We start from the raw sequence: 144,179 nt of genomic DNA, 5'->3' as shown, positions 1-144,179 counted from the left end.
CTCTCGTCTGTCCTTCCTCCACTCCTCCGTCAATCTCATGTGTCAGTCTGGCTTCATGTCCTGTTTTATTGTGAAGGTCTTGTGTTCCATGTTCAGTGTGTTTAATTTTGCTTCCCTGGTCTTGTCCTGTCTAATTTCTCTCAGCTGTGTTCCCTGTGTGTTTCCTGTTCCCTCATCGTTGTGCCTTTATTCCCTCTTCTGTCCAGCAGCCTCGTCTCGCTCATTCCTAGCTGTGAGTTTCTGTGTGTTGGTTTATGTTTCGAGACTCACAGTTTAGGTTGCTTTTGCATTTCTCTGACAGTCTGAATTTTTGCGTTAAATCCTGCGAGGCGAGTCTGTCTTTGGTTCCAATCCTGGCTGCTCCAGTCAAACGCATCAGCTCTCTGCAGAAAGGTGCTTGGCTGAATGTAATAACAAATCCAGGATGCATCCTCCTGCTGTGTGTTTGGTAACGTTCTATTGCGTTGGATCAAAAACACTGAGATCTGTGGGGCTCGGCTCTGAGGTTTTGGGTGAAGACTCAGTGAAGAGCCAGACTGAGCCAGAGTTTTGTCACTGCGCTTACAGCTTTCACCCATCCAGCCACAGCAAGAGATGAGGTGTGCCAGTCAGGTAGCCAGGAGACAAGGAAGCAGAGAAGGAAACACACGGAGAGCTGCAGGAGGCAAGAAGGAACCTAACAGAGATGTGCCACGTTTGTGTCTCTGCAGTCCTTAAGTGACACCTTTTTGGTTGTTTTGGAGCTGATTTGCATCACGTTGTATTTCCAACTCTTCCAAGTGTGTGTGTGTGTGCGCGTGTGCGTGTGCGTGTGGGTGTGTGTGTGTGTGTGTGTGTGTGTGTGTGTGTGTGTGTGTGTGTGTGTGTGTGTGTGTGCTCTGAGCACCAAGTCACATGTGAAGCATTTTAACTGTGATGAAGGGAACGCTTTGTGCACTCCAAGCACAGCAGAAAGTAAATCGAAATTTAAGAGCATTTTAAAATCTGGTCATATAAAGCACCACAGAGGCAACTGTTGCTGTGATTTGGTGCTGTGTAAATGAAATTGAATGAATAAAATATAAGTATTTATAAATGATTTATCAGGGATGCTAAGGATATAAATGACAACTTGAGGCGTGACTAATACCGTAATGATCCTTAACTGTGTACACAAACTTTTAAACTACATAAAGTAATACTTATGTCATCTAAAATTGCATTATGTTCATTTTTCATGTTTCTTTTCTTTTTGTTGGAGGGAAGATTAAACTGCTTTTCATGGATGAACCAAAATCCTGTAAGAAGCCCATTTGAGAAGCGCTGCAGTGGCCAATCAAAGACCTGATATTTTTGACTTGGCTGAATGTTTTCGTTGAGGTTTTTCAGTTCAAACACCACATCATATTTTTTACAGTGTATGTAAACCAGCAGCAAATGGAGCCTGAAGCATAAAAACTGACTCAGCTGGCTGCAGATCTGCTCGTGGGGAAGACAAAAAGGAGTCAGCAGCGCTAACTTCTCCCTCCGCACGCCTCAGATGTAGCATATGGTCCCCTCTGCTGGGCTTCCAGCGATCATTAACCAAAGACCTGAGAGGGCAACGAACAGAGCTGGCACCACCTCCCAACAGCTGTAGCAACCTCCACCTTAACATCTCTGTTTTTAACACCAGACCCAAAGCAGCGCATCAGCTTCCTGCGTACATCCAATAACACAAGTCTGCAGAGGCTTCTGCATACAAAAGCAAACAGCTCCCCTGAGGGATATTGCTCCTCAGCTCCATTCAATGGATGCTTGTTTAGCATCGTGTAAATACGGGTTCCCTCCTCACCTCGGGGATTATTCTCGTTTACTTCAGTCTGCTGTATTTCCCCTTAATGTGTCTGCTGCGCATCTGGGCCAGGCTAGCTCTACACAGAGGAAAGGGATTGTGGGAAATGAGGAGTCACACAAAACATTAAGTTAATTATGAAAGCCAAGTAAAGTAGCCTGTTTGCACAACATAAATAATGATCAATATATCAGTTGGTGAAATGGAAAGTATTCCCTGATGTAGGAATGTGAAGAAAATGTCTTTTCCAAGCTGCTGGGTCATTCAGCAAAGAGTCAGCTGTACACATGCAGGAGGAATCACAGCTACAAGATGGTCCTGTCACGGCCCAGGTCTCTGACCCCGGGTTTATGGTTTGGACTGTTTGAACCTGGTCTAAGTCGGGTTAGGTTCTGAGTGGGTTAGGTTTTCTTGGTCTAATGAGTTCTTCTCAGATTGTTTAGTTTGTGTTTAGTTTCTAGCTCTTCTTGGTTATTCTTTCGTCATGTTCCAGGGTAGAAGTAGAAGTTTTACTTAATATCATATAACTTCTTTGGCCTGGGAGTACATCAGAGAGTACATGAGTTGATGGATGGATGCTCTATGCTGAATTCAGGCACGTCACAAAATAATTAAGGCCATCTATTTAAATAAAGTATAAATCCAATAAAATTTGGATGTTGATCAAACTACCACAAAATTGCCAGAATTCTCAACTGAGTTTGGCACATGTCAGTCAGGGGTGTCCAACTCCAGGCCTCGAGGGCCGGTGTCCTGCAGCTTTTAGATCTCACCCTGGGTCAGCACACCTGAATCACATGATTAGTTCATTCCCAGGCCTGTGGAGAACTTCGAAACATGTTGAGGAGGTCATTTAGCCGTTTAAATCAGCTGTGTTGGTTTAAGGAGACATATAACCCTGCAGGACACCGGCCCTCGAGTTGCCCATCCCTGAACTACATTATGGAGGGTGTGTTACTGCCCGAGCTTATCTTGTGTGCATCCTGCTCTGATAATGGCAGTTAATGACCAGAGAGGAGCCGTAAGGAGTTTTGATCAGTTGTGTCCAGTTGTATTTTAGTGTAAATTTAACCCAATTTCTCGCATAAAGTGACCAGTAATGTGAAACCATCCCATAAAACAAAACTGTGGAGTAATTGAGTAAAGGAGCCAATGAAAGCCAGCGACCCGGGCTCCACGAGGTCAGCTCTCCTGGGACCGCAGATCAATACTAAACGGCGTTCCTCTGCACGTTCCTTTATCATTCGCTGTCCTCGGAGGGAAGTGCTCCTCTGCAGTGTGGTGTTAGCTTAAGTGTAATAGTGCTGCTGATGAAGCGCGCTCTCAGTGTACGTTACACCAAAACACAATCACAGTGCACATCTCATGGCGATAACAGCAGATTGAAATTGACTTCTCATCCATTGTAATCTATTTTTCTTTGTGCGCACAGTGGTGAGATATTAGAATGTGACCATGCGTGTGTGTGTGTGTGTGTCCTTTGCTTGGTGTGTGTACTTGTCTGACAGGCTGCTGCTGCCTGCATCCCCTCCACCCTCCTGCAATTTACCTGAACCAAATCAGACATCAGGTAGCGGCATTGTACTGAGACACACGTGTAATTGTCTTGCTTAATGAGCCCTGGCACTTCGGCTGTCTGTGTTCAAAGCAAAGCCCTAAAAATTAGCTCTCCATTTAGCAAACTCCAACAGGAAATAGGCGACCTGCTGGGGCCGCTGAAGCAAAGAGGTTGTAGCACACGCCGTATCACAACACACCGTTATTGAACTCTCTCCTGTCTTATTGTGCTTTACTCTTTTTGTTTTATCCAGACAACATGATAAAAAGCTGTGCAGCAACAAAATAAATAATTAGGATACATGTTTATCCAAACGTTACCCTGAGGGTGGGTGATGCTAAATAGCCCGCTAGCACACAGACTCGTTCAAGTCAAAGCCTGAACCTGGTCAAACCTAAACGCTCAGAAAGCTTAAAGCCAATGAGAACACTCCACGTCCACTGCTGCTGTCGCCTTACGCCTCATATCGTCACTCAGTGTGATTTATGTTGTTTCCACTGTTCCCACTCTGTAGCTCAGTCCGCTCTCAGCTTCTGTTATTATTCCTGACAGTTTTCCTTCTTCCTGTTTTGTGTGTTCCTGATCCTGGTTCTGTTGGAGCTTTCTTCCTGTGAAAAAAGGAGTTCTTCTCCCCACAGTCACCACCTTCCCACTCACAGGGGGTCGTCTGCTTGTTGGAGTTTGGTCTCTAAAATTGTAACATCTTCACCTTACAGATACTCTCCAGCTTCCTTTTGTCGTATCATCTCCTACCTGTTGTTTGTCCAGACTTCCAGCACTGCCTTCTGTTTTCCCCACTGAAAACACAGATCTTTATTATCACTGTTACACTGTAAAACCTAATAAGTTCACAGAACTCAAAAATTGTTGTGTAACAGATTACACAACAATTTTTTAGTGATGTTTTTAAAAGTTTTAAGTTTAACTAAAATAAAAATTATAGTTGCAGTTGCCTTAAATTACCTCAATGTTAACTCATAAATGTTGATATTCCTCAACTTATAATTAGGGAGTAATAAACTCAAAATGTTCAATATTTTTCAACTTAATTAAGGTGGGAAATACACTCAAAATATTTTACATATCGCAACTAATACGATGTGGGACCTCAAACTTCTTCATATTTTCTAACTTATAATATGGGAAATAACACTTAAAATCCTCAATATTTTTAAAATACTGTGGGAAATACACTTACAAATAATTCTAAACTGTTTGCCCAGTAAATGAGAGGCAAATGGTAAAAAATGGTTAAAAAAATGGTATATATAAAAGAAAACAAAAAAAGAAAAACCTTCAATACTTAGCTTAACGAGTTGTCTATTCCAAGTGATTCACTTGAACAAATTCTTCTGCATCAGTAAGCGACCTAACAGTGGTTTGTTGTATTCAAGGCACATCACAACCTTCTGGATACATGTGAATGTAAGCTCAAGTTTCTTTGGGTATTGTAGGTCTAGTACATAGATGTATCCAAAGAGCAGGAGAAATGACTCAGCCAGATTTGTGGGACCATTCACAAGTATTTCATCCTCAACGACAATGCAGATGCTTTCGGGACTGAAGAGGGCCGAATCAGTAGTGTCATCCGTGACAACTGTCAGCAGAGCCACAGGAGTGTCAGTGAGGTCTGGACCATCTGCTGACTGCAAAACACAAATAATACAAGAATGAGTTCAGCCCCACAAGGACACAAATCATGCTATTGATTAGAGGTTTGAATCTTCATAAGTCGTTTCATAAGTTTCTTTTAGGATTATAATGTCAACGATATAATTTGATATGGCGATACATCATGATGCATTACAATAATCTTAATTTGGGTTTGGTTTCAAAACATATGTTTAAATAAATTGAAGTTTTACTTGTTGGTTCACCATCTATCTTAACCAAATCCCACAGCTTTTCCATTAACGTTGAAAATTCTCCCACCCTTCCCTCCCCTCAGGTTAAGAGTTTGGGTGTCATACTTGATAATACTCTTTCATTCCAGTCTCACATTAATTACATAACCCGGTCTGCTTACTTCCATTTACGTAATATTCACCGACGCCGTCCCTTCCTTACTCCCCATGCTGCTGCCATCCTTGTCCATAGTCTTATTACATCCCGTATTGATTACTGTAATTCCCTCCTATTTGGTCTCCCTAAAAGGTTCCTTCATAAACTCCAACTTCTTCAAAATTCTGCAGCTCGGGTCATAACTTGCACTCCGTTAAGTGCTCATATTACCCCAGTTCTTCAGCAGCTTCACTGGTTGCCCATAGAAGCCAGGATAAATTTTAAAATCTTACTTCTTGCATACAAGTGTATCCATAAATCTGCTCCTTCATATTTGTGTGACCTGCTCCATATCACCACTGTTTCCCGCCCTCTCAGATCATCATCTGCTATTCATCTTACTGTTCCGTCCTCACACCTTATCACTATGGGGAGCAGAGCTTTCAGTCGCTCTGCTCCTCGGCTCTGGAACTCTCTTCCTCCTGCACTAAGAAATATTGACTCCCTCTCCGTATTTAAGACACAGCTCAAAACACATCTGTTTAAACTGGCTTATTCGCTTTAATGCTGATTTTATCTGTTGTCACGCTCTGTTTTGTAATTTTAACTTATTTTATGTATTTTATGACTACTGTTCCTTTTATTAATTGTGTTTTTTGTAAGGTGACCTTGGGTTTCTGAAAGAAACATTTCAAATAAAATGTATTATTATTAAGTGTGCCTATGCGAAGGCACACTTATTACTATTGCTCGGATTTATTATTATTATTATTATTATTATTCTTTTTCCGCCTGAAATTTTGGACCTTAACTCGCCCCACAGTTTTGAGACAAGGTTCACATATGATATATCATTGTGTGCGGCTGGAGCTGGAATGAGTTGCTATGACTTTTGGTGTTTATTACTTCTATAGTTTTTTAAATATGAATATTTTAATGCAAGTTTTTTCCCATTGAAATGAATGGAGAACAAGAAAACTTCATTTGTGGTGTGCTGGCTCACTCTAGTGGTATGTCGGGAGTAATGCGAGGCGGCCGCTGTGTCCCTGTGGACGCTTTTATTTTGTATAACTACCGGAAGTAGTTCCTGTGTACTGACGCTAGCTGGGTAGCTAGCGCCGCGTCGCTTAAAAAGCAGCCGGGCTTGTCTTAAACTTAAGAGGCTGACACTCGCTAAACCACCCGATCGCTCGCCAAGCGACTGTTTCACACTGGACTTATTTTTTGTTTATATGGGCCGATGATGCTGGTCATGAGGAAAAACTGAGTTGTTTGGTGGTGGCTAACGCGGAGCTAGCTAGCCACCGGTATGTCTCTCTTTCCCCTCATATGTGGGGAAAGAAACATGTGAGGCGGCCGCCGATCGACCGGTTTTCAGGTGAGAATGTAGGTGTGTAAACGTCAAATATCTGCTCGTTTTGTCAAAACATCCCATATTAGCAACAGATTTCTCACGATGTTGCTGCTAGCCGGCTAGCTAGTTTGGCCGGCCGGCTAGCCGGCTAGCTAGCGCCGCTTCGCTCAAAAGCACCCAGGCTTGGCTTTCAGTGAGGCGTCTCTAACTCCTTTCACCCCCGATCGCTCCGCAAACAGTCTTTGTCTTAGCTGGACTTATTTTTCGTTTATATGGGCCGATGATGCTGGTCGATGTGGAAAAAATAACTGAGTTGTTCATATACCGGTGGCTAGCTAGCTCCGCGTTAGCCACCGGTATATGTCTCTTCCCCTCGTATGCGGGGAAAGAAACACCGATCGACCGATGGTGGCTAACGCGGAGCTCAATCGTGGATAAGGGAAACCCAATGCAGGAGAAGCAGGCGGCTGGTGAACTGAATTTCAGGTAAGACGTTATTAACTGCACTCTATTTGGGTCAGATATAAACCGAGTTTAGGTGTAGTTTATTTTCGTTGTGCTGACAGTTACAATAACTGTACTGCGTGCTAGCTAGCACGACGGAGTTTCTATACAGCTGTGCGCGCTAAGTTACTGATTTTGAACTTTATGACAGCCTCCCCTATTTTCAGGCGAGAATGTAGGGGTGTAAACTTCAAATATCTGCTCGTTTTATCAAGAAGTCCCATATTTTATCAAGAAGTCCCATATCTCTCACGATGTTACTGCTAGCGCCGCATGGCAGCTAGCTGGCTAGGGCGGCTTGGCTGACACCTAGGCCGGGCTGACTGATACCCAGGCCGGCTCACGCTCTCGTTTCACCGCCGCATGGCGGCTAGCTGGCTAGCGCGGCTTGGCTGCCACCCAGGTCGGGCTGGCTGCCACCCAGGCTGGGCTGGCTGACACCCAGGCCCGCTCACGCTGTCGTGTCACCCCTAGTCTTTCGTGATGACTCTTGGTTGGCTGCTGGACTTATTTTTCATTTATATGGGCTGGTGATTCAGTATGAGTGTCCGGTGAACTGAATATCAGGTAAGACGTTATGTATATGTAAGGTAGTGACTGGAATAAGTCACAAGGTGTCGCTGTTGAGCTGCATATATGTTGTAAATTTTAGCAATTTTGACCATTTGTCCTCTGCAGGACACCGTAGTTCAGATTTCTCGTTCGCGTGGGCGCCATCTTGGTTCAGTGTTTACTGTGATGTGCAAAGGTAAGCACTGTCAGTGGCGAACTGCATTGGTTTTGTTTAAAAATAAGTGTTCCACTGTGTAAAATAGCGGTTTGTCATTTAAGCCGAGCAAATATTTTGTTTATTGAGAGGTTCATGTATTGTCTGATGAGAGTATGAGACAAAGATATACTTTTCTTTCTTACTCTCATATAAAATATTTAGCTTTTATTAAATAGTTATCTGAATCTTACAACCAAAGTTTGTATAATAATACACAAGATTGGCTGTAGACCATTGTTAATCATTCAGAACACTGTGTAAAAATAACAAAAAACAAAAAGTGAATGAAAAGTGCATAAATATTTATTTTACGTGTTTGATGTGTGTGGCAGGGCGTGGTCTGCAGTGCCGCTGCAGGGGAGGTGGACCCACCTCAGCGGCATCTGCAATCACGCCTCTCAGGTGTAAAGTCTGTGCTCTCTCTGCTTTTGTTTTTTTTTTTTTTTTTGTTTTGTTTTTTTTTTTGTGTATGTGTCGGGCTATGAGATGAAAAGCTACAGCCGGCTGTGTGGGTACAGCAACTATGTGTGAAAAGTGGTCCATAACGTAATGCTTCAAAGTGTGTTCATGCAAACATTGTCGGGTCTGCTTATGAACCTCTGCGCACAGCGTCTACAAATTGGGGCTGTACGAAGTCACCTCATCTTTACACAAAACTGTAAGCTGTCATCTGTGAGGCGCGAGCGGTGTTTGGTTTTACCATAGTTCATGGTGGAGAATGGCTGCTCCGGTGAGTTTTGCTCTCTGTAGCCGTTTGAATGGCAAACTATACTGATTAGCGGCGGCATAGGCACACTTAAAATTTCTTCAGAAATTTTCGCTTTCTAGTTATTCTTATTCTTATTATTATTATTATTATTATTATTATTATTATTATAATAAATGTTTTCAATAATAAATATATGCCAAAATATTTGTTTTTGTTATTTACCAAACATTTCTCTGACCACAACATGGCACCTCCAAAAAACTAGAACACTTGAATTTTAAATGGGAGTTTTTATCTGTGGATTTGTTTTTGTTTAATAATCTTTCAACTATTTTCATGTTTTCTGGTTTATGCGTAACAATCTTCTTGCAATCTTATTCAACAATAGTTGATATATGGGAGAAAACAAGTCAGATGACTGTGTTGAACCTCCTTCCTGATATACACCCTGGTTCTCCTTGAGTTCTGAGTGATGTTTTGCAACATGTGTTTTAGCAAGGAAAAATGTGTTTAGATTTATGAGTACAGAGGGTTGTGTTTTGTGAATTGTGTCTTCATGTGACGTGTTTATGGCACTGGAATATGGTGGCTACATTTAGTAAATGTGTTTAGACTACTGGTCATTTGGGTTACAGGATTGGCTTTTGTGTTTTAACATTTGAGAAAACTGTAATGTTCAAAAACATTTTTTGCACAGCTCACGCACACGTAGTCAGCTGATCTCATCTGATGCAGATCTGCTCCTTGATCAAGAAACATTTGTCCGGATTTTTGGCACGAGTGGCGTCGAATCAGCACCGCAGCTGGATGGCCCGATTTACATACCCAGCGCAGCTGATACTCACAATAATTTACTAAGATTATATGCACTCCTGTTATTAAGTCCAGTTCAGTCTGTTAATGTTAACCGTTTCAAACTAATGTTGATAGGTGTGTTGCTAAGCTTAATAACTTAAATAACAAACTTGAAATTTACCCGTCCTATTTTCCCCTTTATTGTTTTTTCTCTGTGCTGTAAATCTTCTGTCTAAGAAGAAATCTGAGGCTGCTGTTCTGAAAATAAGCTACCAAAGCTTTTTCTGAATGAATCAATAAAGATCCATTTATGGAAAGCTGTGATGAAAGCAGTTTTGTCTTTAATTATATTCAACAATATAACATATTCGACCACTTTTAAGTGATTTTGTGATCTTTAATACACTTTAATACACTAAAGGTAAGGTTATTTCCCTAATTTCTAGTAAGTGGCCCCACCCCTCCTATATTTTTATGTATGCGGCCCTCAGTGAAAAAAGTTTGGACACCCCTGCCTTACAGGTTAGGGAGTATTTGTGATCCGCGCAGTCTGCATCAATGATTCTTTCTTAGCCTGGGAGCAGAACGCGGCTCTTTATTTTCATTTCATTTCAATTTATCTAGCAAAGATCGATAGGGTCTGGCTTAAATGTGTCAAGGAGGCGCCTCAGTCTGGCTGGTTGAGCCTTGTTGAATTAGCGCGAACAATTTAGCTGAACTTCGTTCGTAGCACTGAGTTCGACCAGTGTGTAATGTTAGGCTGAATCAGGCGATGCATTTTTCCGCAAGCCTTGACTTGTAGAGCTCGCTTAGTGGAATACCCCTCTAAACTGTTAAAAGGATTTCGAGATTATCTCACAACCACACATTTGAGACTACGAAAAAATACAAACATGTGTCTAATTACCATCATGATAACACACTCATGTTGTTTATTATTGTTCGCTTCATGCTAGCACACACACACAGCTCAACAGCGTAAACTACTGACTGTGTAACACGGACACTTATTGAAATAAGTATACTCACAATACGCACGTACATTACCGGCGAATACGACAACCGGTAGAAACGGACAGTAGAAAGTTTTAGTAGAAAGTTCAAACTCATGGAGCTAGAACTGCCACCGTCAACTTCCCGGGCAAGAATGCAATGCATTATGGGAAATGTTGTCCCCCCACGGAAAACTGCCAAAACGTTACACCATTCTAATATGAAATAACATTACGTATTTGTCACATTCGAAAACTTCTAAAATTACAATTACTTGGATTCGAATTCATATATAACAAACATTCACTGTGCACAAAGTACGAATATATTTCCAGTAAAAAATAAAAAAGAATGTTTATCGAAATTAAATTTAAACAAAACAAAAACACGTTAGACTTACCAAATGTAGGGCAGTTGATGAAAAAAAATAAGGTGGTGGTCGTGGTGGGTTGAAGTTGGGGACTCTTAATCCACACGGGCTGGCCAAATCTTCCCCGCATCAAGGTAAATTCAAGATGGCTGACTCAGCTTTCCTGAGGGAGCGACAAGACTCCACCCACCAGAACGTCACTAATATATGCTTCTTAAACTTTTTGAGCGTTCCAAACAAATTAGCTAAAAAATATTGAGCCCTATTCAATTAAAGCTGCATAAAAGCCAACAGAGCTCAATACTTTATAGTTTGCTCAACTACAAAACGACATTTGAGTGTTATGAGCTTATTAGTTATGAGCTAGAACAACTGTTAGGGATTACAGTGTACTAGAACAATGAAACACAGTTTGGCATCTCTCCATTTGCAGCTGTAGGCTTTTACATTCAACATTCAGAGAATGACATAAATAAAGATAAACGTTTCAGAGGTAATGCACATATTATATACAGCAACAAAATATATAAATATATCTACAGCTACAGCGTAAGGAGTAGGATCAGTGCAGTACAAGGTGTGATGTGATTGGTGGTATTTCACATTGAGTAAGGGGTAGGAATGCTGGTTGCTACTGAACAGTTATATAAATACAGGTAGTTGGTTGTATTATACTTTAATGAGTACTGTTTAAAGATAAGTACACTGCAAGTGTCTATGAATGTTAACAGCTCAGTATTTATCTAATTATAATTATGTCGTAATTTTGGACTCAATATGTACAATATTTTTACCTTTATTTGATAAAACTGTGAAAATTTGTCAGACAGGCAAGTTAAAGAGCCGAGGTTCAGAATCAAATGCTGCATCGAGCCTTGTGGCAAACAGTCGCCTGCTCAACCAGAGAGCAAAACTGGTGCCTGATGTTCAGTTTTCGCTTTCATTTTCAGACTTTGTGTTTGGACCTTCAGCTAAAATAAAGTGTGGATGTTGAGATTTTCCATTGGTATCTTCCATTTGGGTTTTTTAGGAGCTGGTACTTTATCTAAATGTTTGTTGTTGTTTATCTGAAACATCCTGATGCCAAATCACGACTGTGGAAGGAGCTCAGAAGTCTTCACCTCAGTGAGAAAAGCCCCGTTCTCTGCTGTAATCTCAGTCATTATAGGGAAATTTTAAAATTAAGACAGAAAATAATGGTAAAAAGAAAAAAGCGATGAGTAAATTGAAACAATAACGAGACTGTAAAGAAGACGATGAGAAGCGTGTGTTTGTGAGTGCGTGGAGGGAGGGTGTGTGCAGACTTGGCGTGCAATTAATACCAATATCCCTGCTTCCGTTAGACCGTTAAGCGGATCAACCCACACAATTTAGCATCGAGATGAGGCGAGGAGCGTTCATTTGTGTGAAATAAACGACCTGGCTGTGTGACCACAGCTGCCACGTTACTCATGTGCACCACCGAAGAAGAGAAGATTTCCTCTTTGAGCCCGGCCTGGAGAAATAGTAATGAGCCTCTCCTTCCTGGATAGCGTTTCTTATTATCGCTGAGATGCAGGGTGTAACGCGACTGTTGGTCAGCGCTCTCGTTTTTGTTTATGATGCTGTTTCCTGGACTGGAGGGCCAACGTGGTTTGAACAGAACGCTGAAAAAAAGGCTAAAATGTTCCCGATAAGCGCAGATCCGATTCATCCGTTTGAATGCAAAGCTGTGCCTCGAAGCGGCAATGTCATCAGGAAGTAAATGCAAATGAAAGCAATCAAAAGCTTATAAGCTTATATAAGGTTAGCCTGGAATGGGCAGACACTAAGTGTGTAATTCTCTGCTGCTGATGGGAAATGGTTTGTCAGATGTACTCCTTTCATCATTTTAATTTTACATTTGCCGTATTTTAAAGCTCCGCTGGGGAAACTGTGTCCGCTGCCTTGTCAGCATAAATCACAAAGTAGAAATAAAAATGCTTCCATTTTTATTTAATTAGAGAGTGCGTCTTAGATAAATACTGCTGATGGATGTTCGGGAAATTTCACGGCAAATTTTAAAAGGGCAGTTTTTTGGTAGCATGGATGCTGAAAAAAAGATTTCCTCTGGGTCTAAAAGAAAATCAGGCAACGCTGGAGTGCCTGAAACCTTCCTAAAGGAACCAAAGGGAATGTATAATGTAAAGAGTAGTGGTCCTAGCACAGAACCCTGTGGAACTCCATAATTAACCTCAGTGTCCTGACTTTGTCCTCTCAAAAGCTTAAAGCTTGAATGAATCACTTCCAACTGCCCCTGATGGCCAGATGACCCCTCCCTGATCCTGGCTCTACAGGAGGCTCCTTCCTGCTGAATGGGAGTTTTTCCTTGCCACTGTCGCCAAGTGCTTGCTCATAGAGGGTTGTCTGATTGTCAAAGTCTTCTCTGTATTATTGTTGGGTATTACAATATAAAGCACCAACTGTTGTTGTGATTTAGCACTGTATAAATACACTGAACTGAATGGAAGAGGACTCTCCATTTACATACACAAACTGGAGTGTATTAGATAGATATGATACAAACCACTGCAGTGCAGTACCTGTAATACCTACAGCATGTTCTAATCGCTCTAATAGGATATTATGGTCGACAGTATCGAACGCTGCACTGAGGTCTAGCAGGACAAGCACAGAGATGAGTCCACTGTCAGAGGCCATAAGAAGATCATTTGTAACCTTCACTAAAGCTGTTTCTGTGCTGTGATGAGCTCTGAAACCTGACTGAAACTCTTCAAATAAACCTCTGCAGATGATCTGTTAGCTGTTTGACAACTACTCTTTCAAGGATTTTTGATATGAAAGGAAGGTTGGAGATTGGCCTATAATTAGCTAAGACTGCTGGGTCTAGAGATGCTTTTTGAGTAAAGGTTTAACTACAGCCAGCTTGAAGGCCTGTGGTACACAGGAACAGGAAACAGGAGATAATTTAAGGTGGGAGTACCTATGATTGGCAAGTCTCTAACAAATGAGCATTCTCTGTCAGATCCGGTTTTTGCTTGTCACTTATTTGTTTTCTTGAGGTTATGTTTAATAAGGTCGCTATGGTAGCTGGCGAGGATATCCAGACATGCTTTATTGTAGCAATGAGATTTCGTTCCCGCTGGGTATCCCGAAGCACTCCCAGGTCAGGTGAAGGAGGCTTGTACCTCTCCAGCTTGCTTGGGAAACCCTCAAAGAGAGGCACCCCGGGAGGTAGCCCGATCAGCAGTCTGAACCACCTCAGCTGGTCCTTTTGGATATGAAGGAGTTTACTGTGAGCTTCTCACCATGTCTCAGAGGGTGAGCCCAGTGACACTATGGAGCAAGTTCATATCAGCCACTTGTATCCTCAATCCTATTAATACTGCATATTAATCATTAGTCATTATTAACCTCTGTCTCTCTTCCACAGCATGTCTTTATCCTGTCTTCCTTCTCTCACCCCAACCAATCACAGCAGATGGCCCCGCCCCTCCCTGAGCCTGGTTCTGCCGGCGGTTTCTTCCGGTTCAAAGGGAGTTTTTCCTTCCCACTGTCGCCAAAGTGCTTGCTCATAGGGGGTCATATGATTGTTGGGTTTTCTCTGTATTGTTTGTTGTCTCTAAGCTGAAAGCTTTACCTGCTTTAGCGTCCACCACTCTGCCCCTCAAACTCATGCTCTGCTTATGCTCATGCTCCACAGCATGAACAACATGAACATGATACCAAGAAGTTTTAATTCCCTTGCTTAAGAAAGCAACTCTTAAGAGTGAGGCCTTCAGTGTCATCACCTTTGAGTCAGAATCATCTCTAATTTGAACCACTGGTGGGGGATGAAACCACTGGACATGAGGTGTGGACCACCAAGGGAAAAATATGGAGTGAAGGTGAGTTAGCTTAACGCTGAATGTCCTACACTGCTGATTATCATTACTGCTAATAAATAGCACAAACAGTGGTGTAATGTGCACGTGACTGTCAGCTAGGCAGATTTTAAGGTCAATAAATACTAATACAAAGGTTCCTATGCACACGATTCTGCACATTTAGGCTTCTTGGATGTAGAGGAGAGTAAGAACGACTCTCAGGGGAACTCCATGTTATTCTACTCAGATCACTATTAGCTTATCATGTATTTGCATGCCAGGGTTTATGATGCTGACTTTATGGAGTGATGTGACGCTTGTGATCACATAAACACACTGACCGTGCACCCTCAGATAAAACTCCATTAACAGTAACTCTGTGACAGTTAAACCCTGCAAACATTCACACGTCCAGCGTTAAAAGGAAATAATAAATAACTGGAATAAATATTCTGTGTTGGACTGCAGCAGGAAGCCTGAGTTCCTGTCCGCTACAGTGACGATGCAGCTTCCAGCCTCGAGCAGTGGAGCTGCTGTGGTGTCCTTGACTGCTGCCCAGAGAGGATAAGTGAGCCTGTTTTTTTTATTGACTTTGTTTTCTCTTCTAAGTTTCAGATTTCCCACGAGACAGTACACACACACACATACACACATACACACACATATATATATATATATATATATATATATATATATATATATATATATATATATATATATATATATATATATATATATACTGTACACATGCCTTCATTATGTTTTAGAGGTAACGCTTGATCACATTATGTTATCTGGTAAATGCCACGATAGTTTCAATGAACTGCACTAATTAGGGCCTCACAGTCACATCCTGGCAGTTGCATGCAAAGAGCCGTACAGGAGGAAGAAGACTAACAAACCAGAAACATGTGATGTTCACTGAGTTTCAAGAATCAGTTTCACTCTGTTGGTGACCCTTTAGGCCTCCATCTCACTCCAAGCCTGCATCCTCTCTGTCACACCAACCCTCTGCATGTTCTCCTTCACTACATCCATGACTCTCACCCTCTCCTCTTTACACAGTGTCTGCCAGCACAGAGTCAGTGGTTGTTAACCCTGGCCCTTGACTGATCTGGCATGTTAATCTCATCTTTAAGTCTGCTTTGGTAAAGATTTGCCAGACACCCTTCCTGACCTCGCAGTCCCCATTTATCTGGGATTAGGTGTGCACTGGCTCGTGGCCCGCCCAGTGGCTGGTTTCTGAAAATATTCATTTTATCAAGGTAAAATTTTCATTGCTTCATTTAATGCACAAAAGTTATCATAGAAAAACAAATCAGTTGACTCTGTGGGGGGGTCAGGTGGGAACGTCTCTCAGAGTGGATGTGGAATGATCCAACAGTCTGTCCTGCTCAGTGGAAGATGTTTAGAAGCACAGAGGCTTCACATGATTACACACACACACACACACACACACACACACACACACACACACACACACACACACACACACACACACACACACACACACACGTCCAGCAGCATCAGACCTTCACAAACTGACTTTTTGTATGTTCGCTTGTGTTCGTTGAGGTCTTTTCTCCCAGCCACCTGGTTTCAGGTGTGTCATCATTCATCATATGGAGAAGCTCGGCGGCGGGACGCTGTAGTCTGGGAGGATCTATCAGGGATGCATCTAAAATCCTTTACCTCTTTATTTCCTTTCTGTTCTTTTCCTCTCTTGCTTCAAAATCTCACCTTTCTCATTTCCTCCTCCTCCTCCTCTCTTTTTCGTCTTCCTCTTTTATTTCTCTTGATTCTGTTTGAGTCCAGCAATATTTAATCTTTTCTCTATTCTCTCCTGCTGTTATCATCTTTGTCCCCCCTCATCCTTCCTTTTCTCCCACCATCTGTTCTTTACTCTCTATCATCCCTTTGGCTCCTCTTCTCCTCTCAGTCCTCACCTCCTCTGCTCCTCCACCCCCCTCCTGCTTTCGTTTTACCGTCACGCTCCTCTTCCCTTTCATTCCCGGCCTTCTCCTCCCACCCATCTGTCTCCTTTCTCTCTCCGTGTCTCTTCTCCTTCACCACTTCTTTTCTATCGTACACTTCAAATCACCCTTCTTCCTTTCATCTCCTCCTCTTCATCAGTGAACAGCTCGTTTTCCTCCTCCTCCTTTCCACACACACTTTTATTTTCTTTTACTTCCAGCTGAAATGTGTCTGTGATGTTCAGACATGTCTGTTTGTTTGGCATTCCAGCAGGATTCACATACCGACGGTTTTGGAAGTTGGGCCGCAGATTAGAGGAACAAGCTGTTGCAAAAACATCCAGGAGATGCTTCCTGTGTGTGTGTGTGTGTGTGTGTGTGTGTGTGTGTGTGTGTGTGTGTGTGTGTGTGTGTGTGTGTGTGTGTTTAATGTGGCTGTGCACAAAGAGAGGAAGACAAAGACGTATGGGTCACAAAGTGACTCATCTCTGGCCCCTCACTTTACCTTCCTGCATCCTTTTGTGAGCTTTAGGTAATCAGCCAATGACTAATCTATCGTGTGTGTGTGTGTGTGTGTGTTAGGATTACAGGCTCTGTGCATAAAGCTAAAGGAAAAAGCAAGTTGTCAATAGAAGTTCTATTCAAGGACACAAGACAAAAGTCTCAAAAAACTCACACACACGCCTCCTCAAATGGCTTCAGTGAGTAAAAACTGAAGGTGTAAAATCACGTCTCACAGGTCGCTATCAGGTCTGAGTGACTCTAAACTGAGACAGCGTTCTTCAGCCTGCACTTATTTAACACTTCCTGCTGTTACAGGAAGAGGGCACAATACTTTTCCATGGAGATTGTATGAAGGTACTGTTGTAGAGGAATCAAAGAGTTTTGTTACAATATTTTTCTTCTTTTATCATGTAAATCAGCGGTCTCCATCTCCCGAGCCACAGACCGGTGCCAGTCCATGAGTCGTTTGGCAACGGGCCGCAAGAGTTGAAGCTCGGGTGTGAAATCGTTGGTTTTCTGGGTTTTTATCGGTTTTTATCGTTAACTCAGTTTCCCTGGGTCTTTTCCCTGGGTGTTATGACTACATTTTCTTCTTTTCTTTTTTTGGTCCTGGTCTTATTTTGTTGTATTTATCCGCAACACCTTAAAAGCTGGTCTGTCGGACATAAACCGGTTCGTGGTGCAAAAAAGGTACAAGGGAACAAATAAAAGTCACATTTCCTTACAGCCCTCGTCCATGATGAAGCTGCAGCAGTGCACGCACACGCAACACATGAGCATGAATTTCTATTCTACTTTTTTCTATTTTTTTTCTGTACATCGCCTCTTAATAACCAGTGAAAAACCAGTGCTACTTTCATTTTTCACAGTCTGTGTTCTTCACTGATCACGTATCAGTTTGTCCTGTTACTCAGTCACACAAATCTTAACTAAGGAAATTCTCATTCATCCTCAGATTATATTTAGATTTCAGTCACATTTGTTCTGTTAGATGTCAACATTGACTCATAATCATTTTATTAATAAATTCAAATTCTAAGTTTTTTCACGTCTTTCTTCAGTATGATTATTAAAAACTATTGGAACAAGCTTTATGAGTTGCAGGCAGGGCAAGGTTGACCAAAAATATCCCACACATGCAGAAAAAAGAAGTTCAAAGATTTGTGACTGATTTTTTCCTTAAATATTAAGAAACCAAAAAAGAGCAACGAACAGAAATCAACAAAATTCCTCTGAAATGTTCCCCTGGAATGAAAAACTCCCTCGCTTAATTTCAGAGCTAATAACTTTCTATTGAAGTGTATGTCAAATATTAAAATGAAGTGAGTGAGATGTAAACAAATGTGCTTCATCGTTCCTGAAGGTTTGCTCGGAGGCCAGGCCGACTGCTTTAATAAAGCATCGACTCTGGAATATTCTTCCTGTGACTCCATTAGAAACAGTAGCTTCCACTAATGATCACCAGCAGCAAAGCAAATCCTCATAATTAGGAACTCTGTTGATGTGCTGTTTCCTGTTTGTTTGGTTAGTCCCCGGGGTTCGCCGGCTTCCTGTTTGTTGTAGCGCTCGGTTTGCAAGCCGGTGGATGAGGTGAAGGAGAGCAGGGCACAGCCGGAGGAGCGGGAGAAAATGTGGACATGATGTTTAATTAGTTTTACATGCGAGCATGTGAATGTGCTCTTCCTGCGTCACACAAAGATCACATTCACTCGTGATCCTGTTTCCTGTTTCCGATCCTGACTCATCTGTGCCGTGTGGTTCCCTCTGACTGAGAGTCTTAGTAATTAGAGAAGTCACCTGTGCAGGTATAAAAGACATCCATGCACTCTGATAAGTGGAACTATCCTGACAGCAGCTGTGTGTCACATGTTCTAACTATTAAAGGTGACTCGGGAGCTGTTCTTGCACTAAACTCATTTTTCATCCTGCCTGTTTGGTTATTTCTGCACTGTTTTTTAGACATTGTACACATGTTGTGTGGATGATATCACATTGTTTCCATGAGTGTTTGCTGTTTAAACGTTGTGTAAATGCTGCTGTCTGATTTGTTGGCACCTGAACCACGAATGAACAGGCTGCTGCTGGAGAGCATCCACTGATCTCCCTGAAACACAATCAGGATCCCTTTAACTTCTGTTTTTTTTCTCTTTTTTCTTTCTGATTTATTTTTTTCTGAAGTAACTGGAATAATTCCTTCCTCCAAACCATCAATGTGTCATTCCTACATAAATATGATCAACCTATCTACTCATCACTGATTGAAGAAAATAAGAACAACCCCAGGTTTCTCTTCAGCTCTGTAGCCAGGCTGACAAACAGTCAGAGCTCTTTTGAGCCAACAATCCCTTTAACGTTAACCAGTAATGACTTCATGAACTTCTTCACAAATAAAATTTTTATCATTAGAGAAAAAATTACCAATAATCATCCCACAGATGTAATATTATCTACAGCTACTCTTAGTACCATTGATGTTAAGTTAGACTCTTTTTCTCCAATTGATCTTTCTGAGTTAACTTCAATAATTACTTCCTCCAAACCATCAACGTGTCTTTTAGACCCCATTCCTACAAAACTGCTCAAAGAAGTCCTGCCATTAATTAATTCTTCGATCTTAAATATGATCAACCTATATCTAATAATCGGCTATGTACCACAGGCCTTCAAGCTAGCTGTAGTTAAACCTTTACTCAAAAAGCCATCTCTAGACCCAGCAGTCTTAGCTAATTATAGGCCAATCTCCAACCTTCCTTTCATATCAAAAATCCTTGAAAGAGTAGTTGTCAAACAGCTAACAGATCATCTGCAGAGGTTTATTTGAAGAGTTTCAGTCAGGTTTCAGAGCTCATCACAGCACAGAAACAGCTTTAGTGAAGGTTACAAATGATCTTCTTATGGCCTCTGACAGTGGACTCATCTCTGTGCTTGTCCTGCTAGACCTCAGTGCAGCGTTCGATACTGTCGACCATAATATCCTATTAGAGCGATTAGAACATGCTGTAGGTCATAGGTGTCAAACTCTGGCCTGCGGGCCAATCTTGGCAGCCTAATTACATTTGGTCCGCAAAGCCATACCAAAAATACTATCAGAGCTGGCCTACTGGTATTATACAGCTAATATATGTATTGTTTAGTATTAAGCTTTGCTTGTTCCATATTCAGTTTTTCAGCAAAACGTGTTTGAGTCCATAAGAAAATATTCATTCTTATATCTGGAGGAATAAATATATTTCAATAAATATTAACGTTAGCCCGCGACTTTGTTCTAGTTTTGAATTTTGGCCCACTGTGTATTTGAGTTTGACACCCCTGCTGTAGGTATTACAGGTACTGTGCTGCAGTGGTTTGTATCATATCTATCTAATAGACTCCAGTTTGTGCATGTAAATGGAGAGTCCTCTTCACACACTGAGGTTAATTATGGAGTTCCACAGGGTTCAGTGCTAGGACCAATTCTGTTTACATTATACATGCTTCCCTTAGGCAGCATCATTAGAAGACATAGCATACATTTACACTGCTATGCCGATGACACCCAGCTCTATCTGTCCATGAAGCCAGATAACACACACCAATGAGTTAAACTGCATGTCTTCGTACAGTGGGAGGAAGCTGGATTAGTTTTTAGTGAGGCTGTAACACAATTAATGAGAGATTTTAAATAGCTGGTCTTCATTGTGTTGGCACCTGGCAGTGAAAGAATAATACCCTTATACTTAGTTACAACCCTTTAATGAAACCTATCCCCCTGCTGTGTAATTCAACACTGTAAATTTAATGTTATTAGGAAAAGGTCAGACAAAAAAGGATTCTGACTGAACTCGAATTCAGTCATTTTCCATTACAATCGAGGACCACCTGGGGTTGCTATAACAACTGCAGGTTATAGCAGGGGCGCTCAAACTTTTGGGCGTGAGGGACCCCTTACAGGGGGTAACATTTTTCCATGGACCCCCTTATAATCCTCATGCTGATAATATTTTTTTAAAACTGCCTTGTGTACTCCCAGATACTGTAGGAAATATTTATTATTTATTAATATTTAAATTGATTCCTGATACATTTTAACTCACAGCATTTGTGTTTTGCGAATAAAAAATCTGAAAGCTTCCAAAACAGTGAAAAGACTGGCACAATTCCAGTGAACCCACTTTGTTTGAATAGCAGTTTAAATACTATTTTATTGGTGCAATTTCTATACAATAAACACATTGTCTTTATTCAAACTATTGGCAGAAAACTGAGCAAATAGCAATTTAGCCTTATTATAAACATTTGCTTTGGGCTTTATTACACACAGTCAATCCAGTCATCACCAAGAGTAACAACGCCCTGTATCAGCAAGAAGGATCAGCCTGTCTCTCCTAACACAGCTTCTCTGTTCTTGGAGAGATGATGACAAACAGACTCTGAGATCATCTTCCACTTATAAAGGTTCATTTCAACAGTCAGAGTTGAAATGATGATTGACAGAGGTAAGTGGTAGGAAAGGGGAGCAATATTTGCATAGCCTCAGCAGCTAGTTTGGGACACTCGTGTGAGCGTTTGCATGAATCTGCCCTTCAAGGTTCTATCACAGGATCATTCTAAGAGCCGTTCTTCGGCCCTTCCTGTTGGGCAGCGTTCTGTTGCAGCTCTTGCAGATCACATCAGAGAAGCATCAGCTGAAGTGCTCACACAGAAGTGCTCACACAAATGGATCTCACCCGTTCGCTCTGTGCAGTGTTGCCAACTCCTAGTAAGGAAAATCGCTAAAAGTTGCTAAATAACGTCATTGCCTAATTTGTATAATTGGTCATGCTTATGTAATTATAACCTATGTTGTAGGAGAGATAAATAACCTCATGGAAGTGAGTAAAAAACATCCTACATGCATTTAGAATATATTTAGAACTACAAATTACATTCTTTTAGCAATTACTGGTTTTTAATGTTACAATTCCAACCCCGCTCCTTTATCTGGTCTTGGTGCCAGCAAAAGTGTCCCGAAATAGGCACTCTGGTGGAGTTTGTGTGTTTAAGTAGTTTTAAACCTTGTGATGCACAAAAAGTAAGAGTAAAAGAAGAACTGACTGTGTTACAGTCAGGGCGGGATCAGCGGCTTCGTTCATGCGCGATTCATTTGCAGTTTGGACGCATCTCCTGCTCTGACAGAAGCTGGGGGCGACTGCTGGATGAGGATGACTCGCCCTCTGTGAGCGCTTTGGCACGGGCGCGGTGCCCACGGCAGCACCTGCTGCTTTTTGAGACCAAGTGCGATATATGTTTTCACATCAAAAAGTAGTCATAAGTCTTCCCAATAACACCAGCATGAGTCCCCAGATTTGAAGTGGCTAAGGGGGTCTGAAAACTCGCTAAATATAGCGACTATGTCACTAAGTTGGCAACACTTACTCTGTGTGAGAATTCCACATGCAAGCCACTCCAAACTGACCACATCCAGGTTTAAGTTTTCATGGTTCGGGAAGTCTTAGCACAAAGAGACTAAAGTCACAAGTTTATTCACAAGAATTTACCAAGCTGGATTTACACTGACGTATCAAACTTTATAGTCCAGTGACGAGGGGCTCAGAGCCATTTTTTTGCAAAAAAACAATGAAAGTTGCTTGAAGAACAAATGCTTCTTGACACATTTGTTTTTCAAGCAACTTTTTAAAGTTTTGCTGGGTTTTTTTTACTGGTTTTTACTGTTTCTTCTACTAGTGCTTTATTTTTTATTTTTTTTGCCTGTCCCATTTGGTTCTTTATCCGTCAGAATTGTTGTCTGAAGACCAACAAGGAGACCCAATGGATTTACTTTGCCAAATGGATCATCACAGCCTCGCCGTATTGGTCCATTTGATCGACCTTTGTTTTTATTGTTTATTATATTTTATTTTCAGATGTTACAGACGGGACAAACATGAGTGAGAGATAGGAAAGGGAGAGAGAAAGAGGAAGGAAAAGAAAAACAGAAGGGGAGAGGGACAGTGAGAAAGGGGGGGAGAAAAAAAATCTCCTGGATCACCTGTTGAGAGAAGAAGAATAGAAAACAAGCAAAATAAAAAACCAAAGCAACATACTAAACACAACACCATCACATTAATCTAGCTAAGTGTAAACAGCAGTAAATACTAAATATTGAATGTTGTTGTGCAGCACGCAGGACAGACAGCGCACAATGTGCTTTGAAGTAGCAGCCAAGAAATGTGTAATTTAAGTCTACGAGCAGTGAACACCCGTGTGCACACCTGTGTGGATCAGCGCGCTTGTATTCAAATGGTTTCCACATGTAACGGTCTGCAAGAGGATGTAGAGAGCCATAGCCCCGTCCCCTAGGGCATGAAGCAGGCATGGAGGAGATCCAGGCCCCAGACATCCAGAGGCCCCAGAGCACGAGAGCCCAAAGAGGACCACCGGAGGGGCATCCGTGCCACCCTCATGGGAAGGGCTGAGGATCCCCAGACGAGGCGTCACCCAGTAGCCACCGAGCAGAAGCTAGAGGGGGCTGCACTGGTGTGCCCGCTGGCTCTGCCGGCAGCCAGCTGTGAACCGAGGCGCAGGCCCAGAGGCCGGAGGCCCGAGGGCCCCCCGCACCCCGGAGGAGGCCTGACCGAGCAACAGGCGCCAGGCCCCGCCAGGTAGCCACCGGGAGTGAGCTGGTATGGTACATACCTGAGTAAAAATGTATTCTTCAACTTCCCCCATATGTGACAGATGTAAAATATCAGAGAGCACAACGCTTTCTGGCATTGCCCCTCATTGACCAACTTCTGGTCCAAAATATTTGATTGGTACTCTAAAGCTTATGGGATCTCCATTTCACCCAATCCAGAAATTGCAGTTTTTGGCTGCGTACGTTCCAGAACTATCCCTGCAACTGTGCAGGTGCCAATTGATCTCAGAATGATGATCCTAAAGGAAGTCCACTGTTCCTCCCTCCTTCAGTGTCTGGCTCAATGACATGTCATCAGTCACTCAAATGGAAAAAGTTCAATACCTACAAACATCTGCAGCAAATGTTGTCTCAAAGTCCTGGACTCCATTTTTTAATTACCTCGAGAAAGCTCACATTATATGAACACGTACCACGGCACTGCAATTTCTGTTTATTACGTATTCATGACATTTAATTCATTATGGATTCTGGTAGTTTCTAATTTTAATTTTTTTGGGGGTTTTTGTCTTTCTCTATTGATTATTATTATTATTATTGTGCCATTTCTTATCCTATTATCTCAGCACTTGAGCTGTATTTGTTTGTTGTTTCTATGCTGGAAAAATTTAAATAATATATTGAAAAAAAATGCAGAGTGACGACTGAAATGCCAAGCCTGCAGGTGAGTGAAAGGTGTGCAAATATCCAAAACTCTTCTGTTTCTTTAAAATAATCTAGAAAGAGACTCAGCTTTGTCTGACAGTCACTATAATTCTGTTGATTTATGGAAACTTCAGGAACAACAAGTGAAGACACAGGGAATCTTGGCTGGTCCAAAACGCTGCAGGACGGTTGCTAACTGGCACACGCAAGCGAGAACCAATATGTCCCATACTGGCATCCTTACAATGGCTGCCAGTTAGTTTTCAAATTAATTTTAAGATTTTATTATTTGTTTTTAAGGCGTTGCATGGGTTAGCACCCTCATACCTCATTCATATTCTCCTCCTCCTGCAAGATCCCTGAGGTCTGTGGATCAGAGGTCCAGATTAAAGAGGAGATCAGGCCTTTGCTGTGACTGCTCCTTCACATCAGGACCCCCCCAACATTGGACACTTTCAAAACCCGTTTGAAAACCCATTTTTATTCCTTGGCTTTTAAATCAGAATGAGTTTCTACTACTTTTATTTATCTTATTTCTTATGATTCTTATCATGTCTCCCTATGTTATAATTTCTTTTAATTATCTTAAACATACAACACCTTGGTCAACAGTTGTTGTTTGAAATGTGCTATATACGTAGCGACTTACAGACAGGCTAACCTGCGCTTGACTAAAATAAGACAGTTGATGCTTTCTTCAGATGCACAGGCAGACTTTAGAAACGTGCCACATCCTGCAGAGCCGATAAAAATGTGAGGCATTTTATCAGTATGATGATATGGGACAGGAGGAGAGGGGATAAAAAGAGTATTGGTTTTCCAATTCCAATACTCCAATATATAAAAATACTCAATTGTAGGTATATAGGTGTATATATAGTCTATACAGATATATATGTCATCTACAAAATCCACAAAATTTTCAAACAGCAGCTCGAATGTTTTGACAGTGGATGTGTTGCTAATAGATGAATTAGCATGAAAACGAACTGAGTGGAGTGAAGATCTGTGTAGAAACAGGAAATGCAATCAGATGCACTCACCAGTGGTGCTGAGAGAAACCTGATGGACTCTGGAGAATCTTCTCTTCCACTCTAATGGGACTGAACTGCAGCTCTGCTGCTGCTATCTAACACTTTTTTACTTTTACTTTTGGATGTGATGTTGAATTTCATGTCTTTCAGCTGTTACTCCTCCTCTACCTGCATCTGTGTTCATACACGCAACAAAAATATAAACGCAACACCTTTGTTTTTGCTCCCATTCCCCATGGGATGGACGTAGAGACCTAAAATTCATTTCAGATACACAATATAACCATCCCTCCCAAACAGTGGTCACAAATCAGTCCAAATGTGTGGTAGTGGGCACATCTGCTATATTGAGATAATCCATCCCACCTCACAGGTGTGCCACATCAGGATGCTGATCTGACATCATGAGTAGTGCACAGGTGTACCTCAGACTGCCCACAACATAAGGCTCAGGCTGACATATTGTTTAAAGTGACTCAGAGTGCAGAAAGTTCAATCCAAACACGCTTACAGACACAAATAACAGTAGATGCATTCTAGGTCAGAGGTAAGAGATACATTTTGCTTGTAACTGCATTTGTTCCTGCACAGCAACAGTTGGTAAAGGATGTGCTAAAGACAAGCATGAAGAGAACAAATCAACAGGAATCATCGGGAGGGTAAGACGGTTGAAACAGCCATGTACGGCAAAATGTTGCTGATAAGGGAAACTTGTCTAACTGTCACTGTAACTGATGCATGTTATGTTATCTGCTGACGCAAGAAGGGGCGGAGCCCCGACATACCAAACCAATTTGAGCTGTGTTTTCTAGCAGAGATCTTTCCTGATGATGCCACATGTCCCCACGCGTGTGTTCAATAAAATCGTTGTTTTGACTAAACTCATCTGGACCATCGTTTGTTTGTTCTCGACCTCAAAATAAAAGAATGGGGACAAGTGACAAAGCAGAAACTGGAGATTACAGGTGGAAAGTCATCTAAATAGCTAACTGTATTATTCATATTTTAAGTGTAGCTTCATATTTGACAGTACAGATGATGTTGTTGCAGATTACAATAGTCCAGCAATAATAACCCAGCTGCAGCGCCGTACAGCTTGCCTGTCCTGTGCTACATGAGCAGTCTTCATCTTTGTGTGGCATGTACCTTGCGTGTGAGGCACTTGTAGAGAGGCAATAACTCACATTTGATCTTATTTGATTCTCCGTGTTGAAATGGGAAGCGTGCTGTTTAGCATGTGTGTGTGTGTCTCCTCATGCAAATAAAACACCTGCACAGAGAATATAAAATCAGAGGTAAACAGAGTTTGAGTCTCATCTGTGCAGCGTCCTCCAGAATCACACCTCATTATGTACAAACTGCTTCCCCATAGTCCCAATTTGAAAGCATCAAAAACACATCAGTAACGTGCTGCTGAGTCCCTTTGTTCATTTCTTACTTTCTTTCTCTGGGTGTGTTCTCGCCTCTCTGCCTCTCTGCTGTTTGAAGTCTACCTGTGGTGGATTCCCAGCAGGGTTGGTCAGGTCTTTATGAATCATTAGTGCTGCATTGGGGTTGTTTCTTACGCTGCCTGCACCACACCCACGTACTCCCCACACACACACAAACACACTCTTTTCTGTGGCCAATCACAGACTCGGGTTACTTTGAACAATTTCAACTTCAGCTGCATATTAATGAAGCTCTGATGTTTCAACATGAAAACCCAAATCCTGTAAAGCACCAGTGGAAACTGCGCTGTACAGAACAACAGCCTCTGACCTTTCACACGTCATTTATTATAAGCTGCTCCGGTTTAAGTGCAGCAAAACAACTCACAGCTGAAGCCTAAAATACGTGACAAACCCCCGTCACATTAAAGCTGTGAAGACTATCCTCTGTTTCTTGCCATCTCCTCCCACCACTCCTCCTCTCTCCAAACCCAGATGTCGCTTTAGGTGAGGAGGAATACTTGTGAGGCTGTTCTGCAGGTTCACAGCGGATGTCCACCCACTGCAAATGGAGCATAGAAAATATGTAACAGCTGGATGAGGAGATTCATAGCTCCCCGAAGACATAAACGAGCTTTCAAACATTCATCTTATGTGTGTGTTTATCCCTCTGCCTGTCTGCACGCCTCTCACACTGTGTCCCTCCATAATTATCTGTCTGTCTTCTTGACTTTACTGCCTCTTTGCAGTTTCCCCCCCTCTCATGCGGCACATCTCTGGCCTTAGCACGTAAACGCCGACTGTTATTCAGCTGTGCTGAATTTCGTCTGTGCATGCTCAGCACGCCAGAGAAAATCCGACGTCCCGATAGGTTAGATCTTGCGGTAATCTTCGTCGCACAAATTAACCTGAGCTCACCCACATGGAGATCCTAACTGACATTACAGTCACAGGCTTGAGTCAATGTGGAATTAAAGCAAAGCACGATGTCAGGTCCCTGCACAGTGTGTACGATGCTATGGATGTATAAACGTGTGCAAAACTCAGTGACTCCATGCTGCAGCGCTGTGAGGCTCTGAGGCTGTACTGGGGTTACCAGAGTATTTTTATCCCCTCTCCTCCTGTCCCATATCATCATACTGATAAAATGCCTCACATTTTTATCGGCTCTGCAGGATGTAGCACGTTTCTAAAGTCTGGCTGTGCATCTGAAGAAAGCATCAACTGTCTTATTTTAGTCAAGCGCAGGTTAGCCTGTCTGTAAATCACAAGATCTCCCAGATCTCTGCAAATATGATGGAAAATGAAGCAGCAGCTTACACTGAGAAAGAGTTTTTGTCTTTTTTATAGTTATTTTCCAGCTTTGCATTGGGGGAGTATGGTATGATATGACATGTGTCATTAAAACTCTCTAAATTAAATTTCTCATCTCAATTCACTAATTGGATGTCTTTATCTCTCTGATAGGTCAATGTGTGTCAAAATAAAGAATTGTCTGGATTATTTGGATGTTATGTTCAAGTTCTTTAGGGTAGCTGAGTTAATTTGTTTATTAGGTTCCCTTTGTGTTTTCTACCCCTGTATTTAAGTTTCCTTCTCCCTTTATGTGTTTCATGCTGCGCGTCGTATGTTGTCAAGTTTATATTTTCATGTCTGCGTCTCTTGTTTCCTGTTTTATTTTGAAGGTCTGTGTCCTATGTCACTGTGTAGTCAGCTTTGCTTCCTTTGTCTCGTTATGTCAGACTAGTGTCAGCTGTTTCCCCATGTGTTTCCACTTCCCCTAATGGTAAATGGTCTGTATTTGTATAGCGCTTTACTTGGTCCTAAGGACCCCAAAGCGCGTTACACTATACGCAATCATCCACCCTTCGGTGATGGCAGCTACATTGCGGCACATCTCTGGCCTTAGCACGTAAACGCCGACTGTTATTCAGCTGTGCAAATTAACTTAGCTACCCTAAAGAACTTGAACATAACATCCAAACAGCCACAGCCACCCTGGGGCGCACTGACAGAGGCGAGGCTGCCGGACACTGGCGCCACCGGGCCCTCTGACCACCACCAGTAGGCAACGGGTGAAGTGTCTCGCCCAAGGACACAACGACCGAGACTGTCGGAGCCGGGGCTCGAACCGGCAACCTTCCGATTACAAGGCGAACTCTCAACTCTTGAGCCACGATCGCCCCTAATCGCCCTTCTGTGTATTTAGTCTGTGTGCTTCTGTTCATTCTTTGTCAGGTCGTCTGTTGTTCACGTCACGTTTCCAAGTTACATGTCTCGTTTTTTCTTGTTGTTTGTTTAGTTCACCTAGTTTAGGTTAATATTAGTTGTACTTCAGTTTGCCTTGCCCTTATTTGTACCTTTTTTTTTTTACCAGCCTCATTAAACGGCTCACTTTTTGTTAATTCAAGTGTTTCCACGTCCAATTCTGTCTGCATTTTGGGTCCTCTACGTCACTCCGTGCAGTCTGCCTCCACCAGACTGTGACAGAGAGAAGGAAGACAGGATAAAGACATGCTGTGGAAGAGAGACAGAGATTAATAACAGATATGATTCAGTGCAGAGAGGTCTATTAACACATGGTGAGTGAAGAAGAAACACCCAGTGCATCATGGGAATCCCCCGGCAGCCTACGTCTATTGCAGCATAACTAAGGGAGGATTCAGGGTCACCTGGTCCAGCCCTAACTATATGCTTTAGCAAAAAGGAAAGTTTGAAGCCTAATCTTGAAAGTAGAGATAGTGTCTGTCTCCTGAATCCAAACTGGAAGCTGGTTCCACAGAAGAGGGGCCTGAAAACTGAAGGCTCTGCCTCCCATTCTACTTTTAAATACTCTAGGAACAACAAGTAGGCCTGCAGAGCGAGAGCCAAGTGCTCTTTGTTCCTGGGTAAATCGGTATGCCTGAGATTAAAGTTATAGTTTTCACACAGCTGAATAAACTTCCGTGTGTGACTTCCTGTCATTGTCATCACCTGTTTGCTGTCTCTTTTTCCCCAATGATCTCTGTTTTCCCCTCTGTCAAGTTCCCGTGATCTCCTGGCTTCTTGTTTACTTCCTGTTTCTGTTTTGTTTTCTGTGTGTGGAGCTCAAATCACCAGCATGACTTTAAAGAAGCAAGATGGTGAGTTTTTTTCATGTGTGACGTATGAGATATTAAAGTGCAACTAGATCAACAAAAAGATTTGACTATCCAAAGCAAACAGAGAAGCTGTGAAAGAACCCATGAAGGTGACTCGAAGAAGTCTAAAAGCAGCACTCAGACCATCGTTTTGATGGTAACACCAGAAAACAAACAAATCTCTGAAGGAGTCAAATCATCAGACTAGCTCAGTGTCACCACTCTGTTTTACACTGTTAGAAACTGGATGATTTAGTTTGTCTTGTAAAGAAACCATTGTCCAAAAAGTGTGCAGTTGCAAGCGTGTTTGTGCTTGGAAATCACTAAACTAAGCCATCCATCAAAGTTTAATTTTCGTGCCCATGTCTGCCTGTCGTCTCCAAGAACAAAATCAAGTGCAAAGCACCGAGCGTTGCTGACATCCTGTGTGACGGCCTCTGTTTTTTAAACCAGTGCATCCTTATAACAGCGAGAGACTCGGAGGCCTGCAGAAAACACAAAGATGAGTTTAAAAGACCAGAACGCACTACTGTGGTGGGAAAAGCTCGTTTTCAATGTGACGTGAAAGCACAGAGAGCCTGTAATGAGTCACTCAGATTGAAAAGTCTGTTTTTTTCTGTTGATGACTTTACTTTTTATGTGAGTTTAAAGGTCCGGTTTCAAATTACTGAGACGCTCACAGCATCTTCAAAACAAATCCCAACGCTGATAAAACGGCCCAAAGAAAATAAAACTCCAGATTTTCTCATAAAAGCGTTTTGTAAGAGTTTAAGGATCCGTGACTGCAAACACTGTCGGTTATCCTCTGCAACACAAACTACAGGCTCCAAAAACCCCCAACAACACAACAACACAACAACTAGCAGTGACCTGTAATCAGTCTTTTTGTTATTCAAACAAAAACACCGGGTGAGGTTTGGGAAAGGACCATGGTTTGGACAACCTGAGCGCGCCAGAAAACTGATAATAGTGGTTAATTTTAACGACCGTGTTGACCAGCGCACCACTCGTCATCCTACGAAGAAACGGCTTTAATCTTTGGCCGTCACCACGACGATAAAGGAGGTGAAGAAAGGGGCTGTTGCCACCATGTAATCTGAAGCTACTGCACACAACCACCGCATCATGCAAAGACGAGGAGGGATGGTAGTGATGGGACATGTTTAAGCACAACAGGAATTAGTCTGGTTCACTGAATCAGTCAGTGATGTTTGGGGAAGTTGGCAGTTCAGGTCCCATCGAGGACCTTTATGGTACAAACCTTTGACAAGTGGTTTATGAATACACGCACATTACCAACATTACCAACTCCGGAAGACGATCAAAGCAGCCAAACGTGAGTACAGGGACAGGGTGGAGCAACAGTTTGACAACCCTCGGAGTATGTGGCAGGGACTAAACACGATCACAGACTTTAGAGGGAAAACCAGCACACCGCAGACCACGGCCTCTCTGTGTGAGGATCTAAACGTATTCTACGCTAGATTCGACACGGCGAACACCATGAGACCGGACAGTGTGCGCACCGCGGATGACGTCAGTGCGCACACTGTGTCTGAGGAGGATGTGCGGAAGTGCTTCAGGAAGGTGAACGCGCGCAAAGCTACTGGTCCGGACGGGATTCCCAGCCGCGTCCTCAAGTCATGCGCGGCTCAGCTGGCTGGAGTGTTCACGCACATCTTCAACCTTTCCCTCTCTCTGTCTGTAGTCCCAGCCTGCTTCAAAATGGCCACCATCGTCCCTGTACCCAAATCCTCCACCATCTCCTCATTGAACGACTGGCGACCTGTAGCCCTGACCCCCATCGTAAGCAAATGCTTCGAGAAGCTGGTCAGGGACTTCATCTGCTCTGCACTACCCGACTCACTGGACCCTCTACAGTTCGCATACCGCCACAACAGGTCCACTGATGATGCCATAGCCCTGACACTACACACTGCCCTGTCACACCTGGAGAAGAGAGACACGTATGTGAGAATGCTGTTTGTAGATTACAGCTCAGCATTCAATACCATCGTTCCCTCGAAGCTGGACAGGAAACTGCAGGATCTAGGACTGAGCAGCTCCCTCTGCAGCTGGATCCTTAGCTTCCTGTCTGACAGACGCCAAGTGGTCAGACTGGGCAGCATCACCTCATCCCCCATCACACTGAACACTGGTGCTCCACAGGGGTGTGTACTGAGCCCTCTCCTGTACTCACTCTACACCTACGACTGCACAGCCACTAACAACTCCAACATCATTGTGAAGTTTGCGGACGACACTACAGTGGTGGGTCTTATCACCAACGGTGATGAGACGGCTTACAGGGAGGAGGTCAGCGCCCTGACCCACTGGTGTCAAGACAACCATCTCACCCTCAACGTCGCAAAGACAAAGGAGTTGATAGTGGACTTCCGGAGGTGCAGAGAAGTACACACCCCCATCACCATCAACGGCGCTGCTGTGGAGAGAGTGAGCAGCTTCCGGTTCCTTGGCGTACATCTGGCTGAGGATCTTACGTGGTCAGTACACACAAACAAAACAGTGAAGAAGGCGCAGCAGCGCCTCTTCTTTCTCAGGAGACTGAAAAGATTCGGCATGAGCCCCCGCATCCTCAGGACCTTCTATCACTGTGCCATTGAGAGCATCCTCACTGGATGCATCACCACCTGGTATGGCAACAGCACCGCCTACAACTGCAAAGCTCTCCAGCGAGTAGTGCGGTGCTCTGAACGGATAATTGGAGGTGAGCTTCCCTCCCTCCAAGACATCTACAGGAAGCGGTGCCTGAGGAAAGCGGGGAGGATCATCAAGGACTCCAGTCACCCCAGCCATAAACTGTTCAGACTGCTTCCATCAGGAAGGAGGTTCTGCAGCATCCGGTCCCGAACCAGCAGACTGAGAGACAGCTTCTTCCACCAGGCCATCAGACTGCTGAACACGTCATAGACACCTCAGCTTCACTACTGGAACTTCAACATTATGCACTCCATACTGTACAGTAACGCCACTGTTTTGCACATATTCAACTCTGTATATTTTATTATTATTATTATTATTATTTTTTTTTTACTATTTACTATTTAATTTGTAAAAATGTGTATACACACACACACACACACACACACACACACACACACACACACACACACACACACACACACACACACACACACACACACGTAGGAAAATATTTAGTATACACATCCAGAAATGCATACACTATTATATATTGTACATATATTTATTAGTTTCAGGTTGGACATTCTTGTATTTTGCTCGTTTGTGTTGTTGTGTTTGCACATCTCTGTTGCTTGTGGGGCTCGCACACAAGAATTTCACTCGCATGTGCTGTGCCAGTGTGCCTGCACATGTGATGTGACAATAAAAGTGATTTGATTTGATTTGATTTGAATAACATGCCGAGTGAGTTTGGCTTTCATCAAATCGTATTTCTTTCTTTTTATTGCCATGAAAGGGACCTTAACCTTTACTTTCTACAACAGTTAGAGCGCCGTTCTGTGATTGAGCTGCTTTGTGTCCACCTCACATGTAAAGAAAATGATTGCTGAGCAAGTCTGGAATGAAATTAAGACTTTGAGTTAAACATTTTCATTTCGCTGTAAGATTGATTGAATTTAGTGTGAGTGAGCTTGACAGCACTATTGAACAACAGGGAGCAAACAAAGGGAGTCGAGGGGAGAAATTCTTTCATTCTTAATGTGAAATAAATAACTGTCAATCGCTCTGTACACTGTCCCATTAAAGAAAAACCATTCAAACATCAGAGTCACACAACAGTAAATACAAAGGCTCCACTGTTGTGCTGCTAATCTCTCACAGGGGTAATTCGCCAAGTCAGTCTTTGAGGTTCTTCAAAGTGAAGGAAACCCCGAGACTCGGCATAAAAATACTCTTTGAATTATTGGAACAGTTTGGACGACTGGATGCTCTCAAGAAAATTAAAGTCTGGATTTGTTACCATCACAAAAATGAAGGTACCTACAATATAACGATATATATCGGATAAAGATATAAAAACGTCTATCGTTTCATTTTACGCTGTGGTTTGTTTCGTGGTGTCACAATATAAACTGTTCACGGCAATATTTTTTCGTTTTGATGGTCGCTGTAGAATTCCTTAAAGTTCTCTCTTTCGCTTATTTAAAATAACCACACTACACTTCAACTGACACTCGACTGCAGCTACACGACGCCCAGCTGAAAACACTTCACGCAATTCGAGCTGCTGAGATTCACAGAATTTACAGAAAATGTCAAATGTTTGTGATTTATATCGCTGTCGGGGCGATAAATGTTTTATATCAGGATATGAGATTTTGGTCATTTGGGCAGCTGGAAGAACGATGAACTGGTTTCTGAACACAACCGGTTCTAGAAAAAAACCTTTTATTGAACTAAAATACAGAATGAATAGAAACATATGGGAGACTTCCCTATTAGTGAATTAGCTTTAAAACAGAACGATTTACGACCATCAAGCGATGACGCAAGAACAAGCACTTTCATATTCTATACATTTATTTCAAAGTGCTGAAACCTGCAAAGAAACATATAAAAAGACCATTGTCCTCTGATGTATAAGCACAGCCTTTCACGCTTCAAATCTCGAGCCGTTTGATGTCCCTGACACATTGAAGTACATAACCAACCAAAGCCGAACACTCGTCATGGCCAATTCTCACTGCCTCCTTCCCTGATGGTTAAAAGCACCGCACAGCGAGAGCAACACAAAGGCAGAGAGACATACAATAATCCGGTTTGAACCCATATGCGCTCGAAACACAGCAATCAACAGCTGAATATAGAGAGACATAAAGAGTGAAATATGACGGGACAGCTTTGAGCTGCCAGCAGCAGAGAGACAGACGGTTGCACGCTGGGGACAGGGAGAGTTCCTCGCCGCGTGATGGAGTGAGGCCAAAAAGGCGGCACTGAAAGGTTCGAGGTTATTATATGTAAGGTCTGCCCCCGCGGAGAGGAAAAAATGCTCTGAACATCCATCTTACACAGTGCCGCCTGCATGGGGAGAACACGCACACACAAACATGCAAACACAGGATGCACACACAAACCAGAAATAGACCTCAGCTCTTGCGCTGGGGAGGGGGGGAGATATTAAAACTGGCGTGTCCCTGCAGACTGGATGGAGAGATGGAGCTCCTTAAAGTCTCTCATCCGAAGCTGTACATTAAACCGCAGTCTGGAACCTATATTACAAGATGGCGGTGCGCATGGGTGCAGCGGCTCTTAGCTCTCCAGTTTGGTGCTCGTTTTTACTTTTAATGTGGATATTTTTGAATGTTTGCAACGCCGCCATCTCTTACAGTCGCCAGAACCTAATTGACCTAGGTTTTAAATATAGTTTGTCTGTTTCTGGCGACTATCAGCGAACACACAACATCCTGGTGGAGATAGCGAGACCGCCAGGGTCACCGTGGATGGTCTGCCCGCCCAGCAAGCGTAGAAGGCGACGGAGGGAAAGAAAGCAGAAGAGGGGATGCCGGTCGGGCTCAGACGCAAACATCCACACCGGCCAGCACTTCCGAGCCTTTTCCTATCGAACGCCAGATCCATCACCCACAAACTTGACGAATTGGAGCTACAGATAGCCAACACAAGCTTTGCACGTAACTGCAGCATTATTCTTATTACGGAGACGTGGCTTCACCCGCTGATTCCCGACGCTGCAGTCGAGTTAGCAGGCCGCACGCTACACCGGCATGACAGAAACAGCAACTCAGGTAAAAGCAGAGGAGGGGGGCTATGTGTTTACGTGCATAACGAGTGGTGTTGTAACAGCAGGATCATTCACACACACTGTTCTCCTGATTTGGAGGTTCTGGCAGTCTCGTGCAGACCTTTTTACATCCCGAGGGAGTTTACAGTAGTTATTGTGATAGCTGTTTATATACCGCCGGATGCTAACGTTAGCACGGCTCTCAGCCTCTTGCTCAACACCATAAACAAACAACAGCTTGCCCACCCCGATGGGGTTTTTATTGTCACCGGCGACTTTAACAAAGCGTGCCTAAAGACTGTGGTTCCTAAATTTGTCCAGTTCGTGGACTTTGCTACGAGAGGAGAACACACTTTGGACCATGTCTATTCAAACATCAGGCATGCTTTCAGAGCGACACCCCTCCCCCACCTGGCTGGATCTGACCACCTCTGCATGTCCCTCACCCCCACCTACACCCCCCTGCTGAGAAAAACAAAGCCCCAGACAAAGACAATAAAAACCTGGCCTGAAGGAGCCCTTTCTCAACTGCAGGACTGCTTCTCAACAACTGTATGGGATTTATTCTCCAGCCACAACCTCCAGGAGTACACGGACACTGTACTCTCGTACATCAGGAACTGTGTTGACAATGTCACCGTCAACAAAAGGGTCAGGGTGTTTCCAAATCAAAAACCCTGGATGAATAGCGAAGTGCAATCCCTCCTAAAAAGCCGCAACACTGCCTTCAAGTCAGGGGACAGGGCTGCGTATAGGGCGGCCAGGGCAGACCTGAGTAGAGGCATCAGGAAAGCTAAGGCTGCCTATAGGAGGAGGATTGAAGATCACTTTGCTGACAACGACCCCAGAAAAATGTGGCAGGGGATCAATCACATTACCAACTACAGAAGCAATAACCAGGCAACATCTAGGACTGATGCCTCGCTGGCTGAGGATCTAAACCGTTTCTTCGCCCGCTTTGAGACGACCAAGCCCTCAGCTGCCACACCACTTCCACCCGCCCCCAGCACTGGCACACTAACACTCAGGGAGCACCAAGTGAGATGTGTTCTAAGGTCAGTGAATCCCAGGAAGGCGGCAGGTCCTGATGGAATACATGGAAAGGTTCTCAGAGCATGTGCTGACGAACTGACCGGAGTCTTCACTAAAATCTTCAACCTTTCCTTGTCATCAAACACCGTCCCGCCCTGCCTCAAAACCTCCACCATCATCCCCATCGCCAAGAAGACAGCTGTGGCCAGCCCAAATGACTACAGGCCTGTTGCACTTACGCCTGTAGTGATGAAGTGCTTTGAGAGACTGGTCTGTCAGCACATCAGGGCCGGTCTGCCTCCCACTCTGGACCCCCACCAATTTGCCTACAGGACAAATCGTTCCACCGAGGACGCTATCACCATAGCGCTCCACACTGCGCTGAGTCACCTGGAGCACCGAGGAAGCTATGTGAGAATGCTCTTTCTGGACTTCAGCTCAGCATTCAATCATATCATCCCGGAGATCCTGGTCCAGAAACTGTCTCACCTGGGACTCTCCACCCCCATCTGCCTCTGGATCAAGGACTTCCTGACAAATAGACCACAGTCTGTCAGACTCGGCCCCCACCAGTCCAGCACCATCACACTCAGCACCGGGTCTCCACAAGGATGTGTTTTGAGTCCCCTCCTGTTTACGCTCTACACATCCGACTGCTCCCCTACCCATCTCTCAAACACCATCATAAAGTTCGCGGATGACACCACAGTGGTTGGACTCATCTCAAGGGGGGATGAGTCGGACTACAGAGATGAGGTCAACAGACTGACTGAGTGGTGTTCAGTTAACAACCTCCAACTGAACACCACGAAAACTAAAGAACTTATCTTGGACTTCAGGAAGGGCAGAGCAGACCCGGCCCCACTTTACATTCACGGGAGCTGTGTGGAGAGGGTACGCTCCATGAGGTTTCTGGGCGTGCAGATATCTGATGACCTCTCCTGGACTGCAAATACTACAGCGGTGGTTAAAAAGGCCCAGCAGCGTCTCCACTTTCTGAGAGTGCTCAGGAGGAACAACCTGGAGGAGAGGCTGCTGGTGACATTTTACAGAGCCACCATAGAGAGCATCCTAACGTACGGCATAACAACATGGTATGCAGGGTGCTCAGCTGCAGACAGGAAAGTACTGCAGAGGGTCATCAACACAGCCCAGAAGATCACTGGCTGCTCTCTGCCCAGCCTGGAGGTCACTGCAAACTCTCGGTACCTCAGCAGAGCTGGCAATATCATCAAGGACCACTCTCACCCCAGCAACCAACTGTTTGAACTATTACCGTCAGGCCGACGGTACAGGTCACATAAAACCAGGACAAACAGATTCAGGGATAGCTTCTTTCCCAGAGCTATCACCGTAGTAAATAAGCACAAAAACAATTGAACCTATTCCATACCGTCACTGTCATTATATTATGCTGCTATTCATACTGTCATCATATTAATGCTGCTATCCTGTATATATTGTACATACTATTGTTTGAGTACTTACGATTGTTTTTTTTGTACTTTTTATATTTTACATTTATATTTATTATTGAAACTTGCACCAAGGGAGTGGCACTCCAATTTCGTTGTACTCTGTACAATGACAATAAAGGCTATTCTATTCTATTCTATTCTATTAATGAAAACTCAACAGCCCCCTGGACTCACAGTGACCGAAAATTAAACATTTTCCTCAAGTTTTCACCTCCTATGCAAAATGAAAGCATCTGAGATTAGTTTTCTCTTCTTTATGGGGGTACGTGGCTGAAGGTCAGCCGGCCAGCCAAATGAGAAACTAATCTCCCTCCTGAGACGACACATGGGATCCACACGGAGACGCACGCAGCACTTTAAACGTGTGCTAGGCAACTTTTTATGCTAACAACATCCGATTGTTCTGGAGTCTCTCGGTTGCCTACAACAGCCTGCGGGCTGATTTCAGTGCAAAGAAAAAGTACAAAGTTACGGTCCAAGTACTGCAGAACCTCGCTGCTGCTTCCAGCATCAGCTGTTGCTAATGCTAAAGTACAGCATCAGCAGGACGTTCGAGTCATGGAGTGGTTTTGGGATCAGATTAAGCCCTGAGCTGTCTTTCTCTAACGTTTACTGACACTAGCTTACCTGCTTTCAGTTGTCTCATATACTGCTGGGGGGGCGGGTAGCTAAATCTATGATACTGTCCAAAAAGCCGGATGTGTGGCCGGCAGCCTGATCCAAAAAGTAGAGTACACTCAAAGCTCTATGACAGAGAGACAGAAGAGCATTCACGCTCTTATTCAAACCAACAGCTAAATTACAATTACTAACTAAGCTAACCCTGTGCAGTTTTCCTAACATGGATGTCTAACACAAAGGCTCCAGCTGGACTCCAACCCTGCTGGGAGACCAGATATTCGTACTTCAGAGTCTATTCAGTCTTTGAAATCTTAAAACTGACTTTTTTACTTTGGCTTTTAACTCGAGTTCAGTTTGAGTACCATCTGTTTTATGTTTTTGATGTTAATTCATTGTCTTCTGATTTATCTGTATTTGTTTCTCTTTTGTTTTCTCTTGTTCTTAACTGGTTGTGAAGCACTTTGGTCAACTCTGTTGTTTTCAAATGTGCTATACAAATAAACTTTGAATTGAATTAATACCTGATATTTAATATTAAAACATTAAGCTTTTGTCTGTCTCCATTTTCATTCAGAGTTGTATTTTCCTCACCTTCATGTATGTAATACTCTCAGAAGTCTGATCGCCTCCTTCCCCATACGGAGGTGCACATGTGGGTGAGACGGCCGACACGCTGCAGAAGACGCTCCGCAGGAAAGCAATGAACATCGTCAAAGCAGACGTTTCCCAGGTATTTAGTATTTATAGCATAGTATAGTGGTGTATTTGTTTATTCTTTTTTAAAATGACAGCATTGAGTTGAAATCTGAGATTGTTTAATATTAAATAAAAAGAACTAAATGCCACAAAAAGCTACAATAGGTGGAAGGAGGATGTTGAACCACTTTTATCTTTATTTTTCACTGGATCACAACATGAGACTGAGGACGTCAGACTCAGTTCAATTTAAATGTAAACGCTGTGGTTACATGTTTAACCTCAGGACTAAACGTTATAATTACTCCGTAAACAAAACACTGAAAGCAGTGATACGTCTTCCAACAGGTTTCAGAGCACACAGGGAAACTCAATAATTATTTATTAAAATAATTATTAAACATATATGGCACAATTCTTTGTTTTCAGAAATCACACTGCACTTAAATACTGACAGTGTTGCTGAAATGGAGTCTGGTTAAAGGCCTGTTTTGTTCAGTTAATTTACAAAAGGATTTACAGATACAAACAGAGAGAGAGAGAAATCATTTTTAAAAAGTGAGCCAACAATTGAGCCGCTGCAAACAAATCTCCCTGTTAGTTTCATCCAACTGCTGCTGTTACCAAATCCAGCCGCTGTCAGTATGACACAGATTTTAACACACTCGTGTTATGTAGCGTGACTTGTTGAGATATTGGAAGCAGAGGCTGCCAGCCGTTCTTATCTCCCAGAAAGGAGGGAAAAGCCAAACACAAACAGATGATAATGACGCCGGCATCAATGAAATCAAACATTAGCAAATGAGAGACTCCAAAATGAGGATATCAAACCGATGCCGCGATAATGTCACTTTAAATGGGTCCCAGTCGGTCATGTATGACGTGTAGAGCAAGGAGAACATGGGAGATCATCATCGTCACAAACATTTAAAGGTCATTTTGACCCCCAAATGAAAACTGTAACAGAATATTGCACCAACTCAATATGTTGTGTTATGTTCAAGAAAAATGTGCGTGCAGCAATATGTGGAATTTAAATGATTTTTATTATTTAATGATTTTATTTAACAGTAGAATGGGAGGCAGAGCCTTCAGTTTTCAGGCCCCTCTTCTGTGGAACCAGCTTCCAGTTTGGATTCAGGAGACAGACACTATTCTCTACTTTCAAGATTAGGGCATAGAGAAGGCTTTTATTGTTCTGCCCCCCAAAAAACGTGTATTTAACTAGTAAGTGAAACACTTTTTCTTGGTAACTGACTGTAATTCTTGCGTGTCAGTCCTGTCCTTTTGTCAGAACACACATATAGGATGCTGACAGCACTCGTAGGTTAGATGAAGGAGTGGAGCATTTAATAAAAAACCTGTTTGTACCACAGTTTGTGTTTCACCTTGTTTCCAGCGGAAGCCTTTAAAATGTTACAAAAGTAGTTTCCCCAAAAAGACTTGAAGCACTGAAGTGGACAGATGGAGAATCTGTGAGAGCAGACTTTCATGTAACTCTCGTCTGACTTTCTGGCGTTGGTTCTTTTACATCCACAGATGTTAATAGTTTGCTCACGACATAAATCAGAATAGTTAATGTGAGTTCAAACATCACAACAGACGACAGCACAAATAAGTTTCCACGCTGGCTGTGATCTGAAGCAACCACCCACAGCTCCAAATAATAGGCTCCACCTCTTTCACACAAAAGAACCAATCAGTTATCAACACTCAGGCAGCAGGAATGTTGATCCCGCTTTGTTATCCTCTGTGTCACCAGACTGACCGATAACAGATCTACCTGTCAGGGGGAGGGACACACCAAAGACCTGCTGACCCCCCAGGTAGGGGCGTATTTGTATAAGTGTGAGAGTTGAAGTTAGGTGTCCTGCTGGTGTTTGAGTGAAAGGTCAAGACGTAGGAAAAATACTAAAGCATTTAATAAAAATATTCCATATTTAGTTGAAGTTTACAAATAGACCACAAGAAACCCGAAACTTCACACCTGAATTCAAAGATTGAAAAGTGTGGCACCACAGATTAGTTTTTCTTTCAGCTGTTCTGTTCAGGTGTCAGCACAGTGGAGCATCTGCCTCCATCTCTCCCATAGACTGTTCAAACATGGACAGGACATCAGCTGTTGGGTGGTGTGGTGTCACTTTGAAGCCTCAAGGTGAAAGTTTCCTCCACTTTCTCATTGAGTCGTGATTGAAAAGTTGTTAAAAAGTTGTTAGCACTTCCTCCTTACCAGTGTTGGTCAAGTAAAAGTAATCCCGTTACTTTACTGATTACTTATTTTCAAAAGTAATTAGTTACTTTAAAAAAATTACAACCTGAAGAGGTGATAAAGCGATAGATCTTTCAGCACAATTCTACTTTTTCTACATAATCCATCATACAAAATGTAATCAAATGGAAAAGTCTCTTTTTTAAACTTGTTTTATCAGTTTTAATCTTTTAACTTTATGCATCAAGCAAAGATTTAATTATCTGCAACATTCTCTGACTGGAAGAAATTAGTTTAACATTTAAACCTATTTTCTGCACATTCCAGCACATAAAATAAAATATTTTGTGTGTTTACACTCACTCTTTCAAATAGATGCAAGTAAAACACAGCAGAAAATAAATAAAGTCAAAGACTCAGCGGTCCTGTTGCTCTATTTTCACCTGTAAAGCAGGAGTGGGGCAGGCGGAGGGTTACCCTGGTGCAGGTGAGCTGCAGCGGTCAGTGGAAGGATCTGGGAGTTTCACATTCTCGTGGCAGCGTACTGTCGGTGCTTGCTCGGACGTTTTTATGGAATCAAACTCAAAGTAAGGTCAGTACTTCCACGCTTTAAATGCTGCACGCTCATACTCTCTCCGCACTCGATATGTGATCCACTGTTGACCTGCACACAGCTGTTGTCTCTAACGTCGCGCTCACTTACGTCACTGTCATGAGACATTCTCGCAAAAAATCACGGTTTTAGTAACGCAGTAACGCAGCGTTCCTACGGGAAAGTAAAAGTAATCAAGTTACCTTTTTTGCAATAGTAATCCCTTACTTTACTCGTTACTTGAAAAAAGTAATCGGATTACAGTAACGTGTTACGTGTTACTGCCCATCTCTGCTCCTTACAAATCCTTTGCACTTCCTGTTTCACTAAATCTCATCTCTCATCTCCTAAATTCATCAGCTCCTCACAGTACTCCTGCCATTTCCATCTCTAACCCTAATCGCTCCAAGCTGCTGGACGCTGCTGGTTCCTCACATTCAACTTAATATAAACCTTTTCCTTTGCTTTTGCCCTCTATACCTGACCCGTCCATAAGTCTGTCTCTTTTCTTCATCACTCTGAATTGTTTCTTGGCTAAACTCATAAATCCAGATTTACGAACACATTGCAAACTGAGTTTTCACTTAAAAAGGACTTTCATGTTTGCCAGGAGAGTGCAGTACAAGACTGTCTGTGGGGTTAAATAAAAGGAGGAGAATTTAAATCAAGCGTTGATGGATTTACTAATGCTTGTGACATTAAACTGCACCAATATTTAACTTGGATAAAATGCGTTTTGATGGGTTTGTGCTCGACCATGAACTGACTGCACCTGATTTTTGGACAGCACGTCCTGTACAGTCCTGGGTCGGTGACCCACTTTTTTGAGTCCGTGTCTCATGTCAATGTTTCTAGTTTTGCTTCAGTTGTCTCGTTCAGTCTAATTTCTCTCAGCTGTGTTTCCCTCCTGTCTCCCATCCCCTGATTACTCCAGTGTGTATTTAAGCCCTGTGTTGTCCTCGCTCTGTGTCGTACCCTCTCCTTCTGCTGTGTTTAGGTTCCAGTCTAGTTTAGGTTTCACGTTTTAGCGTGTTTGTAAGTGTCCTCTGCATTTTGAGTTTAAGTCCGGTCTCTGAGAGTCCGGCGTTTGGGTCCCAACCACACAGCACTCCATCACACAACTTATAACTTTAGCAAATCACCTGCAAGCCTGACCACGCCTGTCAGCGCAGTATGGGGCTTTTATTTTGCTTCATTTAGACGCCCACAGTGTGATTCCTAAATTAAAGTTGCAGACACACGTTTCCTGTCAACTCAATGTAGTTCTCCTACTTCTCTACTTTCCATCCATCTGCGGTTCAGTTTTTACTGTCGCACAGCGACCTTTTGACCTGGAAGATATCGTCAGCATATAACTGTATTTGCTGGACCGAACAGTAGCAGTACTACTACTATTAATAATAATAATAATACTTATAATAGACAAGTTGTTGATGCTAGATTTGTGTGAAGTGGATGTTGCTCTAAAAGCCTATGGAGAAATGATTAGATCTGTTGAGCTGCATTTGAATCGCCAACATCATACGTTTTATGATGCGTGCTGTAGATGACACTAACAGATTTCAGAGCTAACAAACATTCAGTGGCAGCCATGCAAATTAACCCGAGCTTGTGTCGAGCCCTGGGCGCGCTGTGACAGCTGTGAAGTCCCTAATTCAGACTGTTTAGTTTGCCTCACATCTTCAGAGTTCTTGTAACTATATTGCAAAGATCTACAAAACACCCCAAGTCAAATCTGGCGTGGATCCCTCAAAGTGAAATTCCCTTTGTGCTTCATCAGAAGGAAAACAACACAAAGAGGAAAGTTTGCAGTAAGGAGCTTGTAATAGACCTGTTTGTCTGAGATTAGTGCTGAGCCCTGCCTAATAGCTGGATGCAGTGTTTGTACAGACTGGGGATTTCCTCCACTTTCCTTTACAATAAAATTGCTTTCAGAGAGGATTGAAGAGGTGGCGTGGTGCTGAGAAGCCACAGTGAGATGGTTTTTGTTTAAACCCGCCAGCTGGCTCTGCGGATTCCTCCCACAGTCCCGAGACGTGCGTGTTTAGATTAGCCGGTGACTAAAACGACCTGTGACCAGTCCACGGTTTAACCCACAGCAGCCTCTGTCACCTTCAGGCATGAGCACTTTAAAAACTGCAGTCTGACAGCTTGTTTAATGGCTGGATTTTAACGTGCAGTCGTGTCGTGTGTCATCTGTATCTCAGATATTCAATAAAAACAAATTGATTACTTATCAGGTTCATCAGGCCTGAACTTCTGGTCCCACAGAAACATTTAACAGCTTCAGTTTCACAGTAACTTTAATTTATTATTTGTATCATTTTTATTTGTCCTATTAATTACTAGCAGCTTTTCAACTTTCACTTTGCAGACAGAAAGAATCCAATAACGTCTCCATCAGATTACTGCAGTAACTCTATTTTAACATTAGACTTTTTTTCACCTGGTCTTCAGTTAAAAATGTTTATCAGAACACGATTATGACTAAAATATGAAAGAACTAATAAATAGCCCCAAAAAACAAACATGGATGAACTAAAGTCAAATAATTTATCATTAAAGTGAAGGCAGGTACTGAAATACAGGGAGTGCAGAATTATTAGGCAAATGAGTATTTTGTCCACATCATCCTCTTCATGCATGTTGTCTTACTCCAAGCTGTATAGGCTCGAAAGCCTACTACCAATTAAGCATATTAGGTGATGTGCATCTCTGTAATGAGAAGGGGTGTGGTCTAATGACATCAACACCCTATATCAGGTGTGCATAATTATTAGGCAACGTCCTTTCCTTTGGCAAAATGGGTCAAAAGAAGGACTTGACAGGCTCAGAAAAGTCAAAAATAGTGAGATATCTTGCAGAGGGATGCAGCAGTCTCAAAATTGCAAAGCTTCTGAAGCGTGATCATCAAACAATCAAGCGTTTCATTCAAAATAGTCAACAGGGTCGCAAGAAGCGTGTGGAAAAACCAAGGCGCAAAATAACTGCCCATGAACTGAGAAAAGTCAAGCGTGCAGCTGCCAAGATGCCACTTGCCACCAGTTTGGCCATATTTCAGAGCTGCAACATCACTGGAGTGCCCAAAAGCACAAGGTGTGCAATACTCAGAGACATGGCCAAGGTAAGAAAGGCTGAAAGACGACCACCACTGAACAAGACACACAAGCTGAAACGTCAAGACTGGGCCAAGAAATATCTCAAGACTGGTTTTTCTAAGGTTTTATGGACTGATGAAATGAGAGTGAGTCTTGATGGGCCAGATGGATGGGCCCGTGGCTGGATTGGTAAAGGGCAGAGAGCTCCAGTCCCACTCAGACGCCAGCAAGGTGGAGGTGGAGTACTGGTTTGGGCTGGTATCATCAAAGATGAGCTTGTGGGGCCTTTTCGGGTTGAGGATGGAGTCAAGCTCAACTCCCAGTCCTACTGCCAGTTTCTGGAAGACACCTTCTTCAAGCAGTGGTACAGGAAGAAGTCTGCATCCTTCAAGAAAAACATGATTTTCATGCAGGACAATGCTCCATCACACGCGTCCAAGTACTCCACAGCGTGGCTCGCAAGAAAGGGTATAAAAGAAGAAAAACTAATGACATGGCCTCCTTGTTCACCTGATCTGAACCCCATTGAGAACCTGTGGTCCATCATCAAATGTGAGATTTACAAGGAGGGAAAACAGTACACCTCTCTGAACAGTGTCTGGGAGGCTGTGGTTGCTGCTGCACGCAATGTTGATGGTGAACAGATCAAAACACTGACAGAATCCATGGATGGCAGGCTTTTGAGTGTCCTTGCAAAGAAAGGTGGCTATATTGGTCGCTGATTTGTTTTTGTTTTGTTTTTGAATGTCAGAAATGTATATTTGTGAATGTGGAGATGTTATATTGGTTTCACTGGTAAAATAAATAATTGAAACGGGTATATATTGGTTTTTGTTAAGTTGCCTAATAATTCTGCACAGTAATAGTCACCTGCACACACAGATATCCCCCTAAAATAGCTAAAACTAAAAACAAACTAAAAACTACTTCCACAAACATTCAGCTTTGATATTAATGAGTTTTTTGGGTTCATTGAGAACATGGTTGTTGTTGTTCAATAATAACATTATTCCTCAAAAATAGAACTTGCCTAATAATTCTGCACTCCCTGTATAAAATAAACATGTAATCAATACGATCATAAGGAAACTAATCAGCTGTGGGACATAATCAGCAGCACTTTTGTTTTTGGTGTTTGAGTAGCAGAGCTGAAGGAAGGATGTTTCAGTCCAGTAACAAACTGGAAACAATAACCAGTCAGTCTGATGAACAGTCGGCTAATGCTAATGGGAGCCACAGTGCACTAAAGAAACTTACTGAGCTGAATGAAAGGAGGCAACATGCTGCTGAGCAATATTTCATGATGTCACACGAGAGCCCTGAATATAAACATCGATTAAGGGATGAAGTTTATAGAGCTAATAAACTATACAACATTTTAAAATGAAACCTCTTAATATGTTCCCAGTGTTCAAAGGATGAGATGACAAATGGATATGAAGTTAGTCTGTTATTCAAGGTAAAGTGTAAGGCCTTAATACAAAACACTCCATGTAATGATCAGGATCATCACCTTCAGGCTGCTCTGTCTCGATACATGTCTGCTTGGCCTGTTTTTCTGTACCTCCTTCCAGACCACTTTTCAATGCTCTAAAATCATACGAATCACCCTATTTTTCCTCATCTTTAACTGTCTGTGCGAGGACCTCAGGGAGAGGTGAGCTCCTGCTCGATCGGGATCTAATTCTTCCTCTCAGCTCATGCGACAGTCACCTCCCACTTCCTGTCTTCAAGTATGATCACAAATACAAAGCTCCAGTTCCCATCTGTCTCAAGTCACAAAGGTGACAACTTCCACTCCTGTGGTGTGTCCCAAACGTGAAAACTTTACAGCCTTTATTCTGAAAATACTAAATCTGTGCAGTGTGGATCGGTGTTTCCCGTCTTACAGTTTTTTTCTTTGTGACAGGGCGAGTCATCCTCAGAAATGTATGTATATCTACAAAGCAAAAAATCCTCATTACACCCAGCATGCACTTTAATAGGAACAGCATATCAGTAATGGTTTAGGCCTCCCTCTGCTGTCAGGTCTTGACGAGATGTTGGAAACCTTCCCGATTCTGCTCCATGTTGACACGATTCATCACATCAAAGGACGTTTTTTTTCTCCAACTGTCGCCAACTGCTTGCTCCAAGATCTTAAAGTGTAACGTGCCCTGAGATGACTCATTAACTCTTCTGTTTAAATAAAATTGAGTTTGTGCAGATTTTTCTGCTGTGCATTCATCCTGCTAATCTCTGTGTCCCAAAGGTGCTCTGCTGGATTCAGATCAAGCCCGCTAAACTCACTGGCCTATTCATGACCAGCACTCGCAGACACATTTTGCTTTGTGGTGCATTTTGTTTTCATATTGTAGTTTACATTTAATTGTGTTGTGGTTTGCAGTGTTTTGTGTTGTTTCACTTTAAATTTGTTTAAAAGGAAAAAGCTGAAAATTTAAATAGTTAAAAACTGAAATGTGAATAGTTGGTTTTTGTATTATATGATTTATTTATTACATTTTATGTGGAGTGAATAAATAAAAGTATATTTACGGTGGCCCCTAGAGACAAAGCACGTAAAAACTCCAAAACACGTAAAAACTCCAAAACACGTACATAAGACAACAGAAGTGCTCCAGGATGCTAGGGGGCAGTGTTGAGCTTTTGTTACCTGGTGGCTACACTAGCCAGGAAGTACCAACGAGGGTTGGTGTGTGGTAGTAACAGGTAAATGAATATATATGAGTGCTTGTGTATAAATACACAAACAATACACACATGCTTTCAATTGTGTAATTTAAGTGATCTAGGTAGCTCTGTTTTGAAGTTCAGTTCATGCTAGAAATGTGTTTTGGAGTTTGTACGTGTTTTGTCTCTGGGGGCCACCATAAATAAAAGCACTTCTTTTTTTACATTAGTAATTCCTTTTGTGCATAATTTTATATTATTGTTAATAATAAATTAATTAAAGCAACAAAACAACCTGAAGAGCCGGTTCAGAGCCGAAAGAGCGGCACCTCATTCATGTCTTTAGTCCTGGTCCAGCAGATTCAGCAGCACTGCCCGAGACGTCCTGCTCAGCCAAATAACAGGCCTGTGCACACTGGGACACTCAGGTGAATCCTGGACTGTAATGATAAGTCTTAATCCTGTTGGGTTTTGTTGTTATTCCCTCAGTTCAGACAAGTTCTTAATCCAGTTACAAATAAATTGTTACATTGTACATAGTATGAGTTCAAATACAATGATTTTTATTTACAGGACTTTATACATTCTGTCAATGCTGTACGTCGTTTGTCCAACAATTCAAATAAAGTTTGACTCTGTACCACTACTTTTATTTACAGAACTTTAATCATTTCGTATTTGTTCTACATATTTTGCACAGACGTTCAAATAAAGTGTAACTCTGTACAGTGGGTTGTATTTACAATACTTTATAATCATTTTCTACAACTTCCTCCAGTAAGCATATCAGCCTGTCCACTCTCTCAGCTCGTCTTTCCTTCAGTCTCATGTCCTCTCTAATTAATTCCAAGGATTCATCCTCCCTGTCCCTCTTTCTCTTTTCCCGTCTTGGTTCCAGCTGGGCCTCATCCTCCTGCCGTTCCTCATCCTGAACTTGGTTGCCCACTGCTGAACTGAGCCCTGGAGTGTCCTCCTGGATGGAGGCAATTATGACTGGAGGCCTGGTATAAGGCCTCTGTCCTAACACCTCATCCATGAGGGCAAACCAGGACCATGCAGCAGCAGTGGTCTTCCCACTCACCCCCTCACCTGACCTGGGATACTCCCTAAAGGCAGGTGAAATCAAAAGTGGCAGTTGACCAAAACAGTACAGGTTTACATGAAGAAGTTTGACTAATACATATTTCAGTACTACTGTACATGCTTTGTTTTTTGTTTTTTAGATTCTTCTCCAGAATTGCCCTAACAGACAGAACACATCAGAACATGTCAATCATGTTAATCCCTGAACAGGATCCACAGCAAAATGTGCCAACTTTGAACTACAAGAGAGGACAGGCACTCTCTATTATGCCCAACAGATTTATGCATGCATACTGTTGCTGTACCTCCAACCACAGAGGCTGAGTTTTTGGCAGGTGTTCATTGTCACGGAGGAGTTTGATGAAGCCAGCCGTCTGCTCCTTACTCCCTACAATACGACAGGACATTGGAGTATACTGTTTCATCATTTTTCTGTTCAGCTGTGTGAAGACTACAAAGTCTCAGCCAAACACTGACAAAAGCCAAACAATAACATTTTTAAGTTATCTAAGTGACTTATATATCATGTTTAACCTGAATGGCAAAAGACCGCGGGGGGGCTGAAAACGATGAGCAGTCATCGAGCTGGTGGGTAGCAAACATCTCCAAGAACATCACATATGTTGATAAATCGAACAGATATTTGGAGTTTACACAGCTACATTTTTGCCTTTTAATTTCTTAAAAGGTTTATTTTGTGACCTGACACAGTCATATTAAAACTAACCGTTCTGTTAAAAATCAGCAGCACTGTGCATTTACAGTCACCTACGTGTAATGACTGTGAATAAATTCACCTTGACATGTACAATTAAACTTCCATTAACTTTTTCATCTTGACATTTGTATTGCTACTTCCAAACAAACATACATTTATAAATGAAAGTGTCCTCCATGTCTGTAGCTGCTGCCATCGTTACAAACTGAACTGGCTGGTGCTGCTGACCAGCAGGGAGCTGCTGCACTTTAAATGTGGGGACTATCATTGGTAAAGGGAGAGACATGGGCAATATGATAAAGAGAAGGAAGGTAGACATAAGAAGGAAGGCAGAGTCCAGGAACATCAAAGCTGGATTCAAATTGTTCTACCATAACGTAGCTAGAAGTGTGAACAGTGTGGAGGTGAAGACAGCGTTGGACAGGATCATGAGTTTGAAACTGGAAATCAAAGAGGTGATGAATGCTGTCAGCTGCACTGTCATGCCATTCAAACCTGTCGTTGATCCAAGTGATGCAGGAACTGGTTCCATCTTTCTCCACGATGGCTCTGACGGTGTTGTGCATACAGTGTGTAATCTTTCCAGAAAGTTCATCCAAAAGTGTACTCCACCGTTAGAAACAAGGCTCTTAGATTGATTTGGGGGCTTGATCCCTTTGAAGTTTACCTTAGCTCCACCCATCATCCAGTCACTGTGTGAAGCAACCACAACTGTTATGTGAGCTGAAACCAAAGTCGAGTGAAATGACATCTGTTATCCTTCTTATCCTTGTTATCATCGTGGACTACAGGAGGAATGCTGACCCACATCCACCCATCCATATTAAGGGGGCGGCTGTGGAGCGTGTGAGCAGCTTCAAGTTCCTGGGAGTCCACATCTCCGAGGATCTCACCTGGACGACCAACTGCTCCAAGCTGGTCAAGAAGGCTCACCAGCGCCTCTTCTTCTTGAGGACTCTGAGGAAGAACCACCTGTCCTCAGACATCCTGGTGAACTTCTATCGCTGCACCATCGAGAGCATCCTGACCAACTGTATAACAGTCTGGTACGGGAACTGCTCTGCCTCGGACCGGAAGGCGTTGCAGAGGGTCGTGAAAACTGCCCAGCGCATCGCCGGAGCACCACTTCCTGCCATAAAAGACATCTACAGGAAGCGGTGTCTGAAAAGGGCTGGGAAAATCATCAAAGACCCCAGTCACCCATCACATGGACTCTTCACCCTCCTGCCCTCTGGGAGGCGCCACAGGAGCCTCCGGACTAAGACCACCAGGTACCGGAACAGCTTCTTCCCCACAGCTGTCAGACTCCTGAACTCTGCCTCCTGACATCTGACCCACGTTAACTCATGGACTGAACATACACACCCCCACAATGGACAACTGTACCCTCAAACACAATAATAACATGGAGTGAACCACCACTCACAACCACTAGCACTTTATATAGCCTCTGTAGAAACTATCTACACCCTCACTTATCTTAACTGCACTACTGTATAGCTCTGTGTAAATAATCATTCTGTACATTCGATAATCTTTAATCCTACAACTGTTTACAACTTGCACAGTTCCCATTTCTGTATAGCTGTATATCTCAGATTCTGTAAAGTTATTTATTTCATATTCTGTATAGTTTTTCATATTTATATCCTGTTCATAGCCTGTACATAGCTTGTACTCACTACAGCCTGTACATACTTATAGTTATAGAATATTCACAACATACTTCATACCGTGTACATTATAACATACCATAATAGACCCATTTCTGTTATATACTCACATATCTATATTATTGCTAATATATATTGTAATATATCTATATCACTAAGCACTTCTGGATGGATGCAAACTGCATTTCGTTGCCCTGTACCTGTGCATGTGCAATGACAATAAAGTTGAATTCTATTCTATTCTGTTGTCTGCCGTCGTTAACCTTCTCTCTCCTGCTTTTGAAGCCAGAGAAGGTGAAGCCTGGTGGTGGCATCTCTCCCTCTGAGTCTTCTGTTGCCTGCAGGTTTGTTCATTGATCCTGAGTTGAGTGCCGGGAGTCCAGTTTAGAGAAGAAGCTGGAATTTTGCTTTAAAGGTTGGATGAACTCCATTAATGCTGCATCTCATTTGTTAGCTTCCTTTGAGCGTCAGATTTAGGGACTGTTGTCATGGAACAAGCCAAACCCTGACCCTGTGCAAAGAGTGCAGCCGCTACCATCAGCTGCAGATTGATGAAGGAGGAGCTTCTGAGTCCTCTGTTCACCCGTTTTCCTCCATGCGTCGGTATCAACCACATTTCTGCACCCAGTCCAGCTTGGTCTTATTATATCACCACAAAGCGATCAACTTGTGATGCGTCTCCCGCAGCTGGTACGTTGAAGAATCATCTCAGAGGATGAAACTTACTTTAAGAGTAACTATCTCTTCCCGCTTTTACAGGGCCTTACTGGATATGTGCAGTCCTTCCTCTGATACTTTTAGGGAGCAGTGGCAGGAAGAACTGGGGGTGGATGTTCCTGATGATCTTTGGCAAGAGTGCATTGAGAATGTATATTGTAGTTCTGTAAATGCTAGACACTGTTTGATCCAATTTAAGGTTGTGCATAGGTTGCACTTCTCTCCCACTAAACTGGAAAAGATATATAAGAACGTCTCAGCCCTCTGTGTTAAGTGTTCAAGTGGTCGAGGAACTTTATCTCACCTTTTCTTTCAATGCCAAAGGCTGCGGCCTTTTTGGAATCATCTGTTTGATTTTTTGTCCAAAGCCATTGGCAGGGTGGTCCCATGTACCCCCTTTGCAGCGTTGTTCGGGGTGTGTGAACTGGGATGGGCAAGGGACAAGACGGAGATGCAGGTTGTGTCAATGACCACACTTGTGGCTAGAAAGCTGATACTTCTCTGCTGGAAGTCTGATAAACCCCCTACCTTCGAAATGTGGTTGAGAGCATTTGGAAATGTACTCCATCTGGAAAAAATCAGGTTTACCCTGTCTAACCGAGAGAGTGTGTTTGATAAGATTTGGCAACCGGTCGTTAGCCTGATGGACAACCTTAATTGAAGTATACTCTGTCTTGACATTTATGTATGATGTATCACCACCTTGTTGACTTGCCGTTCACCTTCTATTGTGTTCTTTTTGAAGGTGATTGTTGTATGCTACTCAATTATAAAATCAATAAAAATATATTAAAAAAAAAAAAGAGTAACTATCTCTTTCGTTGCCGTAGTTTTCACTTCACGGGGTTGTTTTCATTCTTATTTCATTTCACTCTTCCTCAGTCTGCCCCCTGCTGTTCAGAGACAGTGGGGGGGCCACAGCTGCTGGGAGGTGGGGCAAACCTGCAGTCGAACAGAAAGACTGTGGGGGGACGCAGTGGGGGGGCTTCGACTGTTCATGAGTATTAATGATAGTAAGAAAAAACGTAGAATGAATTCTGTCTTTTGAATAAATTTAACAGCAAACTTTAAATCACTGAAACCAAAATAACACAGTTTGTTTAAACCTGAGAAGCATCCCTCTCTGCTTGACCTTTGACCCTTTTGACCCTTGATGCATTTACATTTACTGGCTTACAGGTCACTTCCTGTTTTAGTTATCATTTTATTTAATTTCTGCTTGTTTATGGAGCTTAATTGTAGAGATTCAATCAATTATTATTTCCTTTTCTTTGACGTCTCATCGTCTTTCACTGCTGTTGGTTTTAATTATAACACCAGGCTTCAGTTTCTTTGACAGTTTTAACTTGTGTGTTGCTTCGTTCTTTGATTTCATTGTTGCTCACTGTCCCTGATGACTTCGTTAATTGACTTGCTTACATTTGTCTGTTAATTACCATTTTATTGGTTTTTTAATTGACTGGTGTTGGCTTGGGTTTGTTCTCATCTATATGTGTATATATGTGGAATGAAACATGCAGTGTAAATAAAGTTTATTTGTCTTTGTGATGCAGAAACATTTCCCATGATGAGCAGGACCGAGCTGAGCTGTTAAATCAGTGCAGGTGCTGCAGCCACCAGCTGGCTTTATTCATTGTGGCTGATCAGAGCCAATAGCGGCCCTGCAGACTTGCTGAGGTCATCAGTGATAACAAACAGTTATTTCTGCCACCCAAAGGTGTGACCAAACCAAACCACCTCCACGCAGCCCTGTGAGGGCTCTAATCAGCCTCTCACAGCAGCACCTGTGTGGGTTTGAACGATGTAAGCTTGAACGTTCACTGATGGAGTCGTTCCTTTCAAAGGCTTTGTTTGCTTTCATGTGATAATTTGAAGTGTTTCTGGCCTCATTTACGCCTGCTTTTAACATGTGGTCTGGAGCTGAACACCTGCTCTCACATGCAGGTTTTTCTTTCTAATGAGGGTCTCACAATGATTCCATTTAATCTGATCACGAGCTGAACATGTGATCCAGCTCGTCCAATCAGATCTCTGTGTGTTTACAGCTCACAGCAACAGAGTTTCCCCTGAATGAAGCGTCATTACCTGGGCTGAGGTAGCACACTCTGTGAGCTTTACCTCCTCACTGACTCCTCCTCTCCAGCAACACCTGGATCAGCTGACTGACTCTATCAGAGGTCAGAGTTCATATTTTTACAACTTTGAAATCCAGTTAGATGCTAGTTTGCTGTTTTTTGTATTTGACGTCATCACTTTTATAATCGATCAGTCGTGATGACATCACTGATTTGTTATCAGCTCAGAATAATCTCCGTCTTTCTAACTGTGAGCCTGAAACATTTACTGTACTGAACAAACGGATCCATCACCAGTCAGGCTGTTCTCAGTCACGCTGAGGGAAAAAGTTTGATGTTGAAAAGTTATAACTAAAATAACTTCAAGACTCTAAAGAGGGAATACACATGCTGCAGGCATTCCAATTGTAATCTGATTACATTTCATGTGGGAAAGTGTTCACAGAGAGACCCAGAAGTAACTCTGTAATGGATCAAATGGATGCAAAGCGGTGTTTGTGCCAAAAGGTGATGTACGGTTTTTGAAACAGACTCAACAGGATTTATGAAGCTTATATATAAAATATAGAAGTTACTGGTTTTACAAGAATCTTTATGACTCTGCATTATTATTATTGGCCATTTAAAATGTCTTTGTAGAGCTATGATGATATATTTGTTGTAATTTCTGCTGCCCTCTTGGGTCGAACTGATTACATCTTCTGCACTGTGACAAGAATCTTCCTTCTGCCTCCACATGGCTCATGATAGATATCTTTGGATTTTAGTCCAACAGGTCATCAGCAATCGTTTCCTGGCAGATGGTCAGTGTTTGTGTCGGAGTCTACTTGCGCTGCAGAACGGACCCCAAATGGTGAAGGTTCACAGACTCAGACAGGATCAGGTCATTTCCCTGCTCATCCCATTCGCTGTGACCTGCATTCCTCATTTAGAGAGGCCCATCTTCCCAGGAATACATTGAAATAAGTGAAATGTAGCTGCCCGACACGCCATCAGCTCTGTGAGGTTATGAAATGTTCGAGTCGAGCCTGATGTCTGATTCTCAGTCATCAGTAATCGTAGCAGCGGATGCCCACAGCTAAGGCATCTATCGTATCAGAACTGGATAAAGTTGGATTGATGCCTCCCTGTTCCGACTCACTCTGTTCCCTATAATCCTGCATGTTATTCCCTCTGAGGTTCAAATGTGTGGTAAAAGAGCAGCGACAGTAAATCTGCGATGCCGTTAGGTCGGGTCGCCAGAGGACAGCGGCCTATCGGCAAAGGCTGTTGTATCTAAAGACACGCGCGGCCCGTTTTCTCCTCACATCAAAACACACAAACGTGGCTGAAAGAAATCCCGACTCCGTTTAGCGCTCCCTCCGTGTCCCCTGTTAAACTTGTCATCCGTGCCGACCGCAGGGAGAGAGATGATAAGAAGCTCTGGTTTTTCCTGAATGCAAATCAATTTCCAGATATTGCACGGCACGGCTGCTTTTACGGTTGACCCGGGGGTTGAAGTGAACTGCAGCAAAAAGGCTATTTTGGCGAATTCAATCTGCTCCTCGCCGTCGCTGTGGTCATTCAGCGTGTCAGCAGAAACCCCCGGGGACTCTCTCCCTATCTGTCTAACTTTTACAAGCACCTCAGCCTCTCTACATGTTTTCTCCTTTCTCCTTCAGCCTCTGTGCTCATTTCTCTTTTATTATTTTAATGGCAAATTATGAAATCCATGTCTCTCTTTTTTTATAAAGCTTTCTCTTTTTTCTCTGAGGCCGTGGTAGCAGTTGCATGAATGCTGCAGAGGAGCACAAACTTCAGGACAAAGCTGAGGTATCATTGCAGCCCTGTTTCAATGTCAAGAAAAAGTCTTCTGTGGGCATTCAAAGCAAGAGTCCTAACAAATGACCATCACACAAGTGTTTCCTTTGATCACCTTCTTCTTTGTCGACAGCTTTATTTTTCTAATTAAGTTCATTCTGACTAACGATGAAATTTTAGCGACGTTCAGGATCAACGATCAGGAAGTCATTGTTAACCTTTTAAAACTGAACCATAAAAAACTGCCAGAAATCTTTGTTGAAACTGTAGACAAAATATATAAAAGTATATCACATTTTAATCTGCATATGCGTTTTAACTTGTATCACATTTGCTATATTAGCCATATTTTTGCAATCTAGTCATTAAAAATGTGTCATGCAATTTACATCATTTTGAGGGTAAAACAAAGTCACGCTGATGATGTAGAAGTCTCAAAAACTCAAAAAACCACACGTATCAAATACGACTGGCTTTAAAGGGTTAATGCCACCGCTTTGTCTGGTTAGTGCAAAGAAAAAAGTTCAACAAAATTGTTGATTGTTTGACTGAGCCTGCTGCAGAGCGGTGATTAGCACTGCTGCCTCACAGCCTGAAGGTCCTGACTTTGGGCTGTGGGTCAGAACATGCAAACGCCACACAGAGGCCAGATGGTGGAAACAAAGACGTGCAGTTAGCGGGTTTAGGTTAACTGGTGATGCTAAATTGCCCAGAGGTGTGAATACGTGTGTTAGCCCCGTGAAAGACTGGTGATCTGTCCAGGGTGTGCCCCACTTAACCCAGTGATGCCCCCCTCCAGCATAAGTAGAAGTGAATGGATGCAGTCTGTGACGTTCATCTTACCCTAAAAGTTTTAAAATGTGATTTTCTTTTAAGATTAAGAAGTTTTAGTTAACTGTGACCAGTATAAACGATGGGTGTAGCCATCTTCTGATACGAGAACTTTCACTGCTGTAAATGTGTTGTTTAATAAAACCAGATGTGGCGATGTGGGAGTGGTCTGATTGAGGTAACACCCTCATTTTCTGCTGGCTTGCCGATCACATGTCCTCGGCCAGTAACCCTGCATAACTCCTTCTTTGTTACACTTTGACTGACCAGACTGCATAAAGCTGAGTTCATTTTTTATCCAGGGTGACGTTAAGTAAACAGCTGAGGCCAAAGACTCATCAGGAAGGTGTTCACTCTGCTTCCAGCAGAGCGCAGTTTTCCCATTCACTTCCATATGACCACAAGTCTTTTTCCAACCACGATTACTGCCCGTTTAGAGATCCGAGCATTAAAGGATCTAGTTTTCCAGTCTCGGGATGTGGACACTTTGTTGGACAGAGATGGTGGTTCATATGCACTTACTCCACACTCAACCAACGTGGAGACAGACATAAAGAGACGCTGTACACACGATCACACTCCCCAAGCGTACTCTACGAACCGGGTCTAGGTACCCTTGCCCCTGGAGGGGGGAACTGCACCCAGACCCAGGTGGTGTTACCCTTTTCCCTGCGGTGGGGGGAGGCAGACCGCCCCGACTCCGCAGCAGCAGGGAGGCCCCACACTCCAGACCGCAGTCGGACGGCCAACTCCTCCTCCTAGCCCCCCCGCTCCAGCAGGTCGCAGAGAACGGGGGTGAGATAAGACTCCAAACCTCCCTCCACCCACTCATTGTAGTGTTGATGCATGTGTGTTCTAAGGTGCATTTAAAACCCAGGAGGGCATGGAGCTACCTGCCAGAGAGCAGCAGGTAAGCGCATGGTCCCTCCTGCTAGCCCTCAATGTCTACGTGTATTTAACCTTGAGAGGTGGGCAACGACGCCAGGGGTGAGGTGCACACCCTGATGGTACTTTGGATTCCGTGTATCGTGCCCACCCCCAAGATCCTATATGTATGTGTAATGAGAGTGTGAGTAATGTGAATGTCTAAGTTGTGGGATAAAATTGAGGCAGAGGCAGCCAGAAGGGGGCAGGGGGGTAGCCTCCTCTGCACCCTGGTGACATACCCCTACTCCAAGGCCCTGCATGTGTGGGTGGTTGTGGTGGAGCGGGAAGAGGGAGGCAGCTGGAGATGGGGAGGGAAGGAAGGGAGGAGCAAGTGACCCCTCAGCTCTCCCGCTGACCCCAGTAGGCACCCCCATACTCCGCGACCCGCCAGGGAAAGGGGGCCCAGGCCCATCCAGACCGGGCCCAGTGCAGCAGCGCCGCCCGGCCCCACAGAGCCCGGGACAGTCCACCCAGCCCCACCACAGAGAAAACTGCACCCACCCCACCATCCACTCATCTTCCAGACTACATAAGACAGTAAACGCCCAGGCTGAGATCTTCCTCCACCTCTCCTGTATCTCCCCCTCCTGCAGAGGCAGCTCCTGAGGAGAGGAAAGCTCCTGCAAGATGTGACAATCTCCCCCACCAGTTGAAAAGCCCCCCAGGTGGCTCGACGCACCGGCGGCACCCTGCTCCAGGGCTGGGCCCCCATGCACCCACCCGCCCACAACCCCGGCAACACACCAACCAGGACCCAAGCCCCCGAGGCCCGGCCAGGGCCCCATCCCAGAGACGGAGCGCCCCCAGAACCTCACGCCCATCCCGGACCCACCCAGGGGCAGCCAGGCTACCAGGTCAGTAACCCACGTCCGTCAGCACAGACCCTCCCCTAGCCCCGCTGCACGCAGCCACGAGGAAACAGTCACCTGAGAGCCAAAAGAGCCCCCAACTGGTCATGACCGCTACCCCGGGTTGAGCCCCCCAAGGAAGATGCCTCCGGGGAACCCCCCGACGCCCTAAGCCTGTCCCTACCCCCACACCAATCACAAGGCGGGACCAAACTATGACCCCCCACCCCCACTAGGTGATGGAGCTGATCAAAGGAGTCCAGAGCAATTGATCTGATGTGGTGGCAGAGGCTGTATCAAGACTAATGTAATCTAATAGATAATTTCTATATTGGTTAGAATTAAGATTATTTTTATTTTTCCAGTTCATGAGGACTGTTTTCTTGGCTATGCATAGGGCAGTGAAAACCATATGGGCGAAATTCTTTTCTGAAGTGACATTATCTAAGCTGCCCAACAAACACACTAAGGGGGAAGTTGGAATGTTACATTTCAGACACTTCGATAAGTCTTCACATATCTCGCGCCAAAACTTCTGAACTGGTGGACAGAACCAAAGAGCGTGGATATAATTGTCCGGTGAATTGGTTTGGCAGTGTGAGCAGTTGTTGGTAGACGTAAAGCCCATCTTGAACATCCGATGACCTGTATAGTGCACTCTATGTAATATTTTGTATTGAATTAATTGAAGACTGGGATTTCTAATTAGATGAAAGGTTTTTAAGCAAATCTGAGACCAGAAGTTTAGGTCTAAGTTAACTGATAAATCCGCTTCCCATTTTGCAATAGGAAGTGATATTGATTCATCTGTTTTAGAAAGCATTCTGTATATTTTGGATAGTAATTTGGGGGGTTTAAGAGTAAGAAATTGAACCACACTTGGTGGTGTTTGTAGTTCAGCTTGACCCGGTTTAAATTTATTTTTTACTATGGATTTAATTTGTTGATATTCTAAAAATCTTTTCTTGTTGATCCAATATTGTGTAACTAGTCCGTCAAATGAGATAAATTCTGTTCCTTCTAGTATATGTTCTAAATATTTGATTCCTTTACCACTCCAATCTGAAAAGTTTATCATATTATTGTTTTGTAATATGTCAGGGTTGTTCCAGATAGGTGTACGTTTGCATGGGATTAATGAAGACGCCGTCAATTTTAGAAACCAAAATGACTGACCAGGTCAATTATCACCGACTCACAAACGACAGACAGTATATGAGCACAGGTTTGAAGTCTGTCTCGGAGGCTTTGGTTTGTGTTGTTTACACTTTGACTGTCAGTCCCTTTTTGGAACGAGGTGATGTCGATGCTGCAGAAACACCGTGGTGTTTCATTGTGCAGGTGAAATGCAAATCTTTGTCAGTGATGAAGGTGTTTTGCCTTTCTCCCCATCTGCTGCACAGAAATAAATAATCCCAGACCAACAGAGAGAAGACGAAACAGACGAGGTGTGTGTGTGTGTGCGTTTGATTAAAAAACTGTTTACACACTGACAATTTCATTGCTCATATTAAACATGACCAAAGTTTCCAGTAATGAGCTTCCTGTGAGCCGAAAGCTGCAGACTGCTCTACTCTGGGATCTGTCTGATTCCACAGAGAGGGGAAATCCACAAATGGTCATCTGAGGGACAGAAGCCCCGCCCACATGCTGCTCAATTACATCTGCACCAATGCCCAGTATAATATATAAGAGGCTCCATTTAATGCAAAGCTGCTCTGCTGCATATAAATATAAATGTGGCAAAGAGCTAATAAAGTGCAGTTTCATGTAAAAGTACAAAGGTATGACCAGTAAAATGTAATTAAAGCATCACACTACCTGCAGAAATACTTGATTGTTAATAAATGAATGTAGAACCAGCGTTTCCTCTTTAGCTGCCCAGTTCATGTTGGGGTAAGCCACCCAGAGACTCACTGGGTAGGGGTCATAAAATGATTATTGGCTGATCAAAAACAAAGGTACATTTTTGTGCCCTTTTTGTAAAACCTTAAGATATAGGTGAGGTACATGGTCATGCAGTCCACTCTTAGCTGGAGGAAGCTCGGGATTGGCAGTGAACAGATGATGGCAGCCAGATTCAAACTCTGCATTCTGACACTGGCAGCTTCTTTACTTCCTGTTTCCACAAGTATAGAAATATAAGACGCTGCACATGCTCATCTCTGTTCTTGTTGCTCACTAATGGACAACATAGTCCAGCAGGGCCACGGCGGTGATCAAACATGTGGAGCATGCAGCGTGACCCCATCAGGAAGGTGTTCACTCTGCTTCCAGCAGAGCGCAGTTTTCCCATTCACTTCCATATGACCACAAGTCTTTTTCCAACCACGATTACTGCCCGTTTAGAGATCCGAGCATTAAAGGATCTAGTTTTCCAGTCTCGGGATGTGGACACTTTGTTGGACAGAGATGGTGGTTCATATGCACTTACTCCACACTCAACCAACGTGGAGACAGACATAAAGAGACGCTGTACACACGATCACACTCCCCAAGCGTACTCTACGAACCGGGTCTAGGTACCCTTGCCCCTGGAGGGGGGAACTGCACCCAGACCCAGGTGGTGTTACCCTTTTCCCTGCGGTGGGGGGAGGCAGACCGCCCCGACTCCGCAGCAGCAGGGAGGCCCCACACTCCAGACCGCAGTCGGACGGCCAACTCCTCCTCCTAGCCCCCCCGCTCCAGCAGGTCGCAGAGAACGGGGGTGAGATAAGACTCCAAACCTCCCTCCACCCACTCATTGTAGTGTTGATGCATGTGTGTTCTAAGGTGCATTTAAAACCCAGGAGGGCATGGAGCTACCTGCCAGAGAGCAGCAGGTAAGCGCATGGTCCCTCCTGCTAGCCCTCAATGTCTACGTGTATTTAACCTTGAGAGGTGGGCAACGACGCCAGGGGTGAGGTGCACACCCTGATGGTACTTTGGATTCCGTGTATCGTGCCCACCCCCAAGATCCTATATGTATGTGTAATGAGAGTGTGAGTAATGTGAATGTCTAAGTTGTGGGATAAAATTGAGGCAGAGGCAGCCAGAAGGGGGCAGGGGGGTAGCCTCCTCTGCACCCTGGTGACATACCCCTACTCCAAGGCCCTGCATGTGTGGGTGGTTGTGGTGGAGCGGGAAGAGGGAGGCAGCTGGAGATGGGGAGGGAAGGAAGGGAGGAGCAAGTGACCCCTCAGCTCTCCCGCTGACCCCAGTAGGCACCCCCATACTCCGCGACCCGCCAGGGAAAGGGGGCCCAGGCCCATCCAGACCGGGCCCAGTGCAGCAGCGCCGCCCGGCCCCACAGAGCCCGGGACAGTCCACCCAGCCCCACCACAGAGAAAACTGCACCCACCCCACCATCCACTCATCTTCCAGACTACATAAGACAGTAAACGCCCAGGCTGAGATCTTCCTCCACCTCTCCTGTATCTCCCCGTGACCTGTGCTGTTAACGCCACCTGTCCGCCTTTAAATAGATTTGGGTTGTTACAGAGGGTGCAGTCAGAAATGCACCTCAAAAACACACAAATCAGTTAAAGGATCCAAAGATGTGAGCTGCTGTTGTTAAGCAGTATTTTAAAATATGTAAGAACTTATGCTCACACAGGATTATGACTCCCGGTGCCAGTGAAGGCAACGACGAGGGAAAAGCTGTGCCCTGAAACACATCTGTCACATCTGTGTTGTGTAGTGACAGGTTTCCACAAAGATGGTGAAACAGGGATGTGTGTGTGTGTGTGTGTGTGTGTGTGTGTGTGTGTGTGTGTGTGTGTGTGTGTGTGTGTGTGTGCTTCCCTCTAATTGTGTGCGTTTCTGTAAAGCAGAACAATGACACAGTGATGTGATTACTGTAATACAGTGTTTCTGATGGACACACGCACATTAGCTCTGCTGCTTCAACTTAAAATATTCAGGATTTTACTTTCTACTTAAGAGAACACAAACCACACTGATGGTGTTTCAGGTAACAGAAGGTGGAGTTTAGAGAACCTGAGAGGAAACCGACCTGTGCAGAAAAAAAGGAGAAGAGGAATCGGTGAAACTTAAAAGAGAACGGGATGCCTTGTCGATGAGCTCAGTCGATAGGAAAACAAACGAAGCACCAATCTGTTGGATCTTTAGGAAAGATGGTCCCTTATCTGCACTGCAGGAGGATTAGTCTACATGACAACAAGCCGCACTGACAGCAGGTTAATAAAGACGGCAGCTTCGCGGTTTGGAAAGAAAAGCAGAACAAATCGAGGCAAGGAGCAAAGCGGGAGAGGCTGACGTGATGGAGGTGCATCATGTTGATTAACCTAATCCAACGTGGACACTGACGGAGCCAGGAGAGGATTAGTCCACACAGAGAGTGTGAGGGAGTTTTGGGCATGTTGAAGAGTTTACACTTCAAACTTTGAGACTGCAGCATGCGGCAGGGCATGAACAGGATTACAAATGCATTTCAATAAACTGTTTAATAAACTCGAGGATTAGCTTTAAGAACAGTTCTCATGAACAGAGACTGAAGTCCATCTGGACCTTTTATTGGGGGAATTCTTAGAGAGAGGGAACCTGAGTCGATTGGTTTAGTTACGTTGAACATCGGGTTGAGATTAACCCCCCAGTTCCTTCCAGAAAACCTTCAGAGACCCTCTTCGCTACTTTATCTGTCTTCTCTTTGATGTGGTCTGGAGGAGATTAGTCCAAATGCTGATGCCCATTCTTCACAGCAGAGTGCATCTGCAGCAGTGCCTGAAAAATATATTCAGGTTATTGGGGAAAAAATGCTTTCATAAGATGCCAAAAGTCATGTCTGTGAAGCCAGCGGTGCTGGGCAGGACCTCTGGGTGTCAGTCACTGCATGGATGGTGGTGGAAAATATGAAACTGATCCAAATGAACATAATCTTGTAGACGCTGTTGTAAGTTCAGCGTGGATCTTTTTTCTTTTATAAATGATTGCAGTGTTTGTACAGAATCAGTTTGGGGCATGCATGTGCAGGAGACTAAAGCAGGTACACCCACACTTTCTTTAATACTGTGTCATCCTGTGGGCTAAAACTCAGGCTTCATCCACACGTACACGGGTATTTTTGAAAATGGAGATTAGTAAACGCAAAAACAAAGGAAAACGCTGCTAGGAACATGCCAAAGCAACAGGTGGCGATATATAACCGTGTAGAAATGTTGACCAATCAGAAGTCTAGAAGCCTGGGTGGGAAAGAGTAAACAAAGATGGCGCATAGAAGCAGAACCGAGTCCTCTGTGTGGAGGGACAGTAACTGTGTGTGTATACGTAAGCATGTAAACACTGCAGAGAGTAAAATTAACAGTAACAGTATTTTGTCTAAGTCCACCATTGTAGAAATCCATTTCACCGAAGCAATAACGTGGCGCACAGTGTGACGTAGCCTCAGTTCCACCATTGTGAGCTTTTGGTAGCGATTCCAGTCGTTATTCTCCTTTGCATCCTCGGTGAACTTGATGTAGCAGCGCTTGAACGGGTTCTTCAGCTGTTGTGGGTTCTGCTTAAAGTTCTGGTCCTTCTCGCATTGCAGCTTCAGAGCAGGATGAGCGCTGACATCACCAGGGGCAGCTCATGACGGTGAAGGTGAATGCTGTTTGAACCGCCACAGCAGCTATGTGCTAAATATAAATATATTAAACAAATATGTAAGACTGCTTTCTTCCATTTGTGCAACATCTCTAAAGTTAGAAACATCCTGTCTCAGAGTGACGCTGAAAAACTAGTTCATGCATTTATTACTTCCAGGCTGGACGACTGTAATTCATTATTATCAGGAAGTCCTAAAAACTCCCTGAAAAGCCTTCAGCTAATCCAAAATACTGCAGCAAGAGTCCTGACAGGGACTAGAAAGAGAGCAGATTTCTCCTGTTTTGGCTTCCTGTTAAATCCAGAATTCAAAATCCTGCTCCTCACATACAAGGTCTTAAATAATCAGGCCCCATCTTATCTTAATGACCTTGTAGTACCATATCATCCTATTAGAGCACTTCGCTCTCGCTCTGCAGGCCTACTTGTTGTTCCTAGAGTATTTAAAAGTAGAATGGGAGGCAGAGCCTTCAGTTTTCAGGCCCCTCTTCTGTGGAACCAGCTTCCAGTTTGGATTCAGGAGACAGACACTATCTCTACTTTCAAGATTTGGCTTCAAACTTTCCTTTTAGCTGAAGCATATAGTTAGGGCTGGACCAGGTGACCCTGAATCCTCCCTCAGTTATGCTGCAATAGACGTAGGCTGCCGGGGGATTCCCATGATGCACTGGGTGTTTCTTCTTCACTCACTATGTGTTCACAGACCTCTCTGCACTGAATCATACCTGTTATTAACCTCTGTCTCTCTTCCACAGCATGTCTTTAGCCTGTCTTTATACGCTCACCCTCAACTGGTCGTGGCAGATGACTACCCCACCAGAACTAGTTTCCTCTTAAAAGTGACTTTTTTCTTCCCCCTGTTGCCAAAGTACTTGTTGATAGGGGGACATCTGGTTGTTGGGGTTTTCTCTGTGTTAGTGTAGGGTCCTTGAGGTCCTTGAGGTCTTTGAGGCAACTGTTTTTGTGATTTGGCGCTGTATAAATAAAATTGAATTCAACTGATGTTTCCACCTCAGTAGTCTAAGGAGCTTGGAAAGAAAAGCGTCTGGACATAAAGAAGTCCAGACGCTTTTCTTTCCAAGCTCCTTAGACTACGATGACCTGGATTACTGAGAACCTTCACAGACATTTTTCACCGTGTACACTGCTGGACAGTTTCAGTTATAATTTTCCACTGTGTACAAGTACAGCAATAACTAAAAGCGAGATGATTTGCATCACCGAAACTTTTCTTCAAAGGGGTTTTCAGGTCTGGAAGCTCTAAAGGGAGTTTCAGATTGTCTTCATTCAGGTTATTTTAACTCTTTAATTAGTTTTTAGCTCATGCAATCAAGTCCGAGCTTCTGAACCACGCTCCTAAGTGTTCCTGCTTTTCTTTTCTACCACAATTATTATACTTTTCAACAAGATTTCTTTAACAATGGAAGATAACCTTTACTTTGTCCTCTAAATTGGTTATGTTTGATCGTTTGACAAGAAAAGCACCTCGACAGGCTCTTTCCAGATGACAGACTTTAACTTGGTTAATAAACGATATTACAAATGTCACTGATGGTCAAAATGATAAAAATGAGTTCGAGCTTGTATAAGACTATTTTTCTTTAACATCTGTTAGGTTTCTCATCACATCATGGCCCTAGATGATAACAGCTCTCATGATTAGACTTTGTCCATCCATTCTAGGGCTGCAGCTATCGACTATTTTAGTAATTGAGCAATCTATCAATTATCCCATCGATTAATCGAGTAATCAGATAAGAAATACTTTTGTCTTATTAATCGGCAATAATAAATATTTAAAATGATTTGCTCACTGGTTTCTACTTTAGAAACTGTAATATTTTAATGCAATTATTTGTACCCAAAAACAATTCACATGCAACAATTAAATTACGTTTAAAGAAAACCTTTTTTAAATGAAAAAACTAAAAATAATCTCAAGTACAGTCAAAGGTCAAAGTCAATAAAATAAGATGCATGTGAAATCTGAACTAAGGCATAAAAAACTAATTTTACTCTGAGTTTTAATGAACATGCACATTTCCACTGGCTTGAGAAAAAAGTTTGTATTTTTTATGTTTAATTATCAGCAAAGTTTAATTAATACAATATTTTATATTATTTCACTTTCAATCTTTAAAATGATATGAAAGCATTAAAATGAATCTGGTCTAGTGCACCACACCCCCCCTTTATACTCAACCCTGTTAGCCGCAGGGATCGCCTCCATGTAAACAGCACGGCTACAGTTAGTTTACAGCATGTCTCATGTAGCCATGTACAGACTTAGCTACCTGCAGACTGCTCTCCGTGTAAAACAAACGGCGCTGGATGGAAGTTTGCGTTTCTTCACGTCCGAGTTTGTTGATCCGGTGCTTCGATGAAGGACTGCTGCTCACTTTTTCCCAGTAAAGGTGATAATGGGAACAGAGCTGCTGTTTTGGACGCTAGAAACACGTTTTCTTTAAAGCTCACTGACTCAGTAACGGCCCCGCCTCTTTGCTCTTCGCAGTGTGTAACCAGACTCCGCCTCCATGTGAAACTGTGCCAGCATCATCATCACGGCTGTGTGCGCTTAATGTTGTCAAACTTTTGATTCACTCGCTGCTCCTGAAAACAGACCTCCGAGAGGTGGCCTGCGTTTCCATGGCAACGGTGACGTACTAGAGAGCAATGTGTTAAAGGAGTCGTCACCTGCCTCTCCCCATTCATGCCTTTTTATAGTCGGACATGCCCAAAACACCTAATCTAGGAGGCGAGTCAGATGCCCAATGCACCTGGTACCTCTGCTGCAGGTGATGTTTCTGGGACTTTTCTTTTCGGGGGGTTTCTGAATTGCAGTTGGTCTGGCCTGTGATCCAGGACAAACTTGCCTCATGAAACCATACAGGAAGCAAGAGGAACAACGAGTTCCTGGGATGAGCCAGGCATGCAGAGGCCTCATCACAACAAGCTGTTCCTTCGTGGAGGGGAAACGTGTCATTACAAAAATGTAATTAAAGTTTGTACTCACATTTGGCAGCTTGTCTGAATCCATTCTGCTCAAAATGGTCCAGATTTACTCCTTTGAACTAAAGACAAAGCAGGAATGCAATAAAAAAATCGAATAAATTGAAGAATAAAACCAGTCTAAATATTCAGACGTGTGCAGGTGTAATAGAAACCCTTCATTCCAGCTAAGATGTTGGCAAATCCTTTGAATTGCCTCAGGTGTGGCTGTTGTCTAGACTTCCCATCAGTTGGAGTGACTCTGTTAATCGTGGGATTATTTATTGACCCCTGCAGGGAAACGCTCTCTTTGCCAGATCCCTTCAGGTGGCTTCAAAACATCTCTGATACCTCCCAATTCATCTGCCCAGCAGTCCCAATCTAACTACTGCCTACAGTCTGAATAATGTGATCGTGAAATAAGTGTCAAAAGCCACAGCTGAGCTCGCTTCGAATAAAATAAAGTCAGAACAAGCATGACTACAGATGTAATGAGCACCAGCGTGGATTAGCGGTTATAGAGACCGGTGTTAAGTGGAATGTCACAGGCAGTGTGTTTAAAGCTGTCCTTGAGCAGAAAGCTGGATGTGTGCGTTTAAAATATAATTACTGACTCCGAGCTGTACATCAAAGTAGATTCTCGGAATAAAAGGCAGCGGTTTGGACCTGGGCAGCTCAGGGAAATCATCTGAAAATGCTATTTTTACCGCAGTCACTGAAGCGGGACAAATTATTTCCAAAAGAACGTGACCGAAGGAGAAGTTAAAACTGAATTCCCTCTGCTGTGCGAACGATGCTTTAAGAAAAGCACATTTATCCTTGAACTTACACGACTGTCAGAATCAGCAGAGTAAAGCTCCAATCACAGACATGCTTTTTGATTGCACGGATGGATGCGCAACCCCGATCCAAAAAAGTTTAAAACACTACGAAGAGGTTAGTCAATCATTTAAACCCAGTTTTTACCTGAAAATAGCACCAAAACAACATCATTGTTGAAATGTGTTTTTGAAAATCGCATATATCCTGCTCTTAACCTTGATAAGGACTTATTTAACCCTTTATTTACCAGGTGTCACACAGGCTGCCCTTACTTATCTGGTAATTCTGGCTGTAAAGGGTCAGAAACCATAGTTAGGGGACGCTTCTTCCCTTTTTTCTGAAGGGAAATGTTGCATTACTGTGTTATGATGGTGCAACAACAGGTTAAGGAAAGTTGGGAAAGAGGCACAATTCAAAGTGTTGCATCACTTCTGTTGGAGTTATGAAAGGTAAATAGAAAATTAAAAATCAATCAGTACTGCCACCTCACCCACTTAATCAGGTTGTGTATTAACAGTGTCGTGTTTAATGGCGCCGTGCAGCATCCTCAGAGCTACAGGCTCTCGAACAACACCGAGGCGGGTTCCCCTTAAGTGCTTTTTAATTTAGGGGATTTTTTTGATTCCTCAAACTTAAGTAGGAAAACACATTTATGTTAAACACTGCAACCAACTTAATTTTACACCCACTGTTTCTTATAACACTGGGCTTCAGCATCAGGGTCCTTCATAGTGTAATGTCTGTGATGCAGAGGAACAACAAAAGGAATCAGGGCTAGAACCTGATCCTGGTATCAAACGAGGGCCTTTCGCTCTAACTTGCTCTGAGCAGCCACCTGCATGCTGCAGTGAGCCTTCAAAGTTTGCCCTGAATGCACTTTTTGAAGTTTTCTCCAGTGAATCGTCAGAAACAGATGAAGCGTTCAGGATACCAGCGCTGGTTTCTGTCCCTCTGCATCACATTAAACTCTGCTATTCAGACTATGATACCCCTCGTTTTGGGCTGTTTCTCCCATCCTCCTTTGCAGAACCTTCCAGACTTTCTCCATGTGTGGGTGACGGAGGCCACTGTGCTCGTTGGGACCTCCAGGTGCAGAAACCCTTCCCCAGATCTGTGCTTGGAGGTCTACAGACAGTTCCTCTGACTTCTTGGTTTGTGGTCTGACCTGCACTGTCAGATAGAGACAGGTGTGAGCCTTTCCACATCATGTCCAATCAACTGAATTTAGCGCCGGTGGACTCCAATCGAATCGTAGAAACATGTGACAGGTGATCATTGGAAACAGGACGCAGCTGATGTCAGGATCAGCAGGTCACTAATCAGCTGTCTCCCTCTCTATCTCTCTCGCCGCGGCGGAACTCATTACGGGTTCACGCCCTCGGCCCACGCCCTTGGAGGAAGAAACACCTCATTAGTGTGGCCGGCATTTAAACCAGGGAACAGCGGCTGCTCTTCGCTGGATCGCTGTGTGACTCGCGTCAGTGCAAGTCCAGCTTCTACAAGTATCTTCCTGTGTTATTGTGTTCCTGCTTTAACGAGTGTCTCTTTGTGCGCAGACCCTCTGGACCCTTTTCCCTTGTGTTTCCTGAGTGGCTCATGTTGAGGAGAGAGCCTGGAGTTGTGTGTGGATTGTTTGGAGAGAGACGAGAGTGTTTTCCTGGATTCCCCTGAAGCCCCTCACCCTTTTGTATATAGCGTTGCCTCACACCTTTTTCTCCATACACTTGTTGGACGTTGTATATAATAAATTATCTTGTGTGCGTCTGTCCCTGGAGTCCAGTGTGTGAGTCCACCCCGTTCACCATAACAGCTGAGCTCAGTTTGCAGTGTCATGGCACAGGCTGTGAGCACTTATGTACATGTTAGATTTACTTTATCAAAAATGGAAAAACTATATGAAAATAAAGAATTTCCAGCAAACCTGTTTCACTTTGTCGTTGTGGGAAATCGTGTGTAGATTTTTCTGGTGAAAATGATTTTAATCCTCGTTGTAATAAGGCTGTAACATGACAAAATGTAGAACGACTGAAGCGCTGTCAGGACTTTCCGGACCGCATGCATGTGTTTGAGTCTGCAGGTATACTTGTGATTTGGAGAAAATCTCAAATGAAATCAGATTCGTGCACTCAGTTCTTGTTTTTCCAACCTAAAGCTGTACCCGAGCAGCCTGCTCTGCTGATGAGCTGAACTAAGAACCCTGAAAACATTTCAAAGAAATGATTAAAAGCCTCAAATACCCCGACATCCATGCCCATGATGACTGGATCTAAACTTCTTACTTCTGAGTTATGTTGATAGAAATATGGGAATATATAGTGTTATGAGGACTGTGGTGGATGAGCAGCAGCAGGCCACCTTAAATAAATTGTATTATGGGAGTTCCTCCATCACGGGAATAAACAGGAAAGACTGTAAAAGACGTCACAGGTAGCAGTTGAGGTGTTTTGCCTCATGTGGTCATCGTGCACCTGCTTTTTTCATTTTTTAAGCTTCTCTCTCCATCTGCCACCTTCTGCTCTCCCCATCACAAAGTTTCCTCTTTCATTCTTGGAACATGGAACGGCTCTTGTTGCCAAAACCATTTGATTTATGTCCTCAAAGCTTCACGACCTGAGGAAAAACAGGAGAGAAGGAAGGCATCCTTCTCAGTTAGAAGAGACAGATTTACAGTAAGAGAGGATCCCCGCTTCTTAAATGACTCCCATTCCTCTCACGTGCACGCTCTCACGTGCACACATACAACTGGGCCTATGCTAATGCAATTAAACACTCAGAGAAGGAGGGGCGGAGAACCAGGGAGGGCGCTGCTCTGCTGATGAGCTGAATGAGGAACACTGCATTACCATTACAGATGGGATGGGAGGGGGAGGAGGGGGTTGGGGTCTAACAGAGGGGAGGAAGTATGGAGGGTGAGGAGGATGCAGGAAGGAGGAGAGGCGGAAAACAGAAGGAAAAGACTGCATTGAACACGGAGGGCGAGGAACAGGAAGAAAAGTTTCAGTTTTATTTCTATAGGACATTTAAAAGTCTCAGGTACATCAAAGTGCTTCACAGGGTTACAGCAGTAAAGGAGCAGGAAATACAAATATCAGCAAACGAAAATACAGTTATAAGATGGTGACGCGGCAACAAGCATGAACCGGGGAAAAGTTAAAAACTAAGTTGTTTGGAAGGCTTAAACAGGTGGGTTTTTATACGTGATTTAAAGGATTGGATGGATTCCGACGCACGGACATCAATCGGCAAGCTGTTCCAGAGTTTCGGTGCAGCAAAAGCACGATCCCCCCTACTCTCCCGTCGAGACACTGGTCGCATTAAGAGCCCCTGGTTAGAGGATCTGAGAGCTCTCCTGGGGATGTATAGGTCAAGGAGGTCGATTAAGTAGCTGGGTGCCAGGTTATTTAAAATTTTAAACGTGTATAAAAGGATTTTAAAAACGATACGGTATTTGACGGGGAGCCAATGAAGGTTGGCGAGGGTGGGTGTGATATGGTCATGTCTTCTGGTGCCGCTTAAAAGGCGTGCTGCGGCATTCTGGACTACTTGCAGGCGTTGGATGAGGGAAAGTTGGAGGCAGTAGTCCAATCTCGAAGTAACAAGAGCACGAATGAGCTTTTCAAGGTCATTATGTCGCAAGTAGGGCATGGCCTTAGAGATTTGGCGTAGTTGGCAGTGTTGGGGAGTAACGGAATACATGCACCGCCGTTACGTATTTAGAATACAAAATATGAGTAACTGTATTCCATTACAGTTACCGTTTAAAAAGGTGGTATTCAGAATACAGTTACTTTGTTGAAATAAATGGATTACACTGCGGTACTTTCCTGTTTCATATTGTCGCGGGTCAAGACTGTTTGGGTTTTGTTTGACAGCTACGTTCTGTTGTTCCAGGCGGCAGCGCTACGGTTGCCATGGTTACAGGGCGACGCTCTCTCTCTCTCTCTCTGCGACTGTGTGTTTCCTGGGTGAGAGAGCGCCTTTTCGTTGTTGTTGTTGTTGTGCTAAGCTAACAGGCTGAATGCTACAAGCATAGCTCTAAAGAATGTAGCATCATGGGTAGTGTAGTCCGTGTTGCAGGGAGAATGGACTGCCATACACGTTATGGGTCTGTGAGCGCGAGGAGGGAGAAAAAGGGGAGTGGAAAGGTACGAGTTGTCATCGAGGAAAAACGGGAGCTAGAAACATGTAAATATAATAATAACCACTGCAGCCAAGAAGAGAGCCTGATGAGCCCAGTTGTAAGTAAGCTGTTAAGACTCGACTGTACACCGTGTTCGTGTTTTCCTCCGAAACAATAAGTTCCGTTGGAGCCTTTCAACGCCTCTCTCTGTCTCTCGCAAGAAAAGTTGACCCACACAACAAAGTAAAGCTATTTTTCGGCTACGAGCCGACAGGGACCCCGCCGTATTAGTCAGAGGTCCCTTTACTACAGTTCGGAGTCGCGGACCTTCAGTAATAGTAAGAAATCACACAGCAATAGTACATTCACGTTGTTGTAAAAAGCATGATAATATATTAAGTAATCCAAAGTATTCAGAATACGTTACTGTCACTGAGTAACGTAACGGAATACATTACAGAATACATTTTGGGGCATGTAATCTGTATTCTGTAATGGAATACATTTTAAAAGTAACCTTCCCAACACTGGTAGTTGGTAGAAGCTGGTTTTCACCACTGCAGCCACTTGCTTGTCTAATTTGAGAGAACGATCCAGCACTACTCCAAGGTTTCTGACAGTAAACAAAAGGTGACTTGGCATAAGATCCCAAGGTGTCCGATAGCTGTTTCAAGGGCATTTGACTGTCAAATATGATCATTCCTGCTTTGTTTTCATTAAGGGTGAGAGAGTTGTGCAGTAGCCAGTCTCTAACATCAGCAGGCAGTTGAACAGCGGCAATAGCGGGGACTGGAGATCCAAATCCAGAGGAAAATAGATTTGGACATCATCCGCATAACAATGGAAAGAAATATTATGATTTCTGAAAATTTGTCCCAGGTAGTCTTGATAGTTGGTTACTCCATGGAATTTTAAGTAGGCTTTGATGCGAGTCCGGACACCGCTCCGTTTTCCCCATCGTCTAGGGCGTTTCTTAGCGGGGAGGAAAAAAGGCAAGCGGCGCACGCACGCAGTCGTGTCTGTGGGAAACGGGGTGTAGTTTCCCGGTTTCCAGTACGGGTTTGCCGATTGATGTTTCAGAGGTCGGAGATCGAACAGCGTTTGACGATCATAAACGATTAGTGTGGTAACATCCAGCAAACGTATAGAAAATAAAATAGCCAACAACAGATAGAACTTGGGGAAGTGGAGACGGCTTGGAAAAGGCAGCTAATGTGTAAACGTGCAGCCGAGCGATGTTATGTTAGAGTCACGAAAAGTCCGTTTTACTAGCTTATTTAAGAAAGCTCACAGGCCTCTGCTGGGAAATCTAGTTTCTGTTTCACAATCGACTGTGGAAGGAGCAACTGCGTTCCTGGTCAGTGTGTATGATTTCACTTCCTGTTAGCCTCTCATGCTGCTGCGTTATTAACTGAACCAACAGACAAACTTTCAAAATAAAACTCTTTTTTTAAATGAAGCCAAAAGACGTTAAAGACATTATCACAATGACATCACATCCAACTTTTCTGTTTATCGTGGTTACTACAGACTACTATAAAAAAGCACAAAAGACCTTCCTGAACACATGTGCTGTCAGCTGGCAGCAGAGGTTCCTCCAAAGCCCGTAAATCCGGTCGAGCGTTAATAAGGCCTTCCCTCTCATCTTTACGCCTGGAGGGCGCAGCATCCTGGATCCAAAGAGAAGCTCAAGCTCTGATTTCCAGTGAGCTCAGAGGTGGTGGTTGTGTGTCTGGATTTTGTCCCTCTGTTCTTCTTTGCATGGTGGAGTGTGAGCTTCATGCCGGGTCCCTGAGCCCGTGCAGTGCTTTTAGCTCCGAATCAGCTGTGTTTGTAATGCAGGGCTGCAGAGGTGTGCAGCCTTGTCTCACATGTGCACAGAACTTTGTGGCTTCTCTGAATCTTTAATTGTAGATGATGAAATGACCAAAATCTTTGCAACTTGACATTGTTCTTAAATTATTGAACCATTTACCTGAAGCACAGAAGCCGCCTCGATCTTTCCTTCTGCTCTCAGCCTGTGTGCTCGGCTGTTTTTACCTAGTCCTGTCACTTGTTAACCTTGTTAACTGGCAGATGTTCCAGCAGCTGTTTTCTTAGCTTTGAACAACCGATTCAGTCTTTTGTTGTCCTTGAATTTTTTGAAACATGCTGGTATTATTTTTGCCTTTGTGCAAGTTTTGTGATTTCGTCGTTGTTTTTGTGACATTTTTGCATGACAAACCAACTTGTTTGGAAATGAGTTTGTTTGTTATCATCAGTAATTATAACTTTATTCCCTGCAGCATATCTGATAATTACAGATATGATTATAATCTGCTGCACTTTCAGAGGCAAAAACAAAAAGACATGCTGGCACTCATGCATTCGAAATCAGATTCATGCATCCACAAGTATCATGTTACCCTGACACACACACACACACACACACACACACACACACACACACACACACACACACACACACACACACACACACACACACACACACACACACACACACACACACACACAGAGTGGACGTTAACAGACATCATCCTGGCTGTATTTGTGGTTGGAGGGCTCTGCTCAGCAGTAATCGTGGATCTTTTCATTCTCGTCTCCACTGATGAATCTCCACGGGCGAATTACATGATCCATCGGTGTCATTTACACAGAAACTATTACATCTGCAATCTTTCAAAGATATTACCTCTCACCGGCGGCTGCAAGAAAGCTGAGCAGAAAAACTGAGAGGAGGAAAATGTCTGATGTGCCTGTTTTGTTGTCAGCAGCTCCTCGTTGTCCTTCCTGTTAACGTGTGAAATTTGTGCCAGAAGAAAACAAGTCAGAGATTTTAATAGATCCTGTATCAGTGTGAAAAATCACTTTAAATCACCTTCTGGAACAAGTCAGCCTTCCTTCCTTTACTTTGAAATCACACATGAGTCGCTGTTCAAAGCTGCACAAGCTCATGGGTGAAAATTAAAATCCATGTGTGGTTTGAATTTATCCAATCTTCCCCTCAGGGTCGTCTCCTCGTGCACCCCTGGACTCCGTCCATTGTCACTCTTGTCTTTAGATCGTGGCCTGGAGGTCCAGCTCTGTGTGAAACTGAGCTCATATCAGGGATTAGTGTCGCTGCGGTAAGTCTTGATGTTGTTTGGGATTTCCTGTTTTGCCTGTCCCTTCATATTCCTCTGGTTTTATCTGTCTTCTCTCCTAATCTACGTCTTTATTCTGAAGAGATCCTTACTGTGTGCATTACATCTTGACTTTGACTTTGTGTGCTGCCCTGATTGGTTAACCTGTGTTCAGGTTATTCAGCTCCCTTCCTGCATCATTACTGTAAAGAATAATCAAGTACTGAAGAAGTCACTGATGATTTGCATGAGATGAAACTGATGTTCAGGCAGTGGACAGAAAGCATCTTTTTCCCACAAGCCATCAGACTCCTGAACTCACTACCGGCTCCCCCACTCCCCCCCAAAACACACACCCACACAAACAAAGAAACCGTTAACTGACTCTGTTGCACTCCACATACCTCTGCCTTTGTAAACACAGATGCTGCTCTATGGACAGTCCTGCTCTCAGGAATCCTGCTCATGTTGGTCACTTTAAATCAGTCATACTGTAAACTAGAAGGCTGCTACACTGGTCATCTTAAACCACTTCAAGGTCACTTTAAATCGTCAACTGCAAATTGTAAATTTAGACTGTTATTGATCCTTTTTACCTTAAAGTGTATATTTATTCGCTGTAGCTTTACCTTAGTCTCAAAGTGCATATTTATTTCTTACTCTTCCTCTATTTAGTTTTTTTTTTTTTCACTGAATGGAACTGCAGCCTCGTCATCTCGTCTCTCTATGTACTGTACTGTACTTCACAGACATATGTACTGTATATAGCAGAGATGGCAATAACGTTTACTTTGCCTTTGATCTCCCAGCCAAGTTTGTCCCGCCGGACATATCGCTGCAGCACCATCGTACACTTGGCTTCACGTCTCAGTGAGATTCAAACCTTCAATTTTTCTGGAGCCGTTCTGCATAAACCAGAACGGCTTTTGTTCTGTGACAGTTTTGTTAAACCGGGTAAAAGTGTCAGGTTGGTAGCACCTGTGGAGGTAAATAATAAAAGGTGTGTAGCCATTGTGGATCTGATAGTTGTTTTTGAGTGGCTAGGCTGGGCTGTGATTCTGAGTCAGGGACAAAGGCCTACATGCAGCGTTTATACACAGGTGAAGGGAAAGTTTTGTGGTATTTCTATCATTAGTGTAACTTCGATGCTTGAGCGTTACACACAGTTAGTCTGGAGTTTGGCATTGTGTTGATGGCTGTCAGATTACCAAACCCTAACGTGGCTTGTTTTAAGAAGTTTTAACCTTCCTTTTGTCAGACAGACTTTACCTTTCTGGGTGGGCTTGGACACTGCTAGCCCATACTGCTGACGTTGAATACGCTGAATTTCATTATATCCCAAGTTATCCTTGTATTAAACTTCAGGGACAGATCTTTTGTCTTCACTGGCAGAACGTTTGGTTTATATTCTCTGAATCAGTTTGAATCAGTTTGAATCTTTTAAAGCTCTCGTATTGAGCCGAGTCTTTTCCAGCCATTTCCCATGAATGATGCTGAGCTCTTGATTACTGTGTACAGTTTTGTTGGATGGCTGTGAATGAGACGTTACTATCGAATGGGAAAATTAAATTCCCATTAACCACACCTGACTAGGGATGGGTATCGTTTAGGTTTTATCCGATACCGGTGCCAAACCGGTACTTTTGAAATGGTGCCGGTGCTTAAACGGTGCTCAAACCGGTGCTTAACCCTTTACAGCCGATCGGAGCGGGCACGCTCTGTTTTGCGTAACTATTTTTAAATCCCGGTAGCTCTGCAACCACTTAAGCTAGCACAATAATTTCTTTTGCATATGAAACTGGAGGAGTTGTACTTACATCTTATGCCATCAGCTTGTCCTAGGTCACAGTTTCCTTCCACATATAGCTTTGCAAAAACTGCATAAAAATCACTTGCAGCAACAAAAACATGATATTCCAGAAACACGCTTCGCCGATCCATCAGCTGTTTGTAACACTTCCTACGTCCATCAGCGCGAACTATCACATGACCGCATGACCTGCCCGAAACCGGAAGTGACGTCATTTTGCGGAAATGTAGTTTTTTACGATCGGGCCCTTATGAGCTTGTGTTTTACTTGTTATGTGTTTTAAAAAGTTATGTTTGAGTTTATGACTTTCTGTGTCGTTTCTGGGATGCTGAGGACTCATATTGCACTGCTGGAAATAGTTTATTTTGATGCATATGCTGTTATTTTGCAAATTTGCACTATAATATTTATTTTCGTTTTTCCTGCAGTATATAAAAATTGGTGTATTTCAAAAATAAAACTATGAAGACACTCAAAATAAATTTCCTGTGGTGGGAAACTAGTTTGTGTAACTTTTTTGTATTTACAGTTTTGAGGGATAAGCCTCTTAAATTTCTCTAACTAGAAATATATGTTAAAAAAACAAAAACGATTTTCAATTTTTTTGTAGTTTATTGCACTTTTTTGCAATTTATGTAATTACTATGCACCTAATGCAGACATATTATTAAAGTTTGGGCTATAATGGTTGTATTGATGTATAGCAACTTGAAATACTCCCAAAAATGGCTCCACAGCATGTAAAAATATAATATAAGCTCTGGCGAACTTGGTTCTATGGTAGGTCTTAAAGGGTTAAAGAATGGAGAACACCAACTTTGTCCAAAAACCTCTCATGTTCAGCTGTTTTTTTGTAAAAAGATAACAATGTTAGCCTTTTCTGCAGCTATGGGGCATATATGGTATCACTCTTGGCTGGAAGCAGTGCTTAAACAATGGAAAAAACACAAACTTGGTCCAAAAACCTCTCATGTTTAACTGTTTTCCACTTTTTCTTTGGTCATTTTAGCCTTTTTGGCCAGGGTGAAGGGAGCATCTGCCATCAAACAAGAAGACAGCCGCATGTAGCTATGGTGATGTTTGCTAGTTCACCTTACATGCATTAATGTAATAACGTGGTTAGCCTACTCAACGTAAATTACACACGAACAACATTAAGCTACTCTCGCAGAGAAGAACGGCTGCTGCTGCATCATCATCCTCATCATTTCTGCTACACTGGCAGGGCTAGGGGCCAGGACTCTCCTCTTCAGGTTTTTGGGGGATGTTGCTCTGGGTCCGATAACAGGCACCACACCCGCAGTAGATGTGCTCGGTGTGAGGTCTCGCAGCAAGCTATCAAATACGGCGCATTTCTCGGCTTTTAAAAAACCCGCTATGCGTCACCAGGTGTTTCATCGGATTTGAGGTGTTACCTCCTTTGACAGTATCACAGTATCAGCTTAAAGCACTTGTTGCTGCTGAGTTTGCATCTTTTGCTGTGAAGTACAGCCAGACTTTGACCGCTTCGCCTTGGACATTTTTAATCTGTAGCTCTGCTCTAAAAGAACGTACGTACCTGGCCCCGCCTACTATCCTCGGAAACGTAAAATGATTGGCTAGAATTGAATGAAATAAATGAAATGAAATAAAGCACCGAAATGTGCGCTGCTTTTCGGTCTGGTTACTACTGTTTATGTCAGAACCGGTGCCATCATGGCACCTGATACCGGTACCCATCCCTACACCTGACCTTCAGCTGCTCTCTGGCCCAACTGTATTGACCTCAGCCGTCTTCATCTTCTGTCGTGAGTTCTCTAATGAAGACGGGATTCAGAATATGAGAGACAATCAGGGTGTTTCTAGCATTTGCGATGAGTCACATTTATATAAAAATCCTGAAAACATTTCCTCCTCCAGTTTTCTCTTAGACGTGTGTCCTTAAAGCCACAAATGTTTGACTAAGAGTGTTTGCCAAAAGCATTTGTTTGTATAGAAGCTGAAATTTGATGGACGGTTAATTCGGAGCAGGCAAATTGTTCTTTTTCGGTGATTTCTGTCACATTATTCTAGGCGAACATTATTCTGTCTGCAGAGGTGTTAAGTGTCTGTCAGTCAGCCTCAGTCCCGATGCTTCATTTTTCATATACCAACATCTGTTAGTGAGGTTGGAAAACATGAAACCTGCAGACAGATTCACTGAAATGTTGGAAATCATATTAGTCATAATTAACACCAGGAAAATGCATGCATGCTTACACAGAAAGTTAACCGCCTTATCTGCTGCTAACTTTGTTTGTGAATGCTCTAATCAAACCCTGATTGGCAGCACTCTGCCGAGTATTTACTCTTATTGTGATTACAGTCTTAAAGCACTTGATTGAGGTGGATGACGTGCAGAAAATTATCTCTCTCAGCCCAACTCTGATATTATTCCTCACCCAGAGGGGTTTGGGGTTTGCACAGTAGCTGCAGTCTTCCAAACAATCAGTGTCAGCTTTAGTCCAAATTAACTCCAATGAGAATTGTGGGATTACTTAAAAAAATATTGGCTTTAGAATGAATACTAAACTAATGAATAGTGTATAATGATGTGGTATTGTGCATTGTCGTGACATGAGAAAAGCAAAGCAGGAAAGTTACAGTAATCACAGAAACAACCGTGTCTTGTGCACAGTATAATTTAAAACAATGCATCTGATGTATGCACCAGATAAAATCATGTAGACTCATCAGAATTTTCTGTTGTGCACACAAATGAGCAGAAACATTGTCGGCTTTTAAAAGCAGATCAGTGGAAACACTATCGTTCTCTGGGCTGCTGTGGTTTTGCTGCATGGCCCTCTTTCTCTAGATTCAGCTCAGAAACAGAAGTTCTTCAGTGTTCTTCCTGTGGAGTCATGAGCATTAGCCAGAGTGTGACAGGTCTTTAACTTCCCGCACGTCACCCTGAGGTCCTCTGGGACCTCGCACACTCTTACATACTCGAGTATTCCCAGCAGGTAACAGCTGATTAGTGGCTGTGAGGAGACGGGAAGTTCCTCAGGCTTTCCAGCACTGAAGCACCAGAGCCTGCAGTTCCTCCAACGTCCAGCAGTGACTCAGGCCCCATAGACTCCCATGTTAAAATGAACACGTTTACAGCATGAGACAAAAAAGGTTTGGGTCTCAGTTCTGGAGATGCTGTTCATAAGTAAACTGTTTAAATGGTTTAATTAGAGGTGTGGCCGCTGACAGCTGGCATGCTGTAGTTAAAAGGCTGTCCGAGAAGTCTGAGCTCCAGTTTTGGTGAGTGAAATTCTACGATTTGGATGTTACAGATTAATTAAGCTGAGAACTTAACGCTCGCCTCTCTTGTGAAAAGTCATTCCTGGCAGCAGCTAAATGCTGTTAAGACTTGAAGTTAAGACTTCAAAATGTCGTTTTTCAAATGAGTGAATGTGTATGTGACAGTCCCAGACATTTTTATTTGTCCTTTTTTATGTTTACAGCACTTCTTCTTTGTTGGTTCTCTGATCGGACTCTTCAGTGATGCTCCGGTGTCCTTTTACACCCACTGAATCAAAAGACGTTTTACATGCATGTTTATTCTCTACTGTATATATTTTAGCAAATCACAGCAGAACACAGACTCTTCTTTAATAAGCTGATCACTGTGAGATGATACGAAGAAAATTCTGCGATTGCATGTATTGATTAGAGAAAATGAAATGAGTATTTTTTCATATCTGTTGAAGCCGACAGTAGTCAAGAGCAATAGCTGGGTTTCCTGCCTGGTTTATAATCCCTGGATTACGCTGGTTCTCAGTTAGAAACTGAGCAGCTGAATAAGACCTGCAGCAGTGCTTCCATGTTTATTGTGGACTGTTCCTCCATCACCCTCTCCTCTGTGAATCCCGAGGACTGAGCTGGCACTTCTGATCAGCATGTTTGCTGCTGAAGAAATGAAATTCTTCCCAACCAATGAGCTGAGGATATCTCGACAGACCAGTGAGGTCATGGACCGATGAGGACAAGAAAGAAGTGACTGAAGGGTGTAACAAGTTAGAAGCAGCAAGAGCGGATGAAGGGGGAAAGAAAGGGAAGTGGAAGTGTGGGAAATGGAGAGGAGAATAAAAGCGACTGGTACACTGCTGGATTAAACTGCCGAATGTTAAATTTAATTGCGTTAAGCTCCATTAAGTTGCCAGGAAGAAAAGAAGTAAGGAGCTCTTGAGAAGAAAAAGACTCTCTCTCCCAGTTTCCTCCTCTTTTCTTTCCCTCTCAATTAAAAAGGTAGTTAATGAGTTTAGGTTTTATTGGAATGGAGACATGGAGAAAGGAAGTCAAACATGGCGGGATGAACACACAGCAGCCGTGTAAGCAGAGAAAACACGGATGTATTACGACCGTACAATAACCTCGCTGTGATGTTAGATTATTAATCCTGATACTTGGGCAGGTGATTAACTGGTTTAGTCATAGGCAGGGAAAAAAAGAAGATTTTCTTGATCTTTAATTATCAATCAGCTGAATGTAGTCAGAGTATGGGCTGAGATAAACCTGCCATGACCTGACAGGGAGTAAATTTGGACTTTTATGTTTGCATTTGTGCCTTTGTCTTCCTGTTTTAATTTGGTAATGGCTTTATTTCCTGTCTCAGTCTTCCCCCTGATCGTTTCCACCTGGAAAAAAAAAAAATAGGATGAGCAGTTCAGATCGATTAATGGATAAACATCCATCCATCCTGGAACAAGACGCGTCGCCTTCTCTACTGTGTGGCAGACGGGTGGCCCTCATTGGTGCAGACCAGGGTTGGTCAAGTTACTTGAAAAAAGTAATCTACTGATTACCGCTCCAAAAAAGTAATCCCGTTACTTTACTGATTACTTATTCTCAAAAGTAAGTATTTACTTTATTACTTAGTTACTTTTAAAAACATGATACACGACCTGAATACAGAATCATGCTGTAGACCTTTCAGCCATATTCTAGTTTTCTGCATAGCCCATCATATGAAATGTAATCAAATGAAAAAGTCTCTTTTTTTAAAACTTGTTTTATTTGTTTTAATCTTTTAATTTTATGCACGTTGCATCAAGCAAACATTAAATTATATGCAACAGTCTTTGACTTGAAGAAATTAGTTTTATATTTGTACCGCAGTGATCATGTCAGTCGGGGGATCTGGGGGTTTCTCTGTGAATTTCAGATTCCCGTGGCAGCGTGCTGTCGGTAATTGCTCAGAAGTTTAGGGGGGTTTTCGCTGTAAAAAGAAGTTTTCTTCCCATGCAGAGTGAACAGCGGACACTAATGTTTTTGTCACTTTTTACAGAATCAAACTCAGAGTAATGTCAGTACTTGCACGCTTTAAACGCTGCACGGTTGCAGTCTCTCCCGCACTCGATATATTATCCATTGTTGATCTGCACGCATCTGTTACCACGAACGTCGCACTCGCTTACGTCATTGTCATGAGACACTCTCACAGACAAAATCACGGTTTAGTAACGCAGTAACGCAGCGTGCTTACGGGAAAGTAACCGTAATCTATTTTTTAATCTTTTTTTGCAAGTAATCCCTTACTTTACTCGTTACTTGAAAAAAGTAATAAGATTATAGTATCGCGTTACTTGTAACTGCAGTCAATCCGAGTTTGACTGCAACTCTTGTCACACGACGCCTTCCATAAGCTGGCCTGTGCGCCTCACGATTGACAGAGGTCACTCAGATTGAGCTGTTGGTTCTAGTCGATGAAATAAGGAATACAATCACCAAGCAACCTCCTGTTGTTGCTGCAGTGTGACTCAGGCATTAGCCTCCATACAGTCTGCAAGCCACTTTGTAACCCACCTCCGCCCAGTGGCCAAAGTTTAAATGCACAGTTTAACCAGAACAAGTTTTCTTCCCTAAACAGAACAACATCATTTTATGAACAAACCAAACGGTGACTCGTGTCAAAGTCAGAACGTGGTCACAGACAGGACTTTAACTCAAAGGTCGAAGGTCATCAGCCACCCAACATACAACCTGGTGAGGTCTTGCTATGTTTAGCTTCAGTGATGAAGATGCTCTTCACCGTTAATATGTTTGAACTGTGAAAGTTTTTGTGGACTTTTTTTATCCTCCAAAAGTCTTTTTCTACCTGCAGATATTGGAAAGAGGAGGGGCGTCATTTTCTCCTCATGGTCATCGGCACAATGCAGTGAGCACGAGTTTGTGGCTGGAAGCAGGAGTGGTACTCTGGGCAGTAGTATAAGTGCATATCAAAGTGATTCATGTCGTTTAATAGGTGCAGATTGCTTTGTTATATTGTCCGTAATTAGGGGTTTGCTTTGTCGTGTTCCCCTGAGCCACAGATAATATGTTGGCAGTCTCCGAGCTGGCAGAAGGTCTCAGCGTTTTCCACTTTTCTCTGATGAATTGGTGAATTTCTAAAACATTGGTTAGACTTTGGGCTCAGAGCGAGCCTGCGGTGAAAGCACTCTGATGGCGTGCCGGGTCGAGTGCTGCTCAACCATGAAATATGCTCCGATGATTTCACGACACGTAGATCTGCTCTGACTCTCGCCAATTAGACCATCTCTGCCTTACGGCGCCTCGGCCGTATTTCACCATCTCAGAGGTGAGATGATGATCATTTAAAGACATGCTGAAGTCTGTGCAGAGCGAGCAAAACTTTACTTATGAAGCACATTTTATTCCAGGTGTGCCGCACAAGGAGAAGCTACCACAGAGACTGATAGCGCTAAACCGATGTAAGCATGTGAACAAATAAAATATTTAGAAAACAATACCATAAAAAATAATGAAACCATAAAATCATAACAGACAAACTCAGTGAGGTGGTAAAGTAGTGAATGCTAGAAATGAAAATGAACGAAGCTCAACAGCAGCCCAGCACAAATCACGAAACCTGCAGTTTAAAATCCACAACAAACTCAGAAATGAAATAAAATCATTAAAACCAGGAAGGAGACGAATGAAAGTCCGAACAGTCCACATCCTGACGTCCACAGTCATAAAAACAGAGCCATATCTGGACCACAACCTAATGCCTGTTTTACTGATTTCATTATTTTGCACTAAAAATCAGCTCGGAGAGAGCGAGCTCGGAGAGAGCGAGCTCGGAGAGAGCGAGCTCGGAGAGAGCGAGCTCGGAGAAAGCGCGAGCTCGGAGAAAGCGCGAGCTCGGAGAGAGCGCGGGCTCGGAGAGAGCGAGCTCGGCGCTCTGTGTACGTTTTGTTTAGCAAGTCAGAATCCACCACAGCCATAGTACAGATCCATCCATATTCACTGATGCATCCTTGGATTGTGAAGCTGAGATTGTGCTTCTGCTTTGACATTTCAAACAGGAAGTCTGACTCGAGACTTTCCAGCTGAAACATTTTGACGGGTTTCCTCTTCAAACAGAAAACAGGAGGCGTCATCTCTGTGGGATCGTCCCTCGTGGTCCAGCTCTGATCTCCATTACAGGACCTTCCAGCTCCATTTCAATTCAATTCAATGAAACTTTATTGATCCCGAAGGTTGACCTTGAAGGAAATTGGGTCGAGGCTGCCGACCTTTTGCCAGCGCCATTTTCCTCGTTGTTTGCATTTTAATAATATCCTGAAAACTACTTTTAAAAATGTAAATATTTGCTTTGTAAAGAGTTTGTAGGTAAACATTTCAAAAAGATCATCAGGAGGCCAAACTCTTTCAAAAATCGAACACCTTCAGGGTTTCTGTCATTTTTCTCCAGTCATCGTCTGATTCTGGGGTGAATGTTATCCGAGGCTCTGGGGACTGAACCCATGCGGGATGCATGAACCGGGAAACTCAGAATGAGCTGCGAGTGGGCTCAGACATTACTCACGTCTCACTCGGAGCTCCCTCTTCGAGTGACTTTAGCTCATTTGAAGCACTTCAGCTTGATAAGGCGCTGCAATACTGCCAGAGTGATTCCTCCAGCGCAGGGCAGTTACCTGTTGGCGCCATCCCGGGAGATAAGCAGTGTTTAAAACAGCAGATTAACCGAGGACGGAGGTTGCAGTGTGGAAATGCATCCATTTCATTGGTCCCTAACCTGTCACTGTTTAAGAGTCTCTGCACTACTTTTTATTTTCCCTCTGTACCATGTCACTGCATTGCATCATGTAAATCTGATCACGGTGATAAAAGTATCAGAGAGTGATGCAACTCTGCAATGAAATGAGGGAAAGTTGAACCCTCTGTCTTGTCGGCGTGATGATCAGTGAGATAAGTGGGAGGTTCTGAAGTCAATCAAAGCAGAGATATCTCTGTCTGGAACAGAATCGGCAGATTCTTCGGTTTGACATGTTTGGAAACGCTCCAGATACGAAACCGAGCCAGAAGTTTGTACAGACAGGAGCAAAAACAGTGTTCGAGCACGAAAACCTGACATATGTCTACCCGTGTGCCAGATTTCCTGACACATGGGCACATATATCTACTTTAACCGCCGTCGCTTTTTCCTGGAAGCTGGAAGCTTCACAGCAGTGTGAGGAAGGTCAGACACAGCTGGGCTTCAGCAGCATGAAGCTGACGCTGAGGTCATACAGACACCAGTGAGAAACTGTAAGGTCATCTCAAGTAATATGATCAGATAATTGTTGGAGATTTCTGCTTTATGTCTTGTAGGCTCTCACCCATCCAGGTCATCGCAGTCTAAGGAGCTCAAAGACGTTTCATCTGAGAAGCTTTTTCAGTTTCAACACCAAACGGTCAAGTCCTAGATTTTAAACCCTAGTGGGAGTGGCTGACCCTCTACTGATCCTCTCCCGCATCACATGAGCCAAGGAGTTAAAAAGGATGAGGGTCACAATCAGCCAAGGTTGTGGATGAACCCATTGTGAAACCCTACCTCACCTTATCATGTGACTTACTGAGATTAACTGACCCAGGATGTGAGTGGTCATGACGGCGTCTGGGAAGGATCTCCAAACTGGATTATAGATGGCAGACAGTTGGGGTCGTAAGCCCCGCCCTCCGTTCAAAGATGGTCGTTCACATTGGACATAGATGCTTCTTTCACTTCTATTGTATCGTGTCTTTATTTTGTGTTAAAATAGTATAACAACAACAACAGAGAACAAAAGAGACAAACAAAAAAACAACTTCTCTGTCCAAAACGTCAACAATGGCATCCTTAGAAGAGTGACCTTTGACCCTTAGATGATGTCACGGTATTTGTGTTTTAGCTTCTAAAATTATATTCTTTGATTACTGATGTTCATGTTTTTGGTTTCTTTAGTTCTCAGTGATCTTAGTCCTCTCTCCCTTACTGTTTATCTCAGCCTGTGGTTAGTCTCTGTTCCCATGTTATCCCTGTGATGTTCCCTGTGATGTTCCCTGTGATGTTCCCTGTGATGTTCCCTGTGTCCTGTGTCCCACGTCTACTGCTTTTGTATTTCCTGTTCCAGAGTCTGCCATGTTTCCATGTCAAGTCTGCATCTTTGGAATGCTGTGCTTCCTGTTTTATTTTGATAGTCCTTGTATTATGTCAGTGTATTCTGCTTTGCTTCCTGTATCTCGTTCTGAATTGTCGCAGCGTTGTTCCCACCTGTTCCTCCTCCTCTCGTTGTCCTGCTTGTGTATTTAAGCCCTGTGTTGTTGTTGTGTTGTTAACACTTCTGTAACAATCACACTGCCTCAGTGCTGTGTGCGTTTCCTAGTTTTCTTTCCCAGTTTAGTTTTCATGTTTCTACTTTCTAATTTTAAAACGTCCAACTTTACAGAATACAAAATAAAAATTAACGAACTACCAGGAAATATTCAGAGTACGTTATTTTTTTCAGAGAAGGAAGTTATAATTTAAGGGTTTTTACTTCAAAGCTGTGAATGTGCGTACGACCACAGCATGGAGCTGAAGCAATGTCCAAACATGTATTATATTATATAAACATATTATAAAGATATGAGTTATAAAGAAAGGGAAAATGTTTAAATTCAGTGACTGTCTCTGTTTTGGATGTTTTATTCATGCTTATGGGATTATATAATTAACTGGAGGTACTGCTTTTGTTGTGTGGAGTCAAAGTTATGGAATCACAAAAACATAATGATATGATGTGGTGTATATATTATATTAGAAATAAGTTCGTTATTATTACTGTAGATGATGTCAGTAATGAAGCTGATTAAATATTGCCTGATAACTTATGTCAGAGGGGCGGCATTAAATAAGCGTGTACTTCTTCCCACTCCTTTTTGATTTGTAACTGAATCAGTTGCAAATCAAAACAATACAATATCCAAATGTGTTAGCTTTGTTTTGTATAGCTTTTAAGCTAAATGAGCTGACACCAACAAACAAACAAACAACAGTTTTAAATGATGATTTCATTGATTAAGGGAGTTATCCAAACCCGCCTGGTCCTGTGTCGAAAAGTAATTCCTTCTCTTGTTAAATGATGAATTAACTGTGATTAACCACATTTTTGGAAAGCTGAGTTGATTTTCACTAAACACCCTCAGGCTTGATTACTGGCAGACCTGCTGAATCACAGAATCACTTAAATAGAACCTGTGTGACAAAGTGAAGCAGGCTAGGAGATCTCAACAAGCAACACAGAGAGAAAAACAAAGTCACTGACATCTGTCAGTCTGGAAAGAGTTACAGAGACAAGGCTGTGGGACTGCAGTGAACCACAGTGAGAGTCATGGCTTCACATGTCTCAGTTAAGGTCAGAGTTTGATTCAACACTAAGAAAAACGCTGGGCAAAAATGGCCTCCATGGCAAAGTTCAAGGCGAAAACCACTGCTGACCAAAAAGAACCCAAAGGCTAACCTCAAACATCTTGATGTTCCCGAAGACTTCTGGCAAAATACTCTGTGGACTGACAAGACAAAAGTTGAACGTTTGTAAAGTCTGAGCCCCGTTACATCTGGCTTAAATTTAACAGCATCTCAGAAAAGGAACATGATAGCAGCGGTAGGACATGGTGGGGGTGGTGAGATGGTCTGGGGTTGATTTGCTGCCTTGCTGTGGTAAATGGAGCCATGACTTCTGCCATCTACCAAAACATCCTGAAGGAGAATGTCCGGCCATCTGTTCGTGACCTCGAGCTGAAGCTCACTTGGGTTCTGCAGCAGGACAATGATCCAAAACACAGCAGCAAGTCCACCTCTGAATGGCTTTAGAAAGACTAAAGGCTTTGGACTAGTGGAGTGGCCTAGTCAAGGTCATGACCTGAGTCCGATTGAGATGCTGTAGCATGACCCTAAAAAGGCAGTTCATGCTCAAACCCTCCATTGTGGCTCAATTACAACAATTCTCAAAGACAAGTGGGCAAGAATTCCTCCACAGCTGGAAAAGACTCACTGACAGTTATCACAAATGCTTGAAGGCAGATGTTGCTGCTAAGGGTGACCCCACCAGTTATTGGGTTTAAGTGCCAATCACTTTTTCACACAGGGCCATGTGGATTTGGATTTTCCCCCTTGTGTTTGCTTTTGTTATCCTTGTTTCTGCATAATCCATCATACAAAATGTAATCAAATTAAACTTGTTTTATTAGTTTTAATCTTTTAACTTTACGCATGAAGCAAACATTAAATTATATGCAACATTCTCTGACTGGAAGATATTTGTTTAACATTTAAACCTATTTTCTGCACATTCCAGCACATAAAATAAAATATTTTTTGAGCAGAAAACACAGCAGAAAATAAATAAAGTCACAGACTCAGCGGTCCTGCTGCTCTATTTTCACCTGTATAGCAGGAGTGGGGCAGGAGGAGGTTTACCCTGGTGCAGGTGTGTTATAGTGGTCAGTGGAAGGATCTGGGAGTTTCACATTCCCGTGGCAGCGTACTGTCGGTGCTTGCTCGGAAGTTTAGGGGTTTTTTTCGCTGTAGAAAGAAGTTTTCTTCCCACGCACAACGGATGCTAATGTTTTTGTCACTTTTTATGGAATCAAACTCAAAGTAAGGTCAGTACTTCCACGCTTTAAACGCTGCACATTCATACTCTCTCTGCACTCGATATGTGATCCATTGTTGATCTGCACACAGCTGTTGTCACGAACGTCGCACTCGCTTACGTCACTGTCATGAGACATTCTCGCAAAAAAATCAGTTTTAGTAACGCAGTAACGCAGCGTTCCTACGGGAAAGTAACGGTAATTGTGTGGTTTTTTCCCATATTACTAACATGCCAATTTGTTTGTTGTGATTTATTATCAGCCGGACTCATATTTGCTTTAAATGACAAATTTATTTAAGACGGAGTGATTTATCTAAGTCTGGGATGGTACGTGTTAACGGCCGCTCATAGATCCTACCTGCCGGATCTTCTTTTCATTGATATCGCTGTTATGACTGATGAAGCCGAGCTGGTGAGTTTCTGTGTTAACCAAGTAACGTGTTAAAGCTATAAATATGACTATTACTAAACTGTACTGTCATTAATAGTGTTGCTTTGTTAATGTTGTATGGTTGTTTTATTTTGTGTCTTTCAGTTGATTACCTGGCTTCTGTAAAGGCACAGTTACTGTAGTGGTGTTAGTTTATGGTTGTGGAATAAACTTATAAAAGGCAGCAATCAGATGTCCGAGCCTGAGTACGACACAGTTTCATCAGTTAAAACACACCCTTACGGTGGGAGTTTGCTAAATTAAAGGTAGTTAACTTAGTAAAAAAACCGTACAGTAATCAACACTTAGCCACCCCCCGCGACGGAGAAGTGGAGGAGGGTCTGTGTCGACTACGGAGAATCCAGCAATTAGACGGAGCCCGGCCGATCGTCACGGCCGATCGACGTGACTTCGTTCTCAAAACACCGTCAAGCCCTCGTACGTGAGAGACTGTGTGTGGATTTCTTTGCTGGGACTATTAGGGCGCTGGCATAGGATAAGCCGGCCGCCGAAAACGAACTTTTAATTCAGTTACTAGCCGCTAAGCGACCGGAAGTGGGTCGCCGCCATCTTTGTTGAGGGCAAAGGAATAACGCCGGTAATAAACAAGAAGGAAAAGTCAGTATGGCATCCCGAGAAGAATTAAAGAAAAGGCGGTCCTCTGCGCAAGCAGTTTTTACTAGGAAAGCCAATTCCATTGCCTTTAACATTGACCTTCTGACTGAACATGACCTCATGTGTGAAAGTAGGACACTCAAAGACAGTTATAGTGAGGTTTGTGATAGCAGTTTTGATTACATCGCTGCTATGGAAGAAGAAGATGCAAGTGGGCTTGCAGCAGAAATAGCTGAGGTGGAGAAGAAGCTGCAGGACTGCCGCTCAAAATACCAGACCACAGAAATGAAGCTAAAGGAAGCGTCATGGTCTCGTTGTGCATCAGGTCAGTTTGACAGTCTAAGAGTTGACCTAAAAGATATGATTAGCCAGGTGGAAGCGCTCAAAACGGGTCAAAAAAAAAACAGGATCAGTTTGATTCAATGCTCCCTGCTGTGGAAGGCCGAGAGGAAGCTCTGAGTGAGTTTGTGCATAAGTGGGATCGTTATGTTCCAGAGAAAGAAGTGAACGTTATGCGAGCTTGTCTCAAAGAGCTCAAGGAAAGGAGGAGAGTGGCTATGGTGGTGCTGGCTACCACCCTAGATGGAAGAAGGAGATCTGGGTGTGGCGACCTTAGAAGCAGGACTAGCAGTGAAGGTGAAGGCAGTGATGAAGGTGGCGCTGACGGTGGCGTGACGACCAGCACTAGCAAGCCCAGTGGGCCCGCTGCGACCGGTGGAGATGATGGCCCAGCGCGTGCCAGTGGTGCGCTAGATGCTGACGTGCACCCTGCTGCATGCCAAAGTGCCGCAGTGGGCAGTAGTAACCAGGTTATTGATGAAGGTGGCCCCGATGGAGCACGAGCTGCAAGTCCTTCCATTGCAGCCCTTCAAGCGCCACCACAGGGACCACTATCCCAAGGTCTGGGGAGTCCTGTGTTCAACCCTGGCCCCTCAGGCACGCCACAGCAGCTTCGAGGAGTGCATGGTGTGAGACCCAATGGCGCTGGGGCAGGACAGAGCACGTCTACCGTCTCTCAAGGATCACTCGGAACAAGGATCGCACTCGCACCCCTGAGCCTACCAAAGTTCTTTGGGGACAGGAGAAGCTACTGGCGCTGGAAGAGTAACTGGGGGACCCTCCAAGCGTTAGCGGAACCCACAGGTTCCCCGGAGTGCAGGCTCTTCCACCTGATGGACAGTATTGCTGATCCAGTAAAATGTGAACTTAGGCTGTCTCACTGCCGTACAGCGAGTGAGGTTTTCCGAGTTTTAGAGGACTGTTATGGTGACGTATCACAGATAGCAGATGACATTGTACTTGAGCTACAGGAGTTACCGGGCGTGCGCAACAACAAACCCAGAGAGGTTTTACAGTTGATCCAAGCTGTAGAGAGGGCGCTGTTGGACTTAATAGACCTAGGTTGTGAAGATGCCATAAAAAATCAGTTAGTGATCCGGTCACTTGAGAGTAAGCTGCCGGACAGTATGAAAGAAAGGTGGCTTTTGTACCGATGTGATCCTGTCAATGATGTCAGTCCACAGAACCGGTTTGATAAGCTATGGCAGTTCCTGAAAGATCAGAAGACAGTTCTGGTGCAACTGGAGCAGTTGCAATCCATCAGACAGTCTAATACTGCCAGGGCAGCCGATCCGAGCCCCCGCGAGAAACCAAAAGAGAGGCCTGATCGGAGGATGGAGAGACGTTCGTTCACCAAGGCTACTGCGAGCGAGACGAGAGGTGAGCTGTCACAGAATCCTTGCTGTTTGTGTGGCGAAGAGGGTCACACAGGGCGTTTATACCGCTGTAAGACGTTTAAAAAGGCCAACCCGTCAGAGCGGAGAGTTTACGTGAAAAAGACAAAAGTATGTCCCAGGTGTCTGGACTCTCATGGGAGTGATGACCCGTGTAGTAAAAACTTTCTGTGTCGTAATGAAGGATGCAGAAGGGGTGATGCCTCATCGGATCACCATTTCTTCCTGTGTCTTAAGACCCCAACTAGGAAAGATGCAGCTAGGCAAGGGATAAAAGGGGATAAAAGGAGAGAACACCGAGGCCCGACGGAAGAGCAAGAGGCTGTGTTTGCTGGCCTAGGTCTGTCCCCGGAGCAGCTGGAGGCTGTTCGAAGGGCTTGCACAAACAAAGTAACTTCAAAGTTGTGGGCTGGCAGAGGCTCGGAAGATGAGAGTTGTCTGAAGGAGCTCCCGGTCCTCATGATGTTGTTGGACGTCACCACCAAGAGGGGAGACTGGATTGGAGCACTCATCGATTTAGCCTCTGACACGAATTATATCACCCACGAGGCAGCGGAGAGGCTTGGTCTGCCTGGTGAACCAATCACCTTAGTTGTTCATGGTGTTGGTGGCATGGAGGCAAAAGTAGAGACAAAGAGATACCTGGTGAGCATAAAAGTAGCCACAAAAAAGGGAACATGGCGACTCCATGAGATGGTTTGCTATGGATTAGAAGAGATTGCCAATGTGGGTCATGTCGTGGACTCGGGGCGCCTGGAGAAGTTTTTCCCAGGCTCCGTCGAACCCGGGGAACTGATCCGCCCGGAAAAGATTGAGCTACTCATCAGCACCCGGGAGGGTCGTCTAGCCCCCCAGAGAATGATGAGGTGCGGTGACTTGGTTCTGTGGGATGGTCCGTTGGGGAAAACCATCAGTGGTGCACACCCAGATCTGTTTGAAGATGTGGAGGTGACTGCACGACTCTCATCGACCCATTTTCCATGCTCCATGAGGGCGGAGTCTCAGAGAGTTGTGGCCCTCCATAACTGCTGCCCAAAACCAAAGAACAGCGTAGAAGTCGGTACCACGGCTACATCCAACACTGAGATCATCAAATGGCTGCAGTGGGACAGTATTGGTGCCGCCTGTGATCCCATGTGTGGCGGGTGCCGCTGCGGGAAGTGCGCCCCTGGAGGGAAAGAAATGTCACTTGCTGATGAAAGAGAGTTGGAGATCATCAGAGGAGGTCTAACCTTCAAGCTGAGTGACAATCATAGTGACAAACCCCATTGGGATGCTAAATATCCCTGGAAAGCGGACCCTGCGACCCTGCCTAACAACCGCAAAGCTGTGGAGGCGACTTTCCTGAAGTCAGAAAAGCGCCTCGAGAAAGATCCGCTATGGAAGGCAGCGTATGCTAAGCAGGTGTGCGACATGCTGGCTAGGGGGGCCGCTATCCAGCTTTCCCAGACGGTGTTGGACGAGTGGAAAGGAGCGGTGTGGTGGATAAACCATCTGATGGCGCCCAACCCACACTCCAACACCACGCCGGTGAGGCTCGTTTGGGACAGCAGCCAGGTGTACAGAGGTGTTAGTTTGAACAGCATCTTGATGAAAGGCCCAGATGTCCTGAATCCCATTAGGGCAGTGCTGCTCCATTTCCGGGAGGGAGAGCATGCGGCAATAGGGGATGTCTCCAAAATGTATAACTCTGTATGGCTGGAGGATCAAGAGGTGCATGTTCACCGCTTCTTGTGGAGGCATTCCCTGGAGGAGGACATCAAGGATTATGCTGTGGTGCGTGTGAACATGGGTGACAAGCCTGCAGGTTGTATCGCTCAGGTTGCCATGCGAGAGACTGCCCTTCTGCCACAGTTTGTCAACAGGGTGGAAGAAAGACGTGTCATTGAAGAGGATACTTACGTGGATGACATCCTTGTGTTCCACAACGACCCTGAGAGACTGAGCGAGATCCTTGAGGGGGTTGAAACCATTCTCAAGCATGGTGGGTTTTACCTCAAGCCTTGGGTGCGGTCTGGCTTTAGTGGGAGGCAAGGTGCTGTTCCTGCCGAACCAGAAACCATCATGTTGCCCAACCAGCTGCGGACCGAGGACAACAAGGCCTTGGGTGTGGGTTATCTCGTGGAAGAATGGTAAATGGTAAATGGACTGGTTCTTATATAGCGCTTTTCCACTCTTCTGAGCACTCAAAGCGCTTTACACAACTTGTGCATTCACCCATTTACACAACTGACATTCACACACATTCATACTCCGATGAATGGATCGGAGAGCAATTTCGGGTTAGTATCTTGCCCAAGGATATTTGGCATGCAGACTAGGGGAAGCCGGGAATCGAACCACCAACCACCAACCTTCCGATCAGTAGATGACCTGCTCTACCACCTGAGCTACAAGCTCTTCCTCATGGTGGCTATTAACTTCTCCGCAAGAAAGAAAAAGATGCGTACTCAAGTAGACCTCACTGAGGAGAACATAGGGGAGAAGACGCCAAATCCCCTCACCCGCCGTTTGCTTCTAAGTCAGGTAGCAGGGCTCTATGACCCCCTTGGTCTGGCGACGCCCCTGAAGCAGAAAGGTGTTATTCTTGTCAGAAGAGCCTTTCAGGAGGCCGGGATACTGACTAAGGATACGTGGGATAAGCCGCTGTCTAGTGAACTACGTGGGAGAGCGATCAAGCTCTTTGAGGAGTACGCGCGGCTGAGTACCATCACCTTTCCCAGGAGTATTACACCATCCGGCTGGGTGGGTAAACCCTGGGGGATCACGTTCTCTGATGGAAGTTGTGACTCATACGGAGCGGTCCTCTACCTGCGCTGGGAAACGTCTGGAGGGGTTAAGACTCGGCTCGTGGAGTCCAAGGCCAAATTGACTCCAATTGAACAAAAGGGAGATGCTGTCAAGGCAGAGATTTGTGGAGCTGTTTTTGCCACTCGCCTGAAAGGTTACTTTCTGAAGTACAGTCGGTTGGAAATAGATCGTTGGTACCATTTTCTGGACAGTCAGACTGTGTTAGGTGCCATCCAATGGGAGAGTTACGGGTTCCAGACCTTCTTTGCCAATCGAGTGGGAGAGATACAGAAGGCTGGGCCTGTGACCGACTGGTGGTGGCTTCCTGGCCAGTTCAACGTGGCTGACCTGGTCACAAGAGGATGTTCCCCTGAGCAGCTTGGTGAGGACTCTTCATGGCAGACCGGTCCCATGTTCCTAACCAAGCCAGTAGAGGAATGGCCCATAAAGTCAGCTGCAGAGGTGGCCTCTGGGACTAGAGAAGTCGTCAGTCGACTCCAAAGAAAGGCTTTTTCTGCCATCTTAACAAGGTCGCAGGAAAGGGCGCAGACTACTCCAGATGGTTTTGATAGCGTCAAAGCCGTGGTCGGCGGCCGAGTAAGTCCAGAACTTTTACCATTCAGCAACAAGGTTACGTCTTTTGAGACTAAGGGGTCTCCTTCTGTTGCTTCTAATGTCTGCAGGATCAAGGAGTGCTGGGGTTCAGCCTTGATAAATCAAGTAGATCTTTCACGGTTCAATTCTCTAGCCAAGTTCTGTGGGGTCATAGCTTATGTCCACAGAGCCTTGCGCTTTTGGTTATCTGGCAGGGGTCGAACTGCTGTAGGATTAAAATGGGAGGCAGTGCCCACGGCTCAGGAGCGAGTAGAGGCGTTTCAGGACTTATGCCTCGCCGCCCAAGCAGGTGTGACTTTCCCTACGTCGATGCTCAACCGCCTGGTTGTGCGCAGGGATAAAACAACGGGGCTCTTGATGTGCTATGGCCGGATTCAATCCGTTGAGGAGGAGAGGTCCGGGGTCCCTTTGATCCCCTACAAGTGTCGGTTAAGCTCTCTCCTCGCTGAGGACGCCCATCGTGTCAACGACGAAGGTGTTTCTGCCACCCTTCTTCGGATGAGGAAGAGGGGCTGGGTAGTTCAAGGTCCCAGGATCGTACGGAAGGTGATTGATTCGTGCGTAAGTTGCAGAAAGTGCAGGGCCAAGCTATGCACTCAGGTGATGAGTGATCTTCCTCCCGTACGTACTACGCCAGCAGCCCCTTTTGAGTACACTACTTTGGACTTGTTTGGTCCATATTTTGTCAGAGACTCAGTAAGACGACGAGTGAAGAAGAAAGTTTGGGGCGTGGTTTTTAGCTGTATGGCCTCAAGAGCAGTTCATGCAGACATAGTTGAAGATCTGTCAACTGAGGGCTTCCTGAAGGCATACCAGCGGTTTACTGCCCTGAGGGGTCACCCCAAGAAACTCTGGTCTGACCAGGGGACCAATTTCGTGGGAGCTAAACCTGCGCTGAAGGAGCTCTATGATTTCCTTGCGGGTATCGACAAAGACGAGATCCAAAGAAAGGCAGCCGTAGTTGGGTCTGACTGGATGTGGGAGTTTAGTCCAGCGGACTCCCCACACCGGAATGGAGCAGCAGAGGCAGCTGTTCGCGTGTTGAAAAGGGCGTTGAGTAACGTTGGTGAGGAGGGAAACTTGACTGCTCTGGAATTCCAAACCCTCCTCTATTTGGCGGCCAACCTCACCAATGAGAGGCCTATCGGGGCCAGAGCTCAAATTCAGGAAGAAATTGTAGATGTGTTGACACCAAACTCTTTGTTGTTGGGTCGGGCAGGGCCCAGGGGCGACAACATGGGTTTTGAGTTCCCTGCCTACCCATTCAGTCGTCTACGTGCAGTCCAGGTGGAAGTGGACAAGTTTTGGAGACGCTGGAGTCAGTTGGCCGGGCCGCACCTGTTTGTTCGGCAAAAATGGCATGCCCCGGCGAGAAATGTTTCTGTTGGGGACCTTGTCTGGGTGGCAGATCAGAACGCACTTAGGGGTCGTTTCAAGCTGGGCCGTGTGGAGGAGGCAGATCCAGATCACCTAGGTGTTGTTCGAGATGTCAAAGTAAGGATTTGTTGTAGTCGTCCCATCAACTGGTCTCAGGCAAGGAAGGACAGGGAACCATGCCATTCCACCATTCTCCACAGGGACGTAAGGAGGTTGGTGGTGTTACTGCCAGTAGAGGAGCAAGAGGAACGTGGTTCATCCCCCTGAGTACCCAGGAGATACTTGCAGATTGGGGACTCTTGGGTGTGGGGACCAGGCCCAACCTGTTTAAAACACTGTTATAAGACTTTTTGTTTTCTATATTAGTGTTTATTGCTACTGGTTATTGTGGCCTACTTAGTCTGGCACGTAGCCCAAGTGGGAGGTGTGTGGTTTTTTCCCATATTACTAACATGCCAATTTGTTTGTTGTGATTTATTATCAGCCGGACTCATATTTGCTTTAAATGACAAATTTATTTAAGACGGAGTGATTTATCTAAGTCTGGGATTGTCATGGCTAGACGGTCCTCACTGATCGTCTTGCCAATTTGTTGTGGTGTTTGTGTGTACTGTGTCGTGTTCTCCTCTCCATCCTGGGCATGTGTTTTTCTGCTGGAACATGTACTTCCGGAAGCCGTGGCACGGAACGGCAGTTGACCGGAGGGGAGTGTCCTAAGCTAGAATCATCGCACCTGTGCAGAATTACCTTGCCAGCGCAGACCTATTTAACGGGGCGGTTGAGTCACAACCAACGCTGGAACGTTGAACTAAACCGGGTAGCGTAGTCATGATTAGCATACCCGGTTTGTGAAGGAGAGGACGTTTTCGTTATTGAGCGTGTGTTTTTTCTCATCTGCCTCCAGGGTTCAAGGATTGGAGGAGGAGCCGGCACCAGGAGTTGTTGTGGATTATTACTGCACTGTCACCGTGAGGAGAGGTCACCGTATCACTGCACTGTCCTTTTTGGATTATAGACTCGAACTGTTAAACTCACCTTTTCACTGTAAATAAATCCACTGTCATTCTGCAAGGAGTCTCGCACCTGAGTCCTTTAATCCAATTCACCATGACAGGGATGGTACGTGTTAACGGCCGCTCATAGATCCTACCTGCCGGATCTTCTTTTCATTGATATCGCTGTTATGACTGATGAAGCCGAGCTGGTGAGTTCCTGTGTTAACCAAGTAACGTGTTAAAGCTATAAATATGACTATTACTAAACTGTACTGTCATTAATAGTGTTGCTTTGTTAATGTTGTATGGTTGTTTTATTTTATGTCTTTCAGTTGATTACCTGGCTTCTGTAAAGGCACGGTTACTGTAGTGGTGTTAGTTTATGGTTGTGGAATAAACTTATAAAAGGCAGCAATCAGATGTCCGAGCCTGAGTACGACACAGTTTCATCAGTTAAAACACACCCTTAAGGTGGGAGTTTGCTAAATTAAAGGTAGTTAACTTAGTAAAAAAACCGTACAGTAATCTAATTACCTTTTTTGCAATAGTAATCCCTTACTTTACTCGTTACTTGAAAAAAGTAGTGGTCATGTCCGGTTAGGGGCTCTGTTGGCTCTCAGGTGACTGTTTCCTCGCGGCTGCGTGCAGCGGGGCTAGGGGAGGGTCTGTACTGACGGACGTGGGTTACTGACCTGGTAGCCTGGCTGCCCCTGGGTGGGTCCGGGATGGGCGTGAGGTTCTGGGGGCGCTCCGTCTCTGGGCTGGGACCCGGACCGGGCCTCGGGGGCTTGGGTCCTGGTTGGTGTGTTGCCGGGGTTGTGGGCGGGTGGGTGCATGGGGGCCCAGCCCTGGAGCAGGGTGCCGCCGGTGCATCGAGCCACCTGGGGGGCTCTTCAACTGGTGGGGGAGATTGTCACATCTTGCAGGAGCTTTCCTCTCCTCAGGAGCTCCCTCTGCAGGAGGGGGAGATACAGGAGAGGTGGAGGAAAATCACAGCCTGGGTGTTTATTGTCTTATGTAGTCTGGAAGATGAGTGGATGGTGGGGTGGGTGCAGTTTTCTCTGTGGTGGGGTTGGGTGGACTGTCCCCGGTCCGGATGGGCCTGGGCCCCCTTTCCCTGGCGGGTCGCGGAGTATGGGGGTGCCTACTGGGGTCAGCGGGGGAGCTGACCCCTCTCTTCCTTCCCTCCCCATCTCCAGCTGCCTCCCTCTTCCCGCTCCACCACAACCACCCACACATGCAGGACCTTGGAGTAGGGGTATGTCACCAGGGTGCAGAGGAGGCTACCCCCCCCTCTGTCCCCTTCTGGCTGCCTCTGCCTCAATTTTATCCCACAACTTAGACATTCACATTACTCACACTCTCATTACACATACATATAGGATCTTGGGGGTGGGCACGATACACGGAATCCAAAGTACCATCAGGGTGTACACCCCACCCCTGGCGTCGTTGCCCACCTCTCAAGTTTAAATACACGTAGACATTGAGGGCTAGCAGGAGGGACCATGCGCTTACCTGCTGCTCTCTGGAAGGTAGCTCCATGCCCTCCTGGGTTTTAAATGCACCTTAGAACACACATGCATCAACACTACAATGAGCGGGTGGAGGGAGGTTTGGAGTCTTCTCTCACCCCCGTTCTCTGCGACCTGCTGGAGCGGGGGGGCTAGGAGGAGTTGGCCGTCCAACTGCGGTCTGGAGTGTGGGGCCTCCCTGCTGCTGCGGAGTCGGGGCGGTCTGCCTCCCCCCACCGCAGGGAAAAGGGTAACACCACCTGGGTCTGGGTGCAGTTCCCCCCTCCAGGGGTAAGGGTACCTAGACCCGGTTCGTAGAGTACGCTTGGGGAGTGTGATCGTGTGTACAGCGTCTCTTTATGTCTGTCTCCACGTTGGTTGAGTGTGGAGTAAGTGCATATGAGAGCATGAGGGTGGGAATGGATGTTTGTGTCTGTGTGTGCCTGTATGTCTGTGTCTATATGTCAGGTTGGGTATCAGACGCCACCTCTCTGGGGACACCTCAGGCCCTCCAAGGTTTGGAGGCCTATCTCCCCCTACCACCACTTCCCCTGCCAGTGGCGGACTCCCTCAGACATCGGTGCGTTGGTGGTTCTTTGTGTCCGGGGATGGGCGTCCAGGTACACACCGGCTCACTCCTTGGCCGCTTATCGGGGCCTGGAGCCTGGGGCTCGCTCGGGCCACTTTGGAGGTGGGGTGCTCTCAGCCTGGGGCTCGGTCACTCAGGCACGGCTGGCTGCCGGCGGAGCTCACGGGCACGTCACTGCAACTCCCCCTGGCTTCTGCTCCGCGGCTGCTGAGTGAGCCCTCATCTGGGACTCTCCTCAGCTCTTTCTGGGACAGTGGTGCGGCTGCCCCTCTGTTGGTCTTCCTTGGTCTCTTGTGTTCTGGGGGCCTCTGGATGTCTGGAGTTTTGATCTCATCCATACCTGCTTCATGCCCTGGAGGACGGGGCTGTGCCCCCCCACACCCTCTAGCAGATCATTACATGAAGGAACCTTTTAAAAAACAAAAAACAAGCGCGTCCATGCTCACAGGTGTACACACGGGTGATCACACCCACAAACTACACCCTTTTTGGCTCCTACCTCAAAGCACACTGTGTTCTGTTGATCTTATGTGCTGCACAATAATGTTTAATATTTAATATTTACTGTCATATTCACATATATCATTGTGATGTTGTTTATTCTATTACTCTTGTTCTCTTCTGCTTGTTTTCTTTTTTCTTTCTCAGCAGGTGACCCAGGTGATTGATATATGCATTTTTTTTTCTGCTCATTCTGTTGGTTTTTGTCTTTTGCCCTTCTCCCCCGTCCCTCTTCTCAGCTGTTTCTCTTTCCTCCAGTCAAGTCTGTCCCGTATTCAGTAAGTGAAAATAAAATAAACAATAAAAGGTGAATCAAATGGACCATTACGGCAAGGCTGGGATGGTAAATTTGGTAAAGTAAATCCGTTGGGCATCTTTCTTTGCCTTTAGACAACAATTCTGATGCAAAAGAGCCAAACGGGACAGGAAAAAAAAAGAAAAAAGAGAAAAAAGTAATCAGATTACAGTAACAGGTTAACGCGTTGCTGCCCATCTCTGTCCTTGTCTAATATTTAAATTCATTTGTTGATCTGAAACATTTAAGTATGACAAATGTAAAAAAACTGTTTTAACACCACAGTATGTGTGACTTAATAAACCTGACAAAAGGAAGGTTGTTTTAGTTGTGACTCCCAAACACAACGAAATGATGCCATTATCCTGCTTTCTGCTTCTTTGTCACTTTAGTGGCACCATCATTTCCAAACTCCATGTTTTATTCAGTCAGACCTGAAAGACCATAAGCTCATCAGGCCAGAGTATCTCATGAGCTGGAGCCTTGTTTTCGTGAAGACGTCTGCACAATCAGGCTTGTTTCACAGTCAGAAGAGTCGCCCCCTGCTGGATGTTAGAGAGACACATGCTAGATCCATCTTTATATACAGTCTGGTACCACGCTATTAGAAACTCCTCGAGTGGATTTGACACAGATGATCCTCCAGCCTTTCGATCGTGTTACTGTTGAGACACCACCTGCATTTTAATTACAGGGCTATAAACTGAGCTTGGCAGGGAGAAGCTTTCACAGCGCGCTGATGTCATTGTGAAGGAGGTGCCAGGTGACTCTGGAAACAGGAATGTAAACACAGACGTCTGAAGTGGTTCGTATGATTCTGGCTGTCTTAAAGCTTGCATGCCTGCAGCTACAAGCTGGAACAAACCTCCTGAGCCCGTCACACAAACACACACCTCTTTATACAAAGCCCTCGTTGTGCCCACGATTCTGCTGCTGTATCAGTCCGAGTGTCTCTTTTATGGCTCTCGTCTTTTTAATGTGCTGCGCTTCTTTGTCACAAGCCCCCCAAACCTCTTCATTCTCCACCTCTCCAGCTTTAATTCTGTTATTCCAAATTAACTCAACCAGTTCTCAAGAAAGTAAATAGAAAATCATGAAGCCATGCAAATCTTTTAGCTTCACGCTACGAGTATTTTCAGAGTTGCTCCAGGTATGCACGGGATGAAATCTGGTGTTTTTCATTTTTGTTCCTTTGTATCTTCATAAGTGCAGGAGAGATCCACATTGAATGAAACCAAATCAGTTTTTCACACACTCCAAGTTTTTCAGTTCTTTCTGAATTTATGGGATATGCAGCCCCTTGCTTATTTCCCCAAAAGGTCACCAAAGCTGATGGACATGCTCTCTGGATGCACCGCTCCCATTTCTCCAGGCTTGGGACCGCTTCACTGGGAATACACAGGCTTGACGGTTGGACCTTTAGTTTTGATGATGGCACACATTCTGCGTGGTATCATTTCATTAAGCTTATGTAACATTACGACACTTACTTCCATCCACAGTCGTACTTTTCACAAAGCTCTAGCATCGATGATGGGATACTCAGACCACGGAGGTCGTTTCCCTGCACATCCCCAAAGCTCTCCATGGGATTAAGCTCTGTTTGAAAATGATGTGTCATGCTCTCTGAAGCAGGCCTTCACATTTTTTCCCATAGGATCCTGCATCATCTTGGAGTGTGGCTTGTTTCCACTGCTCCAGAGTGTGATTTTTATGCTCCGTATAAGTATTTTTTCAAATGAGCGTCACTGATACGTGGTTTTCTGAAGGCTGCACAGCTGTTTGGTCCCAATCCATGAAGTTCTGTTTACGCTGTGCACGTAGAAATCTTTGTACTTTCACTGAGAAACAGGATCATCAGTGCTACTGTAGATTTGATTTCACCAAACCTTTACAAGACTTGGTGAGAGTCGAGAGTCATTTAACCACTAAAACTTCATTAGCTGCTCAATTAAAGTGTAAAAGCAAACACACGTGCACACACACATGTCAGTATTCATATCTTGTGGGGACATCTAACTAACATAATGCTTTCCCTCAATCTAACCATAACTCGATTGTAACCCTGTCACTAAATCCACAAATCCCCATTTTGGTTCCCACAAAGATATGAATACACACACACACACACACACACACACACACACACACACACACACACGCTCCCTGCCGCTCTGAGTCATAGATATCATCACAGCACATCGATTGGCTTCAGTCGTATCGATATCCCGAACTCTTGTAAGACATTATGCTTTTGTGAGTCTTTGTGAGTCCATGATTGTGAAGGAAAGAGTCTGTGTGTGTTTCAGCACATGTCAAGGATGTGCAAGTATGTCCTCAGGATACCTGAATGCTTGCATGTCTGTTTACCTGTGCAGGTGAATGTGGTTTAACTTGTTTGTCAGGGATTCGGTGCAGTTTCCTTCTGTTTCTGTGTGAGAGCCCCTCTGCCTGCCTGACGTCTGCTTTTAAAAGCTGGACCTCACACTGGGCATCATCACAGTGGCTGTGTCTGTCTGTAATGCTACAGTCACTGTGGAGACCAAACGCAGCTTGGAGTGTGTCAGTGGAGTCATGTTTTTGGATTGGGGTGTTTCTCTGCAGTCTGATACTGGAAGACTTTGGTTTGGTGCCATTTGATCATTGTAAACAACGGGTGGGGAGCTCCAGGCCGCAGGGGGCGGTGTCCTGCAGGTTTTAGATGTGTCCTTGATCCAACACAGCTGATTTAAATGGCTAAATGACCCCCTCAACATGTCTCAAAGGTCGTGTCCAAATTCATGGGCTGCATCCTCCTGAGGACCCGGCCTTCGCGGTCTACGTGGGCCGGGTCCTCAGAAGGTCGGGTAGGCCGGAAGTAGACGGCAGTGAAATTGGACGGTCCAGCCTTCAGATCTGCGTCACCGCTGTCTCGGTGGAGTTTAATAAACTCGGCCGTCTGCTCCTTGCTATCTAAAATATTACAGGACACTGGCGGAAATTCTCGACTGCCTCACACGTCTGTTTAATCAGTTTTCTGTTTGACGTTTATTCAGCTGTGTGAAAACCAAGGAGGAACCCACCCGGGGGATTAATAAAGTTTTATTTTATCTAATCTAATCTAAGAACTTTAATATCAGCCGAACAAACAAAACACTGAAAAAAGCCCAACAATAACATTTTTAGGTTGTCTAAGTGAATTATATATTACGTTTAACCCGAGCAGCGAAAGTCTGCGGTGATCTGAACATGATGTGCCGGGAGTTGTGCCGTTCTCAGCGACCCTCGAGCTCCCGGCGAGCTATCGAGCTGGTGGGTAACAGACGTCTCTGAAAACGTCGGAGCACTTTTGTAAATATGCGATATCTTGATAAACCGAGCAGATATTTGATGTTTACACAGCTACTTTCTCGCCTGACAATATGTTAAAAGTTTACTTTGTGACCCAGAAAGAATAATAAGAGTAATTTTAAAAACGTAGCAGCGGTCGCCATTGTTTAAATCTGGAATTGGCTGGGCCGCGCTATGAATTCTGGGATATGGTGGGCCACGAAGGACACACCCGACCCATCCTTCAAATTCGGGGAAAAGGAGGACGCATTTGTCGGCTGCATTCAGAGGAGTCTACGAATTTGGACAGCCTTCGGTGCATCGCTGTGATGTAATCGGTCTACAAATGCGTCCTCAGGAGGATGCAGCCCATGAATCTGGACACGACCAGAGTTCTCTGGAGGCCTGGTAATGATACTAATCATGTGATTCAGGTGTGCTGACCCAAGGTGAGATCTAAAACCTGCAGGACACCAGCCCTCCAGGCCTGGAGTTGCCCACCCCTGATTTTAAACATGATGGGGAGATCATTTTCCCCGGGGGGGCATGAGAAACTGGGACTGCAGTGGAGGGCAGCACCGATGACCTGAACTCAAAGAAAATATTAATTTTCTGCCTTTGTAAGCTTGTTGGTGCACTTCTCCATACCACAGCTTTCTCATCTGGCCTGTTTGGAAATCTCCCACCTCTGATGACATCATATCTGAGCAGTCGTCCAATAATCTGTGCCGAGAGGAACCTCAGTGAGTCGTCCCGGCTCTTTGAGGTATTTCTTAATTTTAAATGAGTCATCTGGAATAACTGGAGGTCTCAGTCAGCTTCTCCAAGCTTTTCATCTTTGCTTTTTCATTTTTAATGATTAACAACAAAACACCACACGCTGTGCAGCGCCTCCACGCTGAACCCGTGACATACTTTCTTTTCAGGAACTGCAGTCATTTAACCACAAAAGCTGCATTAGTTCCTCATTAAAAGTGTTAAAGCAAACACGCACACGCGTGAACACATGTATGCACATGAGTCCCTGACAGACGACAACCGACACTGTTTCCTTCCCAATCATGAACTCACAAAAGCATAGATGTCTTACAAACGGTTATTTAGTTCTGTATATCGATACGACTGCAGCCAATCGAATGAGCTGTAGTGTGTGTGTGTGTGTGTGTGTGTGTGTGTGTGTGTGTGTGTGTTACCAGCACCATGGCAGCACTGGGACAGATAATGTACTAAACAGAAGCCTGGCTGGCTGCCTTCCAGAGAAACTATTGGATTTCTGCACAGAGACACACAAAAACATGCATGCACACACACACACACACACACACACACACACACACACACACACACACACACACACACACACACTGTTAGATATAAGATCAGGCACAGAGCGAGGCTGAGCCAGAAAACGGAAACAGAGACGAGCGATTGGCAAAGCTTAAGAAAACAATGAAGCATGAACGCTATGCATGAAGCATAAAACACACACACACACACACACACACACACACACGGCTCTTAAAGAACTAAAACTCGAGTGTGCTGATATGAGATGCTGTCTGAGTCGTTTGTACAAACTCTTTCTGACATTGCCGACACTTTGCCACAAAGTATAACTCGAGTAACACAGCGTGCTGGTTGTTGCTAAAGCTGTGCGATGTTTACTAACAAAAATCATGGACCATACAGGATGACTCGCTTACCTTTCACATTGTTAGTCTCAAATGAGCCTGTATCGAAATATTTAATTTTGGGGATTTAAATATTAAGGGTCCAGATGCAGAAACGGGAGGTGACCTTGCAGGCTGAATTAAAACAAATTATACGAATGTGATCTGTGATGTCGGAGAGTCTGTGTGTGCTCCTGAGAGAAGACATGCACCTCTGCAGACATGTGCCACGGCAGCTGGTTCTCATGTAAAGTGACCATGACCCTAATAATGCAAATATTAAGCCTTGATAGAATTTAAACAGCTGTTATGAAGGATTATATTATCCACAGGGAGCAAACAGAGATGCAGGGAAAAACACAGGTCGACGGAGGGAAATGACGCACACAAACATAACGAGACAAGGGGAAGCGAAACTACAAAAACTGACAAGAGACGTGGAGCTTCAAAATGAAACAGGAAATGCACAGAGACATGGTACAAACACTAAACAGAGGAAAAACAGAATCAAACTCAAAGAACTAAAAGGTCTGAACCACAGTACACAATCGGAGAAAACAAGAACACAAGCTCATAATAATAAAAAACACAAACCGCTGGGTCAAAAGACCCAGGACCATGACAGTGAGTCTATGGGGACTGACTCTCTGCTGGAGCCTCCGCTGGACATTAGAGGAACTGCAGGTTTGGTGCCCTCTTACATAATTAAATCTCCAGAAAATACCCATTTGCAGGAATCTTGTTTTTAGTCTGAGTGTGCTGTACCTACAGGCTGCTAACACTAAGATAAAAGCACTTTTATTCATTTTAAATAAGGTAGAAACAAAATAAACGAAGCTCTTTCAGACTGTGTGGACCTTCTTATCTTTATGCTGATTTAAAAAGTCTCTTTCGTGCCATTGGGTGTTCAAATAAAGAAGTGCTAATTTTATTCAAATCAAGGCTTCCTGCTTCTCACTGTGTGTTTCTCTTATTCTCTTTCTTATTGTTGCGCGGGCACACACACACACACACACACACATACACGGACATTAGCATACACATTGCCACCACCGAGTCAGGCTTAATTGAAAAGCATCTTTTAAGAATGTTAAGAAGTGCCCTGTTAGCCGGGGGAGAGGATAAAGGCTGTTACATTATTCAGGGCACTTGGCCTTTTAAAGCCGTGCACTTGAATTGGGTTTCACCAGCGTCGGTTTCCTTCTGCTTTGATTGGGTTTCGTCTTGTGGTTTTTTGGCCTCGTTCGTGTCTGTCAGGCTAATTCTTTCTGATTTCTTGTCTTTCGGTGGATTTTTCCTTTGGACTTGCAAAGAGCCAGCCTTGTAGCCGTGTGTTCTATTTTCGATGTGGTGAATAGTTGAGCGAGTGCTTTAGAGATGATAATGGAGCTGTCATAGAATCACACGCTGCTGCCTGTTTTTGCCAAAACAAAACAGATGAAGCCTGAGTTACTGAGCAGTCCATGTGGTGGTGCTGCTGACTCTTCAGATGTGTGCCGTTAAAAGCTCGGCACAGAAAGCAGTGATGGAGAGAGAAGACGGCACGTTTCCAGGATTGTTAAAAAACACAAACAGGGTCATCGAGTCCTCGTGTGTGAGAGTCTCTGTGATCTGTGAAGAGATTTCTCTTTTTTAATCAGTTCTAATCGAAATCGAACCACAAAGGAAGACTTTTCAGTTTCACACTCCTGAAACCAAAAATTGTTTCCTCTCATTTAATGTGTTTGTTTTTGCAGCACTCATCATGCACAGCATCTCAGTCAGATCTCGATTCTTTTCTTTCTCCACTGTTGCAGATTTGCTGCTGTGCTCGGATCACTGTCCCGTCCCAAGGTTTAGCTGTGGGACAGACGGCCCCACACTGACTCCAGAATCCTTTCATATAAAGTTAGTTTGGTTTTCTTTGCTTTGTGGACAAACGTCGCCGCCCTGGCCTCGTCTGTTCTGTTCCAGAAGTCTTGTTGTTGGTTTGTTCAGATGCAGTTGGGCAAACCGTGCTGCCGTGTTCTGTTTAGAGAGAAGAGGCTTTGTTCAAACCTGTCATGAACTTTGACCTTTCACTTGGTAAAGTTTTCTTAACATTGCGCGCTCTGACCTGGGACAATAATGGCTTTGCGTTCACACCCACCTGAGCAGCAAACCGCCAAACTTCTACTCTTAGGGAGACGCTCACACTTGCTGATGATGATTAAGAACAGCTGGCTTGTACTCACTGCTTCCATAGGAATTCAGAGGGTAAGAAATAAAGTTTTAACAGGACTCGATGCACTGAAAACTTTCTTTTTCACATGACTGGAGGCTGACCTCATTATCTGAAACTTTTGCCACGTTTAGTATGAAAATCCAGCATTGAAACCAGAGAAAAGTGCTCAAGAGGTCCACTTTAACAATCATCTATAACCTTTCCTGTTGGATGATTTAGTTCAGCAGTTCTTTGTTTTTTCAGTATGTTCACTGGATAAATCAGGATTTACTGGTGATGATATTTTGGAATAACTGTCAAATAAAGTGGTAGAAGTATCTTCAGCTCATTAAACGTCTCTCGTCACTTCCATAATTATCCAGGTTGAATTATTATCCATTCTTATCAATAAATAGGAAACGGTATATTCTTTTTCACAGCAACAGTGATGAGGGGAAAGGTGAACACGGGTGAGGACAAACAAACAGGTGAAACTAATGAGGCAGAGCAGACAGTCGAATCAGACACAGGTGGAGACCGTCAAGGACTGGAAGTGTAGGAACACAAGGATTTACCAGAATAAAACAGGAAATGGAAATGAGGAGCACTCAGAAAATATGAAAAAAAAAAAAAGATTTATTCCAAACATCCACTGAAAAACCCCAATGACCATCACCGTGGTGGTTTAAAGGCCCCTTAATGAAGGAGGGCAAAAGATAAAATATAAGAAATTGACCCTGTGCACAAGAAAATGCTAACTTCCTGGTTTGAGACCGGATGTGGGGTTGTACATTTCCGGTAGCTTTACTTTGCGGTCAATCGCTACTGTGAAGATATCCTCCAAAACCATGTCCAAAACTCAAAAACAGAAAGATGGCGTTAAGTTACAAAGAGCAGAAGGTGGGAACACTCACCGCTGCTGTGTCATAAAAAATCCAATGATCAATTTTGACGTTTAAAGAGTTTAGATCGATCAGTTGTTTACATCACTCAACACAAGCAGAACTGCATCACTGCAGCAGAAGAGACATCGTCCACATTCAGAAGCACATCTCTGTATAGTGACTGGTCTGATGATTTAAACAGGCAAATGTTCAGCATTCAAACTACAGCTGAAGAACAGTCAAACCAGATGTTTCCCCGTTATGTCGAGATCAGCTCGTCAAGTACACACCTACACAGCATGTTAACAAACCGTGAGAAAAAGCCACACAAAAATGAATGATTGCTGGTAAGGGTTTCTATACATTAGTATGTACGAAGGGTATGTTGTGACTTACCTTCAAAATTACAGCGGTCCCTCGCTATAACGCGGTTCACCTTTCACCTCGCTGTTTCACAGATTTTTTAGTGCAAGTTTACGCTTTTTATTTTTTTACGTCACATTGTGTCCTGCGTCCTGATCGCTGCAGACGATCTCCTCCATCTCTCCTGTACAGTACAGAATCGCTGCATCGATGCTAGCAGTGTGACTGAAGTGCAGTGCTGTATGTCCACGATGTCCACCAAACGTTTTGCACCGTCAAAAAATAAAATTGGCTGCTTGATTTCACCTCTCGCTGGTTATTTTTAGAACATAACACCCGCGATAAACGAGGGACAGCTGAGACATATAACATCTGAATCCATTTTCTCTTTTGCTCTGAGGCGCAGGGAAAAATATCGACAAGTCGATGAACATCATTTACAGATATATTGGGTAAATGCCCGAGACATCTATAGAAATGTAAATCGCCGCTTGATTCATTCATTTGCTTAACTTGTTTTGGACCGTAAACCAGGCGCGAATAGGACACCGGAAACACAGCTCCCCACAGGAGTTTCCGCACCGGAAGTAGCATATGCTAGCGTGCACATAGTCTATTAAATAGAGCAGAAGCAAACATGTGAAGACATCTGAACATACTGACTGGCAAATGTAACCGGAGCGAAGGTGATGGTTTTATTTCCACAGTGTTTTTAAAGGAGGGAAACCTTCCTCCAAACGGACAGAGCAGTGGAGCCGCCAAGGGAAAGCACACGAATAAAAACTGTATTGTTAAAATATAATTTATTATATCTAGATAGTTAAAAATATAGAATGAATTAAAACAACCCTGGCCAGGGGGACAACACAGTAAAAATCAATAAAACACAACATTAAAAGTCCAGTGGCGTTCGCCACGGTATAAGAGTAACTAAGAATTTAAAATCCAGTGAGGGAAACCAGGCGGCGTTCTTGCCTTCCTCTCCGTGTTCCGCGCCCCGGTACGCTTTGTAACCGCCAATCGGCACCGGACCGTCGCCTCTAATTTCCCGCAGACGCGTAATCTGGCCTCCTGTTGCTGCAGCAGTCGAACCGCTTGCTCCGCGTCCCTGGTCGCTGGCGCTGTATCTTCCTCCCCCTTGCTGCTGCAGCAGTCGGACCACTCGCTCCGCGTCGCTGACGCTGTATCCTCCTGCCCTGCTTGACACCAAGCTCCCCCAGTCCTCCGGGCTTGCAGGCGCCGCCGCCTGACACCACTCACTCCTACCCGTCTCTCAAGCCTCCCCTCAAGCCTTCCTGCTCTGTGGTCTGCCAGGCCCTCTTATTGGCCTGTGGGACCTCCCAGGTGTGATCAGGTTTATAATCAGGTAGGGGTGGAGTCTTTCCAGGACAAGTCACCAAATAAATACCATAAAAACATGCAGTAAAACTCATAAAAATAAACCAGTGTACAATATTAAAATATTAAAAAGGTAAAACACAGCAGAACATGCATAGTAAAAAACCCTAGATAACTTGTCCCTTTCCACCCCGTGACACAAACACTGCCCCCTGGTGGTGTAAGGTAAAGTCTACAGAGGGTGATTACAAAAAGCAGCTTTAAAGCTGAGAGGATGCAGCGTGGTCCCTGTTATACACAGTCCAGGTGGTCGTTGAGGGTCACAACCACTAGGGGGGCACATGACTTCCTGTGTTGTTCTACTTTTACATATAAATAAAGATGGTCGTATTTAAACTGTAGCTGCGGTGTAGTTCACACAAGGAGAGTTTAAATCCTGAGAATCTGCTGGCGGGTTGGGAAGCTAACGTCGGGTTAGCCCCAGTGTCTCCGTAGGGCGGCGAGATCAGAACAGCTCCGTCATAACAAACAACCGCATCTCGAACTGCACTTTGATTCCTGATGATGCTTAAATGACTCCTAAAAATATTTACTCCAGGACAAAAAAGAAAATTGGACAGAGTGAAAATAAACCAAATGTTGTATTTCCTGACTCTGTGAATAAACTAGTATGTTGATTTTCTCCCATCAAAGTTGTGTTTGAACATATTTAAGAGGAAACAGTTAATTTTAACCGGACCTGCTGGGAAGACAGAGCAGGTTTAGATGATGACTTTTTTAGTTTCTTGTTGCTGTTTTGCAAGTTGTTGTTTGAACAAATTAAATTGAATAAAACCTCAGTAATTTTCTTTCAGCCAGAAATAATGAATTTATTATTCATTGTAGTTAATGTGATTTTCATTTACCGATGTTTAAAGTGCTGCTTAAATTATTATTTTAACACAAAACTCGTGATCTGTCCAAAGTCTTCCAGGTTGACGCTTTAGCTGTGTTTTTTGCATCAGATCATATTTGGACAGACTGATGTTATTAGATAATCTGCTTATTTTGTAAAAACTACATTTGTTGTGTGTTGAATGTATAGACCTGATACATGTAACCATGTAATTCTCTCCTATATGTATATATAACATTTCAGAGGCATTGCTGAAGTGTTTTGGAGCTTCTTCTGAAGCAACAGACACAACCGAAGCACCGCAGGTTTCTACTGTGCATCGTCCCCTGGCATGACTGTACCTGCACAGGCCTGTGTGTACGTGTTCATCTACTCATGAGCAGTGTGTGTGATCTGCTGGTGCTGGAAGTGTTTTGGAGCTACATCTCAAATCTTGCTTAGGGCCACAGAAATCCTAGCCCTAAATATATGCTCAGGACTTTGGAGGATCCACATAAAGTGACAGAAATACCATCACTCCAGTTTGTTTCCCGCTCAGCTGAAAAAAACTCAAATCTTTGTAAAAGAAGCAGAATTTCATTTTCGAATGACTCTTAAAAACATGATTACTCTTATTCAGAGCATTCAAAATATTTTAGAACAAGGAGAAAGACGCCAGGGAAGCAGCGGGAGGTGTTAACTGCTTCTTTACATAATCTCTGCGTGGAAAACAGGGCTCGTTTCCTTTAAGCAGGACACCGGGTGATATTTGAATTGTTGTACATGAAAGATTCGCAGGCTTCCTCCAGTGACCTGATGACGCTATTCAAATTTAAAAGCTTTCCCCTGAAAACACCCAAAAAACGAGGTATGATTATCCTCATCAGGAGCACTCTCGGTCTAAACGTTGTGTGGTTGTGCAGCGGGGATCGAAGGCAGTCGGTACACAGCTGTGCTGCGCTACATTTGGCAGGAAACCGGAAGACTGGCTTTGAAATCCGTCAACAAGGTGTTCAAAACCTGGAGAAACAAAGGAAAGCCATCATGAATGCAGATTGTGTCCTGTGGACATAATGTAGGCTTTATAATACGCGACAGAGCCACAGTTACGTGACGATTCTGCACAATTAGACTGTATTTTGGTGGCACACAGACATCAGCAGGGCAGCAGCTGCGGTTTGATGCTCAGTGATACTGACGCTAAATAGTTTAATTTTTCTCTCCTCACACCTCATCTGTGTCCATCAAAAAGACTCATTCAGAGGTTATTTTCCATGAAAATAATCCTTTCATGTCTTAAAAGGGCTCATCTTGGTTTCATGGGATCCATGAATATCTAAACCTCACCTGTCCTCACCTGCCAGGAGGTGCACAAAACCAAAAGCTTCAGCTTTACAGCCTGCTGCTCTCTACGGATCATTTCCTCCTTCATCACAGCTGTACAGGGGGAGGATGTTTTTATAACTCACCTGTTTAAATTGTTAGGGGTGTGGCCTCTTTGAGTGACAGGTGGATGGTGAATGGATGGAGTCTTGAAGTAGAGCTCTGGACTGTTAATGGAAACTATCTAACGCTCATTAAGACTCGTGTAAACCTTGTTTGCGTTAGCGTTAGAGTCGTGATTTATCACATGGAGCCGTTACAGATGTAGGATAATATCTAAAAAAAGTGTACAAGCCCGTTCCTCTCCAGTAAAGTTCTCCGTGTGGTTTTCATTCACAGATGAAGCTGTTTGCTTACGTCATGCTGGGAGGACTTTTATTTAAACCAGCCGTGATGTGCTCGGTGGAATATTTTCATATTTAAAAGCAGAGATCGCTGCTGCAGGTTTTCATGCAGGGCAGCTGTGATCATCGCTGGCCACACCTGAAACTTCATCCTGCAGCTCCACGCTGCCGGAGGCTTCGCTGCTAGCTGCCGCCTGGGCTTAACATCTGTCACTCTGTCAGTTAATACGCCTCAATTTCCTCACTTTCATCCAGTGAAGCACGGCTCTGTGGTGCTCTGTAAATGATCGACACTTCATTGCCCTGAGCACACGTCAGCTTCCATATCTCCACCGGCTCCTCTCACGCCTTCAACGTGGAGGCTTTGAGGGGAGAGCGCGGAGTTTGTTTGTTCAGATCTGATCCCAGTGCTCTGGTTTTCCAGGGCTGGTTTGAATGAAGCCACTGGCTGCTGAAGGTGTGAGTAGAGTCTTCTTCCTTGGATGCAGTTGTTAACAGCTGGATGGTGCAATCACAATGCTACATCCGCCTGAGGAAGTCCAAGACTTTAAGGCTGCCAGCAGCACAACGCTTTGGCTTTCCCTCACACGGCCACTGAATTTTACATCAAATCCTCCTGCTGTGGGAATATTTCACCACAGCAACGCTACAAATCCACAGAATATTAGTCTGAAGATGCGCACAGCTGGAAACAGCTGGCTTTGCTTTCTGGCTCAGGAGTGTACAGTACAGATCTCTGAACATAATGGCTTCCTGAGCATCGGCGTCATCTCACAAAGCCAAGGAATCCTTCCAAATTCGAGCTCCGATGTAGAAACCACAACTACTAATCCATGATGTTTGAAGCTGCTGTGTTTCATTTATAATAACTTCAGTTGTGTCGTTTGAAAGCAAACACATGACTGATACCACGAGAGTAATTATTACGAGGCAGCCCCGCCTGAACCCGCCCTGCTTCCTGCTCCTCTGTGACCCTGATGGGACCATCGTGTTTTATTGAACCCTCTGGGGTCAAAGGTAGCTATTATTAGCCATCTTTATACTTTACCTTGTCTAACTTGCCTTGTTTGTGTTTCAGCATGTCTGACTTTGCAGTATTTATGCTGTGTTAACACCATGGACCTAAAATCACACACAAACAGAACAGAGTAGGAAAAAAGTTTAAAACCAAAAACATGTAAAAACCACAAACATGTTTACTAATTAAAATGTAAATTTCAAAAACATATATTCAAATTTAGCTAATACTAGTATTTTTGATTTGAAGGCGATTCCTTACTCTGACTTACATCATTTTCATGTCATGTGGCCTCAGATGTCCAACAGTGAAGCAACAAACCCTCCCCTCCGATAAACAGCCTCTTTATCCTCCTGTGAAGTCATCGTGTTACATGAGGAAAAAGGTGCATGTAGAAAAGCCTTTGCACTGGGCTCGGTTTAGAGGAGCTTTGCCTCCGTCCTGTCCTGATCAGCATGTTTGGTGTGTATAACTTGAAGCCACAGGCTCGTCTCTCCGTACAAGATAATCTTTCACAGCCATTCAGCGCCAAGCAGGAGCTGCACAACAGTTGCATAGGAAACGGCGTCTCACCTGAGCCAAGACTCCAGATACTGGGACTGGATGAGTTGATTGGTTGCCAGTGTGCCACCCTGAGTTTTAGCACTGCTCTGGCAGCCCTCCTCCACTCCTGTTCTCACCGATTTTCTGCCAGCTGCGAGCCTCGTCTCCAGTCCACATAAATTCACACTGATAACTTCCTGGCATCAGTCTGTCATCACTGTTTGTCTGTCTGTCATCACGGAGCGAGATCCTGCCAGGATTTGATTTCAGCTGGATACAAATGGGGGGAGGGGAAGTAAAATTGAAGCACTTTTCTAAGTAAACCAAAGGCAAGTTGATCCTGACCTCAGCGAAGAGGAGTGCTCCTTTTTTCAGAAGGTGGAGTGTAACGTTAACGGTTACAGCTAATAGTAACGAACCACAACAGCTACAGCTCACTATTCAGCTGTCAATCAAAGAGGCCACACCCCTAATAATGCAAACTTTAAACCTTAATATAAATGAATCACACAAGTTCTAAGAAAATTCTCCCACTGTACAGATAAGATAAGATAACCTTTATTAGTCCCACAAAACAAATTTCCCACGCGTGGGACTAATAAAGGTTATCTTATCTTATCTTATCTGTACAGTGGGGAAATGATCTGTAGAGACCAAAAATGTTTTCTTTTTTGCCTTCCTTACAAACCGTTTACTTTCCTCATTTGTGTCATTTTTTCAGCACAACCTCACACATCTGTTTTTACAATCTTTTTTTTTCTTCATTTTGACAAACTTTGTTAACATAATGACAAAAAACAGTTTGAAATGCACATTAGTAAGTAAGACTCAACGCTGCTTGAAGTTCAGGCTCTGGCTGCTATGCTGGAGTCTGCGTACCCTCAGCTTTATCAAAAGTTGGCTAGCTTAGCGTTAGCATGCCGTCTGTGCAGATGCTAGCATATGTTCCGTTAGCAGCATAACGTGGTTGTCTCTGTCCTAGACAAGATTTGCATTTTACTGTAGTGAACGTGTTCTTTCATAAAGTCAAACTAAACGTAATGCTCATATCTCAGCTGTGGGCCGCTCCACCATTTTCCTCCTCTCATTCACGAACTGAAATCAGCTGATGGTAGCGAGAGTGAGCAGGAAGAACAAACATGTTTGTTTGGTTATTTTCTTTCTATCACCAGTTGTCCATATAACTGAAGGACTTTTATAAAAGTACTGACATAATTTTAACTGTAATGTGATTCCTGTGAAGAGGAGGCTCACCACCAGGTGTGGTGAGGCAAACATCAGACATCACTCTGTCCCAACTGAAGTATTTACTTTATTGTCTCTTGCACACACAGAAAGCAACTTCCCATAACGGCCCCTTATCTTTTTCTCCTTCTACATTTTAATGGCGGTTGGCAAACAACTTTAAGGTGCATGACCACCACCCTCTGGACGGGAGTGTGGGTCGGAGCAGTTCCTCCACCTACAATCTCAGATAAACACCTGTCATTCTTAAAAATCCAATAAATGCCCTATAAATTACATCCCCAGCACTCCTTTGAAATATGTGTCTTACCCTTAGCTAGGGATGGGTACCGGTATCAGGTGCCATGATGGCACCGGTTCTGACATAAACGGTAGTAACCAGACCGAAAAGCAGCGCACATTTCGGTGCTTTATTTTGTCGCTTTTTTTTTTCCTGAGCTGTGATACACTTCTAGCCAATCATTTTACGTTTCCGAGGATAGTAGGCGGGGCCAGGTACGTACGTTCTTTTAGAGCAGAGCTACAGATTAAAAATGCCCAAGGCGAAGCGGTCAAAAGTCTGGCTGTACTTCACAGCAAAAGATGCAAACTCAGCAGCAACAAGTGCTTTAAGCTGATACTGTGATACTGTCAAAGGAGGTAACACCTCAAATCCGATGAAACACCTGGCGACGCATAGCGGGTTTTTTAAAAGCCGAGAAATGCGCCGTATTTGATAGCTTGCTGCGAGCCCTCACACCGAGCACATCTACTGCGGGTGTGGTGCCTGTTATCGGACCCGGAGTTAGCAACATCCCCCAAGAACCCGAAGAGGAGAGTCCTGGCCCCTAGCCCTGCCAGTGTAGCAGAAATGATGAGGATGATGATGCAGCAGCAGCCGTTCTTCTCTGCGTGAGTAGCTTAATGTTGTTCGTGTGTAATTTACGTTGAGTAGACTAACCACGTGATTACATTAATGCATGTAAGGTGAACTAGCAAACATCATCATAGCTACATGCGGCTGTCTTCTTGTTTGATGGCAGATACTCCCTTCACCCTGGCCAAAAAGGCTAAAATGACCAAAGAAAAAGTGTAAAACAGCTGAACATGAGAGGTTTTTGGACAAAGTTTGTGTTTTTTCCATTGTTTAAGCACTGCTTCCAGCCAAGAGTGATACCATATATGCCCCATAGCTGCAGAAAAGGCTAACATTGTTATCTTTTTACAAAAAAACAGCTGAACATGAGAGGTTTTTGGACCCATTTTGTGTTCTCCATTCTTTAAGCACCGGTTTGAGCACCGGCACAGTTTCAAAAGTACCGATTTGGTACCGGCATCGGATAAAACCTAAACGATACCCATCCCTACCCTTAGCTGAACTTTATTTTCCTTCAACTCAAACTTTAATATTTCCCTTTCTCGCTTGTACTTATCACACTCCAACACTACATGCTCAAATGTCTCCTCTTGTCCACAGAAGTCACAATTCCTTGTGTCATGTTTACCCATCTTTTTAAGTGTGCTATTCAAGCCTGTATGACCAGATCTTAGTCTCGAGATTATATCCTCTTCTATAGCTTCTTCTATACTGCCCAACTATTTTCTGTAGGCAACCTGCAAACACCTTGCTGCATCAGTGCTTCGTAAAGCTGAATTTCACTCCTGCAGTTTTTGGTAATGAATCTGATGCCAGGCTTGATCTGAATGTGTTGTTGCTGCAGGTTTGATATTTGCTGTTCTGGTGTTTTTAGTGGTGGTTAAAGGGTTAAGGAGGGTTCTCACAGTCTAAGAGGACAGAATAACGTTTTCAGTGGACGGCTTCGATGTCACATGTTCGGGATGCTCCTCGCTCCATGGCCTTTGCGTTAGAGACAGGAAATGTCTCAAAGACAATACAGCAAAATCTAACATTTTGGTATCATTCTCCATTAACTTTATGGCACTTTCTTCATTTTTACTGCAGCTTCCAGAGACAGAAGGAGGAAATGTGTTCTAACAACAGTGAGTCCTATGATTGAAATGTCAGCGATCGCGTTGCAGTTCAGGATGTTTATCCCTCCACCTGTCTGTCCATCTATCCGTACAGTTCTTTTAATTTGTCCTTTTTTCTTTTCTTGTCACCCCCATCATTGCCTTTCACTCCATCACCCTCACTCTCTGTCTCTCTCAGCTTACACTTCCCTCTCATGCTTTATCCCTCCGTCTTCCTCTCTGTCAGTGTTTTGTGGCTCACAGAGCTCAGTGCAGGGGCCGATCAATAAACCATCAGATGCATATTGAGAGCCAATGATAGCTGCTTTGCCCAGAGGGCTAATTCTTCCATTCCTCGCTCCCTCATCCTTTCTCTTCCCTTCTCTTCTGTCTGTGTTTGTCTCACTTTGTCACTGTTATGTCCCCTTTTACAGTTTCACAATGTGGACGCTGGTACTTCATGCTGATCGAAGAAGTAATAAATAAAAGCTGAAGGTGTCAAAAAGAGCGCTCCGCTGGAACAGAGAGCACTGCTGCTGTCTTTAGCTGAAAATGCATTCTTTTTTTACCTGTGACATTTTACTTTTTACTTCCAACCAAACCACACACAACCTCCCAGTGCGCACAGTGACGTTCGAGTGACGTCTTTTAAAAGGCATTTTTGGACGATTTTGGTCCACTGAAAGGTTGTTTTGTGACGCCAGCTAACGTCTGCTGAACGTCTAGTGTTGACGTCCGTATGACCTCCGTGTACGGGCTATTTATATTTATTTTCAGTGTCAAACTTTGACTCACTGTGGATGTCGTTTTTATAATGCTTCTATAAGCTCTGTACTGCCGTGTCTCCAGAGGGTGGATGACATGTTTAATGTACAGAAACAGTTTTGTGTGAAGGAAAGCAGTGATCATGATCGGAAGGTCGGGGGTTCGAATCCACTGAACGGCTACCCTGAGGTACCCCTGAGCGAGGTACCGTCCCTACACACTGCTCCCCGGGTGCCTAGTGGCTGCCCACTGCTTCACTGAGTGAATGGGTTCAATGCAGAGAGGAATTTCCCCACGGGGATCAATAAAGTATACAGTATTATTATTATTAATCCATATTCATACGATGATGACAACAACACTGATATTTGTATATTAACCTCCTAAGACCCAAACTCTTTCATGGCAGCATTTTTAATTTCTCTTTGCTATTTGGGCTGATTGGGCCCTGATGAATTTAAAAACAAAGAATTACCAGATTTTTATTTATTTATTTATTTTTTTACCTGATTTTTGTTTCTGAGAAAAATGAGATAAAGGCATGTGTTTAAAATTTCAATAGAACAGTGGCAGTATGATGCTCTTGTAAGTGGACATCAGGCCCTTGTAGAGCAAAATTTATTTTATTTTTTTATTTTGGTCTAGATGGGCGATCGTGGCTCAAGAGTTGGGAGTTCGCCTTGTAATCGGAAGGTTGCCGGTTCGAGCCCCGGCTTGGACAGTCTCGGTTGTTGTGTCCTTGGGCAAGACACTTCACCCGTTGCCTACTGGTGGTGGTCAGAGGGCCCGGTGGCGCCAGTGTCCGGCAGCCTCGCCTCTGTCAGTGCGCCCCAGGGTGGCTGTGGCTACAGTGTAGCTTGCCATCACCAGTGTGTGAATGGGTGGTTTGGGGTCCTTAGGGACTAGTAAAGCGCTATATAAATACAGGCCATTTACCATTTACCATAGACGACCCAAAATGTGATGTCCACATATGTGGACGCCAGGTCCTCGGAGGTTAAAGAAATTACATTTATTGATCATGTAAATTCCCTCCACCGTTCATGGACATCAAAAAAATGACGCAGTCTAAATGTTAAACCTCATATTGACGTCCAAGTTGGGTCATGATTGGACATCCAAATTGTGGACCTAGTTTGGACGTTGTATAGATGTCCAGACCTGGTGATGGACCAACGGACCCACTATAAACGCGTCTATCTGACGTCCAGTGTTTGTGGGCTCTGCGGGATGGTTTGCTGCATAGCTGAACCTCACAAACAAAACTCGTTTACAGAAACAGGAAGTGTTGAGGGAACATTTGCTGGGATGTACAAATTTAATGAGACTGGAGCTTTTCTGAGAGTCTAATGATGGAGGTTCAGCCTGACGTGTTGACAGCCATCAGGTTTCTCCTGGAGGGCGGGAAACAATGGATGCAGGTGTTCTGACATGCGTCATACACCTCTGTGGGTCACTCTTTAAAACTGTTGCATCTATTATTACGCCATCAAAAGGATGACAGACTTTCAGAGGACACAGCTGTGGTTAGCGGACATTGTCTGTGCTCCTGCATCCAATAAAGGATTTTTATCATTTCTGTATTTCAGTGAAGACAGAACTTCTTATTTGTGTCGGTTTGGTTTGGAAAGGTGTGCATTTAACATTTTAGACATTTTAGAATTTATTCCCACACTTTTCGTGCTTAGAACATGCCTACATTAGATTAAGTGCGACTGTAAGTGCTTTACACATCGGTTTTCAGTTGTTTTGACACTCAGCGTGCCAAAGGTGACAAATATGTGAAAGCAGGCACACAGCAAATCCAGCATGTCCAAATTAACACTGTCGGATTTGATTTCAACACTATTAAAGTGTCTATATGGGTCCACACCAGAGAGTGTTAATTTAACTCTTTTTGGAGAGTTGGTACGTTAACTCTGATTTAGTGTTAAACACCAAATCTGTCTGGAGTTGATAATTTAACACTTGGTGTTAAGAGTTTATATATTAACTCTCAAAGAGTATTTTAGTTTAACTACGTAAGAGTTATCTTCTAATTCATTCTAAAAAGCGGGAATTTTACTGTTCTGAACTTCTAGAAATTTCTTTTGGAAATAAACATTTACTAAAAAGATGCAATGGTTTTTGAAAAACATTTATTCTGAACTGTGCACCACAATTTCAAAACATTTTCTGAAAGACGTAACAGTGTACATGTTCTCACTTTCATTAGAATTTTGTTTATCAAAAGGTCTGACATGGTAAATGCAAATAACAGCATCTCATCACTTATTTCTTCAATACAATATGCATGTCCTTCATTCATCCCTTTGTGGAACTTCAACGCACTTCTGCTCTCCCCCATATTCCATCTTCACAAGCATATCCTGTGTGGAGATTGAATAAAAATTAGTTGACACTAATTAATGGCACAAATAATCCAGTAAACAATTGCAGCCCAGTAAAAAAAAAAAAAAAAAGAATCCTCTTTGAGCCATTACTTGTGTAAAGTATTTTCCCAAAAGACAAAGACACAGGCAACAGGTAATACTGAACTAAATGTAAAACCTCAACCTTTTTAATTTTTACCTAAACCGTGTGCACAAAACTCTGGAGGGATCTAAATGCTAACGTAGAATCCAGTCAGGACGTCAGCTACTGCTGTTTGCTCGTTTTTTTTATGGGCGATCGTTTTCAGGCTTCAAGCAGCACCATTATACCAACATTTCACATTCTAGACATTGTTTTAGGCGTATTTGACCAAAAGTTTGACTGAAAATTCACATGCAAGCTTTTTTTCAAGGCTGTGGTATTTGCCCGCAAACAATACCTTTCAGCTAGCTAAAACAGAATATTATGCTATCAGCGAGCAACATGGCTAATGCCTTTCACACAGCTTTGTCTCAACTCCAAAGAGCCACAGAAGTAAAAGCTAATAACAATAATTGAAACAATCTTTGAAAAAATGACTTACCAAGCATGGCAAACAACTCAAATATGTAGAGCAAAATGTTCTGAAACGGCTTCACTTCAGCTTCGATTGGAGCCGTGCTGGGGGCGGAGTCTGTGAATTTACTCTGTTGGTGTCATAGCCCCTGTAGGAGTTCAGAGTTAAGAGGTCAAGAGTTAATGTTTCCATTGTAACACCTCCAGATTTGACAGAGAAACACTCATTTTTAACACTCGATTTTAACTACTATCATTTTACACCTCAGAGTTACATTAAAAGAATGTGACTCTACTTAGAGTAAAATTAACTCTACTTTTGCAAGGAGACTATTAACACCAAAACATTTAACACTTTTGAATTTGCTGTGCAGCGTGGCTCGGTGCGATGCCCGCATGAGGCTAATTATAAATTAAACAAAGTATAAAAGGGTTATTTAAGAGAAGCGACTCGATTTGGAAGCGTGTAAACGTAATTAAAATGTTGCTGAAAGCTGTTTGCGGTGCTGCTTTGCATGTAAACATATTATTTCTTTGGTAAACCTGCTGCTCTGTAACTACGAGGGTATTTAATCTGTTTGGCTTGTGTTGCTGCTCTCGCTCTCTGAGTACATGCATCGCAGATTTTCAGCTCCTGCCCACTCATATCAGGGCACAGGCCTTCCACTTCTACACAGGGGTGAAAAGTGCTGCGACGGCTCGAGAAACAAATACATAAAAGTGTGTGTGTGTGTTTGAGTGAATGTGTTCACCGTTTGCTTTGGAAATGTCAGCTTATCGATTTTGGGTTGCTGCGTTTTGTTAAACAGAATATCTCCGATGGATAACCAGGAGGAATATCCTGCAGATCTTTCTCCATCACTCGTCTCCACATTCATCTCTTTCTTATTGTTTTCATCCTGTTATTTTTATTTATCCTGAATCTTGGCCAAAGTTTCTGATAATGAGCTCAGTGTATGTGCAGTAATCCCTGTAAGGCAGGCTGCAGACTGGTCTTTACACTCAGCGTATCATTTCTGGGTCAAAAACAGTATTATTTATTCGTATACTTTGATGGAAGAGAATAAATATTTAAAACAGTTTTTTCTTCTCTCTGGTTTCAAGCATAATGACTCAGACTGTAAATAATTGTAATGGGAAATTCATTTTTTGCACTTCAAGAATCAAAAGAATGAGACTAACAAATATTGTATTAAGCAAGGAAGTCTGTAAAAGCTCTTGAGCACTAATTAGTAGATATCTGTGTTAGTGATGGTAAATTTGATTCTTTTTACTGAATCGAGTTTTAATGAGTCACTCACCAAAGTGAATCGGCTTTTTTGAGTGATTTGATTCACTGAGTTAGTCGACCAGAGAGTGCAAAAAATGTACATTTTCATTCAAACTTAATTTGTTTCTCTTTTCATGTAAATCCTACTGCTAAGATGAATGATTCTAAAAGAAAACAACTATTTTATAGAGCAAAAAAGAGCAAAAACATTTCTAAAATTAAGCAATTTCCTATCAAAATTGCTTAATAAACATTTTTTATTTTATTTTATTAGTATTTTCCTTAAATGTGTTGAATATATATTTTCTCATCTAAATGTCCTCTGAGCTGTGAGCCAGGGGGCGGTAATGCACCTTAACATTGGTTGCCAACCAAGAAGAAGAAGAAGAAGCAGCTGTGAGCCAGGAGGGAGGGGGTGAGTGAGTGATTCGCTTACGCTTACGATTCAGCACTGGAAGGGAGGGGGTGAGTAGCTCAAATGTGTTGTTAGCATGTTAGCAGAGCGATGCTACTGTGAACCGAGGAGCTATTTTCTTGATGTGAGCTTCTACTCAGGGTTTTTTCTTCCAGTTCAGAGAAGAAATTTTTTTGTTAAGATACTGGATGTTGTATTTTTCTCCACAATTTTAATTATAAGCTAGATACATTGCTGCTAACAGCAACAGGGATGAGTCAGTGAGTCAGTTGGGCTTGTGAATCATGATTCATGAGTCAGTAAAGTGATTCTCGAGTATTGAACGATTCGTTCATGATTCACGCATCACTAATCTGTGTCTGGGTGTTTCAGCTAGGTAACTAAGCTAGCTAGCACCAGGTAGCTAAGTTAGCCAGCTAGCTCACAGTTGGACTGTAGTGTCTAACTGTGGAAAGGATGTGGAGAGGTGTGGCTGATTGCTGTGCTGATAGGGTAACAGCTTTTAGTGGGGGCATCTCCCTCAGTGGAAAACGAGGCTCGTCATCATCTGAGGTAATCTCAGTACAGAAACATGTCGAGATGAGATTCTGCAACCGGTGGCATTCCCGTATCTGAACATCCAAGAAGACTACTTTTGCCCCCACAGAGCAGTCTCAGAATTTGGGAGGGGGGAGGATGGAATAGCCTGCCTGCCATCCTGACTTAACCCCATTGAACACTTTTGGGATCATCTTAGCATCCCGTTCATGCCGGAGTGACTAGCACAGCCACACTGGCTGATCTGCAAAAGTTGAAAAATGTGATGCCGTCCCACAGCAGCGTGTGACCTGCTGGTGAGCAGCACGAGGAGGAGGCGCCAGGCTGCCACGTTCTTCCACGTGCTGCTGACATCCCTGTTGAATATGTCTTGTTTCTTCAGACTTTGATCATCCGATCTAATAAATGACAGAGCCGATAACAGAATGAGCTGTTTGAAGTTTTTCATGACCCACATACTCAGCTGGGAGCTTGAGGATCTTTGCTGTTCCTTGGACTGCGCTCTTCTGCACAGGGATCTGGGATGTTGTTCCTGGGATCTCCTGGAGCCACTCGCCCAGCATGGGCGTCACTGCCCCCAGTGCTCTGATTGCTATGGGAATATAAATTCAATTCTTACACACACACACACACACACACACACACACACACACACACACACACACACATATATATTCATGTACGCACATTAATACTCCCCCTCTCTCCTGAACGGAGAAAAGTATAGGAGTTTATTGATGTCAGAGTTCATGAGTGTCTTGCTGTCTTCATGCTGTGGGTGTGCATTGCTGTATACAGTAACTTTGTCTTCTGTGCATATCCATGTGATGCTCCTGTGTGTATAAACACCCATTAATTTGTCCATCATATGGCGAACACGGGCTTCTTGTTGACCTTTACATATTCAATGTGTGGGCCATGAATCTGTTTCCTCCTGTTGCTCTCGGGGAATTTTATCTTTTGCTTTACTTTGCATAATTTGAGGAAACGTATTTTTTGCACCATTGTTTCCTGATTGTTAGAAATTTCACATTTCACATCTCACTTTTTGGAGCTGTTTATCATGTTTTTCTGCCTGGAGCTGGATCCGTGAGAAAGTCTGTGCCTCCACATCTTTCCTTAAAATTCACTCGGGCCCTCGATGCTTTGAATTACCACATCGAGAAAGGGCGATTTAGCATTTATTTATTCAGAGTGGCACTTAAAAAACAGTCAGGGGAAAGAGCCTAACACAGTGGAAAGACAAGCTGAGTGGGAGCTTGTGGGGGAAAAGAATGAGACGAGAATTCAAAGAAGTGAGTTTAACTCAGTCTTAACTTTTCCTACATGGTGTCTGATTAGAATTTGGGCACTTTTTGCAATTTTAAAATCCTCATAATTTTTGTTCTAAATTATACAAAAAAATAACTGAGTTCTTTTTCTGATTGTTTTATTAGGAGGAACTGATCGATGTACAACACTGGTTTCCTCTTCTCATCGACGACGTCGTTATGTTGTGCGTACAAGATTTTATTTCACTTTGTTTTTCACGATTGGATTAAAATCGTTCAAATTAAAGTTCTTTTTTTGGGACTTTTATGTGAATAAAAAAATTAAAGAATCTAAATTAATTATGAAAACTCGAAGGCGATGCCCAAACGAAATCCTGTTTTAATACACTGTATGACAGCTTATTCTAATAATGACACTTGTGGCTGTTACATGGACTGAAGGTGACAAAGCTGACGTGATGAATGTCAGACGCATGCTGTGTAGCCGAGGTATATCTGGCTGACCGCCCCCATGGTGGCTGTTTCTGCAGAAGTTAAATGTCAGTCATACGTCTGAGTGTGATATGTGGAAGAAAGCAGGGCAGAGTGTTTTCCTGTCTCTCTGTCCCCATGAAAATAATTCAGTCATATATCCTCTGAGACCTGTTATAACCACTGTCAGTGTGACGTTTATACAGTCAATGCAGGTTCAGAACTTATAAATAGTATTACTGTGTTTGTAAGATGCAGTTTATTATGCAGCACTTGGGCAGCTGTACTGTTTAACTTCAATATTAAATATGAAATATCAGATTTTACCAGTACTCTCAATTCAAAAAAGAAGAAACTGAAGACGGTCTGCTTTCCTGTGGAGCGTCAGCAGCAGCACGGCGTCCTTTTGTGGAGGCGGAGCCCAAAGCAGTACAGGGTCCTACTGTGATTTTTCACTTTGATGGACGCTAAAGTTTGTCAAATTCATTATCAACAGTTACGGCCTCTGATCATATCTCTGACATGATCAGAGCCTTGGGACCTTGAAGAGTGTGTGTGTGTCTGTGTGTGTCTGTGTGTGTGTGTGTGTGTCTGTGTGTGTGTGTGTGTGTGTGTGTCTGTGTGTCTGTGTGTGTCTGTGTGTGTGTATTCTATAGCAAAGCAGACCTCTCCTACAGGCCAGACCACCAGAGATGGGCAGTAACGGGTTAATGCATTACTGTAATCCAATTACTTTTTTCAAGTAATGAGTAAAGTAAGGGATTACTATTGCAAAAACGGTAATTAGATTACCATTACTTTCCCGTAGGAACGCTGCGTTACTGTGTTACTAAAACCGTGATTTTTTTTGTGAAAATGTCTGATGACAGTGACGTAAGCGAGTGCGACGTTCGTGACAACAGCTGTGTGCAGATCAACAATGGATCACATATCGATTGTGGGAGAGAGTATGAGCGTGCAGCGTTCAAAGCGTGGAAGTACTGACCTTACTTTGAGTTTGATTCCATAAAAAGTGACAAAAACATTAGTGTCCGCTGTGCGTGGGAAGAAAACTTCTTTTTACAGCGAAAAAACCCCTAAACTTCCAACAAGCACCGAGTAGCTACGACGTGATGGGAAACTCACAGAGAAACTCGCGGATTCTTCCACTGACCGCGGCACACCTGCACCAGGGTAAACCTCCGCCTGCCCCACTCCTGCTTTACAGGTGAAAATAGAGCAACAGGACCGCTGAGTCTTTGACTTTATTTATTTTCTGCTGTGTTTTACTTGCATCTATTTGAAAGACTGAGTGTAAACACACAAAATATTTTATTTTATGTGCTTGAATGTGCAGAAAATAGGTTTAAATGTTAAACTAATTTCTTCCAGTCAGAGAATGTTGCAGATAATTAAATCTTTGCTTGATACATAAAGTTAAAAGTTTAAAACTAATAAAACAAGTTTAAAAAATAGACTTTTCCATTTGATTACATTTTGTATGATGGATTATGTAGAAAAAGTAGAATTGGGCTGAAAGATCTATCACTTTATCACCTACTCAGGTTGTAAATCGTGTTTTTAAAAAGTAACTAAGTAACTAAGTAATTAATTACTTTTGAAAATAAGTAATCAGTAAAGTAACGTGATTACTTTTTTGGGGAAGTAATCAGTAATTAGTTACTGATTACTTTTTTCAAGTAACTTGACCAACACTGCAGACCACACAGTATTTTAACCTAGACATGAAAATAATTAAAGCCCTGTGACAGGGCACATACATACACACACACACACACCTACACACACACACACACGTTAAACTGCTGACGTGTTACCCCGATCTGAGTGACCATTAAATACTCCAAATCTGACTCCGTGCTCCCAGGTTCAGGGGATACGTTTCCTCGCGAGGCACTGATAAGACTCGCACACTGACTGTGTGGTGCTCCATAATCATGTGTTTGATTACCGACTGGAGAACGTTCACATGAGGCCGACAGGGACAATTCAGAGTTTTTGGTGCTGAAGCTTCTTCACCTGCTGATATTCGATTCTGCTCTTTTTATACGCTTGTTAACAAAAGATTGTAAAATAATGTTGACAACTAGTGATTAATGTTAGCTAAAGGCTCATGTTGAAAAATGACCAGCTGCCGATGCTAGTGATGACTGGATGTGTCTAAGCTAATGCTAGCTCATGTTGCTAACTGTTGATGCTGGAACAGAAGGAGAAAGCCGGATCCTCCGAGCTTTGATGAAGACGTCACACAGCGGTGTGAACACAGACTCTCAGAGGAAGGTCTCGTTTTGTATATGTGCATTTAGCATTCACAGTGAATAATGATGAGTGTGTCGCATCACACGTTTCATATTGTTGAGGAAATACTGTCAGTTTCACAGCTCGCAGGCTCATCGGTGATGCTGTGCTAACTTCATGGTGCTGGTGATAAGCTGCCTGGCCTTTCCTTTTTCACACTACTTTCATTTGTTAGTCTACAGTGTGACAGTTTTCACAGCCTTGAAGATTCCCTGAGAGACGGTCTGGAAATCTGCAGCCCTGTCTTCATTCTCAGATGCCGTGACTTCCCCTCCTTTCTTCCATGTCCAGCTTCAGTGCGGCCGTTTGGAGTCACTGTCGTCACGTTGGATTTCTGACGCGGTCGGCCGGCTCGGCTCTGACCACCATCACTTCCTGCTAGTGTTCGGAATAAAACCGCTCTGCCTGTTCCAATAATTATTTAACTGTCATATATATGAGACTGAAAGGTTAAAGCTCCAGAGAGAGACAGAAAGAGGCGCACTCGGAGAGGCAAGCGTCTCCATCGCTCTGCCTCGGCCTCTGGAACGAATCTCATTTCCTCGAGCTGCTTCGCTCTGAGCAGAGGAGATGCTTGTTTAGTGGTGTGGGAGAGGACGGTTGACAGAAACTGTGTCTGTGTGCTTCTTTTTGTATCCTGCCGTGGATTTATTTTTAGGGCAGTATAAATATCCACCTACATTTACGGCCTCAGAAGTGGGACACTCGGATAAAATGGCGGGCTGTAAATGTAGTAAACAGAGAGCGGGCTTTCGGACCGAGCCAAGAAGAGCGCCGAGCCACAGGGCATCCGAAACACAGCCAACCGGTCACCATGGCAACTCAGTGAGCCGAGAGCTGCTGACGTCAGCCCACACACACACACACACACACACACACACAATCCTCTCCTCATCACTTCACATTACTTTACACTGACTTCCACTCGTTTCGGTCCTCTGTCTCCTCACAGTCTGCTCTCCTCTGAAATTAAGGCTGCAGCTTCATGTGACGTGAACACGGTGATAATCTGGGCCTGATGACTGATGTAGCATCTTCAATACTTACTACACGCTACTAAAATCAGTACTCAGATTACAGTTACAATCATGTTGTTACTTTTGTTACTAAGGTTGCTCCATGAACTGGTGTTTATTGTTTTTTGCCTGTAAAAAACTGCATGAGCTGATGAACATATGTCAGCCTTATAATGAAGGTGGCACAGCCTGTCAGTGTGACTCGAAGTCTTTAACCGCATGTAACCTCTCTGCAGGCTAAATGTAATTCTCTGATGCTTTCATTGCTTTTTTGTTGCATTTAATATGTCACAGAATTAAAATATTAAACACAAACACCAAAACCTCTTTGCATGATGGAGACGGCGTTCTTTTTCTTCTGCTACTTGGACCTGATTTCACTTCATCTGCAGGGAAATGGTGGCGTCTTAAACTTTTGATGAAGGGAGATGAGGACCCTGCTTATGTTGCTACTGCACAGTAAAAGTGCAGACTGCATCCAGGACTGAAACGGCTCCAGTGCTGCTAATGCAAAACTAGCAGTGATGTTAAAGCTGACTGTGTGCAGACTCCAGTCCAGCAGCCAGAGCCTGACCTGCAGCAGGTGATGAGCAGACTGAAACCTTCATTTCTACCTGTACGTGTCTGCTCTGTGTCAGAGCTCAGCTTTGCAGTCTGTTGCTCGTGTGTGTCCTCATTAGGGTTGTAATTTGTCTCGGTGTGCGACTGTAGCCTGAAGGTTTTGCTGTTAACTGCTAATCATAAGACACGCCACATGCCCCACGGTCATCACATGAGAGGTGCAAAAGTAAGAACGTTACTTAATTATTCCCTTGAGAAAGTAATTTATTTGATTACATTAAAAGAGTAATGAGTAATGTGTAATCCATTACTATTCTTGAGCAGCACTTATTTATGGATCTGAACTTAAACCTTCAGCTCAGCCTAATATGAAGATGGAAAAGAACAGCGGTTGCTTTAACTTTACATTAAGCTTTTCTTGTGATTCTTTACGTCGTCCAAATGACAAACATCTGTAGCCTAAAACATCTGTCAGTGATGTGCTTCATAGACTGTGCCTGTTGCCTGCTGAACCTCCGTGACGGTGGCCAGTCTGGATGTGTAATTGTGCTTCATGTTTGCTGCTGGCTCACCGGTCCGTCTGATCTGTGGCTGCACATTTAAACTATTTTTAAAGCTTTTAAAGTCAGGTTTGGACCATGCTGGCTGCAGCGCTGAGGTTAGAGCTGGGCGATATAAGATTTTTTCATATCACGATATGTTTTTTTCATTTCAGGCGATAACGATATCTATCACGATATCAGCCAAATAACTATATTTGTAAGATTTAAATGTGCCGTTGCTCACAAGTAAAATGTGAAATAATCAGCAGCTTGTTTTGATTTAAATATTTATTTCCCATAATAAGTTCAACAGGGTAGATGTACTTAAGGAACATGAGACTTTTTCAGATAAATAAAGGCAAATATTGCAAACTACACAAAAGGCAGCCGCTAAAGCGTTTAAGTTTCAAAATAGAACAAACGAAACAGACTAAATTGTCAATTCCACTTAGAAACAAAATATTAATTCTAAAAATAAATCTTAGTTTGTTTTACAGAAGAACAGACAAAATTGACTAACTTTTGTCAATATCAAATAAACTGAGAACTAAAAGGAAATTCTCGATCTCTCCTTGTTGTATAGCTTAGCTTTTCAAACAGTTTTAACAGTTACTTTAGTCTGACAAAAGCCGAATGACGAATTAGCGCTTCCAGTCAGAGACTGAGGCTACGTCCACACGTACACGGGTATTTTTGAAAACGGAGATTTTCCGTTTTCGTTTTAAAAAATAATCCCGTCCACACATAAAGGCAGAAATGAAGGAAAACGCTGCTATGAACATGCCAAAGCAGCAGGTGGCGCTAGATTCCTAACCGTGCAGAAATGTTGGCCAATCAGAAGTCTAGAAGCCTCGGTGGGAAAAAAGTAAACAAAGCTGGGGCATAGAAGCAGAACCGAGTCGTATGTGTGGAGGGACAGTAACTGTGTGTATATGTAAGCATTTAAACACTGCAGAGAGTAGAATTAACAGTATTGTAGAAATTCATTTCACCGAAACAATAACGTGGCGCACAGTGTGACGTCAAAAAATGCGCACACCTTTGACGCTGCGTTTTCTCCGTTTTTCTAGTCCACATGTAAATGCAAAAACTGAGTTTTTAAAAATCTTCGCTTTCAGTGACCAAAAACGCCGTTTACGTTTGGACGAAAGGTGCAAACACATAGAAAAATCTGCGTTTTCAAAAATACCCGGGTACGTGTGGACGTAGCGCATGCACCAGTTTATTGTATTTCCAGACTTGCTTTCGGCACAATTTACAGTGCAGCTACTCTGTTTTTTGTCAGACTTGAAATAGCCGAAATACCTTCACACTACGGAACTTCTGTGGCTCTTCCGTTCGACAATCTCTCCGGCATTGGAACCATCATCTGTTTTCTCTTCGGTAACCTTCGGTCACGCTCGGTTGATTTTTCTAGTCGGCACACTCATTTCCTCCATTACCCGGGCAGTACGGTGGCTGGCTGCTTCCCAAACAAATACACATGTGCGGCTTGGCACTTGTGCTGTACGTAACAAGTCACCCGACGTGACGCTGCGGCTGTGATTGGTTCAGCTCTGCGCTACGTAATTTGGATTGGCTGTTCTTTTTTTTTTTTTTTAAGAGGACAAGAGCGGCGAGGTCTATCGCGATAGTTGAATTTTTCTATCGAGAAAAAGTTATATCGCGATACATATCGTTATCGTTCTATCGCCCAGCTCTAGCTGAGGTCCAGCTTTTTCTTTGAAAGCAAACATCCTGCGTTTCCAACTTGCATTTCACTGTTTTCGTGTTACCACTAAGAGGGCAGAGGCAAGTTTTTGCAGAGAGGTCCACGTCTTCCATCCACCTGCATGCTGCTGGTGGGCAAATGTCTGAGGAACGCTCACCAAGACTCATTCACATTTTTCCCACAGTGGTTGTATCACATGTGATATGGTGGAAAACTAGAGCGCATGTGCACGTGATTGTGTGAGAAGTATCTGTGCTTCAAACACATCATATTACATATTCATTCTCGCTGACACTAATAAACAGAGACAGCTTGAAAACCCTGATTTGTTCCTGTGAACTTTTCCTCTTAGATTTCAAGTCTGGGCTGGGAAACAACACTAAACACAGCATTGGAAGCGTTGGAAGTACGACACTGGACTGTAAATCAAAACCTGCCAGGATCCGACGGGACAGGATTAACCCCTTCCAACAAACATAAGCCAGGCTGAAACTGCTTCTCACACAGATAAGAGCACACACATCACAGACATGATGAAACTGCTGAGTCGTTTGTTTCTTCTCATTTCTTCTAATCTGTTCATCGCACTCACACTGTCACTCCGTCTCTCGGGCATTACAAAGCATCCGTGCACCGGCGGTCCCTCCTCGTGCACCTTCCCGCGGAGCTCGGAGAGGAGTCAGAGTTCAGTTTGATTTGAGGTTGTTCAGCGGGAGGACGTCCCCGCTCCACCCATGCTCTGATCTGGCGCTCGCTGCGACGTCAGCGGCCTGAAAGATGTAACCGTTTATTAAAACTGACAAGATTCATTGCCGAGCCTCGGTGAGAGTGTTTGTGTGTGCGTGGATGTAGGTGTGTGTCTGTGTGGGATAAACGGAGGAAGTAGGATGAGAGGGGGGAGAAAGGAGAATGAGCTGCTTCTGTCAACACAGCTGTGGAGCGGGAGCTGATTCTTCTTCACAGAGGAAAATATTCTCACACGCAGACACACAAGCTTTACTGTGGCTGAAAGACACACAAGCGCTCGGCGTCGCACAGCTGAAGCTTCTTTGTTGTTTTGGGTGTTAGCAGGAAAAATGTGAGTGTGACTCGCTGCTGCCGTGCTCAGATGGAGATTGTTTCAGGACAAAGATGCTTCCTGCCTGAGGTGACACTCGTGGGGATGCTGCTACTGCAGCATGTAAACTCAAAAAGTCCAAATTATCACCGAGTCTTTTGGCCTATTGGATCATTTCTGGGTGAAATCAGTGCACCGAGGTTTTCTGTGTGCTCTTTCTGCATTTTTTACTCTGAAACAAAGATGGTATAAAAGGTAGATGAGCGCTTTCACTTTCACCATCTTGCCGTCAATCAAGGGATGCGACTGACCATGATGCCGCCTGTCAATCACAAGTTATGGCCAATGACTGTACCGTAAATAATCTTGTTTCTGACCAAACTGTCTAAAATAGGCTCAAACTATTACTCAGTATAATCAGGAAACATCGCAGAGCTCAGGGCAGAGGGCCATGTTTAACCACGGCGTGCTAAAGCGACTGAAGTGTAGACAAAAAAGGCCGGTGTTTGTCATCCGGGTTTAATGAAACTATGCTCGTTGTTTCTTCTGTGCTGTAATTACATCATTGCAATGCGGTGCTGTTGGTGTTCTTATGAGTTATTGATCCCAGAAGTTCAAATATGTGAATTTCTTTCCAGCTTGACCTTGAAACATGAAGCAGTATTGATCCGTGATTAAAGAAAACTCTCTTTTTGGCCTCTTTTTCCTGATAAATTTGTCCTGAGTACAGGTTTAAGGCACTTCTCCATCATCTTCACGTTTCCGAGCTGGAAGTTACGCCCCTCTTTATGAGTGTGTGGTCCCAAAACAACATCAACGGCGGCCACGGCATCAGCGTGACACCCAGCGTGACGACTGGTGCTTCTGCTGAGTTGATGTTTAAACAAAATAAAATGCTGAAAAACTGACGACTCTTCTCAGCCTTCATCTGCAGATGATGGGCGATCCGGGTTCTAATGGAGGTCATTTGCATCAAAAGACAGTTCTTCCTTCCCGCTGTCGCCGAGTGCTTTGCAAAGGGGATTGTGTTAGGATTGTGTTAGGGTTCCCTTACAAGTGTTTTAGTGTCATGAGATGGCTGTTGTTGTGCAACGGGATATGAAAGATGAACAATTGAAAGTTGCAGTGAAATCGTTGGCAAGTTTCTGATTCAAACTCCTCAAGTCTGCGTGTCCAAGTGTCCACAGGCAAACTGCATCCATCCATCAGTGTGTGTGTGTGTGTGTGTGTGTGTGTGTGTGTGTGTGTGTGGGTAAAATGCAGCTTGTAGTGCCATATGATACCCGTCCATGGTAACAACCTGCCAGTCAGAGTCTTGTTGTTGTTCGTGCTCCTGTGACTGAAGGAAAACTTTGTTGAATTTTGAGCAGCAAACACTTTCTTCAGGTTACTGTTGTGTTACCTCGGCTGCTGACCCACTGTTTGCCTTCATGTTTTTTTAAATCGTGTTTAGTCGTTATTGTTGTGCTCGCTGTGTGTCTGGTTTCTCTCGCCCTCTCATCCCTCACTCTCTCACCCTCTCGTGGGTCTCGCTGTCTTGCCCTCTCTCTCTCGCTCTCCCTGTCTCTCGCCCTCTCTTGTCCCTCGTCCTCTCACATCCCTCTCTCTCTCTCACCCCCTCTTGCCCTCTCTCTCTCACTCTCTCTCTCTCTCACCCCCTCTTGTCCCTCGCTATCTTGCCCTCTCTCTCTCGCCCTCCCTGTCTCTCACGTCCCTCTCTCTCTCTCACCCCCTCTTGCCCTCTCTCTCTCACTCTCTCTGTCTCTCGCCCTCTCGGGGCCCTCTCTCTCTCGCCCTCCCTGTCTCTCGCCCTCTCTTGTCCCTCGCTATCTTGCCCTCTCTCTCTCGCCCTCCCTGTCTCTCACGTCCCTGTCTCTCTCACCCCCTCTTGCCCTCTCTCTCTCACTCTCTCTGTCTCTCACTCTCTCTGTCTCTCGCCCTCTCTTGTCCCTCGTCCTCTCACGTCCCTCTCTGTCTCTCACCCCCTCTTGCCCTCTCTCTCTCACTCTCTCTGTCTCTCGCCCTCTCGGGGCCCTCTCTCTCTCGCCCTCCCTGTCTCTCGCCCTCTCTTGTCCCTCGCTCTCTTGCCCTCGCTTTCTCGCCCTCCCTGTCTCTCACGTCCCTCTCTCTCTCACCCCCTCTTGCCCTCTCTCTCTCACTCTCTCTGTCTCTCGCCCTCTCTTGTCCCTCGCTCTCTTGCCCTCGCTCTCTCGCCCTCCCTGTCTCTCGCCCTCTCTTGTCCCTCGTCCTCTCACGTCCCTCTCTCTCTCTCTCTCACCCCTTCTTGCCCTCTCTCTCTCACTCTCTCTGTCTCTCGCCCTCTCAGGGCCCTCGCTCTCTCGCCCTCCCTGTCTCTCGCCCTCTCTTGTCCCTCGCTCTCTCGCGTGTGTTTCCTGTTTTATTCTGAAAGCCGGTTGTCTTGTCTACGTCATGTTCAGTGTTGCTTGCCTCGGTCTCACCTGTTAGATTGCTGCCAGCCATGATCTCCAGGTGTTTCCTCTTTGTCCTGACTCTTTGTCCTGACTCTCTGTTCTGTATTTAGTGTCTGCGTCTCCGTCCGTCCAGCGTCATGATCGTCCTCTTGCTGTGTGTCCTGTGCTAAATCTGCTGTCCTATTATGTGTGTTTAGTTTCTGCCACTTAGCCTTCCCGGTTTTGTCGTGTCACCATAGATACAGCGATGAAGCCATTTATAAATGCAGTCCTGGCTGCATGTCTGCACTTTGAGCAGTCACAGCTCTCCCTGACAACATTTTCCACTAAATACTCGACTATTCTGCTGGTGTTTCTCAAATATTATATAATTGAATAAAATATGAAAGATTTCTGCTCTAATGAGTAGTGACATCAGTTGTAAGATAGATTTCTTCTTTTTATCACGTGTGCTGAGACATGAATGTTGCTTCACATCTGCTGCTGCAGACAGAATATAAAACAGGAAAGAAATGCCATGACTGGAAGATTATTTGTTATGTGGGGATCGAGGAAAGCATATAATCTGCGTTGGTGACAGACTTGATTAAAAACCCATCAGAAGGGGATGACAGATATCAGTTTGAAAGGCGGTTAAAGGTCACTTCCTGCCGAATGGCGTTCGATGTGAAAGCCGTGTCAGTGAAAAAGCAGAGACTTTTCTTTGCGTTTGCTTTCCCCTCTCCGTCTCCCTCGCTGCCTGTTTCCACTGCTTTGAGCTGCATCAGGTTCATTATTGCAGGCCTCTGTGGGTCCTATTCAAAGCTCTCAGCACGCCTTCAGCAGATGCAGGCTTCAGCGGGAAAACTTCTCACAACTTTCATTAAGAATGTATGGACTTTTTTATAAGATGAGGCTGTAATCTGACAGCTGAACGCCCACAGTAATCATTCTTACAGTTTAAGCCTTGCTTGGCTTTCTGTACCGTTTGTATAGACTGTAAATGTCTACATAAAGTGACACATTTCCTACCTCGCAGGTTTAAATTGGCCTGTTTGAAATGGTGGATCAGATAAACCGGGGAAATTCAATTTTCACTGTCAGCTGGCATTTGCTTGAAACACACACACTGTCAACCTGCCTAAACTCACTTACTTTTATTCAAATAACACATTAAAACAACAGATGGAGACCGGGGGCTTTCTGATGGAAGCAGATGGATTAAATGGAGAATTATAGAAAAGTTAAAGACACATAAATTTAAAAGTGAAACAAAACAGAAAAATAAAACATTAACAAAGAGGGACTGAACAAAAATTAGCGTAAAAGCATCAGCATGATCTCATCTATGCCTCTGGGTCTGAGTCTCGGGGCAGCAGTTTAAGCAGAGATGCCCGGACTGCCGTCTCCACAGATACGTCCTCTAGATCATCTTGGGAGACGCCCAAGCTGAGACGTGAACATCTCCTCAGCTTGTCTTCAGCTGTAGTGGCAAAATTAACTACAACCAAAACATCGTGGGTCGGCTGTAGATCAGGAGGCGGAGCAGGTCATCTACTAATCAGAAGGGGGGTGGTTCAACTGCTGGCTGATCCAGTCTGTACGCCGAATATCCTCGGAAAGATGCCAACCTCAAGTTAATGCATTGATCAGTGGCTGATGTTAGACATCGTCTGATTAGACAGCAAGTACTTTATTCAACATGCCCGTATCACCTGTTCATACAAGCCATCCAGTATTTTTGTATCAGCCTGTAAACATCTCGATGTTTCAACTTGAGTCTGTGGGCCTGACCAGCAGAGGAGCCGGCCCCTGGTGGACATTACAGGAACTACAGTTTTCTCGCTTGAGCTTGAAGTTTCAGGCTGGAAGGAAAATAAATGTCTGAAAGCCATAAACATAAGAGGTGCAGCGATGTGAGACAGCCCCCAAGTTAGCATGCCATGGGAAAAATGTGACTTTAACATTACTTGTGTTTTTTGGAATCAACATCCCATAACATAAACATCTCAAATCTAATCAAATGTATTTATAAGCACATTTAAAAAACAACACGGGTTGAACCAAAGTGCTGTACATAATGAAAACAGTAAACATTCATAGAAAATACAATGGAAGAGTAGTCATAAGTGAAAGCTAGAGAATACAAGTGCGTTTTCAAACGGGTTTTAAAAATGTCAAGTGTTGGCGATGACCTAATGTTAGACTGTTCCACAGCCTGGGGCAGCAACCAGAAAAGCTCGGTCACTTCGGTTTTTCCGTCTGGTTATGGGGATATCCAGGAGCAACTTATCTGCCGACCTAAGAGCTCTGCTTGGAGTTTTTAGTTAAAAGGTCCGAGAGATAAGATGGAGCTAATCCATTCAGAGATTTAAAAACAAACAACAAAATCTTGAATTCAGTTCTACGACGTACTGGTAACCAGTGCAAACGTGCCAGGGGAGATATGTTCAAATTTGCGAGTGCCTGTTAGGAGTCAGGCCGCCGCGTTCTGAACTAGCTGTAAACGAGAGAGTAGGGTCTGGTTAATAGCAAAATAGAGACTATTGCAGTAGTCAAGCCTAGATGACATGAATGCATGAATCACTTTCTCGAAATCAGCAAATGACAACATGGTCTTGGTTTTTGCAGCGGCCCTCAGCTGGAAAAAGCTGGTTTTAATAGCAGAAATTATTTGAATAGAATAGAATAGAATAGAATAATCCTTTAATTGCCCCACAAGGGGAAATTTAGGGTTTGTTTCTCAAATGAGAAAGAGCTATCGAGAAACACTCCTAAATCTTTAGCAAACGGAGTTCTGCACTTCTCCCGTGGACCAAGGTCAACATTAAGGAAAAACGGGGCTCAGAGGGTCTGAATAGTATAACCTCTGTTCATTACTGTAACCATGATGATGAACATCCAGTCAAACGCATATCAAAGCAGTCTTACCTGTCGTTAAGCATATATCACAAATCAGTAAGTCACACTCCCATCGTGATCACGTCGCCAACAACTCGAGCTTTGCAGGAGAAACGATCGGGCGACAACACGAGAAAATCAGCGTCTGATCGACGTGTCTGTGAACCTTTGTGAGGGAATCAGATCTTTTCTGGCACACTAAACGTGATCTTTGTAAACAGGTATGAATGTTTGCACATGAAACAAACTGTGACTATAATTATAGATCAAGCTTCAGTGATCCCAACAGATTCAGAGGTCTGCCTTTCACAGACGTCTCATGTGCTGCTGATGGCACTTTTTCACATCAACTTCATGCAGGAACACTCTGAGTCAAATGTTGTGTGTGTGTGTGTGTGTGTGTGTGTGTGTGTGTGTGTGTGTGTGTGTGTGTGTGTCAGGCTGAGGGGGTTGGCAGTCTCTGGAAACCCACGTCGTGCTTCAACACGAGGGAGACAATCTGCGTCACCATCTCTGTAACGCTGCTGTACACAAAGCGTGCACACACACATCCTAAAGCACATGCAGCTCCTACTTTCATCCCTACGTTTGTTCATTTTCTCATCAGCCCCGATCTGTCATTCCTCACAGAATACATCTTTAATAGACAATAAGACAGCAGAGCGACACAAAGAAAGGACGGAGCAAAGGAGAAGGAAGATGAAAGAGAAACAATCTGTCCCAGAGTAATGAAAGCAGCGTGATTGTGAAAAGCAAAGGTTTAATAGATCAGTCAGAGTGTGGCTTAATGAGGAGAAAAGGAGATGCTTTTCTTTTCTTTTGTCTCATTTAAACTTTATTAAAGCAGCAGCAACACACTGCATGTAAGTAAAGCCATGGGTAAGAGCGGGCTTTGATGAAGCCAAACATGTCAGGCTGTGCCGAACATTTAACCCGGAGAACAGTGAAGACGAGCCATCAAACGCTGACAGTCTGCTGATGCTAATCCGCCTTTTGATTGCAGTCTCGCTGCATTAAAGATGCAACAGCAGACAGACTAAATTTAGTCGCACTCTCCAAAAACACACAATTTTTCTCAATAACTGTAAAATCATAACTGTCATCCTGACATCTGTTTTTATCCCAGCAAACAAGTTCATGCTTAGTTCATATCAGAGAGAGCTACAGCTGTGGGTTAAAGCAGAGGACTAAATATTTGCTGTCCTAAAGTTTCAATCAGATCATTTTTCAACAGCATTTTCTTGTTTTTAAACTGTCGCCACGCTCCTTCTCCCATCAGCTGTTCCAGATTTCATATTTTAGCTTTTTTTCCGTAGCAGTTGTCTCGCTGTTATTGCCCATGAGGTAGGCCTTTGGGACTCTTGCAGTGTCCCCATAATAAAACGAGAGGTTTATACGATAATTGTTTTTATTGACTGAATGCTGTGTGCAGTGATAGAGTCTGATGAAGCAGAGGGTAAAGGTCATTTATGAAGGCTGCACTGTGTACATACAGCCTCCTGCAGCTGGAATCTGTGGGGCTTTTTAGTCTGATTGTCTGTGACGACTGAAACGACCTGCGCAGAATCTGTGGCAGCGGGGAGTTGTTGAATAACCTCAGTGTCATCTCTGTGCATGGATCTCTGCTAACGTGGCGTCTCACACTAAAGCAGGGATGTCAAAAATGTGGCCCGTGGGCCAGAGCTGGATGGCCACATGCGGTCGGGCCCACTGAGTGATTCTGCAAAGCTTGACAGCTGTGAAGAAGCACATGACTCTTCACGCAGAGCCTGCTGGACTAAAACAAAGTAAAGAAGTGACGCCATGAAAGATTTTAGTTAACAAAAAGTATTCAGTGAAATAAGTGCTTTTTTTCAAAGTAAAGTTTTAATTGAATTAACATCATCAGGCTGGTTTATTACATGTGCATGTTTATAGAGTTTAGTAAAACTTGCTGGGACTGTTGTGTGGGTGTGTTTTGGGTTATGATCTGGACCCTTTTGGATCACATGACTAAAACCTCCTCTGAACTCTGAGTTTTAGGCAAGAATAGTGTTTTTTCCTTTGGTTCATTCAGGTTACTGAGGCACACATAAAGACAATGTGCCATGCTTCTTTACACTAAAATAATTTATAGGTGTTTTTTAGGTTATCGGACCATAGTTTTCATAGTTTGGCTCACTGAAGGTCAACAGGTCCAATGACTAAAATGAGCCTCTGGGCTGCACACAAGCCAACACAAGCTAAGAATCACAGGTTCCTGCAGGTGGATTTAGGCAGAAATTCCACGGAAATCCCAGGATCTCAATGGCTGGTATGCTAATTGTCTTTAATTGCCACCTCTGGCGTTCCCACAGTTGTATTTGCACTTTCTGGGATCTTTGAATGATCAGATTTTGATCTTTTTGCAATCCATTCTCAGCACATCATCATGTGCCACAATCGACAAAAACTTTTGTCACTGCAGGATTTCAGAAGAAACATGCGCTTAGTTTCACTTCAACCACACTTTGTACTCCAAGAAGTTCTATTTTTGGTACCAAGAAGTCCCGCTCGAGCAGAAGCGCAGTTAGTCGACTCAAATATGATTAATAGAATACATGTTTTGAAAACCAGTTCAAGCACATTTATTCCTTCAGCGATGTTCCCACAAAGAGAGACCATCTCCGCTATGGAAAACATTTTTATGCATTCTGTCAGAGCTGTGGAACAATTACTCATGCACATGAAAAACACGATGAAGAGCCACTCAGCACAGCAGGACGCTTTTGATAATGTGCGAATGTTTTGTTCAGCAGAAACGTCCATGGACACAAAACATGAAACATGGACGCCCTTTGTAAAAACTCTGAGATGTTATCTGCATGTTATTACCAAAAAGACGTTAACACACAATTTTTCAGTCCTCTGTGCTACAACGTAGCCTCTCTGTCAGCGCTGGAGATCACTGCTTTGTTGGAGGCACAGGAAGAGTAAATGTGAATTGATGTTTACTACTCCAGGCTCCTGCTTCATTTCCTTCCTGCTGCGGAGGAAGACCTGACATGACACATCAGACAGACTCCCAGTTTGTCTCCATCCTGCACTGAGTTCGCTGCAGGAAGCCTTAACGTGTCTGAGCGGATGTGTGGATTTGATTTTGGTCGCTGAAACAGGGTCTGTGCACCTGAACTTTACCTGCAGCGACGGTTAATAACAGCTGACCCAAACTAAACCCAGCAAGGAGGAAAAATGTTGCTGCATGCTTCTGCATGAAGTTTAGAAGTTGCACACACACATTCACTGACACTGCTTTAATCCAGTGATCTATATGTTCTATATATGTGAGTCTCAGTTATGCAGCCTGCTGTAACAAACCTATAACTCATTTCTTTCTTCATATGGAGGGAAGAGCAGGCATCTGTAGCTGCTAGCTGTCTGCCTGCTTCACCTGAACTGGACCTCTGGGCCGTGTTTGTGGTGGCTATGAGTGAAACTGTAGGATTTTATTTGGGTGTTACTGAGCATCTGTATGTGTGTGATGCTCCCATAGAGTCTGTGGCTGCCCTGCAATAACCGAGCTAGCTCGTGTTAGCTCATATGATAGCACCTCACCTTCAGTGGCAGAGCAGACCTGAAACTCCTCTTTGTGTTTGGATCTGTTAACCTGAACTCGTTTAGTCTCCGACACACATTTCCACCTTCATCAACCCCAACGAGAGTGCACAGGAAGACACAGGAAGACACAGGAAGACACAGGAAGACACAGGAAGAAGGATAAAGCTTCAGACTCGATGGATAGTGTTTTTCTTTTAAGAGCTTATTGAAATGACTAATTTTTCAGCTCTAATCATGTTTACAGGGAGCATCAGGTTATATGGATTACTGTTATCTGCTAACCTTGCAGGTCCTTGTTGTTGACAGCGGTATTGCACAGCATGAGAGACGAGTACGTGTCTGTGTGTGCGATCCATAAATCAGCAGGTAAGACAGAGAGACGCAGACAGGCTGGGCGGAGGAAGAGGAGGCAGCTGCGGGGGATTCTCGGGATTCTTAACATCTTCTGTCAGTGCAGGTTTCCCTCTGTACCTGAGCTCAGGTAGAAGCAGACAGAACAAACGTATTAAGGTGGAAGCTCTCTGTTTAATCCACTGCCTTCCTAGCTTGTGGAAAGAACTTCAATCCAGCTGCTGCACCTTTAATACAACTCTGTCTACAGCGTCTGAAAGCAAGCTGTGATAAAATCCCACGATGTGTGGAAGCCTCATTTCAGCCGTCCTTATGGACGATGAATAAACGGAGACGACACATCAAAGGACTGAGTCACAGACGGACAGACAGCGAGGGAGGAACTCTCCACGTGCAGTGGCAACACCGCGGCCTCCACCACAGAGCTGCAAACCTCATTCCCACACGTGCACAGTGGTGCCCGAGTGATGCCGAGATTCCCGCTGCGTGTGTGATTCCCTCCAATATTTACAGTGACACTGGGATGCAAAGCGGTTAAAGGGGGAAAATTCCCTCTCCCGGTGCGTGCTGGTTAAACGCTTTGCCTCGGGGTGGTCGCTGCTGTCTGGACTTTATCAAAAATGTCAACACTGGTACCAAATATTCAGGTGGTAATTTCAAAAAAGGTATTTGGAAGCGATTCCCGAGATGGCCAAACAGTCTTCACTGTCTAAGTAAAACAGGAAGTACCTAAAAAACCAAACTGATGTCAGGAGACTGGAGGCAGGGGAGCAAGAAACCCCCCGAATCTAACGAGGATGATGAGAGAAGGCGTTTCTCTGGGTGGCCTTGGCCGCTCAGGCGTTGTGCGTACGTGGTCAGCTGAATAGTTGTCGAGTGTTTCTGAAGCCGTTTCGGGTTATTGGGAGCTGCTGTCAGTTCTGTATCGACCAACCTCCCGCAGAGCGTGTAATATCTGTAAAAGATCAAAGCCGCGTATGAAGCTTCTGCTCCCCTCCGTGTTTGTGTCTTCATGGACTTTTGGACTGTTGGCTGATATTTTCTTTTAAATTCTCTCTCTCACACTTTTTCTTTTTCATTTGTTTTTCAGCATCAGGCTTGTTGATTTCAGATTAACAGTCTCCAGGCAGACGTTGCAGATTTGCAACAGTTAAGAACTCACAACTTGATTACCCCACATACATAGTTTTTTTACTCAGAAGTACCACTGCAGGACTTAATTTGGGCCTGAGAGGGTTAACTGACACAGCGGGTAACTAATGGTCTCTCAGCGGTTTGAACAAATAATGACTGGAATGGAAAATGAAAAACAACCATTAGAAATCCAATAGAAACAATCATCAGAATATTATTTCAAAAGCAGATAAACTGTGTGATTAGCACAGCAGTGATTAGCTCTTTTTCTGCCTCGTACTCTACTGTGGCTCTAAGAATCTCAAAGCACAAACAGGATGGATTTCTCAGGTCTGCTGTGTCTCAGTATTAATACGAATGCCCCAAAATATCTCGAGGTCTTGTTCACAAGTGAAGGTAGCCGGAGGTTGACAGATGGATTTTTGCTGCGGACGCTGCACCGGTCCGTCGTGGTGAAGAGAGAGCCGAGTGTAAAAGCGAAGCTCCCAATTTACCGGTTGGTCCACGTCCTGGCCCTCAGCTATCGTCACGACCTTGGGTAGTGACCGAAAGAACGAGATTGCGGATACAAGTGTTGGAAAAGGGTGGCTGGGCTCCTTTGAGATAGGATCAGGAGTTCAGACGCTACTCCTCCACATCGAAAAGAGGTGGTATGAGCTTCTCATAAGGATGACTCTTGGGGATGTTTCGGGCACTGGGAGGAGGCCCGAGGCAGACCCTGCACATACTGGAGAGATCACATCTGTCAGCTGGACTGGGAATGCCTCCATCTTCCCCCAGAGAAGCTGGAGGAGGTTGGAGAGGGAGGTCTGGGAATCCTAGGTTAGGCTGCTGCCCCCACAACGCAGATAAGTGGGAGAAAATGGATGGAAACGTCTGACAAAGATTGTCAGGTGATCTGATAACATTTACGCACCATGCACCTCAGCTCTTAGCTTTGCGTCATCTGAGCTTCATGGCTGCGGGTCCTGCATGCTTCTTCTTTACTTTAATCTCATTTACAGCTGGCAGAGCTACAGAGGGGGTGAAGCTGGGAGGGAGGACACGTCCCAAACTGTTTAGATGCTGTACCTGGAGGTGCCGGGTACTCGCCACATTACTTTCCATGTGTCCTGCTGTTCTGTGTGCAGTGTAAATATTACACATTCCTGCTAACTGTGGAGGAAAGGTCGATGGACCCACAGCAGTGTGT

This window comes from Astatotilapia calliptera, chromosome 5 (assembly GCF_900246225.1).
Source record: "Astatotilapia calliptera chromosome 5, fAstCal1.2, whole genome shotgun sequence".
In the NCBI taxonomy this organism is placed as follows: domain Eukaryota; kingdom Metazoa; phylum Chordata; class Actinopteri; order Cichliformes; family Cichlidae; genus Astatotilapia; species Astatotilapia calliptera.
Note: the sequence above shows the minus strand (reverse complement) of the source record.